This window comes from Canis lupus, chromosome 5, assembly GCF_003254725.2.
Source record: "Canis lupus dingo isolate Sandy chromosome 5, ASM325472v2, whole genome shotgun sequence".
Taxonomy (NCBI): domain Eukaryota; kingdom Metazoa; phylum Chordata; class Mammalia; order Carnivora; family Canidae; genus Canis; species Canis lupus.
In genome coordinates, this window is record NC_064247.1 from 31,500,625 (window position 1) to 31,609,847 (window position 109,223).

At 42.8% G+C, this 109,223-nt stretch overlaps 1 protein-coding gene across 3 annotated transcripts; it reads right to left on the reverse strand.

Annotated features, from left to right (window-relative positions):
• Nucleotides 1-304: 304 nt before the first annotated feature.
• RABEP1 (rabaptin, RAB GTPase binding effector protein 1) lies at nt 305-101,584 on the reverse strand. Of its 3 annotated transcripts, none has more exons than XM_025462026.3 (18): nt 101,348-101,584; nt 63,259-63,387; nt 43,586-43,789; nt 41,414-41,574; nt 37,105-37,224; nt 32,110-32,245; nt 28,486-28,664; nt 25,866-25,997; nt 20,617-21,084; nt 19,162-19,266; nt 17,635-17,751; nt 11,361-11,459; nt 7,900-8,040; nt 4,911-5,100; nt 4,327-4,382; nt 2,610-2,708; nt 1,752-1,868; nt 305-1,208 (listed from the first exon to the last, which is right to left on the reverse strand). In XM_025462026.3, exons 1-18 carry the CDS (start codon nt 101,379-101,381, stop codon nt 1,107-1,109), a joined length of 2,589 nt encoding a protein of 862 aa, XP_025317811.1. In that variant the 5' UTR covers nt 101,382-101,584; the 3' UTR covers nt 305-1,106. The 3 variants fall into 3 exon arrangements, with proteins under 3 accessions (XP_025317811.1, XP_035572197.2, XP_025317813.1); XM_035716304.2 differs by lacking the exon at nt 101,348-101,584 and adding an exon at nt 100,698-100,758; XM_025462028.3 differs by lacking the exon at nt 63,259-63,387 and having other exon boundaries at nt 101,348-101,583.
• Nucleotides 101,585-109,223: the final 7,639 nt, after the last annotated feature.

The following is a 109,223-nucleotide window of genomic DNA, read 5'->3' on the forward strand; positions in this document are numbered from 1 at the left end:
CTCTGCGGACAACCCTGTGAGGTGGCGGGTGAGCACCAGCCATGTCCCTGGGCTTCCCAACACAGGGGAGCTTGCAGCCGGCATCCCTGCTCAGGTCGTGGGAACAGGGAGGGGCCTGAGCTCACAGCTCCGCAGCCTGGTGCCAACCCTGACAGGGTTGCCCCAGGGCCCGCACAGGGCAGTACCCACCCCACGCCCAGGTCCCAGCCTCCCAGGCCTCATCCTCCCCGTTACTGCCCTGGACCCTTCGGAAACAAGGCACCCAGGCCCACAGACCAGAGGTGGAAATGAGCAGGTCTGTGAGTTTATTCTAGATGTCAGACATAGCTTGTTTTATTAATACTATCTTTTCCACTGATCCAATAACTAAACTGAAACAGTTTTCAAAAGAGTAGACGTGCCCGTTCAGCTTCACCCTGGTACGTGTGGGCCACAGAACACCTCTGGGGGTGGGGGAGGGGGCAGAAAAAGTGCTTCCATGCAGTCTCTTGTGCTTGTCCTGTAACCTCTGCTTCCACCAAAGCCCCCCCCACCCCACCCCCGTCTCACAATTCATTCAGCTCCTGGACAGGTGAGTCTAGGCGTAAGGAAGGGCCTCCAACCCGACGGAAAACGGTAAGACAGATGCACTGAGCCGAGCACCAGGGTCCCTAGCCAGCTGCCTGCTCTCAGACTTCATATTTTAATATAAAATACTCGTACAGCACACGACACCTTCTGCTGGCCCAACACGGTCACCGCTGACTCCAGACAACAGAAAGGGAAAGGCTCTCTCCCAACATCTAGGAACAGAAACTGTCATTCCAAACACGATTGGGCTGTTGCTCGAAAGGCAGGAAAACATTGGATAAAGCAGCACTTTGTCCGTTACCCGGCAGACCCCACCTCAGCGGAGTCCAGCATGGGCCATCAGTGTCCCCGTGGGAAAGTCCTTCCGCGCACGTCCCCCTGGCTGGGCTGCCCCGCACTACACGTGCTTCTCCCACCAGAAGCAAGCATCGCTCCAGGCTTCCTCTGTGACGTCTTCAGTTAAGAGTTAAATAATAATTAATGTTGCTCTAAGAGGAGTTAAAAACCCAGAGTGCAGGCCAGAGTCCTGCACGGGGTCATGTCTCAGGGAGCTGGTTGATGTCCGTCAGCTTGGTGTCATTCAGGATGGCCCGCACCCGCTCCAGGGAGCCCGCCTGCCGGATCCGCTCCAGCTGCACCTAGGGAGCAACACCGAGTCATGGCCTGTGCCCCCGACCTGGGGTCCCCGACTTGACTCTGGTTTCACGGGGATGGGGCCCGTGAGCCACCCCCCACCCCCACCCCAGACCAGGCACCTCCCAGGGCTGCTGTGCTGCAGGCCCAGGGTCAGGGCTGGGACCCTGGGTGGATGACCCCTGACCCCCAACCCCACAGCTAAGTCAGGAAACCACCCCAAGCATCAGAGTTCAGCGCCTCATCCTGACCCCATTGACGTCCATCGAGTGCACCCAGGTGGCAGGCCCAGGAGCACCACAGCCAGACTCAGGGACCCAGGGGAGGCTCCATGGGGAGGACAGCCTGGATGGCAGGGGTGAGGTGTGAGGAGCAGGGACACAGAGGGAATGGGGTTCCAGGACACAGAGGAACCCCTGTAAGTGTTGCCTGGCCAGCCAGGGCCTCACATCGACAGCCGGGACTTGCCTTCCCTCATCGATGGCCTGGGGGGGCGGGGTAGACGGGCCGGCCATGAGGCTGCAGCAGGCCCAGGTGCCCGGTCTCACCTGAAGGGTCTGAGAGAGCTTGACAAAGTCTCTCTGGACTTGCTCGCTGACGTCCAGCTCTGTCTGCAGCCTCTGCGCTTTGTTCTTCTCTTCAAACATCAGCTGTTCCACACTCACCTACGATACAAGTTTTGAAAGAGGATCAATACCAAGGAGCCGTACATCTGTATCACTTTGGGGATCGGGGAACCTGAGGTCTGCCTCTCCAGGAGGAGAGCCGCAGGGAACCCAGCAGCCCCCGGGGCTGACTGCGCAGTCTGAGGTCCTCCTAAAATGGCCGAAGTGCCAAAGCTGCCCCAGTGTCCTCCTCCCCCCAGTAGCCTAGGGACCACTGTTAGCAAAAGGCAGCTGCTGGGATCAGAGGTTGCACAGTAATAGGGACGCACACTTTGGGAACCAGCACCATCTAGCATCTGTGGGGAAAGGGGCACACATGCATGCCCCAGGTGACCCCCATGACCTCCAGTCTGCCCTGCAGATAAGCATGTCAATGGGACCACGCGGGAGCCTTAAGAGACAGTACGCAGTGTTTCCATCTTTCGGGGTCGGAGCCTCAACCTAGGACCCCCACCCCACAGTTGGCCTCGCGCACTTGGAGCCTAGCTGGACTGATCTCCGGCAGTGTGTCCCTGGGAGATGGTCACATGGACGGGCCTGGGAGGATGGTGCCAAGTGTGCCCATAAGCCTGGAGGGCCAGGCCCCGGAGCCAGCGACCCGAATCACAAGGTCCTTTTCCCTCTGCAAGCGGCCAGCCCAGTCAGCCCTCAGGGCACAGCTCCAAGCTGCCACCGTCAACAAGCAACAGGTGACCCCAGGTTTGTGGCACTACATCATGAAATCACCAACACAAACACCACCTTAGCAGCAGCCTCCTTCTTTAACTGTTCTTCCAAAGTGATTCTCATCTCCTGGAGGCCCTCGAGCTGCTGAGACTTCTCTCGGAGTGTGGTCTCCAGCTGTGGAAGGGAAGCCAAGCTGAGCCGGTGCCTGTGGCCTGGAGAAGAAGTAGCCCCGCCCTTGGGCAGCCCAGGCCCTGGCCATGCTCTCCCCACCCTTTCACCAAGCCTGCTGTTTACGCTTCAAGACCTCCTCTTCCTTCCATCAGACATCAGGTCCTCTAGGTCCTAAGGCCTGACGGGGAAGGCAGAACATAAACGTGTGCATAACTGACAGCATGTGAATGTGGAGAAGCAGCATTTAATTCTTCCAGAAAAGCTGCCATGACATTGATCCTGAACAGAAACATTTTCCAGGGGAAGGAGGAGGGTGATAAGGGGAGAGGGTGGGAAGAACCCTCAGGAGGGGAGCGGGGGGAGGGGGTGGGAAAACGTACTCAGAACCGGGGTGAATCCCACTGCGCCAGGCCCTGCAGGACCAGGCAGGAGAGCCCTGAGCGGGCTGGGAACACAGGCTCCACCCTGGAAGCAGTGGGGACCGTGGGGGGTGAGGAGGATGTGGGGGACCAGCAGACAGCAACACAGTCACATTGGCAGCCCTATAATGCTGAGAGAACCAGGCATGCTTCAGAGGCAGAGAAAGACGTTAGGCTGGGGCAGGGAGTGGGGTGAGCACTGAGGTCTGAGCCCACACAGCATCGTGTGCACAAGATGGGACACGCTCCAAAGCTGATTTCTGCCCATGCAGCCCCAACAGCACAGGAGCCAGACCGCACTGGGCTGCAGAGGGCCCACACAGTTCCCAGAGCCCCTGCCGGGAAGGGAGGATGTGCTGTCCAACGGGGGACAACAAGTGTGTTTGCAGAAAAGAGATCAGGAGGTAAGGGTTCCAGGCCCGAGACTGTGAGGGAAAAACCAAGGATGCCTGGAGAAGATGGAGGGATCGGCGACGGAAGACCCTTCTGTGAAGAAGCATGAGTGGGCCAGGAGCGAAGGTGAGAGGGCCATTGAGGGGCCGGGACACTGAAGGTGGTAGGGCAGATGGTGGGCACAAGGCTGTCACAGCGGAGGGCAAGGGGCAGGTGGAAGGGAGAGCAGGTGGACAGCACCCGAGGCCATCGGGCACACAGAGGGACACACAGTGCTGCTCAGCCAGGCCTGTTGGCAGCCTGGGACAGGCTGAGACAGGCAGGGAGTGGGGGCTGCAGCTGTCGGTGGAGACCATGGACACTGAGAAAGGCAGGTGTGAACGAGGCGCTCGGGCGGCTAAGCCTATGGGACAAGGTCTGGGAGGATGGTGGGCTGTGGGCAGGTGCGGGCTGAGGTGTGGCCACGAGCCTGGGAAGGAAGGGAGCGTGGGGGGCGGGGGGTGTCACGGGCTCGGTGAATTGAATGGGGTCTGCTACCAGAGGTGTGCGTGTGAAGACGACCGGCAGCTACAAATGCCCCCTCCCATTGGTCAGGGACTGTGCTCTGCTCTGGTCGTGTGAGCACCTACATGCCGTGACCCTGCTTGCCTGTCCCGTGGCCTCAGTGTCCCCCAGCATGGGCTTCCCTGTGCATGGAGCAGGCCCAGCAAACGCGCTGCCCTGGTACTGGGCAGAAGCTCTCGAAGGGCGGGACACTCACCTGCACCCATCACCACGGATGCAATGAATGTGAACGTCGTAGGACTCACCTGTCCTTTTTCTACTTTTATTCTCTCTAGTTCCGCTTTTAGACTAGAAATGGAAGCTAGAAGGAAAAGAGAAGTGTCAGCACTTACTGATTATTTTGCACCTGTTTTGTTTATGCCCCTTTCTACCACAAGCCCCACCTCAAACTGTGAAAGCACTGAGCTCAGTGAGGCACAGCGGGACATGCACCTCCTCAGGAACCCCTCCCCTTACCCCTAGGGCACGGTGCCCCAGGGAAGTGTCTGCACCCTCTCTGACCCTGGGGTGGGGAACCAGCAAGGCTCTGGTGACACTGCAGGGCTCTGCCAGGAAGGCTGCTCTCCCTGAAATAGGGGATTTTTGTGGTTTTTGAGTCTCAATTAAATCAATTTACTCTGGATGTATCAGAACACCTGAACACCCCTCACTGTTTTCTGTACCTCCTCTACCCATTTTCTGTCTTCCACATTCTCAGCCCTGGCAGCACTGTTTCCCATCCGAGCCTGCCCACCTTCTGGCCCCGCATACCCCCACGTACCCCTGTCCCCCGCACCCACCCCCCGCCTGGCTCCCCACCACCGCCCCCCAGCAGGGCCCGTGTCCTCACCCAGCTCCTCCTTGCAGTTCTCTATCTCCAGCTGCAGGGTCTCTTCAAGGTTCTCTTTTAAGCACTGTTCTGCCTGGATCTGCTCTTTGAGGAACAGTATCTCTGCCTTCAGCTTCTCCTCCGTGTGCTCCGCCGCCGTCCGCACATGCACGATGCTCTCTCGGTACTTGAGGACCAGCTCCCGCAGTGCCTGCAGCCGAGGAACAAGTGCTCGCTCAGTGTGTGATGGGGAGAGACCATGGAAGCCCCCAGATTCGCACCTGTTGTTTTACACGGTTCAGAAACCAACACGGTGCCAACTCCCTTGGGGGTCCCTGCCCTAGTGTTCAGCACGGTGTAGAAATAAGACATCTGAGGCCAAAAATGTGCACTGTGGACAGCAGGTCTCTCCGCCAAAACTGGCTCATAAGCAGAAAAATAAAAACGTTAAGTAACTTGCAGGGAGGGAATCACCATGGATGGCTTCCAGGCCCCAGGATTAGCTGGGTACATCTGGGGGGAACTAGGGGTAAGGACCCAGAAGACTGGAAGGCAGAAGAAGGTGTGGAACGTGAGGACCAAGTGCATTTGCTCACTCATGGACTCAAACACACGCACTTGCTGAACGTCAGCCACAACCTGCTAGAGGCAGTGAGGCAAAGAACTTTCCACCATGACCACCTGTTTTTCTAGAATAAATTCAGTTTAAGCCTTATTTTATTATTTCCCTAAATTTTAGCTATATTCTTTAAAACAATCCAATTATATCCTAAAGCAATTCTAAGGTAAACGCTGGGATTCTTAGATAACTACCAGATGTATGTAAAATCAGGAATAGCAGAAAAGAGAATAATGAAAAAACTGTGGTAAGAAAAGCCTAAGATGTACTCCTAGAGTGGGTCTAAGAGCCAGGCCTCACAGGCTAGACGGGTGACATTCCTCAAGCATTCCACAAAGTGTGGAAAAGTCTAGAGAGCATGGAAAAGAATCCTCCGCCCAAAAAGAACCACTCATCAGAGGGGGATGGTACTGGGAGTGCAAGGAGACAGGGCCCCAAACTCTGCCAAGATCAGCCAGAGAAAGTGCCAGCAACCTCCATGGACACAGAGGGTTAGGGCAGGGATAGGGTGCTGTGGCTAGGTTGGCAAGGTGGCCCCATGAGTACATCAAAACAAAACCAATAGCAATGTTGATACATATACAGGAAAAAAAAAAAAAATGAGTTCCAAATTGTAAAGGTTGAATCTGCAGAGTAGGATCAAGGAAACACTGTACTGTTTCATAAAACAATTTCTATAATGTCAATTTTAAAATATTATTTCTTTTTAAAAAAACCCTGAAACTAAAGATTTCACCAGTAACATCTTTCTATTTTGTTTTGAAAACTGCCCTAAGAAGCATCTTCCTTGCCTATACTGTTAACAGTTTACTTGGCTTTAGCCTAAGATACGGTTTGCTGATGAAGGACTTGACAATGGAGCAGCCTGAGTGTCGGGAGGGTCAAGGAGAGATGTGTACAGCTCGTCTGAACTCAGGCCCAGTTAGTACCTGGATGGAGATGGTTGTGAACGTCTCAGGGAAGCGTGTGGTTTCACAGCCCAGACTCACCCAACAAGAAAGGAACAGAAGTAACCCAAAGTGTCATAAAAGTTAAGGGACTGCCATTTACCCTTTCAAGCGTGACCCAGAAAAACAAGTATCGCAAGCAATCAGCCTGGCAACTCCTTCACACATTTCACTTCCAGCATGTTCTCAGTCTGCTCCTGCAAGAGTAATTTATAGACCGATCCACCAAAGGATTCTCGGGACACTGAACACATGAGCTACAGGAGGAAAAACAAACTGGACTCTCAAAGCTCAGAGCTTTTGTGCTTCCAAAGGCACCACCAAGGAAATGAACAAGATAATCCATGGAATGGAGCAAAGGATCTGCAAAATGTCTGCTGAGGGACTTAGATCTAGACTATATACAGAGCCACAGAATTCCACAATAAAAAATAATCCAATTTAGAGCTGAACAAAAGATGTGACTAGACACCTCTCGAGGAACACAGATAGATGGGCAATAAACACATGGGAAGACGCTCAGTATCATCAGCTGAGTGCCCAGCAGAGTGCGAATGAGAACCACGAGATGTTGCTTCACACCCACTAGGACGTCTGGAATAGAACAGTAGGGACAGGAGAAATCCTCCCATAATCACCATGGCATTCTCACAGGACCCCACGATCCACTCCGAGGTTATTCCTCTAGAGAAATAAACCAAAAAGCGTACAGGAATGTTTGCAGCACATTATTCACAGCAGGCCACACATGGAGACAGCCCGAATGCCTAACAACAGACAAATGGATACACAAAACGTCCATGCCGTGAAGTGTAGGTGGTCACAAGAAGGAACGGGTGCCCTGATGCCTGCTTGACAGCACAGATGAACCCTGACAACAGTATGCCGTGTGGAAGAAGCCAGACACAAAAAACCACAAATTGTGGATTCTAGTCCCACAGAAGTCCATAGTATGGAAAGTCCATCTATGGAAAAAAATAGGTTAAGCAGCTGCTTAGGGCTGGGGGTAGTGGGGAGAATGACAGGGAAGGGGCTTCCTGCTGAGGTGATAAACAGTGTCCTGAAATTGACTGTGGTCACATCAGAGAATATCTAAAAAACACTGAATTGTACACTTTAAAAGGGCGAATTAGAGCGGCCTGGGTGGCTCAGCGGTTTAGTGCTGCCTTCGGCCCAGGGCCTGATCCTGGAGACCCAGGATCGAGTCCCACATCGGGCTCCCTTCATGGAGTCTGCTTCTCCGTCTGCCTGTGTCTCTGCCACACTCTCTCTCTCATGAATAAATAAATAAAATCTTTAAAAATAAATAAAAAATAAATAAAAGAGTGAATTATTTGGTATGTGAATTATATCTCAATAAAGCCTGTTTCAAAAAAGAACTGGTTGGCAGCCATTTCAGAAAACATATTTGTTTGCATTTTCGATCATGTGGAAGCCCAGTTACCTCCACAGTGTCTGGGAGGATGAAGTCTTCTGCTTGCTGTAATGACACGTGCAAGCTGTGCTTTCCCTGCAGACTGTCATTATCTTTCTGTAACCTTGCCAGCTCTTCTGAAACCTGCTCCCGGGACTGCATCAGCACTGCCTGAAATAGAAACAGATATACTCATCACAGCCAGAAAGGTAAATCCTATCTGCTGAGAAAAATAAGGTCAAACCAAATGAGGGCTGAGGATGGAGGATATGTCATAAAGCTCTGTAAGACCTACAAGAAGCTGCCAGAGATATTCCTATTTGCAGTCTTCTACTCGAACAGACAGGCAAGCAGCAGCCTTGGAGCCCATCTTCCATGGTTTCCACCAACGATATCCCTGCACTAGCAATGGACCAGTATCTCCAGTGGCTACACAGCCAGGACTTAAATCAAATGGAGCACATGTTACCTCCTCATAGCATGCATTCAACAGAAGCAGGGAGAACAAAAGAGCATGGTCTTCCTCCTTCATTACACAAATGTGTGTGTATGTGGACTATGTATATACAACCAGCTGAAGATCACTGAATGGCCTGTGGACCCCAAATACTGGAAGTCATCAGGAGGACCTATGCTTAGGAAGTACAGGACACTTGAGCAGCTCACTCTGAAGATGGGACAGGCTCCTACCGCTGCAGGCTGATGTGCAATGTAATTTTAGGTATTTAATGAGAATTTTAATCAATATAAAAGTTATTCTGGCTAATCTGAGTATAATGATAAAATTCTACGAAAGTATTTGATTTCTGCTAATTTCTAACACTCATTTAACTTAAATGTATATGTAAGTGTAGATTATTCACTCCTCCAATGTTTATTTAACAGCTGCTACTCTATAGGAGGCATTTTGCTGCATACGAGGATACAGAGATATAGGACTGAGATCTGCCCTTGAGACGCTCACAGTGCAGAGGAGGGAGAGCTCAGTAAACCCATAACTGCCCAGCGGAAGTGCAGGTGCTAGGACAGAGAATGGGTACAGCAGGGTAAAAGGACAGAGGCTCCGAGGGGAGAGGCTCAAGGACATTTCCTAGAGAAGGTGATCACTGCATTCTTTTTTTTTTTTTTTTTTTAATTTATGATAGTCACAGAGAGAGAGAGAGAGGCAGAGACATAGGCAGAGGGAGAAGCAGGCTCCATGCACCGGGAGCCCAACGTGGGATTCGATCCCAGGTCTCCAGGGTGATCACTGCATTCTAAAGGACAAATAGGCTACTGGCAGGCACACAAGGTCACATGTAAAGTTTGGCCAATTTTGTTGGCTCTTACTTATCTTCTGGCCAGAATCAATTGTTTTATGCTCACTTTTAACCCATTTACAACAAAAGATCAGCATCCCACTTCTCTAAGACATGAAAAAGGGGAAAAATAAAATGTATATAGTTACTTACTTTTGCAACGAGAAAAACAGAAGGATAAATCAAAAATAAAACCACATATACAGGAGGGGCTAGGAAGAGGGTGAAACGTATAGGGAATGGAAGAAATCTGAACATTTACACATTTTTACAGTTTTGACTTATGAACCATGTTGCATGTTCAAAAAAAAAAAAAAAAGTAAATCAAAGAAGAAAAAGGAAAACCCGAAAATGTAATACAAACAGAACAAATGGAGCAAACAGATAACATAACCACAAAGGAAACAGTTAATTGAAGTAACTTTTGAACACTGTGCAGACTGTGAATCTTTAGCTGGGATACATTCTAAGAGCAAAAAGAGCTACAAAGAAACGCTGAACCTCACTTAACAGTTTTGCCATTGGTAGCAATACTAACATGGTCACTCTGTAACTCTTGTTCCCACCTTGACCAAGGGACCATACTGAAGACCACCAACAGTGGACCCACCCCTCACAACATGCCCCTACTGTCCTAAACTCCCACTGACTCATCATCTCCATGATGTTCTTGGCCCATTCATCTAACCTGAATCTAATCAGACAAGATTCTATGAGGCAGTTGGTCGGGGCTCTTCAAAAATGCTAATGTCACAGAAGACAAAAAAAAAGGGGGGGGGGGCAACTGTTCTAGATTAAAAGAAACTAAGTGACTAGACAGAAAAAACAATGTGTGACCTTTCATGGGTTCCTCCATCAAAAAATCAGAATAAAAACCTGAAACCACCTATAAAAATAATCATGGGCTTTGGGAACCATGGTCACATTTTAGGGATGTGGTAACTGCACTGTGGTAGGGTATAGAACCACCTCTGTTCTCAGCAGACACATGCTGAAATATTTAGGAGCATCACAATGTCTGCAACGTATTTCTAAATGGCTAGGAAAACACACACACACACACACACACACACACACACACACACACACACAAAGGCACAGAGATGGAGAAACCACAGCAGCCATGTGTGAAAATGTGGCAAAGTACTGACAACTAGTAAATCTAGAAGATTTAGGAAGATTTTAGGAATGCTTACTCTATAACCTCTCAAAATCAAAATTTTCCAAATAAAATATTAGAAGGATACTAAGACCCCAGGCACTGTCACAGCTGCTCTTGTCTGAGGGGCAAAGAAGAATCTCTCTTCCTCAGTATGAGAACCTCTGAAGGTCATGTCAAGAAGGACCCCAACAGGACCCCAACATTACTCTGAATACTTCTACGTCACTCACAATACACAGGTTTTAAGGGGAGTCCACTTGGAACGTGTTTGTACAGGCAGGTGGGGCTGAGAAAACAAGCAGGGAAGAGATAAGAGAGGACAGTGGAGTGAAGGCAGCTAAATACTGGTTCTGTCAACATTTAGCAGTGATTTTTACACTGATGGTTACCATTTTGTATTCTCTGTCAATAGGTATGGAAAAGGTATGGAACTCTCTAGTCAATGATTAGAATGAGATGCTCCTCGAGAGACCATGACTATTATTTAGGATCAGCTCAAAAGGCACTCAGATACTGACCTGATGCATATCAAAACCCACCATTCCTTTTCCCACACATCCACCCCTGGCAGAGCTGGACCAGGGGCGGCTTGTAGGATCATCCCAGCAGGACCATCATCTACAAAGATCATCAGTGCCTGGGAGCATGTGTCACCCTAATTCCTGTGACATTGATTAGGCTACTCTCAATAATTAACTGCTCAGGAAAGTACAAGGATAGTTCAAACACTCCATCTGCTGGAGCTCTGAGAGATTTCAATAGTCACCTTGTATTTGGGACCAACAATTAGTGCAAAGTTTATTCTGTTCAAGTTTCTCAAATTGGAAAAGTAAAGGTAAAGGTGAGAGTGTTTTTTTGTTCAGGAGGCAGGCTTAAAAAGCCTGTCCTTTACAAATGTTGCTTCGGCCCCAGAGAGCAGAACAGTGTGACCACTGGGCCAGGGAGACATGGTCATAGCAAAGAGGGTGAGACCCAACAGAACAAAGGGGACTCTATCAACCCAGTCAATGCTGATTTAAATGTTAACTTACCATCTGCTCCTGAACATCCCTTTTCGCCTGGGAAAACCCCTGTTGTAACTCTTCAAGTAAGATCTCAGATGCCTGGGCTCTGAGGACGAGTGCAGAGATCTTAAAAGAAAAAAAAAAAGGACACACAGACAATATAGTTAGGAAGCTGGTGATTCTTATGCGAACCCTTCCACCCCTGCTTATGTGATGTCCAGACCTAACCAGCTCATCACTCATTCAACGGATATGCATGCATCTACGGGGTCTTGGCCCCTTGTGTCACACAGGGCAGCACCAAACATCCCTGGGGCTGCGCACTGCTATACATGAACAGATAGCACTTTGTGGATCTCAAGACAGAGATGTTAACCCACGAGGCCTACTTATATTATCCTTAAAGAAGCTTTTAAAAAAAAAAAAAAAGAAAGAAGCTTAAAAAAAATCAATAAAAATTTTGAAACTCTTGTCCACAAAACAAAAGCACACAGTGTAAAGCATAAATGGACCTTCTGTGAACTAATGTCAGTCTTCCAAGATGATTTACTCAAAAGCAAGCAGTGCACGACTAACACCATTGAACTGTAAACTCCCTTAGTTTGAATGTTTCTTTTTTTTTTTTTAAGATTTTATTTATTTATTCATGACAGACAGACAGAGAGAGAGAGAGAGAGGCAGAGACAAAGGGAGAGGGAGAAGCAGGCTCCATGCCGATAGCCTGATGCGGAACTCGATCCCGGGACTCCAGGATCACGCCCTGGGCTGAAAGCAGGCGCAAAACCACTGAGCCACCCAGGGATCCCCAGTTTGAATGTTTCTGAGAGAGGTCCTGTGAAAGTTGGGGATTCGTACATAACAATTATAATATAAATCAAAATATATTTGTTCAGACATTAAAAAAATTATTGCCAGCATTCTGCTTCCAGTAGTGGCAGATTAGGTCATGTGACTCAAACTTCCTATTGAGAATTAAGAAAACCAGACAAAAATATGAAAGATATCTACTTGAAGGCACCGGAGAACAGGGCAAAAAAAGATTTACAGAGCCAAGGGTCAGAAGGAGGACATGCCAGCTCCAAGAGAAACCTATGTGACACCATGAAGCCCAGCATCCAGGACAGGGTGGCAGAGATGAGAGTCCAGAAGCCATGATGCAAAGGCACCCTGTGAAACTCGCTGCATGGTGTGGATTGGGTCCCCACAGGGTGACAGCCTAGGGTAAGGGAAGGCTTTAAAGTAACCCGAACTTCACAACTTTATATAATCTCAATGCCTGTGAGGGACTGTCACTAGCATTTCAACATTTTAATATACAATGTCCAGCACTCACATAAAAATGCACAAAAGAAAGAACAGGATAAAACCAAAAGGAAATAATAAAAACAAAACAATACAAACAGATCTAAAGTGAATCCAGATTTGTGAATTATTAGAGACAGACTTTAAAATTAACTATATTTGACCTGTCCAGAGATCTATTTAAAAGAGAATTGAGAGATGCCTGGGTGGCTCAGCGGTTTAGCACCCTCTAGGGCATGATCCTGGAGTCCAAGGATTGAGTCCCACATCGGGCTCCCTGCATGGAGCCTGCTTCTCCCTCTGCCTGTATCTCTGCCTCTCTCTCTCTCTCTCTCTCTGTCTCTCATGAATAAATAAATAAAATCTCTAAAATATATATATATAATTTTTTTTTAAAATAATACAAGGGAATTGAGACCTACCAGAGAACTGGAAACAATGGAAAGTAACCAAATGGAAATGATAAATAGAAAAAATAAATTAGGGCAGCCCCAGTGGTGCAGCGGTTTAGCGCCGCCTATAGCCTGGGGTGTGATCCTGGAGACCTGGGATCGAGTCCCACGTCGGGCTCCCTGCATGGAGTCTGCTTCTCCCTCGGCCTGTGTCTCTGCCTCTCTCTCTCTCTCTATGTCTCTATGAATAAATAAATAAAAAATCTTTAAAAAAATAAATTATCTAAATTAAAAATTTCAATGGATAAGTCTTAACAGATTAGACCTATTTGAAGAGAAAGTGAGTATAAAACAGATCTGAAGGAAACATACAATTCGGGAAATACAGAAGAGGCTTAAAAAAATGTGTAAATACAACATGGTGTAATATATACAAATATCTGAAGCAATGTGCCCAATGGAAACCGAGCTAGCAGAGCTAAAAATAAGCCTATGCAGAAACCCTGTCATCTCATTCCTAGGGATGCTCCAGAGAAATGAGACCATATGTCCACCAAAGACACATACAAGGGTGTTTTTAGAAAACGTATTGGTTAAAAAAAAAAAAAAAAGAAAAGAAAACGTATTGGTTCACAAAAGCCAAAAACTAGAAACAACCCAAATATCTTTCAACTGCAGAATGGATAAATTACACCACATCCGTGTACCAGAATATATACAGCATTCACATCTAACCACGGAAGCAGGAACAATGTGCAGGAGCCTCAGACGTAATAAGCAAACAGACTGGCTGTGCATGGCTCTGAACAATAGGATTCCATTTGCATGAAGTTCAAGAATGAGCAATACTAAACAGTGTTCAAGTCAGAACCCTGCCTACCCTCTGTGCAGGCAGCTCTGGTGTTTAGTTAGTATGAAGGAGCACAAGTATATTAGAAAGCTTTGTATCTTGATCCAGATGATGATCACCTAGTAAACTTTCCATGTGTTAAAATTCACCAAGCTCTACACTTGAGATTTATGCACTTGGCTATATGTAATATCTCAATAAAAGCAAGTTTTTACAAGATACACATAACAGCTGAGATTATGCCAATTATGATGTAATTCATCAATTCAGAAATCCAAGAAACCCTGTGAGAACCTCAAACAGGAAAAATATGAATAAAAAATACACCTAGGTACAGCACAGTAAAACTGCTGAAAACAAAAGCAAAAAAAAAAAAAAAATTCCTTAAAATAACCAGGGAAAAAATAATATTTTACCTTCAAAGGAGCAACAGTAGGACCTACAGCTAACTTCTTACTAGTAGAAATACAGACCCAACAGTAACTTCCAAGCCTGGGGGAAAACAGCATAAGTGTTCAGGACACCACAGCTGGTCAAGAATCCTTTTTGGATGAAGGTGGAAATAAAAAGATCTGTCTAAAAAAAATATGAGAGAGTAGAGACTTCCAAGAAGGATGAGGCCCATAATGGCCTTTCTCTACCCTGATTACAACTAACAACTACCCAAGGACTTTGAAAAACAAGCAAAAGCAGACAGTTGAAAGAAGGAAGTCAAAATGGGAGAAGCAACTCATCCAGGAGTGAATTCACTGCTCACGTGGGGTTTTTCTCACTTCTGTGGCAGCGTTCTTCTGAGATGACCAGCGGCAGAACCATAATAGCTGCAGGGGGGAGGGGGGTACAAGGGACCAGACTCTGTGTGATCCCAGTGCAAGGGCAAGGTCCCTGGAAGAAGAGCAGAGGGGTGTCCTTGGGGAGGGGACTGAGGGAGGGAGGGCTTAATTCTGTGTATCAACCAACACAAGTCCCACACCCACCACAAGTGAACACATCCAAAAGCTCTTCAAAAGCTTTAAAAAGGGAACTGATGGGATGCCTGGGTGGCTCAGTGGTTTAGCGCCTGCCTTCGGCTCAGGGTGTGATCCTGGAGTCCTGGGCTCAAGTCCCGCATCGAGCTCCCCGCAGGGAGCCTGCTTCTTCCTCTGCCTGTGTCTCTGCCTCCCTCTCTGTGTCTCTCATGAATAAATAAATAAAATCTTAAAAAAAAAATAAAAAAGGAACTGACATCAGAAGCATCTCCACACAAGGCAAGATGAGGCCTGCTAACAGAACCTAATCAGATAAACAAAGTGCTGAGTCTCACAGTAACATATTCATAGTTCCCAGGGTACAACCTAAAAGTACTCGACATGGGAAAAATCAGGAAAATGTAACTGATTTCTCAGGGGGGAAAGAAACTCACACCTGCCAACCCCATGAAGACCCAGGAGAATTATCAAAGACTCTAAAGTAAGTATTAAAACTATGCACGAAAAAAAGGTGAATACTTTTGGAATGAGGGAAAACACAGACCTCAGCAGAGAACTAAAAACTATTTTTTAAAAAATCAAATGAAAATTTTACTATGAATTACAGCAGAGAATTTTGCACAGAAATAGACAAACAGACCAACTGAAGAGAACAGTCTTGAAAATGACTCCCCTCCTACCACCATACATAATCACTTGATGAATGACACAGATGACCTTGTAGAGCAGAAGAAAAAAGGGGATCTTTTCACTAAATGGTCCGAACAGCTATCCAAATGGAAGAAATAAAACTACCCTCATCTATACAGCATACACATCAAAATTAATTCTAGATGGATTTTTAGATATAAATGTGACTATAAACAATAAAGCTTCCACAAAAATATATGAAAATACCTTTATAACACATATTCTTTTTTATTTTAATTTTTTAAGATTTTATTTATTTATTCATGAGACACACAGAGAGAGAGGCAGAAATACAGGCAGAGGGAGAAGCAGGCTCCATGCAGGAAGCCTGACACGGGATTCGATCCCGGGTCTCCAGGATCAGGCCCTGGGCTGAAGGTGATGCTAAACCACTGAGCCATCCGGGCTGCCCAATATTCTTTTTTTTTTTTTTTTTTTTAATTTATTCATGAGAGACACACAGAGAGAGAGGCAGAGACATAGACAGAGGGAGAAGCAGGCTCCACACAGGGAGCCCGACATGGGATTCGATCCCGGGTCTCCAGAATCACGCCCTGGGCTGAAGGCAGGCGCTAAACCGCTGAGCCACCCGAGCTGCCCCCAATATTCTTTTTAAAAAGGGATTCTTATTATTTATTTGAGAGAGAGAGCACCTGAGCAGTGGGAAGAACAGAGGGGGAGGAAGAGGGAAGGGGAAAGAATCTTGAGCAGACTCCTCACTGAACAAAGCCCAACATAGGCTCGATCCCACGACCCTGAGATCATGACCTGCGCTGAGATCAAGAGTCATATGTTCAAATGACTGAGCCACCCAGGCACCCCCAAAAAATATTCTTTTAAAAAACAAAAAAATAAAAAAATAAAAAATAAAAATAAAAAAAAAATCACAAATCATTAAAAAAATTCAATCAGCTTGACTACATGAAAATTATGAACTTTTCATCAAAAGACACCATTAAAATAATGAAAACGTCAAGTACTGATGAGCAGAAATGCACCACACAAGTCACCAAAAGGCTCTAGTATGATTGTATAAAGAGCTTCTAACAAATCAGAAAAATAACAAAAACAGATAAACAGAACTAGACAACAATAGACAATTAGCATAAGACTTGAGGGGAATCTCACACACACACACACACACACACACACACACACACCCCAGTGGCCACTATGTAGGACACATGCTACATAACCTGGGTGGTCATCAGAGAAATGCAGACTAAGCCACCGTGGAACCCATAATCAGCTACCGCAATGATGGGCCCACAGGGATGCCCTCTGCATTGCTGCTCGGAGTATAAATGTGTGCGACCACTGTAGAAGATTGTTTGGCTTTGTTATCCGCTGAAGTTGAGTGCATTCTGACCATCTGACCAGGGCCCGGCACTCCTAGTGGATTCCCAGCAGAAGCATGCACAACAAGCCCCGTATGGAAATTTCAGAGTAGAAGTACTCCTAACAGCCCAGAACTGGAAACCACCCAAACACTAGTCCCAAAGGAGACACTTACAGATCCGCACACAGTACAAGTGTGCGACGACCACAAGGAAGCTGCCACTGCTCCAGTGTCGGGTAAGAGCCTCACAATGCCACACAGGGGAAGACGAGATGATGCACACCATCTACCTCATTTGTTCCAACAGAGAGACAACACCCTCTGCTAGTGTCACAAGTCAGGGAAGGAGCGGGCTTCTGTTCTGTTATTCTGTCCCAACCAGGGGAATATAGAACTGAGTTCTGGCATGTGGGTCTATCTGTGCATGTTTGAGTTTTTTCTATTTGTTATACATTTAAAAAGTCAAAAGGAATTTAATTAGTATTATTCCTGTCAGAAAGTTTATGTGCAGCAGAAAAACCTACTACTAAAAAATAAAACTGAGCATCTGCTGATAGTTAACCAGTTATTTCCACAGTTATCCTTCAAAGGTCTGTAAGACCTACAGCAGAAAGAGATCAGGAAGAGATCTTTATTCTCTGAGGGAAAACAGAATGGCCCCAGGCCAAGAAAGAAACAGGGCTGTTTCCAAGCCACAGCAGGCAACCAGGCAGCGTCCCAGTGGGTGGTGGTGGCACGATAGGTCGTCAGGCCCTGGTACCTGGTGGCCAGTGTCCTGGGTGCTGCGCTGCAGGGCGTCCTCCAGCTCCTGCCTCTCCCTGGCCGTCCTCTCCAACTGCTCGTTCGCCTGCCTCAGCATGGCCTGCAGTTTCTTCACCTGTGCAATTTGAAATGCACATCAGGACAAAGTTCCCAAGGATTCTTTTATTAATTAAAAAAAAAAAAAAGCCCTAACTCCAGAAATTTAAAAAGCCTCATCTTCTGTCTTCCTGAGACACAGCACAGATCTGTCAATTCAGAATGACTGACCTCATCTGACGTCACTGTCAGGCTTCCACAAATCCTTTCTCACATTCGGTATCTCCTTCGCAAAGGTCTGCTCTCCCTCCACACCTGAGTCCTGCAGGCCGTGGCAGCACCCCTTTACTCTGGTCTACCCTCCGCCTGCCTCCAATCTGCAACCCACACTAACACTATGAATGTTTCCTAAAACAAAAGTCTAATCATATCATTTCCCTACTTAGAATTTCTACATGCGCCTCTCCCTCAATGACCTCATGGTGGTCTTCCTTTCGGAGGAGCGGAGCGTCCTCTCCCTTCCTGCACCCCCCACAGCCCATGAGCTGTTCGTGCTTCCTAGAACACAGCCTTCCCCTTCCTGAGAGTTCCTTCACACACCTTTCCTGTCCTAGATTTGTATTCCAGCTCAAAAACAAACTTAGCTCAAGGGTTCCTTTCCCTGAGCGCACAGTGAGGCCACATGCCCCTGTGCGCCTCTAGAAATTGAGGTCTCCATCATCCAGGAAAATTGGTACACATGGGAGGAAACTAATGCAAATGGCATTTGAAAATATTAAACCATCATTCTAATCACTTCAACTTATTGTGAAGACTAAGAGAACAACCTTTACAATAAAAAAATAACAATCTGGAAATAGAAGAAAAATCATCTTTTCCTTCTCTATACTTTCACAACCCCACTCTCCTGAAATTCTACATTTCCTAAATGTTCTCAAGGAATCAATCTATTAGACAATGTATCTGGAAAAGTACTTGTCAATCTCTGCATACGAAATCTACCAAATCTTAATTTCTGTGCTCCTGTAAACTAACTGTAATCAGTTTAACAAATTTATGAAAGAAGGTAATAAGCTTTGATGAAGATTCTAAATAAGGCTTAAGATAATATTCAGCTAAGCTTTATTCAGTGAGTAGCACAGTAACCGCCCCCTCAAGCCCTGTATGGAGAAGCACCATGCCCAGCGCACATTCCTGGCAGCACGGCCGCCCTCGGGGCAGGAGGAAAAGGCGATGAGAGGAGATGTGCCCCTGCCCCTGCAAGAGCTGAGCTGGCCCGCGTGTTGCTGGGCCAGCTGAGTCGCAGACAAAAGCGAAGGCTCCAGAGTGCCCCACTGGGAACGTAGCTGACGCTGCAAGAACCAGGTTATTTCGTATTTCACGTGGATATATTTCACAAAGCAAGTGGGAGGGGAAACACCAGTGAGGAGGACAGCAGTGCAGTGAGGAGGACAGCATTAGCAATTTGGCATACCAAAAAGAAACTCACCTGGTCTCTGGTCTCAGCCTCCTGAATCTGAATCCCTTGTAACTGTTTTTCATAATTGGAGCACATATCGCAACGTCTACCAAGTTTATTTCCCGCATTATGTACCTGAAGGGCATCAAAGTTACCTCTTATCAGCAGAACAAAATGTATGTCGCACATCTGAATACATGCACAGTCTTATCTATGCTCCTCAGAGAACACGTGGTAGACAATTTCTTCAGAGTTATGGCCCTATAGGGTTGGGTTCTTTTTTTTATTTTTTAAAGATACCACTAATGTTATTCTTTTTTTTTTTTTAAGATTTTATTTGTTTATTCATGAGAGACACAGAGAAAGAGAGAGGCAGAGACGCAGGCAGAGGGAGAAGCAGGCTCCATGCAGGGAGCCTAACATGGGACTTAACGCCAGGTCTCCAGGATCATGCCCCGGGCTGAAGGCGGTGCTAAACCGCTGAGCCACCCAGGCTGCCCTAGGGTTGGATTCTAAGATGCTGTAAGCACCAATACACGAAGGACAGGCAAACAAGGGCCCCAGCTATGTAACCAGGAGGCTAAGGGCCACAAAACACCACCTTTGAGGAAAACATGAAGCAAAAGTATGAGGCCAAGACCCACACAATGCAGATGAGCATGCCACCTGGAGCAGGGGCAGGACGGAACCAGTGCCCATTGGCTGCTCCCCCAGCTCAGGCCACAAACAGCCCGAGAGCTGCTAAGGAGCGTCTCCTCACACATGTCCTACGTGAGATTGGGGGGGGGGGGGGTGGCTGCCATCAGGCTTCACGGCTCAACCAGTCCTTTAAGAGACAGGGGCCCTGTGAAAGAAAGCACTAAAAGTCAGAAACCTGGCCTCTGACCACATTGTCCTGCTCAGTTACCGGGAAAAGTGGCATGAGTCCTGTGGCCTGAGATGAGGCCCCGCCTATAACCTGGGGACCATCTGATTATTACCCTGAAGCTGGAACCCAGGGCCACACAATCCTGTGAGTCACTGTGCAAAGGCCTGAAGTTGTAACTCTTACTTCTGAGTTTGCAAATACTCTTAGGAGGAAAATGAACCTCCTTCTGCGCTACCTTCTCTTCTCTCTCTCCCATGGTTCCTACCCCTCCTTACATACACTCGAGTGCCTGCTGACAAGCATCTGCGTTCGGATCTCAAGGAGAGGGGACAGAAGGAATCTGGGAGTACACCAAGACTGGAAAGGGTGCGGGGCAAACCAAATTCAGGCTACTCCAACATAAGGGTGCCTAAGCTCCGATTAGGTGAGACTCCGGGGGTGGAGAGTGGGGGAGCTCACACCCAGTTCCCTTCCAGCCACAGCCACCTGGAATGGCAGTCACTGGACCGTGTGGCGATGTGTGCACGTACGGATTCCAGGGGCATCCTGTAAATGTACAATACATCCCAGAGCCACCCAACGTGAGCAACAGAGAGAAAGTCAGGAAGACAGCTCACCTCCTTCTGCAGCAGATTCCACTCTGTCTCACTGACCAAGCGGTAACCACTGGGGGACACATAAGCACTTTCCATACCCTGGGTGACACTGGAGAGGAGAGACGCCGTCTCTTCTTGCTCTGGCGTCATGGCCTTGATCGCTCTCTCCTGATCTTTGGTTAACATAAACCCACTTGGCATTTGTAGTGACCCAAGGGAGGCAGTATCAAAGTTCTCAGACACTGAATCTGCTCCTACCAACGGTCCAAAATCCGATTCATCCAAGTTTCCAGCAGATTTTGCTTTGTAGTTATAGCCTAAAGCTTTGGATTGCAGTGAGCCTGAGGTTCCCAAGCTGTCTGTAGACTGTGCTCTCCTGAGTCCATCTTTAAACATGTCAGTGTCTGATTTACTGAACGAGTCTCCAGACGGCAAGAGTAAGTCTGCATCCAGGGAGTGGACTGAGCCGTGGGTGCTATCTAAGTGCTCCTGAAATGTGAAAACACACATTGCCAAGTTAGACGATTCTCTATACTTGAGACAAAAACTACCGGATGGTCAGAGTGTTTCGCCACACGTTCCACATGATGATCCTTAGCACACTACCTTCACATAGTCACTGAACAAAATTTACTGAGTGTCTTCTATTGGATCTAAACCAGGTACTCAGGACACAGCGGTAAGCAAACCATGACCTTATGATGTTTGCAGTTTCGTGAAAACAATAAGCAAGCAAGCAGTCTGTTAGAACGCTGTATGTGATAAAATGAGCAGCACTGTACTGAGTGCCCGGGGTGCTCAAGGTGGGGCTTTTAGCTCAGACACGGGGGTCAGGGAAGGTCTCCTAAAGCTCAGCGCCAGGTACACTGAATGTGAGGTGCTACTCGTATGTCCACATGGGCATACTCACCTGACAGAGGGACATACAAGTCTTTAGACAGAGAGGCCAGAGGGTAAACACTACATAATGATCATTCAAGTCACAGCAGCAAATGAGAACATCTACAGTGGTTCTGTAGGATGAAAAGGCTGAGGGCAGAACCCTGAGAAACACCAACTGTGTCTGTTTGGGGATGGACAAAGGAAGGAGCAGCCTAAGTGGAAGGGAGATGGGAACAGTATTGCATGCCTGAAGGTGTAGTCAGCATGAGATATGGGGTACATAAGTGAAAGAAGCAAGACACAGAAGGTAACACACTCTGAGTTCATCCACAAGAAACGTCCAGAACAGGTAAATCCATGAAGACGGAAGACAAATCAGTGGTTGCCAAAGGCTGAGGGGAAAGGAAACTGGGGAGTGACTCCTTGGAGGACGTGGGGTCTCCTGGGATGAAGCTGGGGGGACCACAGAGATGTGATGGCTGCACACTGTGTGCACTAAATGCCTCTGAGTCAGGGTGCCCGACTCAGCTGGTGAAGTGTCTGCCTTTGGCTCAGGTCATGATTCCAGGGTCCTGGGATTGAGCCCTGTCGGACTCCCTGCTCAGCTGAGGAGTCTGCTTCTCCCTCTGCCTCTGCCTCTGCTCATGCATATGCTCTGTCAAATGAGTAAATAAAATCTTTAAATGCCTCTGAGTCGCATACTTTAAGTGGTTAATTCTATGATGTGTGCATTTCATCTCAGAGTAACATGTGGTGCGACACATTCTCAAAGTGACAGCAGCACAGCAGTGCCACTCCACGAGGCTGCACACGGTGACCGGAAAACCAGAAAAGAAAAGGGTAGCAAGTGTTTCTTGAAATTCAACAATATTCGATTTAAAAGACTAGCCTTTTATTTCAAGATAATACTGTCTGCTTTTTGTTGTCAAAAGCCCTTTCATTCATAAACTGGAAAAGCCTGTGAAAAACACAACTTTTAAATGTTTCTTTTTTTTAAGATTTTATTTATTCATTCATGAAAGACACAGAGAGAGAGAGAGAGAGGCAAAGACAAAGGCAGAGCGAGAAGCAGGCTCCTTGCGGGGAGCCTGACGTGGGACTCGATTCCGGGTCTCCAGGATCACGCCCTGGGCAGAAGGTGGCGCTAAACCGCTGAGTCACCCGGACACGCAAAACTTTTAAATGTTTTAAAAATATTCTTACTTGGTAAAAACTGGACAACTTTTATGTTAATTCCTCCATTTTGTTCTGGTTTTTTTTTTTAAGATTCTTTTTTTTTTAAGATTTTTATTTATTTATTCATGAGAGACAGAGAGAGAGAGAGAGAGAGAGAGAGAGAGAGAGGCAGAGACACAGGCAGAGGGAGAAGCAGGCTCCATGCAGGGAGCCCGACATGGGACTCGATCCCAGGACTCCAGGATCACGCCTTGGGCCGAAGGCAGCACTAAGCCGCTGAGCCACCCAGGCTGCCCCCATTTTGTTCTGTTGAACACATATCTAAGTTGAGTTAATGTAGCTGTGGTGGAGGTCGTGAGCGAGTACCCAGTACAAAGCTGATACACACCGGGATGAGAATCCCTTCTGGGAGTTACACAGAAGCCACCCTCGGTCCCATGCAGTGCTGCTGAGACACAAAGGACAGGAGGGGACAGCGGCAGGAAATGGGCCGGAATGCAGGGCTGGTGACAGAGAGTGCATACACCCAGGGGAAAGCGTGAACCAAATGGCGTTTCTGGAAGATGACTCAACAATATTTCCCGATGCCCTAAACATGTCTACACCCTTAATGGGCAGTTGTTCCCAGCAGCCCATGCTATGGGAGTGAGCAGAACCCAGGGAGGAAGTGCACCAACAGCACTACGGTTCCTCATAGTGGTGAAAACTCCTACGCTGGTAAAGATGGAACCAACTTGACTATTGCTTTGCTAGTACTGTTTCTTATTTTCTATGTTTTACGATGTTTTCCCCATTCTGAGGACCCTGCCAGCCAGGGAAAGACCACCACTCCAAGCCACCGGATTCCTCCGATTAATACACAAGTCGCCTATGAAGAGGCCTCTCACATATACCCAACCCATCCTTCCTGTGGCCCCCAACCACCTCCTTGACCGCCCTCATGACCCCATGCCAGTACCCCACCTCGCCCTAAATCAGCCCACGGCTAGGCACCAGGAAACTGAGAACAGACTCTCTACACCAAAGCCTACTGGGATTACTGAAAGCAGCCAGCCTTGTGCTGTTTGACCCGTGCTGCCTCCCTGCTCCTGCTTCTGCCTCGTGACCCAACTCTGCTGCATCTGCACATGGCTCTACATGGTGCACGGGACTTGCTTCTGGACAGACTGTGAGGAACATTCCACTTTTCTTCCAATGGCACGGACCTACAGACCTGGGCACAAATCCATCAGGATGGAATTCTTGGGCGTTTGCATGCCGAAATGCTGTCAGCTATTAAATTCCACTTGTGCGAAAACATTTACTGATAAGCCAAAACCTCTAAGATAGGCTCAAGTGAAAAAAAATTTACATAAAAGATTATGTAGAATTACAATATGGGCTAGGTTTAAAAGCAAAAATAGAAATATACACATGTTAACTCGGGAAATGGAGAAAAGAAACAGAAAGGAGAGACGTGCTCTAGAAAGCAGCGGCAGTCATCTCCGGGCAGGAGACTCAGGTACCAGCTCTCCTGTTCCCTAGGACCTCTTTGTACTCTCCACATTTCCCACAATGAACACACTTGATTTTTGTACCAAGAAAAGGACACTGCACCAGGCTAAAGAAAGTATCAGGTCCTACACATTTTCATTGTCTTTAGCCATAAAGTCTGAGTCTCTGAAGTGGCCACTATTAACTTTACAACAACAGGCAAAAGTAAATCATCATGACTCTCAATATAAAACATTCAAACTGTAAAAGATCAAATCTAAAATATATTTAGAATGTCAGAAAATAATGTTATGCACAATATATACTACAGACCAACAAAGATAGAATCAAAAAATTTTAAAAACACTTCACTGTAAATTCAACAAAGCTCCATTTCCTGTTTTCCTGCTAAAATATTTTTTGAAGTCTGAAACTTTTTCAAACATTCCTGCACACAGAAACCACATAATAATCGGCAGTACCCAAAAACTGAGACTCTCTTGGGAGTCTGACTATTAAAAAAATGCACAGCAGAATCAGGGCAAGTGGTTCTCAGTGTACGACCCAAAACAAAGAATGTAGAAAAACACTTACATCATCCCCTTCAGTGTTCACTAGGATATTTTTAAAGCTTTAATGTCAAACAATCCACAAACATGGAAACATAAGCCACCAGGAAGTAGACCACACGGGACTGAGCAGAAACCTACCCACTACACAGACACATGGATGAAGACCCCAATCCCATCTATCCAGGACTAGTTCCTAAAGCCAGGGGACGAGGCGGGGCAGGGCACAGGATGCAAGAGGCATGTGAGCTGGGCCAGCATGGGGACAGGCCTGGCTGTGAAGATGTGGGGAACGTGGAAGCCACAGAGGGTCACTCAGCGGTGAGGCCCTTCTGTGCCATGTTGAGGGCCTTCATCTTTATCCTCGAGGCAGTAACAGAAGCACTTCCTTCCTGTAGAGGGGATCAGCCTGAGTCCTGAAGATGCCTAGAGGGTCTCAACACTCAGCAAGGCAGGGAAGATAGCCCTCCAGGAGAAGGAACCATGTGCCAGCACAACAGGGTGGCAAATGTGCTGGAATGGTGTGAGCAGAACTGGAACGTCATCGTGCACGTCATGGGAGCCTGTGTGGATGCCGAGGAGAGGAGTGGCCTGGCTGCAACTCCCCTCACCACAAGGGAATGCTCAGTAATGCCCAGGGTGCAGCTGCCAACAGGGTGGAGACAGGGTGGAGACGAGAACCCCCCTGAGGCGGCCCCTGAAGCCATGGGGAGGGAGGCAAGAGGCCCCCAGGCCAGGGGAGCACCACTCTCTACCTCCAGGGCTGCCCCCTCCACCTGACTCTCCCCACCACCCCTACTCCCATCCCCCACCAACCTCACCCCCATCCTCACAGCCTGTTAATGAGCAAACATGTGCTATAGGGAGTTCAGTTCTTCAACACTTCAACTAACCTTCTAAAGAAAAAGCTAAAGTATTGGCAACTACTTATTATTCATTCCAAAAAAGATTTAAGTTCTCCTCTACAGCTTTAATATCGGAAGCCCTGGGGAAGCACTTTAGGGGCAGTGAGAGGCCCACACATGTCCTGGAGATCATAAATATAGAAGACACACAGACCATCACTGTGTCAGCGGCTCCGCATGTCCTGCGTGAACCACGGGGGACAAAGGACAAGCTGCATATGAAAACATCATGTACACAGGGACTTGAATGACAGATTCGCCCTACCTCTTCATTTGACAACTGGGCGCAAGCTTCCTCATGCGTGAGAGCGCAGGCCGCCGAGGCTTTCGCCTCCTCCTCGACATCTGTTCTGTTGTGCTCCTTCTTCTTATGAAACCTCTGTTGCTCATCTTCCTCCTGCAGGTGAAAGGAGATACAGACACACATCACTCAGGTGATCCATACTTCACGTTCAGTCAGTTTTTTAACCACTCAAAACAAATGAAAGAGTACAATGCTTTACAAGAAAACTGGACACTGAGGTTTATTTGCTTTGTAATTATGTCAGGATGTCTGATCCTAACAAATGTCTCAACACCACAAGCACCAAGGATGAAGCCATCACAAAGGAGAAATCAGGAAGCAGCTTCCCAGATGAGTAAATTGGGAGAAAGATGACATAAAACACACCCCGTCCTCTTCCTGGGACCCGAGGGAGAATTCACATGGACATCCCTGCAGGTGACCACAGAAAAGGGCAGGTAGGGCACGGCCACCAGACATAGTACAAACTCATGTGAGACACAACAAGACTGGTTCAAGTGATGTCAGAGTCCCTCGGGGCTCCCAGAGCAGCCCCACGGGGGACACAGCCATGGCAGCACACAGGTGTGCACAAGCTTCTGCAGGGGGCAGCGAGGAAAGGGATCACAGGAGCAGCATCAAGGGGAGTCCACCACCTGGGGCACAGGAGGGGTAGGCAGATGCACAGGGGAAGCCCCAATAACCCACCATGCCTGAGAGGAGGGCGGGCACATGGGCTTCGAACCAGCAGACCCCCTCACCTGGGGAGTCCTAGTGCATGTCTGTCCTGATGACTACAGGAACAGAGCTTTATATGTGAGCCGCAGCACAATTCAGACATGCAGAGAAACCTCAGGGAATGTGAATAAAAAGCCCTAACTGACCAATCAGAGCATTCAGACCATTTTGATGGACAGCAGTACTTTATTTATTTTTTTTAAGATTTTATTTATTTATTCATAGAGATGCAGAGAGAGAGGCAGAGACACAGGCAGAGGGAGAAGCAGGCTCCACGCAGAGAGCCCGACGTGGGACTGGTCCAGGGCCTCCAAGATCATGCCCTGGGCTGCAGGCGGCGCTAAACTGCTGCACCACCGAGGCTGCCCAGACAGCAGTACTTTAGAATCTAAATCCTTAAACTGGCTTTGTCTATACAGAAGAAGAATGAGTCACAATTAAAACAAATTTTAGGGATCCCTGCGTGGCGCAGCGGTTTAGCACCTGCCTTTGGCCCAGGGCGTGATCCTGGAGATCCGGGATCGAATCCCACGTCAGGCTCCCGGTGCATGAAGCCTGCTTCTCCCTCTGTCTGTCTCTGCCTCTCTCTCTCTCTCTCTCTCTCTCTCTCTCTCTGTGACTATCATAAATAAATAAAAATTTAAAAATTTTATAAAGGATGAAACTTTTGAAAGCCAAAATCTAACCTAAGTCATACAAGGAAATTGAAACCATTTTTACAGTACCTAGAACAGCTTCTATGCAGCTATGCTAGGGAAATAGCTGCGCCGATGCACAAGAAGGGGCAGGAGATTAGCCACGCCACTGTCTGAAATGAAGCAAACAGAACAGTCTAGGTGCCACTACAGGGACAGGGATGGGGCCCATTATGGTGTGTCTACCACAGCAGTGAGCAGAGTGGCAGCTCTCTGGTGCGGACACTCACTGCAGACAACGCTGGGGAGAGTAAGTTATGGACTATGCATCCTGACCCAACTGTATGAAACAAATCAACCTAAAGATGCACTTATGAACACAAAGAAGCACCCTGGAGGGGCTGTCCTCTATACGAAGACTTCTGACGACAAAAGTGGCTGCTCCTGAAAGGGAGGTGACCGAGGAGATCCTCCCTTCATCATTTTGTCCTTCATCACTTTGTATTTACAACAAAGTATTCTTATTTATTTATTTAATTTTTAATTATTTAATTTATTTATTCATGAGAGACACACAGAGAGAGAGGCAGAGACAAAGGCAGAGGGAGAAACAGGCTCCCTGCAGGGAGCCCAATGCAGGCCTCAATCCCAGATCCTGGGATCACACTCTGAGCCACAGGCAGATGCTCTACTGCTGAGCCACCCAGGCATCCCATTCAGCAAAGCATTTTTAACCTGAGATTATTTGTATATTATTTGTGTAATTTAGAGCATTTTTTAAAAGGCAAAGAGAAAACAAGATCTCGGGTGAGCAGCTCTGTGGACTCCTGCCCTTCCGGATCACTCAGCCTCACCCTCCCCATGCCGTCACTTCCAATGAGGCTTCCAGAGCAATGTCACCAATGACTCAACCTGGGCAAACACAATCCACGAGATTCTCTGTCGGAGAACTGGACAGAGGGTGGACAAGGGCTGTCTCAGAAATATACACTGTTGCATCCTACACAGTGTCTACACAGGAGCGCTGTTAAATCAGCTCTTTCTCTCAGACAAGGCCATTTCTAAAGCAAAGCCCTCCAACGCAGCTCTCGTGTATTCTGAAAGGGCGTGGATGTCCCCTGGCTCCGGCCTTTGGTCAAATCCCACAAAACATAAGCCCTGCGATGGCCTGTGTGGGGACAAGCAGGGCGTGGTGCCAGCGCTGCGAGTCCCCCAGAACTATCGCTCACCTGATCTCTCTTCTTCAGCTCTTCCACCTGCCGGAGCTGTTCCGACGTGAGCACGATCTCCATGCGCTGCATGTCCCTCATGAGCAAACGCTGAGACTCCAGAAACTGGTCATTGGCCTTCTGCCACGTGTGTTTCAACTGGTTGTGTTGTTGTCGCTCTTGCTCCAAGAGATGGCAAACTGTTTAGGCACCCCCCCCCCAATGAAAAACACTGAATTTTTTTTTTAAAGATTTATTTATTTATTTATTCAGAGAGAGCGAGAGAGAGGCAGAGACACAGGCAGAGGGAGAAGCAGGCTCCATGCAGGAAGCCCAACGTGGGACTTGATCCCGGATCTCCAGGATCACACCCCGGGCTTCAGGTGGCGCCAAACCGCTGCGCCACCGGGGCTGCCCAAAACACTGAATTTTAATGGTAGGCAATTCCTTTAACATAGGACCATTAGACTAGGTCTGGCCAATGGTCCATCCTGTGTGGGACTTGCCTCGGACAAGAACCAAGGGGCAGCCTGCTGTAGGACACATGGCACCTGTCCTCACATCTCTCCTCATGCACAGTCTCCCAGAGCCTGCTCCCGGTAACAGTGACAAGTGAAAAGAGGATTTCTGTGCTAATTGAGGGTTAGAAAACCCAGCTAAATGAAATTTTATAGGTTCCTTCACTGCAGGACTTTGAGCTCAAGATCTTAAGTATACCTATGTTCTCTTGGAGGAGGATAGAGAACACAGTATGTCCCCACTTCCTTTGATCAAAACATCCTTCCCACAGTGCCACTCACTGAACAAGTGTTCTAGGGAATACAATTTGGGAAATGCTGCTCTACGTGTGGAAGGCATGGCAACCACTACTCACTGTCTTTATATACTTTCTGACAAATGTGCTACCCAGAAACGCTTCCTGAGCTCATGCAGTTCTGACTTTTCAGGAAGTCAATGGTTCTCCTAAATGGCAGGTACTGCTGACACTCGCCAGCTCAGCCGTCCTGTACTAAAAAATGAGTGGGTGGCATCACCCAGCCACTCCAGCCAGAAACCAGAGACACAACCTTACTGCTGTCTTGCCTCCCCCCACTACTGCTCCCTCCTGGGCTGTGTGACATGGCCACTTTCAGCCACCTGCCTCAGATCCGCTCTCACAACCCCAACAACTGGTATGCTTCCTACCATTGGTCTTGCCTCGCTGGCTTACTATCCACACTACTGCTAACTGAACTGAACTTCCTAAAATGCAAAATTTACATGATCACTCTTGAGTTTAAAGCTCTTCAGAAAAGTCAAACCCAAGGCCACATACTGTATAATGCCATTTATACAGAAAACCAGTAGAGGCCAATCTGAACAGACGGGAAGGAGACCAGGGCTGCCCAGGGCTGGGAGGAAGGCGGAAAAGGAAGTGACCAGTGATGAGCACAGAATTTTTCTTGGTAGTTAAACTGTTGGGGAATTAGTCAGTGATAACAATGCACAGCTTTCTGAGTAGGAGATTTTGAAGGAGTGAACTTCATGCCATGTGAATTATGTTTCCATAAAGCTGTTATTTAAGAAAAACATTTTAAAAGCCCTTCAGAAGCTCCTTCCTGCCTATATGATAAAATCCAAATCTGGGCTTCAGCATAAGGTGTCCACAATCTGGCTCACATTTTGCCCCTGTCTCCCACATCCTAACTTTGCTGAACCTATTTCTTCCATTCCTTTATCTGTTGCACCATGTGCCAATGGCTTTGAACATCAGTCACCTCTGGCCACCTGACAAAATAATCTCCCTGTCCTTCAAAGCCCCACTTAGCTTCTCCCAAGAAGCTCGTATGTGGCTCTGCTGCCTCCCTGGTGCACTTGCAAGTGGCCCCTGCAAGAGGCAGGAGCACTATCGTGGCTGCACGGCTAAGTCTCCCAGCGCAGGTGGTAAGTTACAATGCTGTTCAACTTTCACCTTTTTCTCTTTCTGGTATGGAAATTATCCCCTTACTCATTCTAACGAAACTTCTCAGATACTTTTCCAGACATGTTAGGAAGGCTTGGAGGTCAAAAACAAACAAACAAAGGAAAGGAAAGGAAAGCTTGAAGGTCTTAACACTTTCTGGAAGGGTTGGAGTACATTGTTTAAACAGAAATTCCTACTTCTTTTGGACACTTTCTGAGTTGTGTGTCTTTTTGACAGCAGCACATCTGAAAAGTGTTTCCAGAAAGCCAAAGACTTGCTCAAACTTTGAGGTGATTTTCATAACATTTTATGAAATAATTCTGTAGGCTTATTAATTTCAGCTTTCCATTATTTGAGAAAATAAATATGAAAGCCTAAATTATTGATGGAAGAGCTGTACTTCCCACAGTACTTGATATACTACCTGGAAGTATTCACTGTATAGGACTCTATCACCACAGCCCTAACTTGCATGTGAAAATATGTTATTAGTATAACCTACAACACGTACAAGATTTCAAGGTATCCATGCATCTAGATTATGAAAAAAGTCAGATCTGCACTTTTACTAACCTCTAACTGAAATTTACCATTTCCTTTAGTTACCCACAATCTGGGCAACCCAGCACAGTTAAGGAAGACACCGCCCATGACTTCATCGCCAACAGAAGCTGTAGCCATTGCTGTGTCTTGGCACAGTGGCACTGCTTCAGGACTACAGTCCTTACCAGACCTGCTACCAAACCTCTGTAATTAATGCATCCATAAAATAACACATTTCTTTCTGTATAATAAGTTTGCAGTTATTTATATTTTGTATCGTAAGTGATTTCTTTTGTATTTTATATTGTAGGGATTGATTGATTTTTAATACTGTAGGGATTAAAAACAGCATCCTAGGATCCCTGGGTGGCGCGGCGGTTTAGCGCCTGCCTTTGGCCCAGGGCGCGATCCTGGAGACCCGGGATCGAATCCTACATCGGGCTCCCGGTGCATGGAGCCTACTTCTCCCTCTGCCTATGTCTCTGCTTCTCTCTCTCTCTCTGTGACTATCATAAATAAATTTTAAAAAATTAAAAATAAAAACTGAGCTGCTTAAAAAAAAAAAAAAAAAAACAGCATCCTAAGAGTTTTCACAAGATTGCCAAGAGTCCACGAAACAAAAAGGTTAAGAACCCCAGATAATTAAGACTTACTAGCAGAACTGAAGACAAAAGTCTATCTTTATGTTAATGGGGAAAAGATAAGCCTTCTCCCCCAGGCCAGGGAAAATGAAATCAATTTCTGTACAAATCTGCTACCAGCCTAGTGAAATCAAAACAGACCCTTATAAACAGGGATGCTACTTGAGGCCACCAGAATATACTATCTGTCCTCTGTCCTATTTTCACTCTTGCTAATCTACCTCCATTAAAAGGATTCTGGGGGCAAACACAGTTTCCCCAGCACTTCCCAGCCCTCTGGTCTTTCTGCCCACCTCTCATGCCTTGTCAAGTTACTCCTGGGGTCCCTGAGGAGAGAGGAACTGTCTACAACCCATATCTCTTCAGGAGATCTCATAGCTCCAGCCTTTCACTAGAACACCTGAACCCACTGCAAAGCTTCACAGTGAATCATTAACAAGTTAGAGTCTAAGACTTGTTACTGTTTTTAATCAGTATCAATTGAGACTGAGACTAAAAATACACAGAATATATATTTACCTTCATGCAATTCCTTCCGAAGTTTCTCAGCATCCTCCTGTAAAACAGATTTCTGAGTATTCAGAACAGCTACGTACATCTCCAGGTCAGTTCTGCAAGACTTCTCAGCTTCCAGGTAATGGTTCAGTTCTTTAACCTGAAACAAAATGCAATTCTGTGAAACTGAAACTTACAACAGTTTCAGCTTTAGGCATACTGGTCAGTTCTGGATGTGCCTTGAAAATAATTTACATTCATATTTACATTTTACATAAAATTTTAAAAGTTAACACAGTTTTTAATTATAGAACACATACTTGCTATAGAAAATAAGGAAAATAACATGACTAATAGGAATCATCCATAATAATATCTCCAGAATAAACACACAACGGAGATCACATGTAACCTTGCCCTCAAAAAGCTAGCTCTAATTTGTATTCCCAGAAGAACATGTACTTGGGCTTATTTTATCACATTCTCAGTAACCCTGAGTTGTTGTGGGGGTTTTCTAAAAGTAATTAATTTCTAAAGATAAAAGTAGTGCCACACCCTTGTAAATTTGCTTTTCTTTTATTTCTGGTAACTGTAAATGCCTTAAGTTTATAAAAAGGACCCATTTTCACAGATACATATATATATTCAAAGGAAAAAAGAGGAAGTCACAATGGGAAAAATAACTAGCCTCATACTGTAATAAACACAAACTGGAAGGCAAGTGTGGAATGTTTTTTAAAAACATTTTGTAAATGCCTTATTTCTGTTTAACATTAATAATAGTCAAATATTAACAAGATAGTCTAATATCTGAAAGAGTTATAACCAAAATAAAATGCAATCTTGCCCCAGAGAGTGAATATATAATCACTTGCTTTACCTTGTCTTATACATTATCTGTCCTAAATCTTGGCCATTTATTTCATTTATTTATTTATTTTTAGATTTTATTTATTCATGAGAGACAAGAGAGAGTCAGAGACACAGGCAGAGGGAGAAACAGGCTCCCTGTAGGGAGCCCCATGAGGGACTCCATCCTGCTTTGGATGGAAGGATCATGCTCTGGACAGAAGGCGGGTGCTAAACCGCTGAGCCACCCAGGCATCTCCATTTTGGCCATTTATTAACGTCAACTTTTTCAAATGGTTATGTTTAACTTCACTTTCAAAGTTAATTTCATGACTTTTAACTTCCTACTTCTTCAAATTTGCAAATGAGGGCTAATCTGTTTTCAGTGGTCTTTATTTCCTAGACCATTAACACAAGACGTTAGTACTGGGCACAGGCTACAATGACCATGGAAGCGCCATGTGATGCCGCAATGGAGGTTGTGAGCCAACCAAAGAGACTAACCAAGTGTGACATGGTGCTGGCCGCTGTGACGCATGTTCCCTGCCGCTGGGAATTCAGCTGATGACAACCAGAGTCCATACAGCAGACATAAAATGGTGGTACACAACCACTAACTCCATCCACTACCACTTCTTAGCATAAATATCTGACTCAAAAATCAGTGAGTTTCTTACATTCAAAAGCTATTGAGCAGAACTCTGGGAAAATAGTAGCAGTGGTGGCACAGTCTGTGAATTTCCTTGAATTCCATTTACATTAACAACAAAGCTACTAAAATAATAAAACTAAAGAAACAAAGTGATAGTTGGGAGTGTGGGGCCAAACTCTGAAAGCAGCCTCCATGGACATCCGTGGTATCAGCATCAACACAGGACAAAGTAAAGGGAGGGAAAGATGACCCTAAGAATCCCCAAATTGTCAACTGAGTCTCCAACCTGACAACAGCAGCTGAAAGTGGAAGAGTTTCAGGGTACATTGCTTCTCTGTATGAATCTTGAGATCTACTTACCAAGTTCCTTATTAAACCCTATTGGATTTGAGTGGAATTCTAAATTTATAGATTAATCATAGATTAATTTGGGGATATACATTATAATACATTATCTTTTTTTTTTAAGATTTTATTTATTTATTTGAGAGACATACAAAGTGAGGCCGAGACACAACACAGGCAGACGGAGAAGCAGGCTCCATGCAAGGAGTCTGATGTGGGATTTGATCCTGGGTCCCCAGGATCAGGCCCTAGGCTGAAGGCAGCACTAAACCACTGAGCCACCCGGGCTGTCTAATACATTATCTTCTCATTCAGGAACACACAAGCTCAGACCTTCATCATAATGTATTCCATAATGATCTTACCCATTTTTGTTTAGATACATTTTCAGGTAACACAGAGTTGATTTTAGGTTTTTTGTGGGATTTTTTTGATTTTGCTACTATAAATGGGATTTTCCCCCATTATATTCTTTACTTGGATAGATTACTGGAGAATGTTATTTTTGTATGTTGATCTTGTCAGAACAACTTTCTTGAATTGTTGCTCAGTCTAACAAGATGTTGGTACATTCTCTGGCTTTTCTACATGAACGATCATCAGTTTCCCTGTTTCCATTCAGTGCTTACACTCCGTCTCTGCATCTCATCTTGCTGCATTGTCCAGGACCACAACCACCCCCTGCACAAAATCACAGAGTACAGGTCTCCTCAGTGCTCCTGTCACTAGTAGTAAGGCTGCTAAACACTCATTGATTATGATGTTTGCTACTGATAAATAGCTCTTAAGTTACTGTTTAAATTCATTGAATGCCTTTCTAAATCCAAGCTGAATAGATTACTCCTTTATCATCTTCTCCTGTGGTACTATACTACATTTTCTGGTGACATGCCCTTGACATGCCCTCCTTAAATTCCTGTGAACATAGCCTATTTGGTTATGATGTCTTTTTTTTTTAACTACACTGTTGAAAATTTTTATTTCTGTATTCCTAAATGAGACAGATCTAGAATTCCTTTCCTTCTACCACGTGTGTGTGTGTGTGTGTGTGTGTGTGTGTGTGGTTTTTTTCAAGATTTTATTTATTTATTCATGAGAGACACAGAGAGATAGGCAGAGACACAGGCAGAGGGAGAAGCAAGCTTCCTGTGGGGAGCCTGATGCAGAACTCGATCCCAGGACCCCAGGATCATGCCCTGAGCCGAAGGCAGACGCTCAACCACTGAACCACCCAAGTGCTCAACTCTCTGTGTTTGTAATGAAATTATGCAAATCTCATAATTTCCCTCTTTTCTGTTCTTTTTTTTTTTTTTTTTAAGATTTTATTTATTCATTAGAGACACAAAGAAAGAGAGACACAGGTGGAGAAAGAAGCAGGCTCCATGCAGGGAGCCCACTGTGTGACTCCATCTCGGGACTCCAGGATCACGCCCTGGGCTGAAGGCAGGCGCTAAACCACTGAGCCACCCAGGGATCCCCTCTTTTCTGTTCTCTAACAGAGTTTGTAGAGTGTAAGGAGTATCTCTTTCCAGGTTTGGAAAACTTTACCTGCAAAACCAGTGGAGTCTAATGTCTTTTGGAGGAGAGGAAACAGGAGAAAGGAAGATTGGATATAAATTTACTTTCTCTAGCAGTTCCTACTTTCACTCCTAGTTTTGAGACAATTCTCGCTAATTATCTTTCATCAGAAATGTTTTCACTTCATCAAATTTATTTCATTTCAAATTTATTAGTGTGACACTGTTCACAGTATGTATTACTTATAAGTCTCTCTGGATTTGTAGTCATGTCCCCTTCTCATTTCTAATGGTTTGAGTCTTCCTGATTATTTTTTAAAGATTTTATCTATTTATTTTAGAGAGAAAGAGCAGGGGAAGGAGCAGAGGGAGAAGGAGAGAGAATCTCAAGAGGACTCCATGACCAGGGCAGGGCCCAACCTACAGCTCCATCTCATGACCTAGGCTGAAACCAGGGGCCAGATGCTCAACCAACAGAGCCCTCCTGATTAGTTTTAATGTAGGTTTGTCTATCTTACTAGGCTTCCCATTTTTTCGCATTATATTGGCATTCTCAATTTTTCTTTTGCTTTTCTATTTTACTAATTTCTTCTCTTAGGCATATTATTTCCTTGTATTCATATTGTCTGTACTATTGTTTGCTTTTTAGATTTGAGTAAAATATTCAAAATACTAAATATTTTTTAATTCCTTTTTCATGAGTTTTTCTTTCATTCCAAGCATTTTATTTTAGCTACCATTTTACTATAAATAATTTAATAACCTGTGGTCAGAGATTTGAGTCTGCATAACAATTCTTCAAATTTTTTTGGCACTTCCTTTGTGACACTATGAAAAGCATAATGTACCTAAAACTAACAATTATTTTATCCCATTCACTATCCTAAGTGCTTTAAACGTGTGGACTTATATAATCCTATTAATAGCCTTATGAGGAAGGTACTATTATCCTCATTTTACAGTTAAGAAAACCAAAGCACAGTAAGATTAAGTCATTTGTTCAAGGTCTCCAGCTAATAAATGCTGAGGTCTGAAATTCTATGCCCTACTATGTAAGATGCAGTCTCTCTTTCTCAGGTTCAGGTTTCTGTAGGTCTATTATATCTAAATTATTAATCAGATTGCTCAAAACCCCTACATTCCTGCTAATATTTTTCTCTGCTTACACTATCACTTGCTAAAGATCAATCTCCTACTGTAACTGTGAACATGAATTTCCCCTTGTGACCGTCCCTTTTAGTTCACATATTTCAAAGTATATATGATACATTCAATCACGACTGTCACATCCTATTGATGGATTATTAGATAAGGACCCTCCATTGGTATTCTTTTTTCCCTACATCCTAAATGCTTCATATCACAATTACTATATCAACTTTCTTTGTGTTAGAGTTTAGATAGCATATCTTTAAACATTCTTTATTTTCAACTTTATATTATAGTTTTATTTCAGGTGTATCTATTTTAAGCAATATAAATTTAGATTTTTTTTTTTAAAATCCCATCTATTTTAGTAGGTAATTATCAGTTTACATTTATTAGGATCATGGACATATTTCCCCGTTCTACATTCCTATGCCCTCAGTGACTCTAACTTTTCTCATAGGGTTAGGTCAGGGCCCTGGGGTGAAGGAACAGGCTACATCTCCCGACCTTTGAGGCTTCCAGCTCTTTCACTTTGTCTTCAGTCTCTGTCAGCTTGTCTTTCAGAGCTGCAATTTCCTTCTCCATGGGCATCACAACAGACCGAAGCTTTTCAGCATCCTCTTGGGCCTACGGTTAAAAAGAATGAAATGCTACAACTTACTGGATCATTGTTTTTCTAAGAAACATTGGCTTGTACATGTTAGACTTGGCACAAGTAAGCCTACTGGGTGCTGTATTACCTGAACCACGTCGGATTCTCAAATGTTGCAAGACTCTAAATTTTAGTCAAGTCTTCATCACAATTTTCTCAAATATTACACTTAAAAATTGGGAGTAAGTAGGAAAATGGATTCACGGGGATCCCTGGGTGGCTCAGCGGTTTAGCGCCTGCCTTTGGCCCAGGGCATGATCCTGGAATCCAGGGATCGAGTCCCACGTCGGGCTCCCAGCATGGAGCCTGCTTCTCCCTCCTCCTGTGTCTCTGCCTCGCTCTCTCTATCATAAATAAATAAATCTTTTAAAAAAATGGATTCACTGTGCCAAATTTGATTTTTTATATCAATTAATTAAATTGGAAAAGACCATATATATAAAAGGAAACACACATACTTTAATTTTCATAATTCTGGTCACTAAATTCATGAAACCATAATTTCTTATGAAATGGCTGGATGAAAGGACTGGTTAGTTTTTGTTTTTGTTTTTTTTTTTTTACAAACTTTTTTAAATTTTTATTTATTTATGATAGTCACAGAGAGAGAGAGAGAGAGAGAGGCAGAGACACAGGCAGAGGGAGAAGCAGGCTCCATGCACCGGGAGCCCGACATGGGACTCGATCCCGGGTCTCCAGGATCGCGCCCTGGGCCAAAGGCAGGCGCCAAACCGCTGCGCCACCCAGGGATCCCCAGGACTGGTTAGTTTTTAAACATAAATAGAACAGTGTATTTTCTAAAATTTTAGAAAACTATATTGCTATAAAAAAGCTTCCATCTCAGTTATTTTCAAGAGTAATTTACATATTATTTTACTTTTGATATCTAATTGAAACAACACCAAAGAATGACCCCTAAAACTATTATATTGCTTTCTATCTTTCATTCTCAAAAACACGGATTAAAAGTAATATCCATAAATGAGTAAACTCATGATACTAGATTTTCATTATTTATACTGTATATACAATACATACATATATGTACACATGTATGTGCAATGTGTATATAATGTATATACGTATGTGTATATATTAGTATATATACATGTGTGTAAATGTGTGTATATAACATATATATGTGCATACATATATGTATGTATATACTATATACATACTACATAGTGTGTACTATATACACACACACAGAAACAAAGGTAACTCACAAAATTAGCTCTTTCCCTGCTAGTTAAAATGAAAATCAAGCTTATTCACTGAATTTAAAAGAGTTCAAGTTCATCCTTAGTGTTCATGGTGGGGAAAATATCATATATGTCCAACTATGAGTGGAGTGGAGATTTCCCCAAAAACCATCTCTCTCACCTTTCTGAGGGAGAAAAGAGGACTCACTTTGTTTTCCAGTTCTTAAAGAATCATTTTGTCATTTATTTTATTTTTAACTAAGTCCTGTTTGGAAAAGACCTCGGAGCTTAAAATACCCTCAGTTCAGGCTAATTTGGGATACTTACAGAGGCCTGCTGATAAAAATCAGGAGGAAAATAAAAGGAGGGAAGCAAAGAATTTAACACAGATGGAGCTACTTACTGATGCAAAGATGACTCCACAAGTGTTGCACATCATTATAAACAAAACTTGTAAAGATGATTTTTTTAAATGTCAGAAAGGTCAATAAAGACAAGGAAAACTTACTAAGGAGTCATTTGTGGTGATGAGCATAGGGTGGTGCCTGGAAGTGCTGAATTACTATACTGTTCACCTGAAATTAACACAACACTGTGAACTATGCTGGAATTAAAAGTCTAAAAAATTTAGAAAAAAAAAATACAAAAACAAAAAAGAAAGTATAATCCACATATAATGATTTTATGGATTAAAAGTTGATCCTTAGGACTTTTTCTTTCTTTCCTACTACTTTATTGCCAAGCCTATACCTTCAGTGTAATACTGAACAGAAGACATAAAAGCTGGCATCCTCTGTGCTTCATCTTCCAGGGAAACAGCTTTCAAGAATTCCGTATCAGTTACAATATTTATTGTAGGTTCGTTTCTGATAAACAAAGAGGAAATGGCCTTCCTTTATGAATTTTCTCAGAATTGTTTTCATGCCTGGGTGTTGCATTTTATTAATCACCTTCTTAGATTTTTTTTTTTTTTAAACAACAACAATAAGGAATATTTAAAAACCTGCCAGGGTCGAGAGGAACCTAAAGATACATGCGGCATCATGCAATGTAGTATGGTGCCAGAGATCTCAGAACAGTAAAAAAGGACATTAGGTAAAAACTAATGAAGTCAGAATAAAAAGCATAGACTTTAGTTAATAATAATGAGTCAACACTGGTTTAATAGTTGTGACGAATGTACCACTAACAACAGATACTACCAATAGGGAAAATTGAGTGTGGCATATATGGGAACTCTGTATGATCTTCACAGTGGTTCTATAAATCAAAAAACATCCAAAAAAACAAAATTTATTTTAAAAATAAATTTTGAGGGGGATCCCTGGGTGGCTCAGAAGTTTGGCACCTGCCTTCGGCCCAGGGCATAATAATCCTGGGGTCCTTGGGTCGGGTCCCGCATCGGGCTCCCTGCATGGAGCCTGCTTCTCCCTCTGCCTGTGTCTCTGCCCCCCCCCCCCCCGTCTCTGATGAATGAATAAATAAAATCTTTTTAAAAAATTAAAAATAAAATAAAAATAAATTTTGAGAATGACAAAAAGTTTCAGGTTGAGAAAATCATGGATACAAATGTATCAGAAAAATGAAGAAAACAGGGGGATCCCTGGTGGCCCAGCGGTTTGGCGCCTGCCTTTGGCCCAGGGCGCGATCCTGGAGACCCGGGATCGAATCCCACGTCGGGCTCCTGGCGCATGGAGCCTGCTTCTCCCTCTGCCTGTGTCTCTGCCTCTCTCTCTCTCTCTCTCTCTCTCTCTGTGTGTGACTATCATAAATGGAAGAAAGAAAAAAAGAAAGAAAAGAAAAGAAAAGAAAAAAGAAAAAAGAAAAGAAAAGAAAAGAAAAGAAAGAAAGCAATCTCCTGTTAAGATTCAGGATAAAATTCCCAGTGGCAGCATCAACCATGAGCCATGTCCAACACCTGGAGGGGGTGATGGCGGCTTGCTATGGACCACACCGTCAGATGACTAAGTAACTCTATGGTCAAGAAGACACTGTAAGGTTCTCATGGACATGCTCAGTTAGTCTTGTCCTGGAACAGGGTAAAACAAAAAAAACAATTTGTGTTTAAAGCTTCTATTTGGAGTACTGGGTTCTCAAATGATTTTTGTGTTATTATAAACATTAATCTTCTAAATACACAAAAGTAGTTCTTGTATGGACCAAGAGTTAGGAGCCAAAGAAAATAATCCAAATGAAATTTAAAAATCAAATTCCACTTATTAATTTTATAGAATATGTAACTTAAAGTATATGAATGTACCTACATTAGTAAAGGAAAAGTTCATATAATCACACTGACGGGAAAGCTTTTTAAATTTTCTCAATGATAAAATACTGCACCTTCTATTCAGCCGCTCTGTTCAGGCATCTACGGTAATGTGTTCAAGCACAGCATGCGGTACATTTATCCCACAGGAACCACAATATACTGAGACAGACAGAAAATCATCTGTTTTAAAGCTGTGGTTTAGACACATTCACCTGGCAACAACACTCATTCGATAAACATGCAGCACCACTGTGCTAGACACTATTGTAGGTAGGTATACGATACTCCAATAAACAAGACTCCTGCCCTTGGGGGGCTCCCGTTCCAGCGAGCAAACAACAAATATAACAAACAAGGGAACACTGTGTGTGCTCTAAGGAAATCTGTGCTACAGAAAAAGAGAAATGACAACAGGATAAGGTGATCAGAGCTATGGCAAGTGTGGGGGGAAGTGGTCAGGACAGGCCTCATGCAGCCAAGACATTCGGTCAGAGACATGAAGATGAGGAGGGAGTCAGCCACGTGGATGTGAGGGGTCAGTGAGTCAGGCCACGTAGCACTGCATTTAGGGGTGCGTCCACAGAATCCATCCAACAGGAAACAAGAACGTCGGCCTACTGCCACAGTAACATCAGAAGAGGCATCCTGCATCCGGGTGTCAATACTCCTACAGACAAGTGTATTCCTTCATACCTTTTTCATCTCATTTTCTAAATTCTCCTCCTCTTGGCCTTCGGACAGCCTCCTCCTCAGATCGGCTATCTCCCTCTCTGCGGACTCCCGGTACTGCGCCCACTGGCTCCGCTCCTGCTCCAGCCGCAGGTGGAACTGGTGTTCGTAGTCACGGACTGTTTCTACAAAACATCACCACAGATGGCAAGTCTGAGCGCTCTAAGGAAGAATGTTCCGGCGCAATGAAATTTTAAAAGGAGTTACATAAGGAGATCATGCCTAGTTTCTGGAAATCTTCTAATTTATGTGAAACAACTTAAAGTTAAGATTTCTGGTACTTGGGATGCCTGGGTGGCTCAGTGGTTGAGCATCTGCCTTCGTCGTGACCCTGGGGTCCTGGGATTGAGTTCTGCATCATGCTCCCCGCAGGGAGCCTGCTTCTCCCTCGGCCTCTGTCTCTGCCTCATTCTCTCTATCTCTCATGAATAAGTAAATAAAATCTTAAAAAAAAAAAAAAAAGAATTGTGGTTCTTATTCTGTGCAGTTTTGCTAAGGGCTTTAAACCATCTCTAATCTTCATGGCAGGCAGGTGCCATGTGTCTCTCACAGATGGGGAAAGCTCAGGGGAGGTGAGACACTCTAGCCAGAGAATGTTTCACAAGTAGGGAGCAGCAGAGCTGGAATTCAGAGCTGGGACCAACCTCCCGACACTACACTTCAGCTCCTGAGACAAATGGACTGTCACTCCAATCCAACTATCTGAAGGAGGGAGAAAAGGGATATGCTTCTGGAATAGTTTACTATAACTGAGGATTCTAAACTGAGACAAATTCTATACAGTCGCTAGTAAATGGCTTTATCTTTAATCTTAAGGCATTATGGGATAAACACTGCTGACTGCCCCTAACTACCTCCCCCCTCAACAAAATCCCACTTTTGTTTTGGAAGCCAGTGGCCCAACTTAAAAACTAGATTTTCCAGCTGCCTTTGTAGTTATGGGTAACCACACACCTGACTAAATGAGAGGGGGTGTATGTGCTGGAGACTTCTACAAAATGTTTGCTGCTTCTCTGAGGGTGACTGGAGGAGGAGTAGCCACTTTCCAGCCATAAGGAGAATGGAGTTGAAACCATACAATAAGGGATGGAAGAAGTGAAGAAACCTGGGACGTTGGTGATGTCGTGGAAGCACTGTAACCAGCCTACAGTCCCTCCCTCCAGACTGCTGCTTCTGTGGGAAAAATGGACTCCTGTGTGGGTAAGCCATGGTTATCGGGTACCATGAAGCTTACAGCCACCCCAAGGTGATGGCCACCAACCTGGAAATACAGGCTCTTCTTTCAGAAAGCACAAAAAGCAAAAATGACACCTAAGTGCCTAGATGGGGAGAAAGCCACCACTATTTCACATTTTTAATATTAATTAAACGAAGGACGCCCAGGTGGCTCTACTGTTGAGCATCTGCCTTCGGCTCAGGGCACATTCCCAGAGTCCTGGGATCAAGTCCCACATTGGGCTCCCTGCAGGGAGCCTGCTTCTCCCTCTGCCTGTGTCTTTGCCTCTGTGTCTCTCTCATGAATAAATAAAACCTTAATATATTCCAGGAACCCAAAGCTTAGTGGCAACATCTTTCATTTCATTGGCGTCTGGTCAGAAACACAGGCAGTGACTGGGGCCCCAGTGCCAACAGCAGACAGGCTCAACTGCTACTCTTCCTCCAGTCCCAGGTCACAGGCCTGCAGCCGAGACAGCCTGTCTATTCTAGCCCATGCCTTTCTACCACGGAAAAGAGTCTTCCCTGCAATTCTCTGACATCATGGCCACACAGGACTGGGGGGTGGTCAGGAAGCATGAGTGGGGACAGGACTCAGCCCGGTGCCCCTGCCCACCCCCTGCACCCAAGCGCCCAGCCGGGCCCCCAAAGCAGGGGAACGCAGCCATGGCTCAGCGCTGCAGCCCCATCCACACTCCTAGTAGGCCTCCTCTACTCGGCTCGGGGCAGAGGCAAACGGCAGCCCCACCAATGCCACTGACTTCTCCTGTCTCAGAGAGCACAGTGCACCCTGACGACACTCCTGCATACAGCCACACGTCAACTCAGGCCACAGCTGAAGACCCTCTGAAAACGCTGTCCACCATTAGCAGCAGCGATCTTGGGAAATCGCAGCACAAATCGAACGTTCTTCGTCTTTACCTTTCATCACAGCCTGGAGCGAGGCCACCTCTTCTCTCCACTGTCTTTTCACTTCATCGATTGCTTCCTGCTTGGTGTTCTCAGAGACCGTGGCGATGGCCTTAATGTTCTCCACCTCCGCCTGGGCTTCCCACAGCTGCGTGCGCAGGTGCCCCAGGTCGTCCTGCGCCGCCTGCAACACTGCATTTTGCCTCTTCAGGTCCTCTGGGGAGAAAGTAAGAGGCTTTCCATTAACCAAGGGTTTGCCTGTATCAGGCTGACCTTCCAAAGAAGAGGTAAAGCATTACATTTATGATGTTAACATCCTAAAGAAGAAATTAAGCATTAAATTTTAACATGCTATCTTAGAAAACGAAATTTTTAAAAAATTTATTTTAGAGAGAGAGCATGCAGGTGGGAGGAGGGGCAGAGGGCAAGGGAGCCTGCCTCAGGGCTTGATCCCAGGACTGCTAGATCATGACCCGAGCCAAAACCAAGAGCCGGACACTCAACTGACTGAGTCATCCATGCACCCCCCAAAATGAAATTATTTTAATAAAGATAAAATTTAAGGTATGCACTGTATCACAAATCCATTGCTTATTAATTATCCAACCAGACAGCAATTAAGTACATAGCTTTACAGTTAAAATGAGGCTCTTTCACTCACTGGCTAATGAACTTATTTGACCTCTTTTGCTGCCTCGGTTTCCACATCTATGAGATGGGCCTTAAGAACAGCCACCTCAGAAGGTTGCTTTAATGCTAAAACAACTTGCTGAAAATGCTTATTAGTAGTAGTACGATACTGGCACAAAGTAAACATTCAAGAAATGGTTAGCAGAGGAGAAAAGCAAGCCAGAGTCCACAGCAGCTACCAGGTCAAGGATTCTTTAATGTCAGGTTAATTTTCTCCGTGCCCCTTTACCACCTCTTAAAGTTTCTCAGACATGCCAGCTGCAGGATTTAAGCCTGGGCAGGACATGTGTTTAGCCAGATGGACTCTCATACAAGGTGAATCTACCGACAGTATGTGGCAGAGTGCCTGTTCCCCACCACACTCACTATTCTCCACTTTTCAAAACCCTTGCCAATGTCATGGGGAGAAGCTGGTGACACCTGTCATCCGTATTTCCCAATCAGTAGTGAGGCTAATGCCCATGTTTCTTCTTTGGTGATAGTCTTTACCTGTGTTTCCAATGAACCCGTCTTTTCCTCTGGTTTGGAAGAGTATTTTACATACACTGAATACTGACTCTTTTCTTAGAAAACTTGCCCAGTCTGCTACTGTTTGTGTCTCAACTTTTCCATATCTTTCACCATCTAAAAGTTATGAGACATTCATGCAGAAGAATCATCCATCTTTATATAAAGTCATCAATTCCCTTCACAGAACGCAGTAACTAAGCTAGCTGGCCAGGAGAACAGCCTGACTTAGGGCCTAATTCTGTCGCTGGCTGGCTGCAGGACCTGAAGGAGCCACAAAGCCCTCAAGCCAGGATGGTGGCAATGCCTCTCTACGAGAACTTCTAAGCACTTGAAAAAAAATCAAATAGATAATATTAAAGAACTTTTAAAAGTTGTGAAGACAGGGACACCTGGGTGGCTCAGTGGTTGACCATCTGCCTTCAGCTCAGGGTGTGATCCCGGGGTCCTGGGATCAAGTCTCACATTGGGCTCCCTGCAGGGAGCCTGCTTCTCCCTCTGCCTGTGTCTCTGCCTCTCTGTGTGCATCTCTCATGAATAAATAACAAAATCTTAAAAAAAAAAAAAAAAAGTTGTGAAGACACTGATCATTATCACATACACACAAAGAGGAATCCAGTTTGGCAGTCTGAGTAACAGGGGAAACGTCAGTCATGCTAATTGTAAGTAAAGGTGTTCAAGAGAGCTTGACTCTCTCAACATGTTTCACATTGCCTCGTCACCACTATTAAAACACCACTATTAAAACCCAGGGGCACCTGAGTGGCTCCATCAGTTAAGCATCCGACTCTTGGTTTCGGCTCGGGTCATGATCTCACAGTTGTGGAATCAAACACCCACAGGCTCTATGCTCAGTGGGGTGTCTGCTGGAGATTTTCTCCCCTCCCTCTACCTTCACCCCTGTTCAGTAACCTCCCTCTCTTTCTCAAATAAATAAATATTCTGAAACACAAGTCAGAGAAAGTGATAAGAATGTTAACTGCAGGAAGCAATTATCTATCTGGAAATAAAGACAGACATCTAGGAAACGGTGGCAGGTATGTGGGAGTGACCCCGACACTAAACACGTGAGGCCACAGAAGGAAAACTGTGTGTGTCAGCTTCATGTTCTGCGTGTAAAAGTGTTTTTGTAAAACGTGAACTAAAAGAAAAAAGCATTATCTTTGGGATACTTTGTTATTTCTGAGAACTACAATTTTGTCAAGACTCAAGTCTATACACACACACCTGCTCATGCTCCTTTTTACTGGAAATTACCCCGAGCTATAGCTATCATGTTGTCACTAGGAAAGAAAAACTGCACATACCAAACCTAAATACTAATTTGTGGCCTGTTTCCACAGAGTTAAGAGAGCAGTACAGAGTGCCCCAAAGAAGACTAGGTCAAATTTTGTTTATGACTTACTTGGTGTGTAATATCTACTTTATGTGCTACATATTAAATATATTTAAATGAGACAAATAGTTAAAAGTTAGAAAAACCTAAACTTTCTGTACTGAAACAGTTCAAATCTGTTTGCCCATGGTACAGGTTATTATTAAGGAATAGTTATGTTACTATTTTGGTTTTGTATACATAATGATAAAGATTTTCAAACATGCTCTAAAACTGAGAATCTATGAAAAAAAAAACTGAGAATCTAGTACAACAATCTTTGATACACCTATCACCAAGATTTGGCCACATTTATTTCAAGCATCCTTTTTCTATGAAATATTTTAAAAATAAGCCCCAGAAACAATATTACATTTTCTAACATATGACACATGCACCTCTAAAAACATGAACATTTTCTTATGCAAACACGGTGCCATTGTCACACTTAACATGTTTGATATAATCTAATAGCCAAACTGTAGTAAAATTTCTCCAATTACCACAAAAATGTCTTTTGGAAGACCTGTTTGAATTAGGATTGAATGAAGACACTTCATTTGGTTATACTAACACTTCATAGAATACTTCAGAGACAAATATACAGAATTCTGTAATGGAAACTTATTACCTATTATGTAGTTTCATCTTCTTCTTTTTTTTTTTTTTTTAAGGATTTTATTTTTAAGTAATCTCTACACCAAACGTGGGGCTTGAACTTGCAACCATGAGATCAAGAGCCACACGTGCCACTGAATGAGCCAGCCGGGTGCCCGAGCTTCATCAATTTTTAATATTACTGTTATATCCGCCTCAATTTCTTTTTAAGAAATAAAACATTACAAAAGCTCTACCTCCCTCAGAAGTAACAACTCTCAGGAATTTGAAGGTTTCCATCATCAGGCATATTTTTACACCTTTACTCTGACACAGGCTCTTTTTTTTTTTTTTTTTCTGACACAGGCTCTTAAACCTTAATGCTCTCAACAGCGCGGTGTTCTTCTGCAATTATCTCTAACCCTCAACACTGCTTGTGAGATGGTTAATACACGTAAACTACTTCGTTTGGTAACTGCAGTGCCACAGTGCCAAAGCATGAGCTATCACGCTCATGGGCACACAGATATGGAGCAGGAATCTACCTTTTCTATACAGATGTTCCCAATTTTCTACACCACTCTCCCAGGTTTTTTCTATTTTTGTAAAACCATCTATGCCATATGTCACATTTCTCTTTATGTGAGAACCCGATTATGGAACTCCTACCCTATAAAAATGCTCTATTCTCATGCTAGTACTACCCTACCAAAATACAGCAGTATTTTTACTATTTTGTCTATTCTTGCTTGTACACATTTAAAGTTTTGATAGTTTAATAAAAGCACCATAGTAGTTCTGGATGAAATAGGAAGACTTTACCTACCAGATTCAAAAGTTATTATTATAAGCTTTATGTACCCACTACCCAACTCCAGCAATCAAAACCTATGGGCAGCCTTGCCCCATCCACCCATGTGCACTCCACAACATACTATTAGGAGGTAAGTCCCAGACATTTTTTTTTAAGCTAATAAACTTTATTTTCTTAGAGCAATGTCAGGCTCACAGCAAAACCGAGCAGGAAGTAGAGTTCCCATCGCTCTGGCCCTACGCCCACACAAGCTCCCCTACTGTCCACACCCCTCACCACAGCAGTACATTTGTTATCATCACTAAGCCTACAATGACACATTATCAAAGTCCACAGTCTACACTAGGACAATGTGTAATAACGTGTATCTGCCATTGTGTATCATACAGAATAATGCCTAAAAAATCCTCTCTGCACTGCCTATTCATTCCCTTTTCCCTCCTAACCCATGGCAACCAATCATCATTTTACTGCCTCAGCAGTTTTCCCCTTTTCCAGGACGTTCTATCATTAGAATCCTACAGTATGTAGTCTTTTCAGATTCGCTTCTTCCACTTGATGACTTTCTTTTTATGCTGAATATTCTACTGTCTGGATGTACCAGTTTATCTGTTTATCTACTAAAGGACATCTTGATTGCTTCCAAGTTTTGGCAATTATTAATAAAGTTGCTATACACATCCACGTGGTTTTTGCATGGACAGGAATTTTCAATTCATTCAGGTATGCAGTAAGGAGGAAAACTTTTAAATGATATTAGCTAAGAGTATGCTTAGTTTTGTAAGAAACTGCACAACTACCTCCCAAAGTGACTGACTGTATTATCTTGTATTCCCATCAGCAATGCATGAAAGTTCCAACTGCTCCACATCATCAGCAGCACTTGGTACGGTGTTTTAGATTTGGGGCATTACAATATGTGTAGTTATTTCTCATTTTTCAACATATTCACAGATTTATGCAGCCATTACCACAATCAATTTTGGAACATTCTAATCTCCCCAGAAAGAAACCCAGTGCTCTTTATGACCTCCCAACTCTCTAGCCCTTTCCCACCCTCCCCACCCCCCAGTATCAAGCAACCACTAATCTACTTTCTATCCCTATTGACCATCTATCTACCTATTCTGGATATTTCAAAGAAATGTAATCCTACAATACATGATCCTCTGTGACTCACTTGTCACTTAGCATAATGCTTTCAAAGTTCATCCCTGCTGTAGTGAGTGCCAGCACTTCATTCCTTTTTATGCAGGAATAATAAAAATCTATCCATTCATCAGGTGACATTTGGGTTGCCCCTCACATTTTGGCTATTATGAATATTGCTGCTACAGCTGTTTATGTGCAGGTTTATATATGGACACATTTTCTTTTGTGTCAGGAGTGAAATTCTGGATCAAATGTTAACTCCGTTTAACCATTTTAAGAGCTGAAAGGCTATTTTCCAAACCTATGGACCATTTAACCGTCCTGCTAGTAGTGTGTGAGGGTACTTACTTCTCTCCATCTTGCCATACCTGTTATTAACTGACATCTTGATACAGGCATCCTAGTGGGTGTGAAGTGGAATCTCACTATAACTCTGATTTGTGATTCTGATAGTGACATTGACATCTTATGTGTTTACTGGCCACTTGTGTATCTTCTTTGAAGCAATGTCTATTCAGTCTGTTGACCATTTTTAACTGAGCTGTCTTTGTATTAGTTATAAGTTTCTGATATATATAGATAAAAGTCCCTTATCTGATATAATATTTGCGGAAATTTGTCCCATTCAGTGGGCTGTCTTTTCACTACCTTGACAGTGTCCCTGGAAACACAAAAACATTTAATTTTGATGAAGTCTACTCTGTCTACTTCTTCACTGGTTGCTTCTGCTTATAATGTCCTATCTAAGACATCACTGCCTAATTCCGAGGTTGCAAAGATTTCTCCCAAGGTTTTCTTCTAAGAGTTTTATAGTCTATCTTTTAAACCTAGGTCTTTGAGACATTCCAAGTGAATCTGTATAAATGCTGGGGATCCAAGTAATTCTTGTGCATGTGGATATCCAGATGTCTCAGCACAATGTGTTGAAAAGGTGTTTTTTTTCCCAGCTGAATTGTTTTGACATCTTGTAGAAAATCAATTGATCATATATACAAGGTTTACTCCTGGATTCTAAACTCTATTTCATGGAACTACTACCTATACTTATGCTAGCACTACACTGTCTTGATTACTGTTGCTTTGTAGTAAGTTTTAAAGTCAGGAGATATGAGTCCTCTGACTTGGTTCTTGTTTTCCAAAAATGTTTTGGGCCTGCATCCCTAACGTGTTGTATAAATTTTAGGATCAGCCTCTCCACTTCTACAAAAAAGGCAACTAAGACAATGAAAGACACTGCACTAAATATGTAAACCAGGGGGTATTGTCAAGTATTAAGTCTTCTGATATATGAACATAGAATTTTTTCCAATTATTTAGATTATTTTAAGTTTTTTAACACCATTTTAAAGTTTTCAATGTACAAGTTTTACACTTAATTTTCTTAATTTTATGTTTCTTCCTAAATACATCATTAATTTTGATGCTACTGTAAACAGAATTGTTTCCTTAGTTCCATTTTCAGACTATTCATTGCAAGTATATAGAAGTACAAATGGTTTGAACCCATAGGTCAATTAATATCTGACAAAGCAGGAAAGAACACCCAATGGGAAAAGAATCTCTCTTCAAAAAATAGTGTTAGGAAAACTGGACAGCAACATGCAGAAGAATGAAACTGGACCACTTTCTTACACCATAACAAAATACAGACCTAAATGTGAGATATGAAATCATAAAAATCATAGAGAACATAAGCAGCAGATTCTTTGACATTGACTATAGCAAATTCTAGATAGGTCTCCTACGGCATAGGGAAACAAAAGCAAAAATAAACTATTGGGATTTCAAAAAATAAATAGCTTCTGCACAGCAAAGGAAACAATCAACAATCTTAACAACCTTAAGAAACAATCAACAAGCCTACTGAATGGGAGAAGATATTTGCCAATGACATACCTGATAAAAGGCTAGTACCCGAAATCCATAAAGAATTGATTGGGGGCAGCCTGGGTGGTTCAGCGGTTTAGTGCTGCCTTCAGCCCAGGGCCTGATCTTGGGGACCTGGGATCGAGTCCCGCGTCGGGCTCCCTGCATGGAGCCTGCTTCTCCCTCTGCCTGTGTCTCTGCCCCTTTCTCTCTCTCTCTCTCTCTCTCTCTATATATATATATATATAGTGTGTCTCTCATGAATGAATAAATAAAATCTTTAAAAATAAAAAAATAAAAATAAAAAAAGAATTGATTGGGACGCCTGGGTGGCCCAGTGGTTGGGTGTGGCATAAAAAAATAAAAATAAAAATAAAAAAAGAATTGATTGGGACGCCTGGGTGGCCCAGTGGTTGGGTGTGGCTTCGGCTCAGGACATGAAGCATGTAGCATGGAGTCCCGGGATCGAGTCCTGCATTGGGCTCCCTGCATGGAACCTACCTCTCTGTGTCTCCCTCATGAATAAATAAATAAAATCTTTAAAAAAAGAAATACAGGGATCCCTGGGTGGCGCAGCGGTTTGGCGCCTGCCTTTGACCCAGGGCGCGATCCTGGAGATCCGGGATCAAATCCCACATCGGGCTCCCGGTGCATGGAGCCTGCTTCTCTCTCTGACTGTGTCTCTGCCTCTCTCTCTCTCTCTCTCTCTCTCTCTCTGTGTGACTATCATAAGTAAATAAAAATTAAAAAAAAAAAAGAAATACAGAAATGTTACTCTTCTTTAGCTCTTTTCTTTTCCCATGTCTATGCTGTTATTATTATAGACATTATGATCTATATATGCTAAAAACCCAATGATACATTGCTATAACTATTGCTTCGTGTAGTTTTCTCTTAAAGAAACTGAGAGGAGAAAGGAGACCAAGTATATCTTTATAGCATGTGTTATACTAACCTTATTTACCATTTCTGGCTTTCTTCAATTGATCCTTTGGATTGGAATTACCATCTGGTGTCAGTTCCTTACTCTAATATAGCTTTCCTCCCACACAACTCCTTTGTGCTGACATTGGCAAATATATTACATTTCCATATGTTACAGGGCCAATAAAACAGAAATATACATATTGCCTTATATCATTGCCTTTTAAAAAGATTTTGAGAAAGAAAAAGTGTGGGAGAGAGAGCACAAGAGGGTGGGGGGCAAAGGGAGAGGGAGAAGCAGGATCCTCACTCAGCAGGAAGCCTGATGTAGGGCTCAACCCCAGGACCCAGGGATCATGACCTGAGCTGAGGGGAAACACTTAACTTACTGAGCCATCCAGGCACCCTTTATATCAACGCTTTCTGAAATCCATTAAGAAATAATTATACTGTTATAATTGCACAATTATCTTACCAAGGACTTTTTTTTCATGTAAGTTCAAATTACTGTCTGTATTTATTTGTTTTCAGTTGAAGAATTTCCTTCAGTATATCTTGAAAAGCAATTTTCTAGGAAAAAATTTTCTCAGTTTTTGTCTGAGATAATGTCTTTCATCTTTTTTGAAAGACGCTTTTGCTGGAAAAAGGATTCTTGGGGTTCCCCCCTCTTTTGGGCATTTAAAATGCATCCTACTGCCTCCTGGCCACCATCGTTTATAATGAGAAGTCATCAGTTAATCTCATTGAAGTTCCTTATAGGTGACAAGTTGTCTTTCTCTGGCTCCTTTCTAAGGTTTTCTGTGTCTCTGGGTTTCAACATTTTTACTATGATGTGTCTGTGTGTGGATATCTTTGCATATCTTTAGCCTACTTTGACTTCAATGAGCTTCTTAGATATCTTAGATACTTTTAATCAAATGTGGGAAATTTTCAGCCATTCTCTCTCTTCAAATATTTTTTTCTTTCTCTCTCACCTCTCCTTCTGAACGTCCCATTATACCTATGTTGGCAAATTTAATAATGCCCCACATTTCTATTAGGCTCTGTTCGTGCTTCTATTTTCTTTCAGTTCTTCAAACTAGACAATCTTAAGCGATCTATCTTCAAGTCCACTAATTCTTTCTTCTGCCAATTCAAACCTACTGCTGAGCCCCTACACTGAATTTTTCATTTTAGTTGTACTTTTCAACTTCAGAATTTCCACTGGGTTGTTATAATTTCTTTACTGATAGTTCTCCATTTGATGAAACACTGTCACACTTTACTTCATTAAGTACGTTATTCTCTGGTTCTTTTAACATGTATGGCCACTTTGAAGTGTCCATTAAATCTGTTATCTGGTCAGTCTCACAGGCATTGCACGTTTTCCTTGGTATGGATCAGAGTTTCCTAAGTTTTCTGTTGTTATTGTTGAAAGTGACTTTTTTTTTTTAAATAATATATTGCAGCAATTCTGGTACTGATCCACCCAATCCTCTTCCCAGCTTCTTGTCATCTATTTGTCTAGTAGTTAGCTGGATTTAAATATAAGTTCATTTCTTCTCCTCTACCCCTGCAGTGTGAAGCTGCTGCTGTTGCTCCTGAAAAAGTATGCCTTGGGCATGTGCAGAGTCACTGTGGAATGAAAGCTTTTGCAGGGCTACCTTTTGAGTGTCTCTTTCCCTGACCATATCCATCAAACTCCACACTTTACTGCTGGTACTCTTCTAAGTAATATATCTGCTTTAGGAAAGGGTACTGAGTTGGGGAGATGGAAGTGGTAGCCTCTGGTCTTCTTCGCTTGTTTCTCCCATCATGGAGCCTCCATCCAGTACACCATACCCAAGGTACAGCTTCTACCTTGACTGGGGTTTGGCAGAAGAAAGGAGCTCAACTTCTCAGCCACATTCAACTGCAACTTCACCTCTATAACAGGTAGCTAGGTGGGGGTGGAGAGGAAGGTTCCATAGTCCTCAACTGTGAGCTGGGGAGAGCGCAGATCCTGTGTTCTTGACGTCATCCACCTGGAGTTGAGTTTCTGTAATACCAGGCTGGGAGGGGAGGGAAAGGTAGCAGTTCATGGATCAAATGCCAGAGACTCTATTTTTGCCAAGATTTAGTAGATTTTCTTGAACTAATGTTTCATTTGCTAAAGGACCACTTCTAGAGACTTAAGTTTTTTAAAGAATAATTTTCATCAGTTTTGCTGGGGAATGTGTCTGCAGTTCATGTTACAAGAAATGGGACTCCCAAACTTATCATTTACCCATAAATACTTCAGCATGTATCTCTAGGAGATAATGACCATTTTTTAAAATACACATAAAACTTAGCATCTTAACCACTTTTAAAGGTACAATTCAATGGTGTTAAAAGTATTCACTTTGTGCAATCAATCTCTACAACCTTTTTTTTTTTTTTTTTTTTAATCTCTACAACTTTTCATCTTAAAAAACTGACTTGGGACACTTGGGTTCCTCAGTGGTTGAGGTCTGCCTTTAGCTCAGGTTATGATCCTGGGGTCCTGGGATCTACTTCCGTATCAGGCTCCCCGCAGGAAACTTGCTTCTCCCTCTGCCTATGTCTCTGACTCTCTGTGTTTCTCATGAATAAATAAAAATCTTTAAAAAAAAAAAAACTGAACTACACCCATTAAACATTAAACAACAACTCTTTCACCTTCAAGCCCCTGGCAACCACATTCTACATTGTTTCTGTAAGTTTAATTATTCAAGATATCTCACATAACTGGACTCATACATTATTTGTCTTTTTTCTGGCTAATTTCACTTTATAAGGATATTTTCATAGTTGAAAATATTTGACAATGTCTGAATACCATCAAACTTCCAGTCAGTATTGAAAAGTCCAGTTGTCTTAATATTTTTAAATAGTTCAGCCCTTTGAGTCAAAATTCAAATAAGGTCCATACATTAGTCAATATGTACTTTAAGTTTCTTTTAATCTATAAGTTTCTCCTTTGCCTCTTTTTCCTTGAACTTTATAGAGTAAACTACAGGTTGTGCTAGGTGCCTCTAGCAGTCTGGATTTTGCTAACTGCATACAGGTAACACAGCTGAACTTGTTCTTTCATTCATGGGATTTCCTATAATACAGTGGTTCAATATAGTACGCCAGCATCTTCTTGATCCTATTCTTCCTTATAAAACCAAAGATAGTCTGAAGATCCATGAAGGAAAAAACTGAGACTTTAATTGGAATTTCTCTGGATTTACAGACTGAGAAGAGAATTAGCTTCTTTATGACATAGTCTTTCCACCTATGAACACGGCATCACATTCCATTTATTTGGGGTTTCTTTCAGGTACATCAGCACTGTTTTATAACTCTCCTTTATAAAGGTTTTACACAACCATGGTTAGACTTATTCCCAAGTGACTAAAAATTATGATTTTTTTTCTATTTGTCTTTTTTTTTTTTTCAGAATTTATTTTTCTTCTATTACTTCTCTAATTAGTTACTGGTACAGAGAATCATTACTGATTTAGTTAACACTACTGATTATAGATAAGATCTATATTGATCTTCATTCCAACAGTGTTGGTAACTCTCTTTAGTTCTAATTGTGTAGATCTCTTGGTTACTGTATGTTGATAATCATATGGACTCTATATAGAGATAAAACTATCCTTAACTTTCCAAATTTTATGACTCATTTCTTTTTATTTTATTGTATTGGCTAGGAGGACCTCCGGTATAAAAATAAAGTACTGATAATAGGCTTTCTTATCTCATTTCACTATTAAATATGATACAGGCTATTGGTTTCTTTCTATTAAAAATATTTTCAAAAAAAATATATTTTCACAGGCTAAGCCAGGCCCTCCTGCATACTAATTCGCTAAGAACTAGTACGAACTCATTACTAGAGAGGTGTTAAATTTTATTCAATGTCTTTTCTGGTTTATCCTAATTTGTTAATGTAGTTAGTTACATCAACAGATGTTCTAATGTTAAACTATCCTTGCATTCCTAGTATGCATAGTCATAGTGTAATATTTTTGAACATTCTATTGAAGTCGGTTTTATTTAGGATTTTAAACTCTAGTCATAAATGAGATTAATTTATTTGTATGCTAGTATTAGTGCTGCTTGTTTAGGTATCAAGGTTAGACTAATTCCACAAAATGAAATGGATGGCTCTCTTTTTGTTTCTGACATAGCATATAAAAGAAACATATTTTCCTTGTAGATTTAACAAAATTTGCCTATGCCTGTGGCATCTTTCATAGTAAGAATTCTGTTTATTGACTTAGTTTTCTTTATGGTTATGGTTTATTCAGGTTTTCTACTGGAGGTAATTTTGGTAATTCATACTTCCTGGGATACTATTCAACTGAATACCCAAGATTTTTGGCACAGACATACACAGTATCCATAGTTCTACCGTATCAGTAGTTGTTTTGTTTTACCCCAAAGACGTGCTTTTTATTGAGTGTAACTGTTAACTTTGCTTTCCATTTCATTAATTTCTATTTTTTCTTCTACATTCTTTGTTTTCACCCCTTTTATAGCTTCTGGAGCTGAACACTTAGATCATTTATTTTTCAATCTCTCATCTTTTAATAATTTAATTTTAATAAATGCTTTTAAAAGCTTATTCTCCAAGTACTGTTTTAGCTGCTTCTCCTAAGTATCTTCACTGTATTCTCAGATTTTGCGACCTCCACTGATTTGCTCTTTAACTCAAGAGCAACAGGACTGCACTCTTAGTTTTTAAACTTTTATTATTTATTTTTTAAAGCTTTTGTTTGTTTGTTTGTTGTTTATTCATGAGAGACAGAGAAAGAGAGAGAGAGAGAGAGAGAGAGGCAGAGACAGGCAGAGGGAGAAGCAGGCTCCATGCAAAGAGCCTGATGCAGGACCCAATCCTGGGACTCCAGAATCACACCCTGGGATGAAGGCAGGTGCTAAACCACTGAGACACCCCGGGATCCCCAGTTTTTAAACTTTTAAAAAACATTGTTGTTTAAAATCTTTAACATTAGGTAAGAAAACGTAAGTACCTTGATTTATTTTAATTATGTTGAGTCTTTGAGATATATGTACATAGACAATTTGTTAAGTTTTTTTATGAATATAAAAGGAATAAACGTTTTTGGTTCCTTGGGTATAAAATTGGTTCCTTGGGTATAAAAATGAAACTTTTTAAAATTCTGTTGCTCACAGGTATTATATTCTTACCTACTGCTTAATCTAGAACTTGACACAATATTAAACATCTCCTTTGTGTGCATCTGTTCATTTCTTCTTTCAATTCTTTCACCTTTTGTTCTATACGGCACATCATGGTGATTTCCTTAGGTATATACAAGTTCATGATTCTCATATTTTCTTGGTAGATTGTTTCTTTCCTTATAAGATAGCTTTCTATATTCCTTCAATGCTTTTTGCCTTAAGCCCTAATCTTGTTATCATTGCATTTGTTTTACTTTCTTCTTCAACCTAACATAAGCTATGAAGTTTTGGTTTTGTTCTTTATCCTCAAACTTATCAGTTTCTATGACTGGTATTGTTTCTTCCATTCTATGTATTCCCTCTGTTTACTCTTCTTGCAAATGTCATCTTTACTAGTTCTTCTGGTGATTTATGTGGGTGATTAATGCTCCTAGTTTTTATATGCCTGGAGTACTTATTTTGCTCTCATTGTTAAATAATGTAACTACATATAAAATTTTAGGTTGACAATTACTTTTCTCTGCCCTTTGAAGATCTTTCATTTTCTCCTGTCATCGATTTTGCTTATATGGCATCTCCCAACAACAATTGTTTCTTGCAGCTTTCAATGTTTTCTTTTCATTCTTGGTGTTCTATAGCTTAAGATACGTCAAAATAAGAATTTACTATTACTTACCTACTTGGTGCTTGGTATTTATGTTAAGGACTTTTTTTTTTTAAGATTTTTTTTAATTTTTTTAAAGATTTATTTATTTACTAGAGAGAGAGAAAGAGAGAGAGAACACAAGCTGGCGGAGGGGCAGATGAAGAGAGAGAAGCAGAATGCCCACTGAGCAAGAAGCCCAACATGGGGCTAGATCCCAGGACCCCAAGATCATGACCTGAGCTGAAAGCAGATGCTTAATCAACTGAGCCATCAAGGTGCCCCAAGGACTCACTTTTTTCTTAATCTCTGAAAAACTTCAGTTACTATCTCCTCAAATATTTTACCCTCCACTCTCTTCTGCAAGTTTTTTTTTAGGAATGTGTTAGAGACTCACTGCAGCCTCTATGTCAACTGCTCTTTAATGCTTCTCTGTCTCACTGGGAGGAAGAACTCCCAAATACCATTTTCTAATTTACTAAAATCTCTATGCTTTATCTATAGTTTAAAATATCTATTTATCTTATTTCAATTTATTTGTTGTTTCTAAGATATTTAATGGCTTTTAATTTTGTTTAATATACCCTAGTTTTATTTCCATATCTAAGTGCAAGGTTATGGCAACTGAACCACAAATATCTTCCTTAACCTAGATTTTAAACTACTGAAACTATTGAAACGCTGGGGACTCCTGGATGGCTCAGTGGTTGAGTGTCTGCCTTTGACTCAGGGTCGTAGTCCCAGGTCCTGGGATCAGGTCCCTCACTGGGCTCCTGGCAGGGAGCCTGCTTCTCTCTCTGCCTATGTCTCTGCCTCTCTCTGTGTGTGTCTCTCATGAATAAATTAAAAAATCTTAAAGAAACAAACAAACAAATTCTGGCTAGTTAGCATCCAAACTTTATATAAATTATGACCACACACAAAATCCTTTGAACACCGCTAGAAAATTTCATGGTCTTCTGGTGTGCTATATTTCATGGTCTTAACGTGTGCTATATTTCTATTATTTTCCTTCAAGTTCAGAACTCTATGGTCTTTTATTTGCTGCTTCATGTAACAGGCTTTCTCTTATTGACTAAGACTGAGGATTTCCAAAACACAAGCCCTATTGTCGTGCCAAGCTTTGTACTGAAGTCGGCTAAAAAAAAACCCAATCAAATACTTTTTTAAAAAGCTAAATACTTTTTCTTCAAGTTCAGTGGAAAAGCAACATAGCTTTCAGAAATACTTGTAACATCCCCAGTTGAAGCTGACAGAGAAAAGTGTGGGTACTAAGGCAGGAAGAGGCAGTTAAGAGGAGTCCAAAGGTAATAATCTCTTTTATTAGCATTCCTCCTTACTGTTTGCACTTGTACTTCAGCTGTTCTCTAAATACGAGAGCACAGCTATTATAACACCAAAGCAAAAGCTGATCCTACTGGGAAAAATATGGATGTTTGGACTCTCAGAGTTACCTTGACCTGGTTTGCTGAAAGATAAAACAAAGACTGGTGCACGTGTCAAAACCATGACTTACACTGCTACCATCTGTGACAACCATAAAAGACTCGGTTTATACTTCCTAGCAGATGCCATAATATAAGCTGCTGCTTTAGAGGACATCTGTAAATTTTATTTTCATTATAATGTAGACAAACAGCCAAGACAGAAACTGAATCAACATTTTTTATATACTATGCATTTTCTTTAGAAAAACTCTCAAAAAGGATCACATTTTTCCTTTTGAAATTTTGTAAAAAGTTATCTCAACTCAATGACCAGCTGAAGTTCACCAAAAACTCCAGATAGTAAACATACATACAGATTATTTAACAGATCTAGAAGTCCTTTAAGCAATTTTAATATACAAACTATGTTCTCTGAACAAATCCACACCACACGCTGTCTGGATCAGAAATAGAAAACTGCAACTGGTCATGTATTTCAGAAATGAGAAGTGCTTGGTCATTTTCATTTCTTCAGAATCTTACAGTAAAGTCCATTTTATAATTTAAAGGAAGAAAATTAGAAAATAAAGGAAATCCTAACGGCTTTATTTCGGAACAGAGGAAAATAGAAAACAAAATGAACAAACTCGGGGCAAGATTAGCTTGAGTTTATTGAATAAGCCAAGACTGAAAGAAAAAGCTATAAAAAGGATGGTCAGCCTACAGGACCGCTGGTGTGAGAGGAGGGAAAATAGGATGTCCCCAGCCAGTAAGGCAGTGAGCTCTAAGTGGTCATCAGAGGCAGGCCTCCATGACATTATGCATATACACTAAAGGTATCACTGGTCGTCTTGACAAGGACACACCATTGCACAAAGTCGGAAAATAGTGCCCCAACACTTAATTGTCAAAATAAGTTTTATATGGGGAAATTAACAAAGTCACATAAACACACTAATGAAATGGACAGAACTCCTTTCTCATGACATTCAACATATATTCAAATGATGATACTGTGCAAAATGTATTATCTACTCCAGAAGACTTTACTTTTTTGAAGATAAAAACTGTATCTCGGTCATCCCAACCTCCCCAGTAACTTGCAGAGTGCTACCATGCCTAGATAGGAACGCCAGCTTTCCCATCTCCAGGGCAGCCTACAGAGGAACCACATGAAACAGGGAAATAGCCACAAGAGCGTGGAGCCCCATCCCATACGACAGGCAGCAAGCCTTTCAAGTCTGGGCTGCCTTTGGTGAGTCCTATGAATGCTGCATCCTATGGAATACTGGCTTTCAAACTTCTCTGACCAGAGAATGAATTCACAGCAAAACACGTATTTTTGTGCCACAACTCTACACATACATACATATAAACATGTCGCTGACACAAAACAGTCTGTGTGACTCAACTGAACCTTACCAAGTATATTGTGCTGTTATTTTCCATTTTATTTCCCTTTTTAAAAACTGCTGGTCACAACCCATGTAATTTTTTTTAATCCATCAAAGGGTTACAACTTGTAGTCTAAAGAACACCACTGCAGGGCAGTGATCTTCAAAGGGGGTAATATCCCCTGGGGTTCACAAAGATGTTTCAAGGATTCATAGACCATATTGTTTTAATGGAATCAACTTAATCCTCAATGTTCATAAACATTCTTTCCCAAAACAGAGCAGGATTTGAATGCAGATTCTCCATACCCATCTAACTTTCCTCAACAGCCTTTCTCCCACTTAACAGGAGACAGGCCCTCTGCCCATCCTGAACTGGACTATGGGTCACTCCCCTATTGTGTAAAAATTCATCTTCTGTATCAAGCCAGAGGGACAATTTAAAATACCAGTGTCAGAGATCCCAGGGTGGCTCAGCGGTTTAGTGCCTGCCTTCAGCCCAAGGTGTGATCCTGGAGTCCCAGGATCAAGTCCCACACTGGGCTCCCTGCATGGAGCCTGCTTCTCCCTCTGTGTCTCTGCCTCTGTGTGTCTGTGAGTGTGTGTGAGTGTGTGTGTGTGTGTGTGTGTGTGTGTGTCTCATGAATAAATAAAATTTTTTTTAATAAAATCTTTTTAAAAATTAAAAAATAAAATAAAATACCAGTGTCGGGGCACCTGGGTGGCTCAGTTAAACATCTGCTTTCAGCTCAGGTCATGATCCGGGATTGAGCCTTATGTTGGGCTCCCTGCTCAGTGGAGAGCCTGCTTCTCCCTCCCTCTCTGCTCGCTCCCCCTGCTTACACTCTTATGGTCAAATAAATAAAATCTTTAAAATAAAATATCAAGGTAATAAAAAAGTGAACAACTAATAACTGGGTAACAAATTTCTGGCAGGTCAGGTGATTACAAAGTCTGTTTTTAACAAAACTGAAAGAAGCCTAATTGAATTGCCAGTCAATAGAATAGAAATATTTTTTGAAGCTGCAGACTACGTGAGTTAACATATAATTCAGAGAGAGTTTAAGAGAACGAAATAATCATCACAATAAAATAAACCTTCTATTTCCATCTACTTACTTATAAGACTAAAAGTTCTCAGCACTTCTATTAAACAAAACAAAACAAAAAACAACTGGGGGTGCCTGAGTGGCTCAGTTAGGCATCTGCCTTAGGCTCAGGTTATGATCCCAGGGTCCTGGGATCGAGCCCCGTGTCAAGCTCCAAACTCAGCAGGGAGTCTGCTTCTCCCTCTACCTCTACCCCCTTCCCACAATTCATGCTCTATCTCTCTCTTCCAAATAACTAAATAAAATCTTTAAAAAACAAAAACCCTGAAACTTATCCTTTTTTATAAGTAAATGTTATTCACGCAGAGGTTATAACTTGAGAGGAAACCCAATTATATCTCATAAGACCTGTGTTCCAATAATTTTTACTCTTTATTATTTTTTATATGTGTAAAATATTTATAGTGTGATCAACCATGCACTTATTAACAATCGTAGTGGTAACTCAGTACAGAAGATATGTGCAAGTATATTTCTGCCGCAGAGAAGTCTGACCAAATTTTCTTTAAAAAAGGCTTTTGAGCAGCAACATCTGCTAACTTACTAGAAGCAGACTTCACAGACCTAGTGAGTCAGAAACTCTGGGGGCGGAAACCCACAATCCCTGCTCTCACAAACCCTACAAGTAAAATTCTGATGCACACTCAAGCTTGTGTTCCTAAAAAAAGAAAAAAGAAACAACTTTTTAGAATAAAATTCTGAGGGAGATGTAAAACTGAAAACCCAATACATGGTGGGAAAAAAATATAAAATTTCTGCTAAAGAGCTTATTCATGTATTTTTTTAAATGAATGGTGATAGATGATTCTGCTGTATATGTTTAAGAGCGTGAAGTTTTAATTTAAATTCTTAGTGTTAACAATAGGATAGTTTACATCTTTTGCGCCTTTTTAAAATTTAAAATAAAAATTTTTAAACATCAACTTCAAAAGGGTGTGAGAGGTATATATAATTACTTTATTTAATGCATAAACTTAAAAATTGGATGATCACCAGTCTAGAGCAGCAGTTCTCTAAACTGTGGTCCTTGGATGAGCAGGACTGCAAGTTCCTATAAGCTCATCAGAAACGCACATTCTCAGGCCCCACCCCAACATACCATGTCCTATAGAGCTCTCTGGGTGATTTTTATCCACGTCAAAGTTTGGAAGCCACTGGTCTAAACTACAGCAGTGGTTTTCAAAATTTGTCGTGTATCTGAATCACCTGAAGAGCTTCTCAAAACACCAGCTGCTGGACCTTCACCCCAGAGTTGCTGACTCAGTCAAGTCTGAGACAGGACCCAAAACTGTACACTTCTGACAAGTTTCCCAGGTGACAGTGATGCTGAAGCTACTGTTCTGCAACCAGACTCTGGGAACCACTGGTCAGGAGGGCTGTGAAGCCACCGCCGTATTTCCCTCGGTCAATGGCCAACAGGTAATCCTGTCCCAGTATCTTCAGGGCCGGACCCTCTCAACATGTTCCCATGTTATCTGCCTTGTATACCTTCCTTCCTTCCTCACTCAAGTTCAAGTTCTAGGAGTTAAAGATCCATCTGATCCTTGCTCCTTGTTCATACCCAGCACCCAGGCACAATGTTTGCCTCACAGTGGGTACTAGGTCTTTACTGATAAACTGAGCAACTGCTGGATCTACCCCATGAAGTATCAGTGTTGGACAGCCTGACGTGGCTGAGGCTCTCACTAGAACAGCCTCAACCTCTTCACCTGGGCTCTCTCTCAAGTATGAAGAGCACTGAGAGCTCTGTGTCCCTGGGTGATGTAGCCTACCTACATATGTTACATATTACCATGAAGCTCAAAGACAAGGAAAATCCTAAATACTATATGTTTCAATGGGTTCTAACAGCTTCATTCTTAACCCTAGCCTCTAAATAGGCTTTTAAAGTGTAAATACAAATAAATTCAAGGTTTGTTCAATGATAAAATTAACATTGTACTACCAAGAAACTCAACATTTTAAGGCAGTCTTAGTATGGGGGGTTAGAGAGAGACTTAGGAACTTACCCTCTTTAGCCAAATATAACTCTTTAAATTTTGCTCTCTTTTGATTAAATTCTTGCTCAAGCTGCTGCTGTGCACGTAAAAATTCTGCATTAATTTTTTCCAATTCTGCTACCCGTTGCTGAAGAGAAACTGGAAAAAAAAATACTAGTTAACAAGTAATAACTTTTATTTATAAGTTAAGTTACAAGAATAAATTAGTTTTCCAGCTACACATTTCTATAATGAAACAAGTACTCAAGCTTCTTCCAAAGATCTAATATATTCTAGAAAATTCTAATTTTCACTTCTATTAAACTTAATACACACAATGCATCAATCATATAAAGTGCAACAGCATATATATAGAGAAACACATAAGGCAAATTTCCCAAAAGAGAGCTTTTAAAGTTCCTTTACATAACTGACAGAATATCAATCTACTTCTGAAGTTATTAAATATTTGAGCATTTGGGCTATTTATCCCACAAATAAACCCACTGCCAATCTTGGTAGCTCTGCTTTATCTTAAGCATTATGAGCAAAATTTAACAGGTTCTCTGGTTAGGAAAGCCATACTAGCCTAAACTATTCTCCCAATTTCAAGATGACTCATTACCATTACACTGAAATCAAAATCAAAAACCTTTTCATATAGAAATGATACATAACTGTACATTACATATGAACTCTCAGTTACTGGGAAATTATCCATTTTGTAGATTCATGGTAACTGGGATGTGGCAGGGACTAGGACACATTTTGACTTGAGAGGCTACAATTTGGCCACAGCAGATTAAATAAATGCCTATTTTGTACAAACCCAGAGGTTCTTCTGGTTCAAGCAAGAGGTGGGAGATCCAGAAGTCCAAACTGCACCTCCTCCTCTGACTCAACAGCAACCCAGCCACAAAGCAATGACCCTAATTCCTCTGGAGGATACCTACTGGTACTAATGCCACCAGTGTCTAAACACTGAGGCCAGCGGAGGTCCCAGGTCTCTACTACAAACCAATCCAGATAATGATGATTTGCTTAAAATTTTAACATTTAAAATTTACAAATAAATTTGTTTATTGCTTGCAATAAAATTTAAAATAACGAAATTAACAATGTTAATTTTAACATTTAAACTTAATGATCTGAAATTATCTCTGACGGTCCTACCGTCCCTTAACCCAGTCTGCAATTACAGTACACAGAAAAAGACTGGAAACAATGCACCAACAATTTATCTATGAGTAATGGATTTAGGCTCATTAATTTCTTCTGTGGTTTTCAAAGTTCTCTATAACTCCTCTGATAAAACTAACGAACTAAAATCAGGATCTAAAACCATGTTCAGGGACGCCTACATGGCTCAGGGATTGAGTGTCTGCCTTTGGCTCAGATCACAATCCCAGGGTTCTGGGATCAAGTCCCACATCGAGCCTGTTTCTCTTTCTGCCTATGCCTCTGCCTTTCTCTGTCTCTCATGAATAAATGAATGAAGGAAGGAAGGGAAGGAAGGGGAGGAAGGGGAGGAAAGGGAGGAAGGGAGGAAGGGGAGGAAGGGGAGGAAGGGGAGGAAGGGAGGAAGGAAGGGAGGAGAAAGAAAGAGAGAGAGAGAGAGAGAGAGAAGAAAGAAAGAAAGAAAGAAAGAAAGAAAGAAAGAAAGAAAGAAAGAAAGAAAGAAAGAAGAAAGAAAGAAAGAAAGAAAGAAAGAAAGAAAGAAAGAAAGAAAGGAAGGAAGGAAGGAAGGGGAGGGACTGCTCCTTTGAGCTTCACTATGTGCTATTAAAGGTAAGGGGTCAAAAAAAAAAAAAAAAAGGTAAGGGGTCATTTTGAGGACAAAGTAACCAGGATCTTTAGGTCAAAGCAAAGAATGACTTCCGGTCATGTAAACATTTGATAACTTTTGGAAAAAAAGAAGCATGGAGAATCCACTGGGGGAATCTGTTGTTATCTCATACTTACTATCTGAAATCACAAAGGAAACTTGTTTATCTGTGCTATTTATTTGTCTTGGTGTTTTTATCGTCCAAATCCCAACTGTTAAATAAACAAGCTTTTCACTTAACATTTTAACACTTGCTGGTATTACTGCATGAGGTCAGAAAGGACTCTGGTGAATCAAGAAAAAAGAAAAAGCAAGATCTCTCTGTCCTTCCTTTTTCCCTAACAAATATAATCCCAACTCCACTCCTACCATCCATCAAAACATGCACAAAAATGGCCATACCTTTCAACGTTATATTTAGGAACTGAAGCTAATGAATCAATAAAAACTAAAATGCAGCCAAGGGATGCCTGGCTGGCTCAGTCGGTTAAGTGTCTGACTTTTGATTTCGGCTCAGGTCATGATCTCAGCGTCCTGGGATTGAGCCCACATCTAGCTCTCTGCTCAGTGGGGAGTCTGCTAGTCTCCTTCTCCCTTTGCCTTTCCCCCTGCCCTCATGCACTCTCTTAAATAAATCAATCTTAAAAACAAAACAAAACTGCAGCCAAAATTAAGTGTGCTCTCACCACTCCCAACAGCCGTCCTGGCCAGAGCCAGCCTGTCCAGATACAGTCCACACCCACATGTCTTGCTGTCAGAGTCTCTAGCTTTGCGACAGCTTTCAATTCCAGAAATCATGATCCCCTTGAGGATATACCAACTCCCTTATTCTCATTTGTTTTTTTTTAATTAAAAAAATTTAAATCCATCGCAAGTACTTCTAACATAGTGCAATTCTACAACAAAGAAAAAGGCTAAATGACTTAAAAAAAAAAAAAAAGAATGCCTCTACTGCTATTTCTGGAAAAATCAATTCACCTTGCATAAGACAGCAGGAAGTTTACAAATGGGCATATCCTAACACACTAGCATCCAACCACAAATTAAACCAAAAACAGCTCTCATCACACTAAATATTTTACTATTTTTCTAACATGGTCACCAAGTTCACAATTAGCTCATGTTGGAAGTTCTTAGCCTGTCATTTAGAAAAAAAAAAAAAAAACTGATAAATGTTAGCTGTCATTATTAAATTAGTGGTGTTTATTTAACAAATAAAGGGAAAAGGCAGAGTGATCAGGTGACTTTGTATGTAGCCACAGAAGACCAGAAGTCACTCTAGCCTCATGATCCTGACTCAGTTCCCATGCTTAGACTTCCAGCTCAGACTCTTCCCTATCTTCACAGCACCATGAACAAAAAAAATTCAGTGCTAATGCCGGCCTTCAACAATATTAAGCCTTCTGTCAACTCAGCAGTTGAGAGCTATCAGTATCTCAGCCTTCCTTAACCACTGCACACATTCTGCACATTGTTACTTTCATCTGGATATTAAGAAAACGTGGGCACCTAACTAGCTTGATCGAAACTATGTGAGACTTGATCTCAGGGCTGTGAGTTCAAGTCCCACATTGGATTTAGAGGTTACTAAAAATAAAATCTTGGGGCATCCAGGTGGCTCAGTCAGTTGAGCATCTAACTCTTGATTTCAGCTCAGGTTGTGATCTCAGGGGTTGTGAGACTGAGTCCTGCATTGGGCTACAGGCTCAGCCAGAGCCTGCTTGAGATTCCCTCTCTGCCTCTGCATACTCCTGTCCACACATTCATACTCTCTCTTTAAAAACATTAAAAAAACAAAACAAAAAGAAAGGGGAAAATCTTATGCAATGGCTACTTTTAATGCTTGATACCCAAAGGGAAAAATTATTACATTAATTACTCAAAATATATGAAATAAGCAACTACATAGAAAGGAAAAAGAAAAAAAAGGAAAAAGAAAAAGTAATACAGTAAATAAATGAAGGAAAGACTCAGTAATTCTTAGATATATCTCCTTCCCTAATCCTGATATGAATGAGAATGTGTAATAACTTAACATTTTTAAGTCCCTTGGGACCCCTGGGTGGCACAGCAGTTTGGCGCCTGCCTTTGGCCCAGGGCGCGATCCTGGAGACCCAGGATCGAATCCCACATCAGGCTCCCGGTGCATGGAGCCTGCTTCTCCCTCTACCTGTGTCTCTGCCTCTCTCTCTCTCTCTATCATAAATAAAAAAATAAAAATAAAAAAAAATAAAAAAGTCCCAAGCCGTGACCCACTATTACATTCCTCTAACACTGTATTAAGCTTGATGCAACAGAGGAACAACAGAGGAACATACCCAACAGAGGAAAAATAGTCTAAGTCAAATACTACTATAATCAGAATCTTTTGTTTAAAGTTGTTCAAGATCCAAGAAAACACCAAAAAAAAAAAAAAAGACACAACTTCAGTAGAACAAAAGAATCTGAACACTTTCTGTAACACAAAAGTCTTAATTCCTATATCATTGGGTAAAATGAACCCATTAAATATGGTAGGAATATCCATCCAATGGAATAATATCAAGCCAAAAAAAATTATATCAAATAAAAAAGAACAAGATACAAAATTACACAACACAATCTGAGCTATGCAAAGACACATAAAAAAAGACTGGAAAGAATATGCCAAATTACATTTAGAGTGGTTGTCTCTCTGAACCAAAGGGTAATTACAATAATAAACTACATTGATTACACGGATTTACATTTTAAAAGTAATGAAGTGCTTCATCTTTTAGTTTAATCATTATAACTGTATCTTATACTGTATGTCTCAATCTCTCTGTTCATGAAAAGTGCACATAATTTTTCTTCAGTGGTCTCAAAATGTTTTAAACACATTAAATCATCGTTTTTTTAATAAGCTACAATTAATTTTCCCAGGACAAACAATTTGCTAAAATTCATAAATTTCCTTAAAAAAAAAAAAAAAAAAAAAAAAAAACCTCTTAGGGCAGCCCCGGTGGCGCAGCGGTTTAGCGCCGCCTGCAGCCCAGGGCGTGATCCTGAAGACCCTGGATCAAGTCCCACATTGGGCTCCCTGCATGGAGCCTGCTTCTCCCTCTGCCTGTGTCTTTGCCTCTCTCTGTCTCTATGAATAAATAAATAAAATCTTTAAAAAATAAAAAATAAAAAAATAATAAAAAAAACCCTCAACTTCTGTTTCAGAAGTGGCCTTCCAGGGATGCCTGAGAAGCTCAGTGCTTGAGCATCTGCCTTTGGCTCAGGGCATGATCCTGAAGTTACAGGATTGAGTCCCGCATTGGGCTCCTTGCATGGAGCCTGCTTCTCCTCTGTCTGCCTATGTCTCTGCCTCTCTGTCTCTCATGAATAAATAAATAAAATCTTAAAAAAAAAAAAAAAAGTGGCCTACCAGCTAGCAAATTGCCTTCTCTTGGTGCTTTAAAAACTCATGCACAACTTTTAGGAATTACTAAAAGTGAGTATTATCATACTCAATGTCTCCACTAAGCTGTGCTTCATTTAAGCTAATACTTAAGTAAATCAACAAGTACTTAGAGCAAGCCTCGCAGAGAGAGGGGAGAAGAATAGCAGAGCAGGTGGGGCTAGCCAGGATGACCCATCCCAGACAAGCAATTCACAAGCAGGTACCTGGGTACCGGTTACCAATGGTTTCACAGCATTAGAGAAAACAGATGTGGCAACTGGGAATCACTCTGTCCATATGACTGAAGAATCATAATTCTTTAGTACAACAGAAAGCGGTCATTTCACTTCACATAATCTCATTTCACTTTATATGATCTCCCAAACCTCTGACTTCAGCAACTTTAAAAAATGGCATCCTTAAACCTTGCCTGGATAAACCAGTTATGAAACAGAATAACATCTGGTTAATAAGTCTACACAGAAAAAAAAAAGTCTACACAGAACAGCTTCTTAGCCCTTCCTTATGTGAATCAAAGTGAAAAACCTGACTTTGTCTTACCTTTTTTTTCTTTTTTTCCAACTCTTAAAGCAATTAGGTATCAAAATACTTCAAATAAAAGAACACTTTTAAGATCAAGAGTTTCAAATAAGAAAGCCAACTGTTTCCTACATAAAGGTTAGTGGGTATTTGTGTAAACCACTTGCAGACGTTTTTAAGAATCCGAGGAAGATACTATGTGAGAGGGAAAACAAGATAATGAAACAGTATTAAGGAAGAGATTCTTCAAAAAAATAGAAATGAATTAAAGAAAAGAAACTAGAGAAAACCTGATTTGGGGGTGAGGAGTAGAGGTAAGAGGAATCAAGACATAAGAATATGTTCTCATTTTCATCCTCCCTAAAGATACTGATGATCAAAATTAATTAACAGCCACCAGGCACCTGCAGTGTGGATAGAATCTTGTGGGGTCTAATGTTTAATTCTAGGTTACTGAGTAGAACAATCACAGGATCATAGTTTTGCAAAGATTTTAGATTATTCTAGTCCAGTGTATTTTGGACTGAGCCTCAATCCACTAATGAGCTGTTAAATTTAGTGATTAGCAACCAGCTTTTTAAAACTAGTGAAAGAGGGATCCCTGGGTGGCTCAGCGGTTTGGCACCTGCCTTTGGCCCAGGGTGCGATCCTGGAGTCCTGGGATCGAGTCCCACATCGGGCTCCCGGCATGGAGCCTGCTTCTCCCTCCTCCTGTGTGTCTGCCCCCCCCCCTCTCGCTCTCTATGTCTATCATAAATAAATCTTTATTTTTTTTAATTTTTATTTATTTATGATGGTCACACAGAGAGAGAGAGAAAGGCAGAGACATAGGCAGAGGGAGAAGCAGGCTCCATGCACCGGGAGCCCGACGTGGGATTCGATCCCGGGTCTCCAGGATCGCGCCCTGGGCCAAAGACAGGCGCTAAACCGCTGCGCCACCCAGGGATCCCATAAATCTTTAAAATAAATAAATAAAACTAGTGAAATATAATAAAAAATATCAGCAACATACTTAATTTGGGTATATGTTATTTCATGAAATCTTTATTTCAGATGTTCACACATTTATACTGGATTATAACAGGAAATCTGTTTCTTACTATAAACGGGTCAAGATAGTCTGAGACTCCTCTCCTATTCCTAACTCATACAGGACTCCACTCCTACAACACATGTGACAAGTGGTCACATGGCTTCCACATGAACCTAAAGCTAGTAACACATTCCATTGCTGCCAGCAGCCAGTTCCACTGTTGACAGATACTAGATTATCCTCCCTCCTACTTTGGATAACTGGTTATCTGTGAGAAACACCTCTTTTTTAGGAATATACACCCAAATTAGCTTCCTTAGAGATCTTAGTTCTGCCCTACAATTAGGAACGTGTCTAATATCTGCTATCTCACACCTGTCCTCTCCTTTTCCTCCAGGTGAAATACCTCTGGACCCTTTAATAATGTCTAAATTCTTCACTATCTCAGTTGCTCTCCCTGTATACTACAGTCAGTCAGAATTCCACATAAACTAGGACACTCTGACCCTAACACATTACCAACACAGAGTTTAGCAGAAACACTGTATCTGGAGGCAATTCCCTTAAGAACATACTACAAACTGGCCCTAGTGTTATTTGGCCACAACCCAAACTTTCATTCTTAACCCACAAGATTAACATAATCTAACACTGTCTTTAAACCCTTTTTGGTTGAACTTCAATTAAGCCAACTCTCCCTCCAACCAAGTTTTTAAGTTAGAATGAGAGAGAGAGAGCAGTTGAACATCTCACTTGAGATCTGGGTAGAGGTTGATGCCGATTTATCAGATTGCTCTATTAGCTACATATTCATTCCAACTATCATTAGTAATCACATTTTTTCATCTTATCCATGACTTGGTAACAGTGTAGTCAAATACTTCATTAAAAGTCAAAGATAAACTATCTACAATTTTGGAGTCAGAGAACTGTGCTTCAACCCAAAGCCGAGCTTTCATTTTATGAAGTGGGGCAAAAGTTCAACCATTCCAAGATGTCATTAAAATAAAGATGACACCAACCACTTCAAAGAGTATCACATGCTCTGAGGATTAGAAATGCCATTGTACAAAAGCAACTCACATATAACAAGCACTCAAATGACAGTTACTGTTAACTTCAGAATTTAATAGTTGTAAGTTCAAAATTCTGCTAAAAACAAAATAGAGGAGATACCTGGGTGGTTCAGTCAGTTAAGTATCTGACTTAAATTCAGCTCAGGACGTGATCTCAGGGTTGTGAGATTCAGCCCAGCACTGGGCTCCCCGCTCAGCAGAGTCGGCTGGAGACTCTCTTTCCCTCTTCTTCTGTCCCTCCCCCACACCCTCTCTCTAATAAATAAATAAATAAATCTTTTTTTTTTAAATAGATATGTTCATTTGGCTCAACTTGTTCTAGAGATTCTTCCTAGTGATAACCACAAAATCACTTTATTTCCTAAAATTCTCATAAACCACTTGTTAAATAATGTATTCTTTTTTAAATGTTACAGAAATTATATTTAAGCAAAATTTTCAATTGAGACAAATATGTAAACAAAGCTTTCACAAAAAGTAAAAAGTACAGAAGTAACTATGAACACAAAACAATGGGGATTTCAGTGAATATTCAGAAGGGAAACAATGAAGTATAAACCATATTCCAGGCTCTATTCCTACATTACTCTAAGCCCATAAAGTTATGTTCCACCATGTGTTCCCATTTGACATTATACAATCTATACCATGAAAAAAGTCTCAAAAAGTTGTCAAACAAGGATAACTTCAGAAATAAGCCAATCATATGGGTGAAATAAACTCTAAACATTTCTGAATACTAGTCAAGATATATGATACAGTTCAGACACCATTATGTAAGTTTTACCAGGTAATCTTTAAATCACCTTAATCTCCAATTACATTTAGTCCAATTAGTGTAACCGTCAAATGCTGATGTTCAACAGTGGATTTAAGTATGCATGGATAAAGATGGACTCAGGCTGTACTGTTTCCCAACTGTTGCACACATCACAGAATGCCAAGCCAGGTGAAAAAGCACAACTACCACTAGACTGATTAGCAGATATATTTCCTAACTCTGCATATTTAAATATTTTAGCTACTACTTACAAGACAAAAGTCACTCAAAACTTAGTATCAGGCTTACTTAACAAAATGGCAAAAAGAATTCAGCTTTCTGCCTATAAACTCTAGTGGCATTCATAAGTAGAGCTGTATCACGTCACTTCACAACTTGGATTGGGACTCTAAAAATTCACTGTCAGTGAAGTTAAATCCAATCCTTATTTTGGGTTTGAATTTACCAAGTGTTGGTAAGGCTGCTGGTGGGAGTGCAGAACAGTACACATCACTTTGGAAAAGCTTGGCTGTGTCTCATAAATGCACACTTACCATATGATCCAGCAATCCTACAAATAAAAACACATTTCCACACAAAGATTTGGATACAAATGCTCTTGGCAGCTTTACTCACAAAAGCCAAAAACTTGGAAATAATCCAAACACCCACTATAAATGGACAAATAATGATGTTTCCACACAATGAAAGGCTATTCAGCAACTACAGGAATGCCTACTCACACACTGAACAGGCATGAATCTCAAGCGCGTCATGCCAAGTGAAAGACACCAAACACAAAAAGTATGATCCCCCTTACATGAAATTCTAGATAGTGACAGCAGACCAGTGCTTCCCCAGAAGCAGAGGTAGCAGCTAAACTGCAAAGGGCATCAACATAATTTTGGCAGGTAAAATGTTCTAGAACATGATTATGGTGATGGTTACAGAACTGCCTATGTTTGTGAAAACTCATGGATCTACACAAAGTGACTAAATTTCAGTGTATGCAAACTATTTTAAAATCAACTTTACTGGGATCCCTGGGTGGCGCAGCGGTTTGGCGCCTGCCTTTGGCCCAGGGCGCGATCCTGGAGACGCGGGATCGAATCCCACGTCAGGCTCCCGGTGCATGGAGCCTGCTTCTCCCTCTGCCTGTGTCTCTGCCTCTCTCTCTCTCTCTGTGACTATCATAAATAAATAAAATCTTTAAAAAAAAAAAAATCAACTTTACTGAGGCAGGAGTTAAAAATCACAAGAATAAATTAGTGCTTGGCAACACATGTGATCTCGTCAGGCCAATTTTATTATCCTCATAGCACTTATCACTCACTATCTGAAGTTATTTCTCTGGATATTTAAATATTGTTCCTTACCAGAAACAGTGAAACATACTTTTTATATCGTGCTCACTGCTACCTTTCCAACACCTAGAACTGCAGCTGGCACACAGAAGGAGTCCACCTAAGCACTTACTAGATAGAAACATGTATGAAGAAGTAGGCTGCTATGGCTAAAATCCACCCATGCAGGACATTAGCCACGACTGGGAAAGACAGCAAGGACTTGGAGAAGCAAAGGAGAAAAGAGCATTCCCCTGGGAATAATCCAAGACAGAGGGAGCAAGGCCCTAAGCATTTGTATGTAGGAGGGAATGAACAAACATCTCTGATTTGCAGAAAACAGTCACTTCCTCCACACAGCACAGGAGTCCCCTTGGGCTCCTTCTTGGGTTGTGCTTTCCACTTCAAAGTCCACTAGCCCCACAAGGCTACTGAAAACCCGAGAAGTGACTGGGTTAGGTATGTTAGATTATGAAATAAATATGGAATTTTGAAATCTTTGAAAAATATGCCTCAATTCTTATAGGGATCACATGTAAAAATAACATCTCAAATATGCTGCAGTAAATAAAATACATTATTAAAATTAATGTCCATGGAAAGTTGTACATGAATGTTCATAGCATTAATCATATAGCCAAAAAAGGAAACCCAATGTTGATCAACTAATGTCTAGACCAACAAACTGTGATATTCGTGCAATAGAATATTATTTATCCATAAAAAGGCACAAAGGACAGGGCGCTGGCTGGCTCAGTCAGAAGAGCATGCAACTCTTGATTTCAGGATTGTGAGTTCGAGCCCCATGATGGGTGCAGAGATAACTTAGAAAAGTAAATAAGCAGGACACCTGGGTGGCTCAGCGGTTAAGCACCTGCCTTTGGCTCAGGGCGTGATACTGGAGTCCAGGGATCAAGTCCTACATCGAGCTCCCTGAATGGAGCCTGCTTCTCCTCCCTCTGCCTATGTCTCTGCCTCTCTCTCTCTGTCTCTTGTGAATAAAATAAAATCTTTAAAAAAAAGGGGTAGGGGATCCCTGGATGGCTCAGCGGTTTGGTGCCTGCCTTTGGCCCAGGGCGTGGTCCTGGAGTCCTGGGGTCAAGTTCCGTGTTGGGCTCCCTGTGTGGAGCCTGCTTCTCCTTCTCTTTGTCTCTGCCCCCCGCCCCCATGTCTGTTTGTCATGAGTAAATAAAATTTTTTTTAAAAAAAGGAAAAAATGAAAAAAAAAAAGTAAATAAGCCTAAAATAAAAAGAACAAAGTACTGATACACACTGTAAGAGAGAGGACCCCTGAAAACAGTGTACTGAGAGATACCAGACACCCACAGCTACACAAAGTAGGATTCTGTTTATAAGCAATGCCTGAAAACAAGGAGATCCAGAGAGACTAAGGCTAGGAAAGCAGGTGCCAGGGGCTGCAGGAAGTGTGGGGATTCTTTCTGGGATGGGAAATTGTTCTAGAGTTAGTGGTAATGGGTGCATGGCTTTGTGGAAATTTTAAAAACTGGCAAACTGCATACTTTAAATGGGTGAACTTGATGGCATGTGAAGAGAATCTCAATAAAACTATTGTTTTAAGAAGTTAATGTCACCTGCTCTTCCGTTTGGAGGTTTTGTTCAGTTTTCTACTCTCTGAACGTGGCTACTAGAAACAGCTGTCACAGTCTTTGGCTCATGTTACGTCTCAGTGGGCCGGCATTGCTCCAGAGGGTTTGCTGGCACCCTGCATATTCCAAGCGTGCGTCTTGACCACCAATTCTCCTACCCTCTTCAGTTCTCCCAACCTGCCAGCCTGCTTCTAATATCCCCATCCTCTGCAGCTGACTTGGACCCTCAGGTCAGTTATCCTAAAACCCTAGATTCCCTTCTTCTGTGCTCTTACAGGAGCTCGGTGCTACTGAGTGGCACACAGACTGCTGCTGCTCTAGTGAGGTTCAAAGTCTGTGCCAGAATATAAGACTGGCTAAAGCCACGGAGCACACTGCTCAAGCCAGCAGGCACTGTTTGATGATGGACGCCATGCATGAACCTATGTTGTGGTATAAGCTCTTGATCTCCTCGCAGACACCGCTGTAGTAGACAACTGCCACATCCATGGCTGCCCATCATCTTTTCCATGGTCTTTCGACATTTAAAGACCATTCCGTTTTATGAGTTGCAGCTCCCCCAAACAGAAATCAAACACAAATGCCCAATCTCCCTTGAAACAATGCTGGCATGTCACCTAAGCTCCTCCAACCAGACACACATGAACACTCAGAACCGAGCAGTGGAAAGAGAGGTTTCATTCTCGCTCCTGAGAGGCTCTCAGCAGCTTCCCAGGGTGACAGGTTCAGTTCCTGGAGCAGAAACAGCATCAGTGTGAACAGCAATAGCACCTGTATGAAAGTGGGGCTCCAGATGCTCAGCAGCAACAGAGAAAAAAACTTTTATCAGGCCACTTTTGTGGCAGCTTCTGGCTGTTCCTTCAAACTTAGTCAAGAGCAATGATTCTCAAAGTGTGGTTCTAAGACCAGAGTCACTCTCACCTGGGAAATTGTTAGAAGTGCAAATTCTCAGATCCCACCCCAGGCCCTCTTGAATCAGAAATTCTGGGTGTGGGGCCCAGAAATGTGTTTTAACAAGCCCTTCAGATTCATGCTGATGTCTGAGAAACAATGGCCTAGAATTTATTTCTCCCTGCCCTCACAATGACCTTGCAAACTACCCTCTTATCTTCTCAAAAAGCTCCTTGTATCCTTTTTCTTTTTTATTTATTTATTTATTTATTTATTTATTTATTTATTTGACAGAGAGAGAGAGAGAGAGAGCCTACAAGTGGGGAGAAGGGCAGAGAGAAGTGGACTCCCCACCGGGCAGGGAGCCCCACATGGGACTCCATCCCACGACCCCGAGATCATGGTCTGAGCTGAAGGCAGATGCCTAAACAACTGAGCCACCCAGGGGCCCTTAGTTCCTTGTATCCTTAAAACAAACTGGTTTGCAACAAAGAACACTGAGTGAAACACACTACACTCACTCCCACCATCATGCTTCTAGAGACGGCTCATAGGGTGCTAGGTACTGATTTTTTTTAATCCACAAGGAATTAACATTGGTTAGAAAACCGGAAACACTCCGGAAAAATCTGTATATAATCAACCACACTATGTAGAGGGCACATAAGGACTTCCTTCCAAAGAGTACAATCTGGAAAGGCACCACAAAGAGATGAAGAGGAAGACAGAGAAGGTGGAAGAGGGGAGGCAGGGAGAGAAACTTCAGTTTCTTGAAACTAATAAACATGACCCTCAGCAGGGTAGTCAAGGCTAGCATGAGCAGCACTAACACCAACAGATCCCAGTGAGAGTGTGCCCCTGTGATACAGCGCGAAGGACATGGCACTTTACCTGTGTGGTGGCCTCCCCAAAACCCACAATGGTCGTGTAATCATGAGAAAAATGAAGGTTCCAATGGAGGGTCATTCTATAAAATACCTGACAGTACTCAACACTGGCAAGCTCATAAAAAGACAGAAAAACAGTCAGTCTAGAGGAGCCTGGAATCCAAGGAGACACAGTGACTAATTGACGTGGTCACCAGACAGGACGGAGGCACTCTAAAAGGACACTGAGAAAATACTAAGGCACTCTGAATAAACTATGGACTTCAGTTAGGAAGAATGTATCACTATTAAGTTCATTACTTCTGATAAATGGACCATACTAAAACACCTTAGTAACAAAGAAAATTGGACATGCACCATGAACTGCTCTGTACTGTCCAACTCTTTAAGTCCAAAACTATCCTGAAATAGACTTTATTTTTTTTAAATGCTATTAACTTTGGTTTTCTTTTTTTTTTTTTTTTAATTTTTATTTATTTATGATAGTCACACAGAGAGAGAGAGAGAGAGAGAGAGGCAGAGACACAGGCAGAGGGAGAAGCAGGCTCCATGCACCGGGAGCCCGATGTGGGATTCGATCCCGGGTCTCCAGGATCGCGCCCTGGGCCAAAGGCAGGCGCCAAACCGCTGCGCCACCCAGGGATCCCTTAACTTTGGTTTTCAAATTCAAAAACATGAACTCCTTTAGTAGAGCTGTAGAGGCCTGGCCACGCTGACCACCCAGCAAAGAGCAAACACCCCTCTACACACCATCACCACCATGCCCTCCACCGCAAGTCTTCAGGTTCCATAGGAACGAAAACTCATGCATTTCAATGCTTCGCTCAGAAGTAGGCTCCTCTCTCCATCCAACTCAATACAAGACTCTGCAAGATCCGATTTTATCTCCCAATAACCCTTCGTTTACTTGGAGTCAGACAGAGAACACAGGATATGGGAAAAGCAGCATTCAGGCAGGAATGCAGAGAGTACAGCCGTGTAGGTGAGAAATAGATACACTGACAGGGAGGAGGACAGAGAACAGTAACTAGAACTGAAATTTTGTACCATTTAGTAGAAAAATAAACAAATCCTACATTAAAATTCAGCAGCACTGAAAAAGTCACCAGGTTACAGCTCAGCCTTAAAATTGATGTTCAAAAAAAAAAAAATTATGTTCATAATAATAAATCACTGATGAAAGATTTAATGATAGGAGTGCCTGGGGAGCTCATAACCTGAGCCAAAGGCAGACACTTAACCCACCTAGATGCGCTGAGATGGTCTTCAAATATCAAAACAAAACCACCACACACACACCAAAAACCACAGAACCAAAAAAAAACCCTCAATCTCAGTATAACTTTAGACCAAACTTCCAATTTAGAGGAAACACAGAAGACAGAAGAACATGAAGAACGCCAAAATATGGATGTAATGAGGAAGTTACAGGGGTGAGTGTGCCACAGAAGGGACTTTTTCAACAAAGAAACTATAAGGGGGAAAAAAGAGACAAGACAGATCAAATTTAATGGCTCTTATTTTGGATCTTGATTTGAACAAACTCAATTTCATAAATTGAGACAACTGAGGAACTGTCCACCCTGACTGGGTATTTTGTGATAAAGAATGACTTGGGAAAAAAAAAAGAAAAAAGAAAAAAAAAAAAAAGAATGACTTGGGACAGCCCCGGTGGCCCAGTGGTTTAGTGCCGCCTTCAGTCCAGGGCGTGATCCTGGAGACCTGGGATCGAATCCCACATCAGGCTCCCTGCATGGGGCCTGCTTCTCCCTCTGCCTGTGTCTCTACCTCTCTCTCTCTGAGTCTCTCATGAATAAATAAAATCTTAAAAAAAAAAAAAAAAAGAAAAAAAGAATGTTAACTGTTCTTAAAGTGAGATAATAGTATTGTGGCTATGTTTACATAGATACTGAAATGTTTCCAAATGAAACCAGAGATGTCTGAGATTTGCTATTTAAAAATCCAGGAAAGGAGGGATCCCTGGGTGGCGCAGCGGTTTGGCGCCTGCCTTTGGCTCAGGCCGCGATCCTGGAGACCCGGGATCGAATCCCACGTCGGGCTCCCGGTGCATGGAGCCTGCTTCTCTCTCTGCCTGTGTCTCTGCCTCTCTCTCTCTCTCTGAGTGTGACTATCGTAAATAAATAAATTAAAAAAAAAATGTTAAAAAAAAATCCAGGAAAGGAGAATAGAGAGGGGATTATAGATGAAACAAGACTGGCTACACATTGACAGCCATGACACATGGAGGGCAGTAGGTCTACCTATTAATCTTTTTACTTTTTAAGTGTTTAAAATGTTCCACATAAAGGACTCTACGGTTAATTTATTATTATTTTTTTAAGTCTCGCCTCTTCTGTGTTTGAAGGCTTACCACCTCTAAGTTAGCTGAAAAATAATATGCCCATAAAACATCATTCCAGGGAGCGTGGGTGCCTCAGTTGGTTGAGCATCCAACTCTTGATTTCAGCTCAAGTCATGATCTCAGGGTTGTAAGACTGAGCCCTGCTTCGGGCTCTGTGCTGAGTGGGGAATCAGCTTGAGATTCTCTCTCTCCCTCTCCCTCTGCCACTCCCTCCTCTTGCACTCCTCTCTCTCTTAAAAAATCATCCCTCCACCATTCCAGATAATGGGACATTATACATATTCACACATGTAATTCACAATGGAGAACTATTTAATAAAAAATTTGTTTCTGATTACCAATTCCTTTAGTATAAAATGGTCATTGGTTTAGAATATATGTATTTTTTTAATTTGACAGAAAGTGAGCAAACATAAGCAGGGGGAGGGGCAGGGAGGGAGAAGGGGGAGGGAAAGGAGAAGCAGACTCCTCACCAAGCAGGGAGCCCAATGTGGGACTCGATCCCAGGACCCTGGGGTCATGACCTGAACCAATGGCAGCCACTTAACCAACTGAGCCACCCTGGCATCCTGGTTTACAATATTCTTAAGATTTATCATTGATAGGGGAAAAGTCAAACCTGTCTTAGAATCATGTTTTATTATACTGTACATTCAAATTCCCTATGTACACATTGTCCTTCATTATAAGACAGAAAATCTAAAATGTAGATGTCATTTCCTATCTTCCTATACTTCTGTTGTAAAAAGGCTACATATAGCTACAAAATTGACGTCAGAGTTATTTATTAGAAAAAAGTTCTCCATAAATATATAATAAAAACACAAGGGTTTATAGTTTATTTATAAGGAAAGTTGAATGCATTATTTATGAGCTTTTCAGAAACATCAAGGTCATACATAAGAGGGATCAAATTTTTGATAAATAGCTATCCTTGCCTACAAGTAGATAAAGAAAATTAATGATATGTCCCAAAAAGGGAACATGAAAAACCTACAGGTTAAACATTTCAAGGAGAAAGCAATGATGTTAAAATTAGCAGGGGTAGGGATCCCTGGGTGGCGCAGCGGTTTGGCGCCTGCCTTTGGCCCAGGGCGCGATCCTGGAGACCCGGGATCGAATCCCACATCGGGCTCCCGGTGCATGGAGCCTGCTTCTTCCTCTGCCTGTGTCTCTGCCTCTCTCTCTCTCTCTGTGACTATCATAAATAAATAAAAATTTAAAAAAAAAAAAATTAGCAGGGGTAGGGGAAGTCCAAATACCCTCCAAGGCCTAGAGAGATCTCCCTGTCACTATAGGTAATTAACAGGGGAGATTAACATAGGAGACTCATGCATCACATAAGTGGGAATTACAAACAGGTGTAATTGTAACCTCTTGGGGTGTTCTCTCACTTAGTCACACTGTTTATTTACGTGTTGAAATTCATTACTTAATTATAAATTATTTTCCTTTACACTAAGGGCCTTACACTGCTAGGTTTTTTTAATCATGTGTATAATTTTATGGCAGAATGGTAAAGAGGCATTCTAGAGCATTTTTTTTTATAAACCTGTGGTTCTCAACTGGAGATGACTCTGACTCCCCAAAGAACACGTGGCAATGTGGGAAACGTTTCTGGTTGTCACAACCTGAGGGGAGGGGTACTGATATCTACTAGGTAGAGGCCAGAGATGCTGCTCCACATCCTACAATATCAGGACGGCCCTCCACAACAAAGCACTTTCCAGCCCAAGAGGTCAACAGTGACAAAGGTGAGAGAACTTCTATAAACTCACAGGACTGAGACCTTCAGACCCAGAATGATGGTCAAGACAAGTGAAGAGTCCCTCCCATCCTAAAGTTCTGAGGTTCATCCAGCCCAAATCTACAATGAGTCCCTAAAGTTCTGCCAATTTCCTCCCATGCTCACTTAGCATTTGCACAGGTGCTTCTGAACACTCTCAATCTCACAAGAAAATGAAGTAAGGGGCGCCTGGATGGCTCAGTCAGTGAAGCATCTGCTTTCAGCTCAGATCATGATCTCAGGGTCCTGGGATGGTGCAACAGGCTCCTTGCTCAGCAGGGAATCTCCTTCTCCCTCTCCCTCTGCTATTCCCCCTGCTTGTGTGTGCACACATGCTTTCTCTCTCTCTGTCAAATAAATAAAATCTTAAAAAAAAAAAAAAGAAAGAAAGAAAATGAAGTTTGATTTAAATACTGGAGAAATCCAGGAAAGACACAACAATCCTATCAAAACTATGCAAACACTGCATATAAAATATTCACGGGTGTTTTTCAGAGTTTAAAGAACTTTTTTTTTTTTTAAGCAGGAAGACAGTGCAAAAAGAAGTAATTAGATTTCTTGTTCCAAATTCAACAAGATCACTCAGTAACAGTCAAACAAAAAGGTTTTCACATTCATATCACTAAACAAGAAATACTCTGGTGATAGGAATAAGAAGGCTTCATCCATTAAAACTCTTTTTTTTTTTTTTTTTTTTTAATTTTTATTTATTCATGATAGGCACACAGTGAGAGAGAGAGAGGCAGAGACACAGGCAGAGGGAGAAGCAGGCTCCATGCACCGGGAGCCTGACATGGGATTCGATCCCGGATCTCCAGGATCACGCCCTGGGCCAAAGGCAGGCGCCAAACTGCTGCGCCACCCAGGGATCCCCATTAAAACTCTTCTTAAAAAAAAAAAGGCGGCTGCATCCAAGAGTGTCTTCTGTACAACTTTTAGGATCTTGAAAGAGTAAACATGGTCTACAGGTATGTGATGTTTCTTTCCATCAACATCACAGTCCAATCAGGTACCAGCACCACCCACCCCAATTCCATCATTCGTTCTTCTTTGCTCACTTTGTGAAACTAATTCAAATTTATGGCAACAAAGTTTCATGCACACACACAAAAAATATCTAGACTTGTTAGATAAGCTGAGCTGAGACCAAGAGCGGACACTTAACCAACTGAGCTACTACCCAGGTGTCCCTGTGGATTTTTTTTTTTTTTTTTTTAATGAAAGAAACCACCACCTAGTGTTGGCATGCTCCTGTACTGCTGGTGGAAACACAAAGAACTACAACATTAAAGGATGCTAATTAATGTTTATTTTCCATACATTATAATGCTTTGACATCATGGGGCCCTGCTGGCCAGGAAAAGTCTGCCGCTCCCAGGGTTAGCCAGTCCCTAGAGATAATAAACAACTCACCTATGAACATGCCTATCACATGCAAACCAACTAAACCCAAGTCCACACTACAACCACCTCATTTATCTAACTCTTAACATACCAAGCCAGTACTTCCCCTGCCCTAAAATCACCCCATGGCCAGGATCAGAAAACCAGAGCCCACTACATTATTCAAACTATGCAAGCCTAACCTTATTCAATCTCGGGTCCTCTGCCCCACCTATTCCTTACCAGGGGAACCACTATAGAGGCTCTAGGCCATGCCTTCCCCGGGCTCCTTCTGCCCTCTAACCAACCCTGCTAGTCTCCCATGTGACCCTGTGTGGCATGGCATGTCCACCCACACTGAAAACTGTAAGTAATAAACTCTTCTTTCAAAGGCATTTGTCTATGTATCTGTCACCTTACCATACCTGATTAAAACAAATCTAGGGTATATTTCAAGACAGGTGGACTATGTGGCAGTCAACAGCAAAAGTCTTAAAAGTTTGTATATTCTTTAACCAGGCAATGTCACTGCCAAGACTTTATCCTAAAGAAGGAATCATACATACGGGTAGACTTAATTATAAGGATGCTGACTATACATACCATCAATTAAAATTCCAAAACATCAAAAATAAGTCAATATCTAACAATAGAAAAATGACAAAAAAATTATGAAAGAGCTTTACAAGTTTCAAGATGAAACTTCAAAGAGAACATAAATTCTATCAGATCTACAGGAAATAAACATTTCCTACACTATTTAAACTTCCCCAGTATAGTAAAAGAATGTTTCCCAATTTATTTTACCAGACTAGTATAATCAAGATAGCAAAACCCAAGGTAGTTCCAAAATGGAAATACAGGCCAACTGCACCTATGAATAGAATTGCAAAAAAATTAAACCAAATCTAGCTACATACTAGAAAAACAGTCCATCACAACCAATTGGGTTTATCCCAAATATACAAAAATCCGTCCAACATTAGGAAATACATTAATCAATTTTGTTAAAGAAACCAAAAAGACCTACAGTCTCAGTGAATACAACAAAAAGAAAAAAAGTAAAGCAACTGAAGAATAAATAACTATGGGAAACAGAGAATGCCCAATATAAGGATGATCCACGTGCCTAAGGTAGAGAATACAACAAATGGAACAAAGAAAATACTGAAAGACTTAAAGGAATAAATATTCCCAAAAGGTAATCAAAACTGCATCGGCAAGAAAGAAAATAATTACGATGTGAGCAAACCGGCTCAGGTAGGAGGAAAGTGGAGAAGAAAAGAAATTGGGCCCTTGGCCATCCCTGGGCAGTGGAACCAGCCCTGGACTGCTTTACTTCTGACCTGGTTATGCAAAAACAATGAATCCTGTACTTGCTTAAGCCACTAGGGACTGGATTTCCAACTGCTCTAAGAAATATTCAGAATGCATAAGAATACATCAAAATGTAAATGTATCAGTTATACCAAACTTGAAATATACAAAACTTTTGAAACAACAGAGATTTACTGAGGGAAGTATCTGCATAAATCTCTAGAGATCTATGTGTCAGGATGTTTACTACAGTGCTATCTGTAATAGGAAAAAATTTTAAACTTAAATATTCACTGAGATAATTAAATATATTATGAAATCCATACAATACTATGCAATCATTAAAAATAACACTATTTAGGGGATCCCTGGGTGGCGCAGCGGTTTAGCACCTGCCTTTGGCCCCAGGTGCGGCCCTGGAGACCTGGGATCAAATCCCACATTGGGCTCCCGGTGCATGGAGCCTGCTTCTCCCTCTGCCTGTCTCTGCCTCTCTCTCTCTCTTTCTGTGTGACGATCATAAAAAAATAAAATAATAAAATAAAATTTAAAAAAAAACACTATTTAATAGTACATCATGAACATCTCTTCATGTAAATGGGAAGAGCAGCCTATAAAAGTACAGTTTTTTATTAAATTGTAAAGAGTTGGGACGCCTGGGTGGCTCAGCAGTTTAGCACCTGCCTTCAGCCCAGGGCGTGATCCTGGGGTCCCGGGATTAAGTCCTGCATTGGGCTCCCTGCATGGAGCCTGTCTCTCCCTCTGCCTGTGTCTCTGCCTCTCTCTCTCTCTCTCTCTCTCTCTCTCTGTCTCTCTCATGAATAAATAAAATCTTTAAGAAAAAAATTTTTAAGAGTTTTTTCATATGTTTTACTATGCCTATGAAAATTCTGGAAAGATTATACACCAAAATGTTAATGGAAATTATCTTAAGCAATCATTATTTTATTCTTAATGCTTTTCTGCATTTTCTGAATTGTTTGCAATAAGCAGCATAAATTTTGTCTAAAATTATAAAATAATTATTTGCAAAAAGCAAATTAATGACTTAAATACAAGATATAAAAGACCTAACTTGACAAACAGCTCATATAAGAAAGAACTTAGGAATTCAAATGACATTGGAAAAAAAACTGGCCAACTATTTAGGCAGAAAACACAAAGTATAAGTGGATATCTAACTGACATAGAGTAGGTCTTTGAAATTATCAAAGCATTATCAAGTTTGTTCAAACGTAATCTTAAGACTGCTCTATATCATAAATTACCAAAAAGTTAAAATAAGACTAAGGTTTGCCTATGCAATTGGTAAGAAAATTTTAAGTCTATACTTAATGCTAGCCAGGGTGAGATGACACTTATGGTAGAAACGTGAACTAGAACTAGATTTCTGGAAAGTAGTTTGGTATGTATATGTCAAAATCTCATGCTTCTTGATCCAGAATTCTCCAGGAAATAACCAAAGGTTACCATCCAAAGATGCCTCCTGTAGAATTCCTTATTAATAGCAAGATCTTACATATAATCAAATAAGAGCAACAGAAAAATAATTAAGTTATGATACATTCATATTGTAAATTACTTTTAAAACCAGTATGTTTTTGAAAAATAACTTAGAACACAAGGCAATTCCACATTATAAAATAAAAATAGAATAAAAAACTACACATGTGATACAATCAACAGTTTAAACATTTCTTTATATGAAGAAACTTCTTTTAAAAGATTTTATTTATTTACTTGAAAGAGAGAGTGAAGAGAGTACGCAAGTAGGGACTGGCAAAGGGAGGAGGAGAGAATCCCTTCTGGGGCTCAATCCCAGGACCGATGATATGACCTGGGCCAAAATCAAGAGTCAAATGCCCACTGACCAAGCCACCTGGGCGCCTCAACTGTTTAAACATTTTTTATTTGTAGACATAAAACATGACCAGAAATAGACTAGAATGAAATACTCTGAAGGATATAATTATGGGTAAGCCCACCTTTCTTGTGCTTTATGATCAAAAAAGAAACTCGGGATTCTGTTATAATTTTGCCCCCCCTTTTTTTATAATGTCCTAAGAGTTTACTTAACTAAAACTGACCTGACAGAGAGTGGGTAGAATGAAAATAGCCATGGGAACTTGAATCCTGGGCAAGTTACTCAAGTTTTATTTCCTCAATTGTGAAATACAGATAATACTACCCTTTAAGAATCTGAAGAAATAAATAATATAGTTAATGCATTTAAAGTGTCATAAGGCACTGTAATTATAAAGATTTTTGGTTAAAAGATACATGTTCTCCTAAGCTTATGAAATCAGTCAATGAGGTTCTCTCTAAAGGCCTTTGGGAGGTGGGTGGAGAGGGGAGGATGGTGAGCAGACTTAATGTGATCATTCTAAATTTTATCTGAATTAATAAATACCAAATAATGATTGGGGGAAAACTTGAGAAAATGAATAATGAGTGGTTCCGGGCTCTCAAAATATGAAAACATTAGAAAGTATCAGTACAGGAACGCCTGGCTGGCTCAGCAGTTGAGCCCTGTCTTTGGCTCACGGCGTGATCCCTGAGTCCTGGGATCAAGTCCCACATCGGGCTTCCTGCATGGAGCCTGCTTCTCTCTATGCCTCTGTCTCTCATGAATAAATAAATAAAATCTTAAAAAAAAAAAAAAAGTATCAGTATAGCAATTGTTATTACATGGTATTACACCAGAATAGGTAAATTAATAGAACAAAACACAATCTGGAAATGGACTCAAGTATCCCTGCATAGTTAGCATATAATAAATAGTGGTATTTCAAAATCAATGGAGAGAAATGTATAAATGACTATGTGGTATAAGAACGTCTGGCTAGGGATCCCTGGGTGGCGCAGCGGTTTGGCGCCTGCCTTTGCCCCAGGGCGTGATCCTGGAGACCCAGGATCGAATCCCACATCGGGCTCCCGGTGCATGGAGCCTGCTTCTCCCTCTGCCTGTGTCTCTGCCTCTCTCTCTCTCTGTATCTGTCATAAATAAATAAAATATTTAAAAAAAAAAAAAAAAAAAAGAACGTCTGGCTAGCCATTTGAAAATAAATTTTAAGAGCTGGACTCCCATCTCGGTCCTTGCATCAAAATAAATCCCAATGTGGGATGCCTGGGTAGCTCAGTGGTTGGATGTCTGCCTTCGGCTCAGGGCGTGATCACAGAGTCCTGGGATCGAGTCCCACACCAGGCTTTTTGCATGATGCCTGCTTCTCCCTCTGCCTGTGTCTCTGTCTCTGTCTCTCTCTCTCTCTGTCATGAATAAATAAATAAAATATTTAAATAAATAATTAAAAATAAATTCCAATGTTATCAAATATTTAAAAGTACATACTAGAAGATAACACGAGGAGGCAGAAGTAAATCCAGAAGCCATAAAGGAAAAAAAACTATTAAGTCACATAAAATTTAAAATATTTCCATATGCTAAAACATTTCAAAGTCAAAAAACAAACTGGGGGCAATTTCTGCTACACCTGCCACACAGGGTAAAGAAGTTAATTTCCCCATATGCAAAAAAATGAATCTGTTAAGGACCATAAATTCTCTCATATTCTGATGGTAAGCCTGTAAACTATTAAACCTTTCTGAAATAGAATTTGGCATTTGCCATTAATTTTTTAAACCTGCACCTTTGACTCAGTAATTCCAGTTCAAGGAATTCATACCACAAAAAACATTCACAAGAGTGTGCAAAGACAGGTACAAGGAGGGGATCCCTGGGTGGCTCAGCGGTTTGGCACCTGCCTTTGGCCCAGTGTGTGATTCTAGAGTCTCAGGATCGAGTCCCGCTCAGTCTCCCTACATGGAGCCTGCTCCTCCCTTTCCTGTGTCTGCCTCTCTTTCTCTGTGTGTCTCATGAATAAAAAAAATAAAAAAAAAAAAATAGGTACAAAGATAGTTACTGCTGCACTATTGCAATGGCATAAATATTCATCAATGGGGACTTTTAAAAATTATAGTGTGTTTATAATTGCACAAAAATGAATGACCTACTTCAAAATTGGTGATAAAATCTATCAAAACAAAGTTAAGAAAAGGACGCTTGAGAATAGCATAAGCAGCTGTTCCACTTTTAAATCATCAGGATACATACATTTTTAAGAACTGGAAAAATGAGCAGCCCGGGTGGCTCAGCGGTATAGCGCTATCTTCGACCCAGGGCCTGATCCTGGAGACCCGGGATCGAGTCCCACATCGGGCTCCCTGCATGGAACCTGCTTCTCCCTCTGCCTGTGTCTTTGCCTCCCTCCCTCTCCCTCTCTCTCTCGAATAAACAAAATCTTTAAAAAATTTTTTTGATTAAATAAAAAATAAATAAAAACCAGAAAAAACATATACCAGGCCTGAGTGATGAGCTTACGGACTTTTTCTCTCTTTTTAGAGATTTACAAACTCTTTTACCATAAGCATTTATTATTTTAGATGCAAAAATTCTTAATTAAGAAATGTAATATCACGTAGCATGAAAGAGTAAACAAACACATGAATGGAACAGAGCAGAGCACCCAGAAACAGAATCACAGAGTCAACTGAAGTGTGACAAGGAAGGAAAGGATGATCTTTTCAACAAACGATGGTGCTGGAACAGCTGGATTGCACATGAAAAAAGAAGAATCTAGTTGCACACCTTAGACCCTTCACAAAAATTAACTCAGAATGACTCACAGACCTAAATGTAAAATGCAAAACCATAAAACTCCTAGAGCAAAACACAGGAGAAAATCTAGATAACCTTGGGTATGGCAATGACTTTTTTAGATACAACACCAAAGGCACAACCCATGAAAGAAATAACTGATAAGCTGGACTTCATTAAAAACTTCTGGAGTGGGCAGCCCCGGTGGCTTAGCGGTTTAGCGCTGCCTTCGGCCCAGGACGTGATCCTGGAGACCTGGGATCGAGTCCCACATCAGGCTCCCTGCATGGAGCCTGCTTCTCCTTCTGCCTGTGTCTCTGTCTCTGCCTCTCTCTCTCTCTCTGTCTCTAATAAATAAATAAAATCTTTAAAAAAAAAAAAACCTTCTGGAGTACCTAGGTGGTTTAGTCAGCTCAGGTCTGCCTTCGGCTCAGGTCACGATCCCAGGGTCCTGGGATCAAGCCTCACTTCGGCTCCCTGCTCAGCATGGTGTCTGCTTCTCCCTCTCCCTCAGCCCCTCCCCACCGCTTGTGCTCTGTCTCAAATAAATAAAATCCTTAAAAAAAAAAAAAAAAACGCTCTGCAAGAGACACTGTCAGGAGAATGAGAAGACAAGCCACAGGCTCAGAGAAAATATGTGCAAAAGATCTGTCTGATAAATGACAGTTGCCCAAAATATACAAAGAACCCTTAAAACACAACAGTGAAGAAAATGAACCACCTGATTAAAAGATGGGCCAAATTCTGAACAGATGTCCCACAACGGAAGATATACAGATAGCAAACAAGCATATGAAAAGCTGTTCCACATCATCTGTCATTAGGGAACTGCAAATTAAGACGACAAGGTAACACTGCACACCTACCAGAATGGAGAAAACCCCAGATACAGACAACAAACATCACATGCTGGTGAGGAAATGGAGCAGTAGGAATTCTCATTCCCTGCTGGTAGGAATGCAAAACAGTGTAGCCACTTTTACTCTTACCATATGATCCAGCAATCACACTCCTTGGTCTTACCCACCAACACAGAAATCTGCATGATAGCAGCTTTACTCATGATCACCAAACCTTGGAAGCAATTATGATGTCCTTCAGTAGGCGAAGGGAAAATTGGACATCCATGCAATGAAATATAATCAGTGCTGAAAATCCACAAAGACATGGAGGAAACTTAAATGCATATTGCTAAGTGAAAAAAGCCAATCTGTGGGATTCCAATTATATGACATTCTGGAAAAGGCAAAACTATGGAAACAGTGAAAGAACCAGTGGTTGCCAAAACTTTAGGGAAGGAAGAGTGATGAACAGGTGGGATACAGAGCACTCTTAAGGCAGCGAAACTTCTGTCTGATACTATAATAGTCAATGAATACACGTCATTGTACCTTCGTCCAAACTCACAGATTTTACAACACCAAGAGTGAACCCTAATGCAAGTGATGGACTTGGATAATGGTGTGATGATGAGGGTGATGATGAGGTACAGCGTGCTGGTTCACCAACTGTAACAAATGTACCTACCACACTGATGTGGAATGTGATGGTGGGGAAGGAGGCATAAGGAAACTGTACTTTCTGTTCAATTTTCCTGTGAATCTGTAACTTCCCTAAAGGGGCACCTGGCTGGCTCAGTCAACAGAGCATGCGACTCTTGATCTTGAGTCTTGATCTCGGGTTGTAGGTTCAAGCTCCATGTTGGTGTAAAGATTACTTGAAAATGAAATCTTTAAAAAAAAGTATTTAAAAAAAATCAAAAGATAAAACTTCTCTAAAAGTTATCTTAAAAAGTCTGTTTCTTTAACTGTAACTGTATCCCCAGTGCCTAGTATACAGTAAATATTCAAATAAAACACTGCACAGGGCAAGTCATGTAGCTTCTCAATAAATCACAGTTGTGATTTTATATGAACTAATATGATACAGTAAATAAAAACATAAACTGAGGGAATGCTAGCATACATTTAAAAGAGAGTTGAGGGCAGCCCCGGTGGCACAGGGTTTAGCGCCGCCTGCAGCCTAGGGCGTGATCCTGGAGACCTGGGATCGAGTCCCACGTCAGGCTCCCTGCATGGAGCCTGCTTCTCCCTCTGCCTGTGTCTCTGCCTCTCTCTCTCTCTCTCTCTCTCTCTCTCTCTCTCTGTGTCTCTATGAATAAATAAATAAATAATCTTAAAAAAATAAAATAAAAGAGAGTTGAAGGTCACAATCAAAAAGAACGTTTCTGATGTACTAACCCAAAGTCACATAGCCTCTATGTCTGGAGTATCTTCGCCAACTTCAGGTGTGCATTTTAAGAAAAGCACTGACAAACTACATGGCATTACAACATGTGGTACCCTAGCAGAGGAAGCCATAAGAAGAGTGAGGGTAAGAGACGTTATATGAGGAACCACCAAGATGGAAGCAGCTCTCTAAATATCTCAAGGCCTTCTGTGTGGAAGAGAAAATAGCCTAATTCTGACTTGCCTGAAAGGCCAAAACCAAGGTGCATAGGCTGTAGGGAACTTATTTGGACCCAATAAAATTAAAATTTTCCTAATTTAGTTACCAGAGAAAATGGAAGTGTTCTAGAAAGACTAAATTTCCACCTGTTAGGAATAAATGCATAACAAATTTTTGCAGTACAGATGGCTGTAAATTGTTAATGTCCCTCCCATAACTGTCTATAGAAGCTCACAAGGTTCACAATAAAATGAAAGAAAGTAATTTTAAACCCTGTTCTGGAGTAGGTAAGAAAGTCAGGGACATAAGATCTAGATGGGATGAAAGGCCACAGCAATCAGTTATTTATAGACAATAAATGTAGCAGGAACTTAGAAAAAGTAGATGTCAATTGGGGATTAAGTGGTAAATAATCGTATCTGTCGTATCTGATTTGGTAAAAACCATATCTGATTTTTAATAATAGCCTTAACCAAAGGAATGTTACCCCACATCAGGGTTTGCTTCCCGCACCCCATCAGATTTTCCACAATAAGGACCCAATCATATCCTGTACTTATTACTCAACCTAAGTTTCATTACAGAATAAAGCACCAGTGCCCAAGGTCTCCACAGCGTATAATGAATCAACTTCTCTCCTATGCATCTAGAATGGTACTGGCTATACTGTCTTTAGGGCAACTGGGAAAATCACCAAACTATTTTGTGTTCTGTGGTTAACACGAGGAACCCAAGGGACTCCAAATGAGATAATCTACTTGGCTGCAACAAGGTCTCAAAACTACACCCTCCTCGAGGGCAGGTCCCTTTTTATCTTGTTCACAAGTGACAGCCAGATCATGTGTGCTGAATAAATGAGGAAAAGAATGGAGGCTACATGTACATTTAGTCCATTTCTCCTCTAGCTCAGAGTCTTCTCTACTGTTCTTTTCCCTTCTGTTTTGTAGGATGAGAGCCATCTCACCTCATGACACTCCAGTTCCCAATCCATCTAATCTGCTCTCAATTCCTCAGAGACTTAGTCCTACTTATTTTCTCCTGATATTCTCAGGCTCCCCCTGTCTACTTGCAGTTCCAACAGCACTTACAATTAATCTCCATTTTTTTTAAAGGTTTCTTTATTTATCTGAGAAAGAGAGAGCACACACATGACCAGGGGGAGGGGTAGAGGAAGAGGGAGAAGCAGACTCCTCGCAGACCAGGACTTGATCCCAAGACCCTGAGATCATGACTTGACCCAAAGACAGATGCCTAACCAACGAAGGCTCCCAAGCACCCCCTTAATTTCTATTTTTAAAACATACACATTATATCACACCTCTATGACCCTTTTCAAGTGACTACCCTGACTGTATGTGTTATCACCACAATCTTATCTGTTGGTCTATCCATGCTGCCTCTACTACTTCTTTGCTGAAACTCTTCCCTCAGAGGTCCTGAGGGTCAGTGCTGATTTTGATGACCACTCAGGTTCTCACCTGACTTCTCTACAGCGTTTACTACTGGTGACCACTGCCATCCAATACTGACTCTTAATGATACTAATCTTCCCCTAACTCTCCTTTTATACAATTCCTTATTGGCTTCATCATCTCCATCTAACCCGCCAGTTTCATCTGTGCCCCTGCGCACAGCCTGTCCCCAACACAGGACCTATCCTGCAACAAGCACAAGCAAATGAGCAGTGCTTACTCTGAGAGACTTCCAAGCATCTGACTACCAAAAATTCATGCACACCCTGCTCTCTTCCTGAAGCTCCAGGCTACCATCCTGCTATCCTACTGGGTACTTCCAGCCGGCTGTCCCACTACCTCTCCACGCCAACATACTAAAAACCAAATCCGGGGGTGCCTGGGGAGCTCAGTGACTGAGCTTCTGCCTTTAGCTCAGGGCATGATCTTGGGGTCCTGGGATCGAGTCCTACATTGGGCTCCCCACAGGGAGCTGCTTCTCTCTCTGCCTGTGTCTCTGCCTCTCTGTCTCTCATGAATAAAATCTTAAAAAAAAATCTGTACTTTCTCCTTTTAAACCCACCCTCCCGCTGGTCACCCAGATTGGTAATCAGCAGCTACATTCTCAGAATCCTCCTTCATTTCTCTCCTGCCTGCACCCCAGACCAAGTGTTCAGCAAGCGCTGCTTGCCCACCACAGTATTTCTAGCATCTATTGATTATTTCCTTTTCTCCCCTCTCAACAATATAAGATATAACCCCCTCATCTCTCTTGGACCACAGTAACAGCCTAACCAATCTCCTTAACCAACTCCCTGCCAATCTACCCCCTGTATAATTTCCAGAGCAAGCTTCCTACAGCACAGGTTGGGTCACACTATGACTCTATCAAAACACACAGGCCTACCCACATCACCTAGAAAAACCCAAACTCCTCAAGTGGAAGCAAAGCTTCCCACCATTCAGGCTCAATCTCCTTTCTCAAGTCTGTCTCTAAACAAGACTCAGGCTCCCACAACACCAGATTATTCACTCACCTCACCCTCACACGCTCCAACTGTACCCTGCAAGGACTCTCCCTCTCCTCTAACATCTTTCTCTAAGATGCCATTTGCATCTGTCAGAAATTCTACACAATTCTCAAGGCTCTATTCAAATGCCACTTTCTCCCATAACTTGGGGCGCAGGGAGGGTCCAATGGAGGGAAAGAACTATATTAACTAAACTTTCTGGATGATTTAAGATGCTCCATACTATGTGTTGTCAAAATACTGTAAATAATAAAAAGTTACCACATTATTCTAACAGCACAATGATCCTCTGACTTTGTTTCAACAAATACCTATAGCTCATATGTACCCTATGACAAACATGGTGCTGGGGACATTACTGCCAGCCAGACAAAATGCCCTTTCCTCATGAAGTCTATCTGTATTCACCACTAAACTTTAAATTCCATAATGAAAGGAATATTTGTATTTTGTTGTAATATCTACAACACCATGCCCACCATGCATTAGGCATAAGCAGTAAAGATTTAAAAATTAAAGTATTAAAGAATAAAGAATGATATTCAACAAGTTTTGTGCATTTAGACTATAATCGAGTTACATCAATTCTATGATTCTGTTCAGGCAACATCATAATGAGGCATCTAGACAAAGTTCATTCCACATAAACAGAAGCAGTAACCAGAAGAGAAATGACAGCCCCACTCTCCTCCTAAATTCTAGTATTGTCTTTGCTATAATACAAGTCACTTCCAGTTCTTTAGTCCTTAATTTCTGATCTGTAAAATCAAGGGAGATAACTACTCTTTAGGACTCCTTTCAGTAACATGTCTCTATACTACTACTCTTTATAGGTAAAACACACCTAGAGATCATCGGGTACCAACAGACATCATTAACAACTGACATCTGGCTCAGTGATCATCAAATGAATGTTAAGTACTACAAGTGCACCAAAAAGAATAAAATACCTAGGAATAAATTTAATGAAAGAGATGAAAGACCACTATAAACTATAAAACTATAAAACACTGATGAAAGAAATTGAAGATGACACAAATGGAAAGATATTCCATGCTCATGGATTAGAAGAGTTAATAGTTAAAATGTCTATCCTACCCAATACAATCTACAAACTGAATGCTATCCTTATCAAAATGCCAAGAGATTTTTTCAAAGAACTAGAATACTACTAAAATTTGTATGGAATCATAAAAGACCCCGAATAGCCAAAGCAATCTTGAGAAAGAACAAAGCTGGAGATATCACAATTCCAAATTTCACACTATACTGGAAAGTTGTAGTCATCAAAACAACATGGTACTGGGGGATCCCTGGGTGGCGCAGCGGTTTGGCGCCTGCCTTTGGCCCAGGGCACGATCCTGGAGACCCGGGATCGAATCCCACGTCGGGCTCCCGGTGCATGGAGCCTGCTTCTCCCTCTGCCTGTGTCTCTGCTCTGCCTCTCTCTCTCTCTCTCTGTGACTATCATAAATTAAAAAAAAAAAAAAAACAACAACAACATGGTACTGCCTCAAAAGCAGACACAACAGAACAGAATGGAGAGCCCAAAAATAAACCCACAATTAATCTATGATAAAGGAGGCAAAATTATCGAATGGGAAAAAGACAGTCTATAAATGATAATAAATGATGTTGGAAAAACTGGATAGCTCATGAAGAATGAAACTGGACCACTTTCTCACACCATACAAACATAAACTCAAAATGGATTCAAGGTCTCAAGAGAGGCTTGAAACAATGAAAATCCTAAGAGAATACAAGCAGTTAAGTCTCTGACAGCAGCCACAGCAACATCTTTCTAGATGTCTCCTAAGGCAAGGGAAGCAAAAGCAAAAACTACCGGGACTACGTCAAAATAAAAAGCTTTTGCAAAACAAAGGAAACATCAACAAAACAAAAAGGCAACTCAGTGAAAGGGAGGAGCGTTGCAAATGACAGATCCAATAAGAGATTACTATCTAAAAAAACATGAAGAACTTCTACAACTCAACACCAAAAGAAGAATTCAATTTAAAAATGGGCAGAAGAGCTGAACAGTCATTTCTCCAAAGATGACATCCAGATGGCCAACAGACACTTGAAACGATGTTCAACATCACTCATCATCAGGGAAATGCAAATCAGAACCACAAAATTTTTTTCAGGCTCACATAGAGAAGATGCCTTGGATTTCCTCTGGGTGGGTCCAGGGCAGAGAACTAAAACCAGCCGGTAGACGTACGTCGAGGCAAGCTTCCGCTTAATTAAAGCGCACACAAAACACTGTAACTGGCCAAAAACAGGAGGTAGTGAGTTCCCTCGCTCTCCAGAGGCATCCAAACAGAAATCAGTCTAAACTGAATCTCAGAAGAGATTCAGGCTATCTAATGAGAAAAATGAACAAAGATACCCTCCTTCATGGCTCTTCCTGTTCTCTGACTGGCAGTAGCAGCTTCCTCTGGGATCCGCCAGAGGGAAGCAACACTGGATCACCTCCACAGTTCCCGGTCAGTGTACCCGGGGCCCATTCCTTCACTGGGCCCATTCCTTCACTGGATGCAGATTACTGAAAGGAGAACCGCATCTCTCTCATTCTACATCCTGCCCGCCTCCCCGCCCCGCAACCCGCTCCCCCGCCCTTGCCACAACTGTATCACACAAAAATGTTTACTAAATACTCCTCTGAAGACTAAACTCAATTTAGTGATTATACAAGAAAAGCACATCCAATTTCACCGCATAGTCACGAGATTTCAGAAACCAGAGCCCTTCAGATTCAAAGGCAGTTCTATGCCCAGGGACCCAGCCAGGTGAGGCATACAAATTCAAGAATATCACACGATCCTGGGCAACTCTGGAGTACTTAAGACTCCAGTAGTAAGACTGCAGGGCAAACTCAGGGCTTTTTCGTTTTGGATCAACTGTCTCTGCAAAGTTTAGGAGTAGGGAGATTTATCAAGTTATTATAAAGGAACCAAATATATGAATTACTGAATAATGGTGTTAAAACAATTGGCTATCCATTTGGAAGAAAAATAAAATCAGATCCCTATGTCATGTCAAAAATAAATTCCAGATGCAGGTGGCTTCTCCCAGCAAGCCAGAAAGTGGCCTCCCCAGGGCCCACAGAGTCTGGATCTTAGTACTGGGAGTGGCCTCTTAAAGATTTAGTTCTTCCCTCAGCACTCTGCCTCAGCCCTAGAGGCAGTGGCTGCCCCCATACCTGCTATTCCTGTATTCTTTAGCATTTTCATTTTTTCTGAGGTAATCTCCTGTTCAGTTAATAATGCTTTATACTGAACATTCTTTGTTAAGATTAGAAAATAAGGGAACCCTGGGTGGCGCAGCGGTTTGGCGCCTGCCTTTGGCCCAGGGCGCGGTCCTGGATATCCGGGATCGAATCCCACATCGGGCTCCCGGTGCATGGAGCCTGCTTCTCCCTCTGCCTGTGCCTCTGCCTCTCTCTCTCTCTCTCTCACTGTGTGCCTATCATGAATAAATAAAAGTTTAAAAAAAAAAAAAAGATTAGAAAATAAATTCTACATGGTTTAATGTACTAAATATAAAAAACAAAACCATGAAAGTGTTGAAAATGAAGGTGTTCGGTTTTTCCTAAATAAACATGGGAGCTGGGGAGGTCTTCCTAAGCAAGAGTGGTAACCATAAATTTTAAAAATGGCCAGATCTTAATAAAAATTAAAGCTCTCTGCACAACAAAAGAAAACCCAAGTATATATAATCATTATCTGGGAAGTACAAACTTAAAAGCCATGGTGTCACCTACTTACTTAAACCCCTTCAGTGGCTTCACCTTCAGCTCAGAGGCCGAAAGCCCACTCAGGCCAGCCCACACTGGCCTTTCTCCAGTTCTCTCACCACCCTGCTTCTTCCAAAACAGGGACTCCTTCAGATCTCACCTCCAGCACTCAGAAACCTTTCCTGGACTCCCCAAATGGGTCAAATTCTTCAATTATAGGCACTCATAGCACTGCATACCTCTCAGCTGCTCAAGCCAAAAACTTCTGAGTGATCCTTCTTCACTCCTCCCTCTCCTTCCATATCTAATCCAAATCCTATTGGCCATATCTTCAAAATATAACCTCCATCAATACACCTAGTCCAAGCCTCACCATCTTCTTCCTAGATTAATTTATGCTATTGTCAATCTAACAGCCGGAGTGATTTTTTAAAACATAGGTCATGGCGATGCCTGGATGGCTCAGTCAGTTAGGCGGCTGCCTTGGGCTCAGGTCATCTCAAGGTCCTGGGTCAGAGTCAGGCTCCCTGCTCAGCAGGGAATCTGCTTCGGCCTCTCTCTCTAATAAATAAATAAAATATTAAAAAAAAAAAACACTTTTTCTAATCCAGTAAAACATAAGTCATATCACATCACTCTTCTCAAAACTTTTTCAGTGGTTCTCACTGTGAAAGCCAATCGGCTGTACAACATTTGCCCCTACACCATGACCTGTTTTTTTGTTTGTTTTTAAGATTTTATTTATTTATTCTTGAGAGACACAGAGAGAGAGAGAGGCAGAGACACAGGCAGAGGGAGAAGCAGGCTCCATGCAGGGAGCTCGACGTGGGGTTCGACGTGGGACTCGATCCCGGGTCTCCATGATCACGCCCTGGGCTGAAGGCAGCACTAAACTGCTGAGCCACCAGGGCTGCCCCAAGCCATGACCTCTCACCTCTTATCCTACTGCTCTTCTCTCCCTCCCCTATCCCACCTCTCCCACCACACCCCTCCTCCCCCCCCCCCCTCGCTCCCTTCCCCCCACAACTTCATTCTGGCCATACTGACTGCCATGCCCTTCCCCAAACATGCCAGACACACCTTTCTTTAAAGCATTTGCAAAAACTGACCCAACCCCTGTCTGGAATACTCCTCCTTCAGAGAGCCTCATAGCTGAAACCTCTACCTCCTTCATGTCATCTTCTCAAGAAGGCTCTGACCACCCTGTTTACAACCAGCCCATCCCCCTTCCTTTTACCCTGCTATATTTTTTTTTCCCACAGCATCTGTCACCTGACAATCTATACTATTTGCTTATATTTGTTGCTTAGTATCTGTTTCTCCCACACAAGAGAAGGACTATTCATCATCTGTGTTACCACTGATGTATCCCAAATACCTACAGCTATGCCAGACAAGTAGTTCATCATGGATTTCCTAGAACCTAGCATAGGGCTTGGCAAAGACTAGGTACACAAACATTTGCTAGCTGAAGAATATCATTTTATCATTTCAATCTATCAGAAGATATAAATTCAAAACAGCTGACAATATTCAGGCTGGTAAGAGTGCAAAGGAAACCCACCCTCTCACATACTGTTGGCAGGTATGTAAATCGATACCTTTTCTGAGAGTAAGCTAACAATCGCTATTAAAATTTAAACCACTCAGAGCTCATGTCCTTTTAGAGTCAGTAGTCTTAAAAAAGTAACAGCAAAACTAACTGAAAAATAGATACAAGGATATCTAGGGCAGCACTGCTTAGACAATAGTGAAAAACTTGTCCAATAATAAAAACAGCTGTCCACCAATGGGGAAACAGGCAAATAAATCATGCGCAGTACATGCATGTGAGGCAATGAAGTAGATCTCTAACACTGACCTGGAAAGTCATCTGTAATCTGGTAAACAGACCAGAGTGCCCTGACAGGAGGTGGGCTGGATGTGAACCTGGGCTGCCCCCCCCCCCACCTCCTCTAGGCGGAACTCGACAGACACGTCTACCTTGTCTGCACTTCAGTTTCCTCATCAGTGAAACGGTAGCACCCACCCGAGGATCCCGAGCCAAGGCGTGCAGCGCTGACAGCACATGACATGGCCACAGGACCACTCACAGGCGCAGTAATTACAGCCAACGTGTACTAAATGGAATAGACAAGTCATAGACCTATCTACAGAAACCATAGTCAGCACGTCTATGTAACTACAAGAAAAAAGTCAAGAAGGACAGAAAAGGTACTAGTGGTGACCTCCAAGAGAAGAGGGAAGATACATTTCTTACTACATGCATTTTTAATGGAGGAACTTTACAAGGCAGTGTTTTTAAATAAAAAAATCACAGCAAATGTTTCTACTATACAGTTTCACTAGGATTTTAAAATATTAAAATTTTAAAATCGTTCTATAGGGATCCCTGGGTGGCGCAGCGGTTTAGCGCCTGCCTTTGGCCCAGGGCGCGATCCTGGAGACCCTGGATCGAATCCCATATCGGGCTCCCGGTGCGTGGAGCCTGCTTCTCCCTCTGCCTGTGTCTCTGCCTCTCTCTCTCTCTGTGTGTGTGACTATCATAATAAAATAAAATAAAATAAATAAAAAAATAAAATCGTTCTATATACTCTTCGAATTCTCAAGGTGAAATGGAATAATTAGATGAAATTTCTATGGCTATTAAAATTACCCTGATTCTAAATGAATAAGATGCACTAGCAAAACAAAACAAAACAAACAAAAAAAGTCCAACACTAAAATAAATTCACAAAAGCAGAAATTAAAAAGAACAAAAAGAAAATTACATTTCATTCTATCAATTTACACACAAATCAATTCTTAATCTACCATATTTCCACAGAAAACAAAGATATGTCAAGAAAGGAAAACAATTATCAACACAAATGACAAGCTGCTTCTAAAATGAGAAAAGCAGGATGCAGGATTAAAGTGAAAAACTGTCAGTACGACTCAAGAGTTCTGCACGTATGTTTAAGGCTCTGCGGATAAGGACATGGGAGCTGCCTGAGGCTAAGGTGTTAAGAAGCGGCCTATATTAAGTTCGGCCAGTGCGCAGAATTAAATTCCCCGCAGCAAACTTCTAAGAAGGCGCCGACACAAAGCAGTCGGATTTACCGCACTCTCCTCGTGTACACGGTAGCTGCGGCTGCTCATTTACTACGATAATTGAAAATAAATACTGCAAGCTAGGCAAACTGAATCCCACCATCCCAGAGTCACAGGATTTGGAAAACAGGGAACAAACGTGTACTAAGAATAGCAAAAGAACACAAGATTTCCTAAAGTTCATTTTTCCCATCCTCTTTCAAGTGCTTAGTCATTTCTGGCTATCTCCAAGGAGGACTATTTCGCATCTCACAGGGGGAGAGAGCTCTCGTTCCAGACTGCCGGGTCACCTGAGCCGCCCCAGACGTGTGTGCACGCAGCCAGCTGAGCACACCTCCCACTCAGGCTCGGGGCCGGCAGCCCCTGGGGCTCTCAGAGCTCTGCCTCTGTCAGCAGCAACAAAGAGGGGTTTGTGCCAAGGCAGTGTTGTTCCCCGACACCCAGTGCGAAAGGTGCGGACGGCAGGCAGCCGGACTCCCGGAGCCCACCCGGACGCACACGTCCAGGGACGGCTACTCCCCCATCTGTCCGCGGCCAACCCGCGAAACCGAAAACTGGTCGCCCGCTGGCTCTGGAGCCTGCTTCCAGGAGAGCCGCTAGCTCTAGAATCTGATAACATTGTTTCAGGCTCCCAGAAGGCCAGGACACAGGCGACGTTTTTCATGAAAGGCTATTTTAAGGCCCAAGCATAGGAAGCACCTACTGTGTGCCCAACTCGGGCCTAGAGTGGCCGGGGGCACCTGCAAGAATTTTGTCACCCAGACACCCTGCAGGCAGCCGGCGCACTAGCACACTGTGCCCCCCCCCCCCCACGCCAAGTCCAGCCGGTAAAACCTGGAACCAGGTGGTCCACCTCTGGAGTGTGCAGCTCAGCCCGCATCCCAGAAGGTCACCAAGGACTCCGACACTCCACTTGGAGGACTTGGGATGCGGCTGTCTTTCCTTCCACCCAGGCAAGTGCGACACAAGACACGTTTCCTCGACTTCCACATCACACAGCATTGTCCTTCTTCCCCCGGGGCCCCCGCGCCCCCCCCCCACGGCGACAGACCGCGCCTGACCACACGCAGGGGGCCGTGTTCACCCACAAAGTACAAAGGCTTGCAGGGGCCCGTCTCTGCGAGCGTGCCGGAGGGGCTGCCCACCGCCCGTCCGCGGGGGGGTCCGCGGCCTCCAGGCCCCCCCACCCGCGCCGCCCCCGCCCGGGCCGCCCGCGAGCGCGACCCGGTCCTGCTGCCCCGCGGGGTGCCCCGCGCTCGCGGCGGGCAGGGCCCGGGCAGGGCCCCCGAGGGCCGCAGCCTCCCCGCCGCACGGCCCACGTGCCCGGCCCTCCCTCCCTCCCCGCCGCCCCCCCGACCGCCCGGCCGCGCCCCACGGAGGCCCCGGTCCTCGCCCCCGCCGCCCGCCGCCGTGCCCCCCGCCCCTCCCCGCCGCCCGGGGCAGGCAGGCCGCGCCCGCCGCGCCGGCCTTGGTGGGCGCCTCACCGTCGGGCTGAGGAGCCGGGCCCGGCTGCGCCATGGCCGGGCGGCGGCCTCGCGGAGCGGAGCGGGGCGGGCGGCCGGCGTCCCGGGCTCCCGCGGACTCAGCTGGCGGAGGAGGCGTCGACCGAGCCGCCGCGGCCGCCGCCCAGGGAAGAACCGCTATGGCTGGAGCCGCCGGCGCCGCCACAGCCGCGGGCAGAGACGGACCCGAGCGCCGACCTCCGCCTCCTCATCCTGACAGCGGGAAATAAGCAGCGCGCAGGCGCGGGGCGACGGGCGGCACGTGACGGCGCCCGAGGGGGGCGGGGCCTCGCGCGGCCGAGCGAGCGGCGCTGGAGGAGGGGACGCGGGGGGCGGTGGAGGGCCGGCTGCGGGGGCGCGGGGGCGCGGGGGCGCGGGGGCTGCCGGGGCCCCGGGGGGCCGCTCCGAGTCCTCTGCCCCAGTACCCACGAAAAGAAGAACCCGGTAAAACCCGAGGGCGGGGCGGGCGAGGAGGCCGGGGGTGAAGGGGGCGCAGGTGCAGCCGCCACCCCCTCTGGCCGTGTGACCTTGCGCCAGTCACTTCACCTCCTGGAACCTCACACAGGTTCCTCCGCATGGAGGCTGAGAAAGTACAAGCGGAGCCGCTTCTGGCGGTCTGGATACGGAGCACCCGTATGCCCTGTGTGACTTCCAGGTGCCAGGGGCTGCGATAGATGCTGGGGATACAGCCCAACACGGTCCCCGCGGCACTCCTCGTGGGAGGTGTGGAGGGATGACAGGTGCACAGTGCTGCCCCTCTACCTGGGCGAGAGAGCCTGCCCTAGGCCCCTACCTTCTATAGCGGCTCCTGTCTAGCCCCATCTGGCCACAGAGTGCAGGGAACATGCCCACCTGGAACCTGTGCCCCTCCTTCAAGACCAAGCTCTGGGAAACTGTGACCCCAGAATCTCACACACACAGATTCATGCACGTGCACACACCATGGCTGGAGGCCCTGCCTCTTCCCCAGATCATCCTCTGCAGGGCACCATCGGGCCATCCCTTAAAAGTGGCTAAGACGCAACTGTGTTTGTGGGAGGTGGCACATCACTTGGACCTTTGAGTTGCCGTGTGCACAGAAACCAGCCATTAGGCCACCAGCCAACAGTCCAGCCTGGCCAGGGCTCCCCTTACCTCCCCTTACCACTCAGTCAAGTGCATACATCTCAGGAGTTCAGGAATTCTGAATCTGAGCCTGGTCTTCTGCATCATCAAAGATGTGCATTGGTCAAGATAGAATGGAACATATGAAGGTCAACTGTTAGATGAAATGATTTATAATCTTCAATAATTTAGGTAGATGTATGGCATCCATTTGTACTTTTGCCCTAAATCCTGCTAACATTAGGGCTTGACTGTTTTAGGCAGTTAATATCCTCAGATGTCTGGTGTACCTTTGAGAAAGCAAGCAGGGTCATTTTTCCTACTTGCCCCCTCCCACAAATGTCTCTTGTCCAGGATAGGGCAGCCAGTGCATCTTCTATCTTGTGATGACTAACATGAGGCAGGAGCCATAAAGATAGCAGATACTGATGCCCTCTATAGAAGGGACTCTTCCAATGAGTAAGAAGCATGTTTATTGCTATTGATAATTTGGGGCTTTAGGCAGGTCCTCAAGATCAAGGTCGCTCAGAAATGGTCAGACTGCTGGCTTGCACATCCGGCCCCCATGCTAGACACGTGTTTTAAAAAAGCAATTTCTAAATCAAATAAGGAGCATGCAAGCGTTGTGTACATTTTCCTAGTTTTATGTAAATCCTAAGACTCAGCAATTCTACCCCAAAGTATATATTCTAGAGAAAACTAGTGTGCACTCAAAGCCTTTATGAGATGTAAAAGCCAGGATTCCTTCATTCTGAAAGAAATTGAGAGACAAGGGGCGCCAGGGAGGCTCAGTGGCTGACCTTTGGCTCAGGGCATGACCCCGGGGTCCTGGGATCAAGTCCCGCATTGGGCTCCCTGCAAGGAGCCTGCTTCTCCCTCTGCCTGTGTCTCCGCCTCTCTCTCTCTGTGTCTCTCAGGAATAAATAAAATCTTTTTTAAAAAACTGAGAGACAAGATTTAAATGCATAAAATAACCACTTATCAATTATATTGCACATGTCTCCCAGAGACACATACAAGAATATCTGAGATGGCACAGTTTATACAATAAACAAATAACCTGAATGTTCACCAACAGTAGAATAAATCAATTGTAATGTATTCATTCATACAATGGAATACTCTATAGTAATAATATGAAAAACTACTCCTGCATATTCAACGTAGATGGATCTCACAAACATAGTTTCGGGGAAAAGAAGCAAATTGTAAAGTAATACATATGGCATGATTCCATTTATAGAAAGTTCCCAAACAGGCAAAACTAAACCTGATGGACAGGAATCTAAAGACGGGAAGAGAATGAGTATCAGAGAGGTCATGACAGTAATCCCTGAACCAGGGAGGGAGGGTCATAAAATTAAGAAGAGCATTTTGAGGGGCCATTTAAACTGATTATAAATATGGGACGTGGATATAGTTTAGGTAAGAAAGAGTGCAGGATATTTGCTTAAAATGCAAGCTTAACAAGAACAAATGTGATGCCACTGCCGGAAAGCACTTGTTTTTGTGCAGCATTAATAGTCACAGGGTATATATTATAGGAGGTGATGCCTGTGTCGCACTTTGCTCTGCTCGGGTCACGTTGGCAGTGTTGGCTGTGTTTGCTCTGAGCACCATTATTTGCAGGGGGATAGTGACCAGCTGGAGTGGGTGGAGCTCTGGGGAATGAAGAATCTGCAAAGTATTCTGTGCAAAGTACACAAAGATATTGAAGAAAGGTACTCTGGCGGGGGGTGGTGCACAGCAGGCAAAGATGACCTGAGACCTGACTTTGTCCTTAAATCCAGGAGGACAGTGGGTACAAATGTGCCATCTGCCCAGGGAGTACGGCGAGACAGACCTCAACTCAAGCCAAGGAAATTTTTCTCAGTGAGAGCTAACTGGGGCTACTTTTGGAGGAGTGAGCTCCTTGTCGCTCCAAGGGCGCAGGCGGAGCTGGTTGGCAGTTGGTCAGAGGTGCTGGCCAAGGCCTCCCGCCGCATCTGGGGTATTAGATGAGACCATCTCTGCAATCCTCTTTGGCCTCAAGATGCTACAGTAACAAGGACAATAACACACCTGCCGCCTTTTGAACTTTACTAGGTGCTGTCCCGCATGTTACATCATTCTACGCCTCTCAACTCAAAAGGTAGACAACAGGCACAGAGGAGATCAACCACATCTTCCCGGATGCATTCCATTTCAAAATTATATCCTATGCAGATGGCTATCAAACCGGGTTCCCAACCTGGGATTCAGCTAACAGCACTCAGTAGTGTTCTCTCCCTCTCACTCTCTCTCTCTGCGACCCAGATTCTCAAGGACAGAAAGGGATCAGGGAGTAAGGTCAAGGCACCATTCTTCTCTAGCCTTGGTCAAGGTTATGAAGGAGGGACGGGAATCAAGGGGACTCTCCCCCAGGAGCAATGTCTGTATCCAGGCATCTGGAGACTTGGAAGGTCCCCACCTGGGCGTTGCCTTCCTAAGAGTTCCCAGGAAGAGCCAACCAGGGACAGATACCTTTATGTCTTCAGCCATAATCCCCCAGCCTGGTCTCTCTCTCTCTCTCTCTCTCTCTCTCTCTCTCTCTGATTATCCCTCAAGCAGCTACCATCCCTTTCTGGGACCTGGAGTTGGAAGGTGGTGATCTGTAATCCTTGTTCCAATCCATTCTTGCCCCATCCCTCTCCCAAGTGAGAAGTATACGGACAGCGCCACAACACAGGGATGACTTCCCTCACATCTCCTGTGAGATGCAGGTTGCTGTCCAGAGAAGAACTCCGGGCTTGGAACCAGAAGACCTGGAGTCCTGGCACCGATGAGCACTCTTTGACCTCTCTGAACCCCTGTTTATTTAGCTAAAATGGGGATAATAGGCCAGCCTCAACACGCACTGGGACAGCTTAGGAGATAACGCACCTAACACATGGTAGTTTGTCTATAAATGTCTGCTTCCATTTCTCCTTCTTTCCTTTCATTTCCTTCCTTTTCCCTGGATTATTAGTTTCCATCTTGGTGATGAGGGATCCCCGGACCTTAGAAGAAGTCAGTCTGTGAAGATATTCCTAGAAATCCAGGGCAGAAATTTCCAATATTTTCAAAGCTAAACAGAACCATCCCATTTACCCTAAGTAAGGTTCCCAAGGCTAAAATGTCACGTTTCTTTGCTCTGGACAGAAATTATACCACATTGCTTACTTAATTCATGCTGATTAGAAGTTCTTATGCCAGTTTTCGGGATCCCTGGGTGGCGCAGCGGTTTGGCGCCTGCCTTTGGCCCAGGGCGCGATCCTGGAGACCCGGGATCGAATCCCACGTCGGGCTCCCGGTGCGTGGAGCCTGCTTCTCTCTCTGCCTGTGTCTCTGCCTCTCTCTCTCTCTGTAACTATCATAAATAAATAAAAAAAATTAAAAAAAAAAGAAGTTCTTATGCCAGTTTTATGTTAGCTGTTGATTAACAACATAGAGGGAAAAAAAAAAAAAACACATAGAGGGATCCATTATTACTTAATATATGTGGTTTGCCAGATAGACATGTGTCTTTATATCTGATGGGTGCTCCTTTCTCTCCGAATTCCCCTTTTATGACATCAACCAGACAGAAGCATAACCGCCTGGAGATAAAAGTGGCCAGCATCCACTAGGGCATACCATGTGCCAAGCACTGGGCAAAGCACTTTACCCTTGTAGTTACACATTTAATCTTTTTTTTTTAAGATTTTATTTATTTATTCATGAGAGACACAGAGAAAGAGGCAGAGACACAGGCAGAAGAAGCGGGCTCCCTGTGGGGAGCCTGATGCGGGACCCGATCCCAGGACCCCAGGGTCATGCCCTGAGCCAAAAGCAGACACTCAACCACTGAGACACCCAGGCACCCTGCATCTAATCTACTTAAGAACCTTATGGTGGGGAGTGGAGGTGGGAAATGTTGACAACTCATTTTATAGATGACTAAACCAAAGAGGTTAAATAACCAATCCAAGGTCAACTGAGCGATAGATCTGGAAAAGAGAACCAGGTTGTCTAGGTCCAATGTCCATGTGGGTAACTCCCATGTCACGTTGGCAACTGGCCATATGTCTCTTTCTCCCATGGGGCAGGTTTGTTTGTTGTTGTTGTTGCATTAAGTAGCCTCCACACCCAGCATGGAGCCCAATGCAGGGCTTGAGATCAAGATCTGAGCTGAGATCAAGAGTTGGACACTGAACCACTGAGCCCCCGGGGTGCCTGGGGACACAAACATGTTAACTTTATATGTCTAGGCCCCAGTGTAAGAAGCGCCTAGTAAATACTTATTAAATGAGTCAATGAATGAATTAATAAACAAATGAATAACACTAGGAGTATATGGAGCAAATCATAAAGAATCTCTGGTGGTGAGAAGATGTACAACCTGCAAATTAAACCCATGGGATTTGGGATCCCTGGGTGGCGCAGCAGTTTGGTGCCTGCCTTTGGCCCAGGGCGCGATCCTGGAGACCTGGGATCGAGTCCCACGTTGGGCTCCTGGTGCATGGAGCCTGCTTCTCCCTCTGCCTGTGTCTCTGCCTCTCTCTCTCTCTCTGACTATCATAAATAAATTAAAAAAAAAATAAACCCATGGGATTTGATTCGGTTTGGTCGCCATTCATTTGCTTCTAACTTCTTACTGGGTTACAAACTATCATTTTAATCATTGCTACTAATAATACCCACCCCTTAGCTGAGCACCTACTATGTACTAAAGATTTTTTTTTTTTTTTACCTAGAGATATGTTATCTCTTCAATCCTCCTAAAAGCCCTCTGCTGTAGATTCCATTTGCTATCCCAGAGCTCAGAGAAGTTAAGTGATTTGCCCAAATCACACAGTGACTGGGAGAACCAGTATTCAAATCTGGAGTCTGTGACTACAAAGCGTATGCCTTTTTGCTGTATGCCTTTTTGGCGATGGCTAACTATGTCTGTCAGGTATCAGCAAATACCCCACACCGCTATGCCATTATCAACTACATTCATTTCTAGAATTGTTAGCAATACCTCCAAAAGTTACTTTACCTTTCATTTCTTGTCTTTTTTTTCCAAATTACTCCAGTAAAATTCTAATTATACATTTTTAAAAATACAGATAAAGCAAAAGCACCCCCTCAATCTCTACTCCCTGCATCATGGGCACAATCCCACACTCCTCCCTGAGGCAAACTACTATTATGAGCTTTCTATGAATCCTTTTGGACATTTTTCTGCGCATTTATGGACATGCAGAAACATGCCTCTGTTTCATGTTATTCCCATAGATGAGATCACATTGTACATATGATTCTGAACTTGCGTCTCTCCTTATTCTTTTTAACTCTCACATAATTTTCCAGTTTGGTTAATCAGAATTTTTTCATTATGTACAAACATTGCTGCAAGGCACATGTGTGCCTATTTAGGCATTTATGTGAGTGATTTTCCTCACTCACATAAGGAGACTTACCTACCTATCTACCTACCTGGAATTACCAGATCAAAAGTCATGATGAACCCTTTTCGTCATAACAGATACTGACAAATTACCCTCAAAGTATCATGCCATTGTACTTTCCTACCGAGAGTGTGTGAACGTTGTCATTTCTGCATATCCTTGCCAATGCTGGCTTCCGTAAATCTTCATTATCTGCCAATCTTATGGGCAAAAGATTATATAATAATGTTGTTATAAGAAGCCATTTCCCTGAATGTCAGTGAGGTTAGGGATCTTTTCATATTCTTGTTGACTGTTTGTATTCATCTACTGTGAATTTTATATATCCTTTGCCCATTTGTCATTGGCTATTCACCTTTTTTTACTGATTTGGAGGAATTCTGAACATATTCTGGATATTTTTTTCATATTCTGGATATTAATCTTTTGTGTGTTAGATACAGTGTCTTTTCTCCCAGTTTATTATTTTTCTTTTAATTTGAATAATAAATTACTATTTATTCACAGGTGTTTTAAGTTTTAATCATCTGTCTTTTTACAGCTTCTGCATTTTTTTATCTTCTCCAAGAAAGGCCTTTGTCATCCCCAAATTCACTAATGTATTCTTAACAGTTTTTCCAAAATTCTCCCAATATTTTTACATTTTTGATTTCTCATGGTTCGCTTGTTAATCTAGTAGAAGTCACTTTTTGTATGGTATGAGGGAGGGATTTGAATTTATTTTTTTTCAGATAGATAGGTAATTGTTCCCAAATCATGATTCCTCCATTTTTATGGTTGATAATTTTTATAAATATACCATTTTATGGATGATAAATTCCTATATACATTACCTAGAATTATTTTTGTTGCAAAATAATTTTTTAAAAAAAGACCCTCAAATGTTTTTTTTTTAAAGATTTTTATTTATTTATCATTCATGAGAGACACACACAGAGAGAGAGGCAGAGGCACAGGCAGAGGGAGAAGCAGGCTCCATGCAGGGAGCCCGATGTGGGACTAGATCCCAGGTCTCCAGGATCACGCCCTGGACTGAAGGTGGCGCTAAACCACAGAGCCACCCGGGCTGCCCCCTCAAATGGTTTTTTAAACAAAGAGGGGTGAATTCGTTCATATAACAGAGATCTCCAGAACAGCAACTGGTTTGGGGAGAGGCCTTGAATAAAATCAACTAGAGCAGTAGAGGATGGGGCGACTTTGGCAGAGACCCAAGTGGGAAGATGTGGAGGGGAACGATAGTCATGCAAAGAAAGGAGAAATGTGTAAAAATCCCAAGAGTGTAATAAGCCTGGCATGTTCAAGAGACCAAAGAAAGCCACGAG

What these genes read in the sequence shown, in the direction of transcription:
- RABEP1 (XM_035716304.2), bottom strand. Translation starts at nt 100,743, where the DNA reads ATGCGGGCTGAGCTGCACACTCCAGAGGTGGACCACCTGGTTCCAG. An exon ending in TAGAAAATGAGATGAAAAAG is followed by an intron (nt 37,225 to 41,413) that starts GTATGAAGGAAT and finishes TTTTAACCGTAG; the next exon opens with GCCCAAGAGGATGCTGAAAA. An exon ending in AGGCTGAGACCAGAGACCAG is followed by an intron (nt 17,752 to 19,161) that starts GTGAGTTTCTTT and finishes CAAATTGCACAG; the next exon opens with GTGAAGAAACTGCAGGCCAT.